The sequence below is a fragment of the Bubalus bubalis genome, chromosome 2 (assembly GCF_019923935.1).
Source record: "Bubalus bubalis isolate 160015118507 breed Murrah chromosome 2, NDDB_SH_1, whole genome shotgun sequence".
Taxonomy (NCBI): domain Eukaryota; kingdom Metazoa; phylum Chordata; class Mammalia; order Artiodactyla; family Bovidae; genus Bubalus; species Bubalus bubalis.
In genome coordinates, this window is record NC_059158.1 from 55,843,107 (window position 1) to 55,987,285 (window position 144,179).

The following is a 144,179-nucleotide window of genomic DNA, read 5'->3' on the forward strand; positions in this document are numbered from 1 at the left end:
GGCTTCCAAGAATCATAGTCACAGGTAAAAATACCAAAAAACAGGCTCTTTTCATGAGACATTACAAGAAAAGTCAGCCCACTAACATGAACAGAGAAAGGTCTACCTAGACCTGGACAACATTTAAAATCAGTGGACCAATGGTTAAAACTGTACATTTTATATTATGTATATTTTACCACATAATTTTAAAATATCAGGGAAAAGGAAAAAACAAAAACAATGGAGTACATGGAATGAAAAGTTAGGCTAAAAAGTTCTGAGGGAAAGGAAACATTGTTTATCCACCCAAGTTTTTCTTTGATTACAAAGGCCACAGATAATTTTGTACTAGCAAGAATTTCAGAATCCAACATCTATGAGACCTTGGGACTCCTCAATGATAAAATCCAGCCCAGCAAGCAGGTAAACCAAATAGAAACTCAGCCAGAAGAAGGAAAGCTATTAGAAGTAGGACCCCAAAGTATCAAATCCACTCAAATGTAGGTAGAAAAGGGCTAAACAACAATGGGAATGATTGTTATAGGATAGACTGAAACTCGTATTAACCTTGCAGATATCACCAACAAAAATCATGAGAAAATCATGTGAAAGTAGACATATGTTTATTTCTTCATCTTTTATAATAGAACATAATTAAAATTTTCTGGAATTGAAACAGGGAGTCAAAAACATAAAAAAGGCAACCTTTCAATGCTTTTCACATTCTTGTTCTTGGTCTTAGAGGGCTCTTTTACAAAATAATATCTTTTTTGCCAAGGCAACGTTTATTTGAAGATCTGAAGTTCCTTTCATTTAAATATCACCCCGTTTTCTTCTCTTAAAGTAAAATTTAATAAAATACTTTTATATTGAACATAGTTCAGGTTCAGGTCAGTTGCTCAGTCATGTCCGACTCTTTGCGACCCCATGAATTGCAGCATGCCAGGCCTCTTTGTCCATCACCAACTCCATAGTAGGTGTCACTAATTCCATTTTTATTGACAGGTCTTTTTTTTGTTTGTTTATCTGTACTTGCCCCTTTTATAGTTGATATGGGTACAGAGATGTCTAAGGTGAGGGCCACCTGAGGCTGATATGTCTGCTGCAGAGCAGCTGGATCTGAGGTCATTTTAAAACTTTCTCTTCCTGTATTTTTTACTATTCTTTATAATGAACAGCCTTCATTTCTACCACATCAAAACAACTTGAGATTTAAATGAATAAATTAGAGGAAATCAAAAGTTTGAAAATTAGGATTGTTTTCAAATTTTACTTGGAAAAACTTTAAAACCATCCTAGCAGATAAGGGAAGCATTTATTTCTGCTGTGTCTGGAGTAGGTGGGTGAGAAATGGCTAGGTGGCTCAGCTCCCCGTGCAGGGTCCAAGACTACCTACCAGACAGTTTTGGATGGCCTGGTTGGGGTGACCATAGACACTCTGCTCCGTGAGTCCCTTGTCCTTCAGGTGCCCCATCCCAGGCATGTTGTCAGGGCAGAGGCAGCAGTGCCAGGAGAGGAAAGCCAATCACACAAGTGCTTTTTCATGCTTTTACTTGCAACAAACCTGGTAACAGCCAAAGAAGTCAACCAGTTAAATTCGGAGTCAGATGGTAGATAAATAGACTCTGTTTAACATTGGGGAAAACTGCAAAGGTCATATGGTACAATTCATGTATACAGGGAGGAGTGAGGAGTTGGTTTCATTATAATATGGTTCAGGTAAGTTGTTTCTCGGAGAAGGCAATGGCACCCCACTCCAGTACTCTTGCCTGGCAAATCCCATGGACCAAGGAGCCTGGTAGGCTACAGTCCATTGGGTCACTAAGAGTCAGACATGACTGAGCGACTTCACTTTCACTTTTCACTTTCATGCATTGGAGAAGGAAATGGCAACCCACTCCAGTGTTCTTGCCTGGAGAATCCCAGGGACAGAGGAGCCTGGTGGACTGCCGTCTATGGGGTCGCACAGAGTTGGACACGACTGAAGCGACTTAGCAAGCTGTTTCTGCCTATTTTTGAACTGAAATTAACAAGCCAGTCAGTTTTATCCTAACATCTCTCTCCCAGTAAGATTGAAAGGGAATCCTAACGGCTCCCTAATCCATTTACTTAAGAATGAGAAAAAAAAAAAAAAAAAACAGACATTTTTGCTTCAGAATGTTCAGCTAGGAGCTACCAGGTTTTTTTTTAACTTCAGGAAAATAGATTAGAGATCCATTGCCAGAAGCTTGGGCAAGGAAGAGCAAGCAAAAGATTCCAGAAGAAGATCTTGGCTTCAAATAACAAAATCCAGGGCAAACCCTATTATGGGTAAGGAGATAAGGTCCTTTGATGGCTGGTTGTGAAGACAGCATGCATCTGAGAACTTGGGGAAGGCAAGGACAGGTTTCCAGCTGAGACTGCAATTTTCAGAGAACAACACAGAACTTTCTGTTCCTGAACAACTTGATGGGTGCTTTGGAACTGTGCATGAGCAAACTGATGGGGGGAGATACAAGAGTGAGTTTTACTAACCTGTGAGATATTAGACAATGGTTAACTTCTTCAGGATGCACATATTGGGGACAGATTCTCTGAAGAGGTCTGACATTTCCTAGAGTTACACTTAAACTAGGTCCTGCAAAATGGAGAGGATTTCACATATGGGAGAATATTTCAGCATATTCCCACCACGTACATCCACTCATAGCTTTAGATTGAGTTTTACTCCTGACTTTGCTGTTTATGTGTCACAGGATCTTGGACTAGTCACATAACCTTTCTAAACTTCAGTTTCATCATCTGTAAAATGAGCATAACACAATAACCAAGTCTCAGGGTTATTCCAAAATTCAAAGGAGATGCTGTTTCTAAACTGGCATATGGTTAGCCCTCAACTGATGGCAGATACCATGATTACTAATAAGTGGATGTCAGGGGTGAGATGAAAGACATGGCAAAGATGGGAAGGGCAATGCATGCTGATGCTTCCGCATTTGAGATGCATTATTTGGAACTGTACTTAATTTTTTCAGTGCCTTTATGGGCTGGTTCTCAGGGAAGTAAAGGGAATCTGTCCCTGCCTTCTTCAACCTCTCCTATATTCTGAAGCATTTAACGGACAATTAAACTGTGGCAACTCACTGATGAATGACTGCTCTCTGCTAATCTTGTCACATTGGGCCCTGACTGGAGGCACAATTAATACAACATGGTTGAACAGCTTACACATTACTTATGTGCCCCAGTAAAGGTGACAGGGCTGGGAGACCTGCAGCATCTTAATTCCCCACCCTCGGGGACTTTCCCAGTGAAAGTGAAATTCCAGTGTTGGCACAAATCAACTTTGTCACACCAGAGCTCAGAGCCACATCAAGGGGGACTTCCTCCTCTGTACCCCACACCTTCTGTCTACAGACCCAGGTCCTGTAGCAGCTGGGTAGAACAGTGAGCCCTCCAAGGTAACGTGTTAGCGCTCAAGGTCAGTGAATTGAAGAGTGTGGCTTAATAATGTGCATTTTGAGCTTCACCCAAAACCTCAAAAGGAATTTGCAAAAATAAGGGGCTCTGCGATTGGTGCTTCACCGAGACTCACTCAGTCAAGCCTCAGAGCAGCCTGGGGGCTTCAAACAGCACACCAATCAGGAACCTGCTCCCTTTCCCCAGCCTCTGGGCTCCTCTCTGTCAGCCAGGCAGGATGCAACTTCAGACCCTTTTCTATGCAAACACATACCTATTTGTATGAGCATTTATCATTTTCAATGTCATTTTAAAATTTTTAAATAATAGAACTATTTACACATAGTTTTCATTTTCTCAATATTTCTTTTCTTGTCGGTCCACATCATTCTAATTAATGACTGCACCATACTCCAGAATAGATGTTGGTTGACTGAAAGAAAAACACACAACATGGGAGTTGTGACTGAAGTTTTATTCAGATTCTCGGAGAAGGCAATGGCACCCCACTCCAGTACTCTTGCCTGGAAAATTCCATGGGCGGAGGAGCCTGGTAGGCTGCAGTCCCTGGGGTTGCTAAGAGTCGGACACGACTGAGCGACTTCACTTTCACTTTCCACTTTCATGCATTGGAGAAGGAAATGGAAACCCACTCCAGTGTTCTTGCCTGGAGAATCCCAGGGACGGGGGAGCCTGGTGGGCTGCCGTCTATGGGGTCGCACAGAGTCGGACACGACTGAAGTGGCTTAGCAGTTACGAGGACAGTGACCTAAGAGAGTGCCTCTAAGATATCTCTGAGAAACTGCTTCAGAGAGGTCCTGGGGAGGCTAGTTTACACATGATTTTTGTTGTGGAATACATACAGTCAGTAAACATCTTGGTAAAAGATTACTGATGGTCACAGAGAACAGACATCTCAAATTAATGTTTACAGTAATTTTCTGTGTATGGGAAGATGCAAGAAAAGAAGTTCATGAAAATTCTTCCTGAAATGTATCCAACTATCTAAGAACCTGTTTGTGCAGAGAGCATGTGTGTGCACAGAGCCAGTCCAGACAACACATTTTACTCTTTCTCAGGGTTCCTTTTCCACAAACCTTCTACAACTTACTTTTTTAACCTCAGGTTTTGTCCTATGCTTCCCTTTTTCTTTCTCTCTTAACCTCTCTTTAGGACAAAATTATTTTCCCTTAACAGATTGCATTTCTATTCCTTATACTCTAAAATTTTCCTTGCCTACAAAGACACTTTCCTTATTAATTTTAGTAGTTTTATTTACATAATCTGAATTCTCAACCCTTAAAAACACCAGACTCTAGTGAAAACCAAGGAGAAAGAAATCATAAACCTTCACACCAGCATTTCCTGATTGGCAGACTTACATACATACTCCATAAGCTCTTTGTTGTTATTCAGTCACTAAGTTGTGTCCGACTTCTTGGGATCCCATGGTCTGCAGCATGTCAGACTCCTCTGTCCTCCACTATCTCCTGTAGTTTGCTCAAATTCATGTCCATTGGTTTGGTGATGCTATCCAATCATCTCATCCTCTGCCACCCCTTCTCCTTTTGCCTTAAATCTTTCCAGGCATCAGTCTTTCCAATGAGTCAGATCTTTGCATTAAGTGGACAAAGTATTGCAGCTTCAGTATCAGTCCTTCCAGTAAATATTCAGGGATGATTTCCCTTAGGATTGACTGGTTTGATCTCCTTGCAGTCCAAGGGACTCTCAAGAGTCTTCACCAGTACCACAACTCAAAGCATCAATTCTTTGGTTCTCAGCCTTCTTTATGGTCCAACCCTCACATCAGTACAGGATTACTGGGAAAACCATAGCTTTGACTAAACAAACCATTGTTGGAAAAATGCTGTCTCTGCTTTTTTATTTATATTTTGATAGTTTTTTGTTTTCTTTTTACTGAAGCATTGTTGATGTACAATATTTCAGGTTTATAGCAAAGTAATTCAGTCATACACACACACACATATATATATATATATATTCTTTCTCAGATTATTTTCTATTATAGGTTATTACAGGATATTAAAGATAGTTTCTCGTGCTATACAATAGGTCACTGTTCTTTATTTAATTTATTTATTTTTAATTAGAGGATGATTGCTTCACAATATTGTGTTGGTTTCTGACATACATCAGCATGAATCAGGCATAGGTATACATATGTCCTCTCCCTCTTGAACCTCCCTTCCACCCAACCCACCCTTCTGTTGTCACAGAGCACCAGGTTTAAGCTCCCTGCATCACATAGAAAATTCTTGCTGCTAAGTCACTTCAGTTGTGTCTGACTCTGTGCAACCCCATAGACGGCAGCCCACCAGGCTCCCCTGTCCCTGGGATTCTCCAGGCAAGAACACTGGAGTGGGTTTCCATTTCCTTCTCCAATGCATGAAAGTGGAAAGTGAAAGTGAAGTTGCTCAGTCGTGTCCGACTCTTCGCGACCCCATGGACTGCAGCCCACCAGGTTCCTCCATCCATGGGATTTTCCAGGCAAGAGTACTGGAGTGGGGTGCCATTGCCTTCTCCGAGAAAATTCTTACTGGCTATCTATTTTACATGTAGGAATGTGTATATGTTTATTCTACTCTCTCAATTCGTCCTACTCTCTCCTTTCCCCCACTGTGTCCACAAGTCTGTTCTTTGTATCTCCATCTCCACTGCTGCCCGGCAAATAGGTTCATCAGTACCATCTTTCTAGATTCCATATATATGTATTAATATACGATACTTGTTTTTCCCTTTCTGACTCACTTCACTTTGTATAATAGATTTTATGTTCATCCACCTCATTAGCGCTGACATGAATGCATTCCTTTTTATGGTTGAATAATATTTCATTGTACATATGTATCACAATTTCTTTATCCATTTATCTGTCAATGGGCATCTAGGTTGCTTCCATATCCTAGCTATTGTAAATAGTGCTGCAATGAGCATTGGGGTACATATATCTTTTTCAATTATGGTTCCCTCAGGGTATATGGCTTCCCGGTGGCTCAGAAGTTAAAGCATCTGCCTGCAATGCAGGAGACCTGGGTTCAATTCCTGGGTCAGGAAGATCCCCTAGAGAAGGAAATGACAACCCAATCCAGTATCTTGCCTGGAGAATCCCATGGACAGAGGATCCTGGTGGGCTGCAGTCCATGGGGTTGCAAAGAGTTGGAGACGACTGAGTGACTTCACTTTCACTTTCACTTTCAGGATATATACACAGTAGTGGGAGTGTTGGGTTATGTGGTAGTTTTATTCCTAATTTTTAAAGGAATGTCCAAACTGTTCTCCATAGTAGCTATATCAATTTACATTCCCACCAACAAGGGAAGTGGGTTCCCTTTTCTCCATACATTCTCCAACTTTTATTGTCTGCAGATTTTTTGATGATGTCTCTGCTTTTGAATATGCTGTCTAGGTTTGTCATAGCTTTTCTTTCAAGAAGCAATCATTTTTTATTTTCATGGCTGCAGTCACCCTCCACAGTGATTTTTGGAGCCCAGGAAAGTAAAATCTCTCACTGCTTCCACCTTTTCCCTTTCTATTCACCATGAAGTGATGAGACAAGATGCCCTGAGCTTAGCCTTTTAATGCTGAGTTTCAAGCCAGTTTTTTCACTCTCCTCTTTCACCCTCATCAAGAGGCTCTTTAGATCTTCTTCACTTTCTGCCGTTAGAGTGGTATCATCTGTATACCTGAGATTTTTTTATATTTCTCCCAGCAATCTTGATTCCAGCTTGTGATTCATCCAGCCTGGTATTTTGTATGATGCACTCTGCATCTAAGTTAAATAATCAGGGTAACAATATACAGTCTTGCCATACTCCTTTACCAATTCTGAATTGGTCAGTTATTCCATGTCCAGTTCTAATAGATGTTTCTTGACCCACACATAGGTTTCTCAGGAGACAAGTAAGGTGACCTAGCACTCCCATTTCTTTAAGAATTTTCTATAATTTGTTGTGATCCACATAGTCAAAGGCTTTAGCATAGTCAGTGAAGCAGAAGTAAATGTTTTCTGTAACTTCCTTGATTTCTCCAAGATTCAATAAATGTTGGATATGATCTATGGTTCCTCTGCCTCTTCAAAACCCAGTTTGTACCTCTGAAAGTTCTTGGTTCACTAAAAATGTTTGTGTTTACTGGACACATGTCTTGTATCACTTTGAGGAAAAAAATTGTGTTATGATAAAATGTATGCCCATAACCTCAACAAGACACATTTTATCACAACATGATTTCTTCCCTCAAAGTGGTGCAAGACATGTGTCCAATAAACACAAACATCTTTAATTTTTCTCTAATAGGAAGACAAAAGTAGGTAAACTAAGATTTTTTTAAGCGAGTAATATTTCTTACTTGGAAATAATATGGATATTCAATCAATTTTCCATCATTTAACTTAGCAAATCTCCAAAGTTTTATATTATAGTACCAAAGAAATTTTAAGAAATGATTTTTAAGTAGATATGCCATAGAACATAATTTTTAAAGAGTTCACCTAAAAACTCTTGCCCCATTTGCATTTTACTTCACTTACAAAAGTATCAAATTATATCAAGTTATTTTTCTTCCTGATAAATTTTGTAACAGACAACAGGATCTTATTTGACTTTCAGTACACTTAGGTACAATGAAAGTTCTACATTTAATGTCATTAACTCTAAAGACAGTTTGGTTTATTTAATTAAACCAAAATACTTAAACTTATCTTTATTCACTAAAGATTTATCCCATGTAATATAATCTTAAAAGATATTTGAGCTAGTTTCTATTATACTCTTGAATTTATATAAGTGCTTAATTTTCTTTAATACAATTAGAGATATTTTACAAGTTAATTTTGATAATACCATCTGAAGGTAGAAATATATCATATCTATAATGTAGACACAAATAGACATGATCAGAGATCTCAAACCTTCATTCCGAGGATTAGTCATTCAAGTATTACAATACAAAACTCACTAGTCTACAATAGAAGCTGGAATAAATTGTCTACTCACTTGAGTTTTTAAAAAATCCTATTTTAACTTTCTTTCTTCCTCAGTCTCAGAAAATTGAAGGTGGTCTAGATAAGAGTTTCCTGAGAGTCCCTAGTAAGAAATTTATATCTCAAAGGCACAGGGCAATCATTGTAAGCTCTCCTAGAAAGACTTTAGTTTCCTTAGGGTCAGAAATTTGAAAAGGTGTTTTATCAAAACGGTGTTCTCTAACTGTTTATATAAAAATCAGTTTTAGAATGTCAGAAGAGCCCCATCTTGGCCATTTTCAGGGTGAGGTTTTCTTTAGATCTCAATAAAGTACTTGCAAGTATGAGCTTCATATGTATATAAACACAGCTGATGTCTCTTTATTCTGACTTGAAGGCTTTGTTTTCCATTTCAGGGTTGGTTGTTTGGTCAGGATAAAATTACTATTGAAAATTGTGTTATGCACCTGTGTGCTTTTTGTGGGCTTAACTCCCCTGGGTGTTATCCTAGAGCCAGTTCAGCTCTTTTACATGTCTCAGTTTCTCCCTCCTTCAGTCTAAAACCACCGTGGACACTCAGAGCACTGGATGGCCAACCTTTATATGTGCACATTCCAGAATAAGTGAGTTTTTAAATCAAGAGTGGGCTTCTGTGTGGAACCACTGGGAGGTATGAGAATTCAACTCTACAACTCTTGCAAACTTCCCAGTTCCCTGAGAAAGCCATACCTGGCCTGGAGGAGCTGTGTCTCCTATCTTTGGAGCTGAAAGCTCTCATATAGAATCTTTATTCTGACAAACTACTTGTGAAGGTAGTGAGTTCAAGGAGAGATGCCAAGCTAGCCCCACACCTAGTCACCCAGCCCAAACCCTCTCAGTGTCTTTCAACTTAGCAAAGTCATCCAAGTGTCTTTCAACTGAGGAACCCAAGTACCTCTTCTTGAACCTAAATTCAAGGAAAACATATTCCTCATAGAAAAGAGCTCATAGCAAACAAAAACCATTCAATAGAACTCAGGAGTGTCAATCAAGAGGAGAGACTTGAGACAAGGGAAGACTCACCTAGTCATCTGGATTCATTGAGAAGATGATTTGGAACAACTGGCCCTTGTTAATACCAAGGCTCCAGATCCTCTGGCAAAGGAAAGAAATATGCTCTTCAGTTCAGTCACTCAGTCATGTCTGACTCTTTGTGACCCCATGGACTACAGCATGCCAGGCCTCCCTGTCCATCACCAACTCCTGGAGTTTACTCAAACTCATGCCATTAAGCCGATGATGTCATCTAACCATCTCATCTTCTGTTGTCCCCTTCTCCTCCTGCCTTCAATCTTTCCCAGCATCAGAGTCTTTTCAAATGAGTCAGTTCTTCGCATCAGGTGGCCAAAGTATTGGAGTTTCAGCTTCAACATCAGTCCTTCCAATAAATATTCAGGACTGATTTCCTTTGGGATGGACTAGTTGGATCTCCTTGCAGTCCAAGGGACTCTCAAGAGTCTTCTCCAACACCACAGTTTAAAAGAATCAATTCTTCGGTGCTTAGCTTTGTTTATAGTCCAACTCTCACATCTATACTTGACTACTAGAAAAACCATAGCTTTGACTAGACGGACCTTTGTTGGCAAATTAATGTCTCTGCTTTTTAATATGCTGTCTAGTTTGGTCATAACTTTTCTTCCAAGGACCAATCGTAACTTAATTTCATGGCTGCAATCACCATCTGCAGTGATTTTGGAGATGAAAAAAATAAAGTCTGTCACTGTTTCTATTGTTTCCCCATCTATTTGCCATAAAGTGATGGGGCCAGATGTGATGATCTTAGTTTTCTGAATGCTGAGTTTTAAGCCAACTTTTCCACTCTCCTCTTTCACTTTCATTAAGAGACTCTTTAGTTCTTCTTCACTTTCTGCCATAAAGGTGGTGTCATCTGCATATCTGAGATTATTGATATTTCTCCCGGCAATCTTGATCCCAGCTTGTGCTTCCTCCAACCCAGCGTTTCTCATGATGTACTCTGCATATAAGTTAAATAAGCAGGGTGACAATATACAGCCTTGACGTATTCCTTTTCCTATTTGGAACCGGTCTGTTGTTCCATGTCCGGTTCTAACTGTTGCTTCCTGACCTGCATACAGATTTCTCAAGAGGCAGGTCAAGTGGTCTGGTATTCCCATCTCTTTCAGAATTTTCCACAGTTTGTTGTGATCCACACAGTCAAAGGCTTTGGCATAGTCAATAAAGCAGAAGTAGAGGTTTTTCTGGAACTCTCCTGCATTTTCAATGATCCAATGGAAGTTGGCAATTTGATCTTTGGTTCCTTTGCCTTTTCTAAATCCAGTTTGAACATCTGGAAGTTCATGGTTCATGTACTGTTGAAGCCTGGCTTGGAGAATTTAGAGCATTACTTTGCTAGCGTGTGACATGAGTGTTATTGTGCTATAGGTTAAGTATTCTTTGACATTGCCTTTCTTTGGGATTGGGATGAAAATTTACCTTTCCCAGTCCCTTTGTGATCACCAAAATTGCCAATTGAAAGAAAAATGCACAACCTGAGAACTGTGAGTTAAATTTTTTTCAGGATCTTCCTGAGAAAGATAGCCTAGAAGAGAGCCTCTCAGATAGCTCTGAGAAACTGCTCCAAAGTAGTAGGATGGAGGCTAGTTTAGATGTAATTTTTGTTATGGAGTACATGCAGTCACACTTACATCTTGGTAAAAGATTACTGCTAGTCACAAAGAACAGATATATTGATTTTCATGATTATAGTGCTTTCCTGTGTATGGGAAGATGCAAGAAGTATGATTCATCAAAATTCTTCCTGAAATGCATGCAACCCTTGAAGGACCTGTTTATCCAAAGCACAGGGCATCCTGTCAGTCTCCAATTTCTTCTGTCTGAAGCATAGAATGATTCATCCTATTTCCTTCATCTCTTTGTCTGAAGCACAAAGTACACTGTTGGTCAGAGGCTGCATGGGTTATAGTTCATGGGGGTTGCAGAGTCAGATAAAACTGAGCGACTGAGCACTCACACAGTGGGTTAATCTTTGTGGAGTTGGATAGTGAGCAAAATGTTCTTTGCTCTTCTTTTGTTTGCATGCTGTTATATTGCTTCACATTTTCTGTTTATAAAAAGTTCTAGAATAATCATCCTTTTGTCTATATCTTTATGTGCATGTAAAGGTTTTTTTTAAGACTTAAGTCCTAGAAGTGAGATTTCCTCATCAAAGTGTATATGCATTTTACATTTGAACACACTGGCAGCTTCGCTCCCAGGAAACTTCACAAACCTGCTCTTTCACCTGTTTCATACAAAAAGGTCTTAGTTCTACGCATTCTTGCCATCAGCAGGTATTATTAGTCTTTTCGGTTTTTACAAACCTGAGAAACAAAACAAAGTATAGTACTATGGCTTAAATATATATACCCCTTTAAGTTGAACATCTTTTCATATGTTGTTCTTAATATGTGAATTTCCTGTTAATAATCTTTGTCCATTTTTCTTTTCACTTATTTGGATTTTCATATTGATTTTTAGAAGCTCTTCATATATTTATGAATAGTAATCCCAAAACTTGAAAAATATTGCTTTCCAGAAGTTTTTAATTGGTCATTTAATTTACTCATGACTTTTCTGTCTTCTAGAAGTTATTCTTAGCTTTTGTTAAATTCTATGTATATGTTTTAGAAAAGGTATCTAGGTTATATGTGCTTCCCCAATTTTTTTATACATTTTCTTAAATTTTTTCTTAAAGATTATATCTTTTTCTAAAAAAAGGCTCTTAAATGCAGCTACTTTATTTTATGGCATGAGCTATGTTTGTCATTTTGTTTTACCAAATGCATAGTCAATTATTCCAGAAGTGTTAAAATGATTCCATGTTTCCCCCATTGATTTGAGATACTCCTTTAATCACAGATACAAGTAAGAGTACTACAAATCCTGAATCTATTATAAAAACTTACCATTCTGTTCAGTTAATCTGTTGAGCCTTGTGCATATAACATAAGGTTTCACCAGTGAACCTTATGGTCTTCTCACTGCTGCAGTGGTAAAGAAGCCATCTACCAATGCAGGAGACTCTGGGTCAGGAAGATCCCCTGGAGTAGGAAATGGCACTCACTCCAGTATTCTTGCCTGGAAAATTCCATGGACAAAAGTGCCTGGTGGGATACAGTCCACAGAGTCACAAAGAGTCAAACGTGACTGAGCGGCTGAGCACGTATGCGTGAACATTATAGTATTTATTAATCATCTATGTCAAATGTTCCCTGATTATTCTTACATATTTTCTGTTCCATTTGAATGTCCATGAAAACTCCAGCAGAAATTTTGTTCTGTTCTACAAGTTGGTGGGAAGAAAGATAACATCATTAAATATTGAGTTTTCCATCTACACACATCAGTTCAGTTCAGTTCAGTCAGTCATGTCCAACTCCTTGCAACCCCATGGACTGCAGCACTCCAGGCCTCCCTGTCCATCACCAACTCCCAGAGTTTACTCAAACTCATGTCCATTGAGTCAGCGATGCCATCCAACCATCTCATCTTCTATTGTCCCCTCTCCTCCCACCTTCAATCTTTCCCAGCATCAAGGTCTTTTCCAATGAATCAGTTCTTCACATCAAGTGACCAAAATATTGGAGTTTCAGCTTCAACATCAGTCCTTCCAATGAATATTCAGGACTGATTTCCTTTAGGATGGACTGATTGGATCTCCTTGCAGTCCAAAAGACTCTCAAGAATCTCCTCCAACACCACAGTTCAAAAGCATCAATTCTTCTGTGTTCAGCTTTCTTTATAGTCCAGCTCTCACATATAGACACAGAATGTCTGTTTATTACATCTCCCTTAATGACATAACTTTTTGTTTCATAATTTTGAAGTTTTCTTTCTATACATCTTGTATATGTCTTTTAAGGTTTATACCTAATGTTCTGTGTTTTGCGTTGCTAAATGCAGGGGAGTTTTTTTTATTTCAAATTTCATTTCTAATCCTAATTTTGTAATTTCAGTTTCATTTCTAATCAGTTACTGTTACATGTATAAGAAAGCACTTCATTCTTATATATTTATTTATATTTTGCTGATTTATCAAAATTTTTAAATTTCTTTCTTTGGATATCCAGTATGTAGATATATGCAAATGTTGTCTCCTCTTCCCAATACTATAATTCATTAAAAAATTTTATTTGTTCTCTAGCCACTTTCAGTATAATGATAATAGTGGCATTCTTGTCCCAGTCCTGTCCTTAATAATAATACAATAACATTATATGTAATACTTATTCTATGTTACTGATAAATGTTCTTTACTGAAATTTTTACTCCTGTTCAAGCCTATTGAATTATGTTTTTAAAATCAGAAATGATAACTCAATTGGAGCCAACATTTAGGCAAATATAGAGATGGTCAAATGATTTGTTTTTCTAATAGTGGTTAATATGGTGAACTATCTAGAAATTACCCCGATATAGAACTGTTCATTCATAATTAGGATGCTAATACTTGACTTTAATTTATCACTTATTATGTACCAGGGACCACTATAAATACCATACATGTATCATCTTATTTCCCAGTTATGACATATTATATTTTTAATGCAGTTCTGGGTCTAGTTTGTTAACACATTATTGAGGACTTTTGCCTCTATGCTCTTAAGCGGTTGGATATTTTGTTGAAGTTGATTTTTTGTTTTGGGGGGAGGGTTTGGTTTGTTTTTTGTTTTTAATCACTTCTTATCTGGGGAGATTTCCAGCCTCATAGAATGGTGAATCTTTTTAATCATGTTCTATGCTCTGTGCTCTGGGATTTTAAATTAATATACAGTATGTCTTTTTAGTTACAAACCAGAATTAAGATAGGCAGGAGCAACACCAAAAACATCAGATATGTGGATGATACCACTCTAATGGCAGAAAGCAAAGAGGAACTAAAGAGCCTCTTGATGAGGATAAAGGAGGAGAGTGAAAGAGTCAGCTTAAGACTAAATACTGAAAAAAATATATAAGATCATGGCATCTAGCCCCATTACTTCATGGTAAATGGAAGGAGAAAAGGTGGAAGTAGTGACAGATTTCCTCTTCTTGGGCTCCAAAATCACTGTGAACAGTGACTGCACCATGAAATCAGAAATAGTCTTTTAAAATTAAAAACTTTCTTGCCAGGAAAGTGATGACAAACCTAGACAGTGTATTGAAAAGCAGAGACATCACTCTGCCGACAAAGGTCCATATAGTCAAGGCTAAGGTTTTTCCAGTAGTCATGTATGAATATGAGAGTTGGACTATAAATAAAGTTAAGTACCAAAGAATTGATGCTTTTTAACTGTGGTATTGGAGAAGACTCTTGAGAGTCCCTTGGACAGCAAGGAGATCAAATCAGTCAATCTTAAGGAATATCAACCCTGAATATTCATTGGAAGGACTGATGCTGAAGCTGAAGCTCCAAGATTTTGGTCATCTGATGTGAAGAGACAACTCATTGGAGTTTTATAGTTTTATACTTTATAAAACTCTAAGAGTTTTATAGTTTCTGGTCTTATGTTTAGATCTTTAATCCATTTTGAGTTTATTTTTGTGCATGGTGTTAGAAAGTGTTCTAGTTTCATTCTTTTACAAGTGGTTGACCAGTTTTCCCAGCACCACTTGTTAAAGACATTGTCTTTTCTCCACTGTATATCCTTGCCTCCTTTGTCAAAGATAAGGTGTCCATAGGTGCGTGGGTTTATCTCTGGGCTTTCTATTTTGCTCCATTGATCTATATTTCTGTCTTTGTGCCAGTACCATACTGTCTTGATGACTGTGGCTTTGTAGTACAGCCTGAAGTCAGGCAGGTTGATTCCTCCAGTTCCATTCTTCTTTCTCAAGATTGCTTCAGCTATTCGAGGTTTTTTGTTTTTCCATACAAATTGTGAAATTATTTGTTCTAGCTCTGTGAAAAATACCATTCGTAGCTTGATAGGGATTGCATTGAATCTATAGATTGCTTTGGGTAGTATACTCATTTTCACTATATTGATTCTTCCAATCCATGAACATGGTATATTTCTCCATCTGTTAGTGTACTCTTTGATTGCTTTCACCAGTGTTTTATAGTTTTCTATATACAGGTATGTAGTCTCTTGATTGCTTCTGTAGTTGCTCTCTTAGCAATTGTGGCAGCCGCAGCCTGGCTGACTGTCCCTATACCGGCTCTACCCTAGAGACAGCAGGGAGAGATACTTAGGCTTAGGAATTTGAATTCTTTTTGTCTGTAACTATTAACATTGTTACACTATCTTTACTTTTGTTAGTATTTCCCCACTTTAATTTCTCTAATTTTTTTATTTACAACTTTTGTTTTGTCGTTCCACTTTAGGTATCTTTCTCATGAACTTCAATTTCTATTCACAAGAAATGCTCAAATGCAACCGTTTTGACAGTCTTATCTTTTGATAGGGAATTTACCTTATTCCTATTAATAATGGTAGTCCATATGTTTAGATTTATTCTTGCCATCTTATGCTTTTTTTAACAAATTTTTCTTATTTATTTTTTCTTTCTCACCGTTGTTGGGTAAATCTCATTTTCTCTATCAATTTTTTCTTTTTCTTCAGAATTTATTTGCCATTTTCCTGTGGTCACACTTAAATTTTTAACAGTATTCTAAAGAAAAACAACTTATTTTAAATTCTATATGTGAAACTATTTGACAGAGTTTTTTATACTCAAGTTTTAATAGTTTCTTTATTTACCATTTTTTTCTTAATTGTTAGATCTTTTCCTAAGACACTGAAACTATTGTTTTCTTTATTCTCCTCACAATGCTTATGATATCAAAAGTTGGGTTTTCACACCAAGAAATTCTACATTTCTCAGCAGACACCAATTAGATATCCCTCAAATTAACTCCATTCTGATACTGCCATGCTAGATCATATCAGTCAGGTCCGACTCTGCATGACCCTATGGGGTGTAGTCTGCCAGGCTCCCCAGTCCTTTTGATTCTCCAGGCAGGAATACTGGAGTGGGTTGCCGTTCCCTTTTCCAGGGGATCTTCCCTACCCAGGGATCGAACCCACATCTCTTAAGTCTCCTGCATTAGCAGACGGGTTCTTTATCACTAGTGCTACCCAGGAAGCCCAATTCTCATGCTTTCTTCAACCATTCACTGTAATGCTTTTCTCTCCTGCTTCTTGTGTCTATTATGTTTGAAATTAGCATATTTCTAATAGCTCTTCCACTGTCACTGTATAATTGTAAGGGCTTAGATTTAGGACATACCTGAATGGTCTAGTGGTTTTCACTACTTTCTTCAGTTTAAGGATGAATTTGGCAATAAGGAGTTCATGATCTGAACAGTGGAAGTGAGAAATAGATTCAAGGGATTAGATCTGATAGACAAAGTGACTGAAGAACTATGGAGGGAGGTTCGTGACACTGTACACGAAAAAGTAATGCAAAAAGGCAAATAGCTGTCTGAGGAGACCTTACAAATAGCTGTGAAAAGAAGAGAAGTGAAAGGCAAAGAAGAAAAGGAAAGATAAACCCATTTGAATGCAGAGGTCCAAAGAATAGCAAGGAGAGATAAGAAAGCCTTCCTCGGTGATCAGTGCAAAGAAATAGAGGAAAACAAAAGAATAGGAAAGACTAAAGATCTCTTCAAGAAAATTAGATATACCAAGGGAAATTTTCATGCAAAGATGGGCACAATAAAGGACAGAAATGGTATGGACCTAACAGAAGCAGAAGATATTAAGAAGAGGTAGTAAGAATACACAGAAAAACTATATAAAAAAGATCTTCATGACCAAGATAACCACAATGGTGTGATCACTCACTAGAGCCAGACATCCTGGAATGCAAAGTCAAGTGGGTCTTAGGAAGCATTACTACCAACAAAGCTAGTGGTGGTGATGGAATTCCAGTTGAGCTATTTCAAATCCTAAAAGATGGTGTGAAAGTGCTGCACTCAATATGCAAATTTGGAAGACTCAACAGTGGCCACAGGACCAGAAAAGGTCAGTTTTCATTCCAACCCCAAAGAATGGCAAGGCCAAAGAATGCTCTAACTACTGCACAATTGCACTTATCTTACACGCTAACAAAGTAATGTTGAAAATTCTCCAAGCCAGGCTTCAACAGTACATGAACCATGAACTTCCAGATGTTCAAGCTGGTTTTCGAAAAGGCAAAGGAACCAGAGATTGAATTGCCACATCCACTGGATCATCAAAAAAGCAAGAGAGTTCCAGAAAAATATCTACTTCTGCTTTATTGACTATGCCAAAGCCTTTGACTGTGTGGATCACAACAAACTGTGGAAAATTCTGAAAGAGATGGGAATACCAGACCACCTGACCTCCCTCTTGAGAAATCTGTATGCAAGTCAGGAAGTAATGGTTAGAACTGGAAATGGAACAACAGATTGGTTCAAAATTGGGAAAGGAGTATGTAAAGGCAATATATTGTCACCCTGTTTATTTAATCTATATGCAGAGTACATCATGAGAAATGCTGGGCTGGATGAAGCACAAGCTGGAGTCAAGATTGCTGGGAGAAATATCAATAACCTCAGATATGCAGATGACATCACCCTTATGGCAGAAAGCAAAAAAGAACTAAAGAGCCTCTTGATGGAAGTGAAAGAGGAGAGTGAAAAAGTTGGCTTAAAACCCAACATTCAGAAAACTAAGATCATGGCATCTGGTCCAATCACTTCATGGCAAATAGATGGGGAAGCAGTGGAGACAATGACAGACTTTACTTTTGGGGGCTCCAAAATCACTGCAGATGGTGACTGCAGCCATGAATTTAAAAGACACTTACTCCTTGGAAGGAAAGTTATGACTAACCTAGACAGCATATTAAAAAGCAGAGGCATTACTTTGCCAACAAAGGTCCATCTAGTCAAGGCTATGGTTTTTCCAGTGGTCATGTATGGATGTGAGAGTTGGACTATAAAGAAAGTTGAGTGCAGATAAACTGATGCTTTTGAACTGTGGTGTTGGAGAAAACTCTTGAGAGTCCCTTGGACTGCAAGGAGATCCAACCAATCCATCCTAAAGGAGATCAGTCCTGGGTGTTCATTGGAAGGACTATTGCTGAGGCTTAAACTCCAATAGTTTGACCACCTCATGCCAAGAGCTGACTCATTTGAAAAGACCCTGATGCTGGGAAAGATTGAAGGTAGCAGAAGGTGATGACAGAGGATGAGATAGTTGGATGGCATCACCGACTCAATGGACATTAGTTTGAGTAAACTCTGGGAGTTGGTGATGGACAGGTAGGCCTGGCATGCTGCGGTTCATGTGGTTGCAAAGAGTCGGACAAGACTGAGCAGCTGAACTAAACTAAACTGAACTGAGATATGTGAACAAGATTCATTCCTGCACCACAGAGTTTCTAGACAATCTCAGTGACACACATCTAGAGAAAAATGACCCCCTTTAGAATAATCTCTTCGATAAGCACCTCAGACCCGTTACCACAAGCCCTTTAAAACCAGACCCATTAGAGGTAACACAAGGCAGATCAAGGCAGCTTTCCTTATGGTTGATTGTGTCGGGAAATTTTCAATTTTCTAGTGGGTTATTAAGCTTTTTGCTTAAGCTGATAGCTAATCTCACCTACCTTGTCAATAAGGCTGCTTTCCTAGCTTCAAATCCTCTGACTTCTGGGGCCGGCCTCAGATATTTCATCTCAGAATCCCTCGATCCCTTCACCAAGCCATGCATAATCTCCCCAGGCTTTTATTAGTCAGCTCAATGTCATACTTGTCCATGAAGTCTGCTGGGACCAACACAGCACACACTCACTTGCCTGAATTCCTGCAATATTCACATAATAAAAACACCTACGATATGTTCACTTGCTATAAATCTCTGCCATTAAAGGCTGGGCTCCTTGAAAGAAAGGACCCTGTCAGCCAGCACTAAGCATGGCCCCTGGTGAAGAGTAAGCTTCAGAGAATGTAATCTGGGGCTCTCGGTGCCCTGATGCTGAGCACACATGAGAGCTGCACAGTCATGGGGAAGGTGGGGCTGATATCAAGGTTAGCTGCCAAAGTCAAGTCAATGCTGAAATCAAAACTGGGAGCTACAGTGCTCAGAAACAAGTGAGTCCAGCAGACAAAGAGCACAGCAGTCTGGGAAAATCCCTAAGTGTTCCCTCATCTCACCACCCCCTAAGTTCTCTAACATTCTTAGAGAACCCACAAAAAGTGCCTTGAAACCCCTTGCTGGCTTGTTCTGCCACTGCCAAAGCTCCTGTGCCTATTTGATTCACCCCTGTGTATTTAGTCATTACATGAGCAAACACTGTTGACATGACGCCCTATCATAGTTCATACTGGCTTAACAGATGCATACAACTGGCCTGTTCTCTTGGTTCCTGCAACTCCATCCCCAAAGCTGGTCATATTCTCAAGGAAACACTACCACAGCACACTGCACTTCCTCATACCAAGTGCTAGTGGTGTTGGAGAAGACTCTTGAGAGTCCCTTGGACTGCAAGGAGATCCAACCAGTCCATTCTGAAGGAGATCAGCCCTGGGTGTTCTTTGGAAGGAATGATGCTAAAGCTGAAACTCCAGTACTTTGGCCACCTCATGCGAAGAGTTGATTCATTGGAAAAGACCCTGATGCTAGGAGGGATTGGGGGCAGGAGGAGAAGGGGACGACAGAGGATGAGATAGCTGGATGGCATCACCAACTTGATGGACGTGAGTCTCAGTGAACTCCGGGAGTTGGTGATGGACAGGGAGGCCTGGTGTGCTGCGATTCATGGGGTCACAAAGAGTCAGACACGACAGAGCGACTGATCTGATCTGATCTGATCTGATTCACATTGCTCATTTCCCTTCAGTTTGTGAGCAATGCAAGACATTGAATGTGTCTTTTTCATCTTTGCACCTCAAGAGCCTGGCATGAAAGTGTTAAGCCTGATGCTTAGGAAAGTGTCTGGCACATATTGCTTTTTTCCTGAGGTTACTACTAATAGATAATTTTTTAAATCTTTTTTTATTTTATATTGGAATATAGCCAATTAACAGTGTTATGATAGTTTCAGGTGGACAAGAAAGGGACTCAGTTCAGTTCAGTCACTCAGTTGTGTCCAACTCATTGTGACCCCATGGACTGCAGCATGCCAGGCTTCCCTGTCTATCACCAGCTCCTGCAGTTTACTCAAACTCATGTCCATTGAGTCAGTGATGCCATCCAACCATTTCATCTCTGTCATCCCCTTCTCTTCCTGTCTTCAATCTTTCCTAGCATCAGAATCTTTTCCAGTGAGTCAATTCTTCACATCAGGTGGTCCAAGTATTGGACTTTCAGCTTCAACATCAGTCCTTCCAATGAATACCCAGGACTGGTTTCCTTTAGGATGGATTGGTTGGATCTCCTTGCAGTCCAAGGGACTCTCAAGAGTCTTCTCCAACACCACAGTTCAAAAACATCAATTCTTTGGCACTCAGCCTTCTATGTAGTCCAACTCTCACATCCATAAATGACTGCTGGAAAAACCATAGCTTTGACTAGACTTTTTGGCAAAATAATGCCTCTGCTTTTTAATATGCTGTCTAGGTTGGTCATAACTTTTCTTCCAAGGAACAAGCGTCTTTTAATTTCATGGCTGCAGTCACCATCTGCAGTGATTTTGGAGCCCCCAAAAATAAAGTCTGTCATTGTTTCCACTGCTTCCCCATCTATTTGCCATGAAGTGATGGGACCAGATGCCATGATCTTAGTTTTCTGAATGTTGGGTTTTAAGCCAACTTTTTCACTCTCCTCTTTCACTTCCATCAAGAGGCTCTTTAGTTCTTTTTTGCTTTCTGCCATAAGGGTGATGTCATCTGCATATCTGAGGTTATTGATATTTCTCCCAGCAATCTTGACTCCAGCTTGTGCTTCATCCAGCCCAGTGTTTCTCATGATGTACTCTGCATATAGATTAAATAAACAGGGTGACAATATACAGCCTTGATGTACTCCTTTTCCTATTTGGAACCAGTCTGTTGCTCCATGTCCAGTTTTAACTGTAGCTTCCTGACCTGCATACAGATATCTCGAGAGGCAAATCAGGTGGTCTGGTATTCCCATCTCTTTCAGAATTTTCTACAGTTTGTCCTGATCCACCCAGTCAATGGCTTTGGCATAGTCAATGAAGCAGAAATAGATGTTTTTCTGGAACTCTCTTGCTTTTACGATGGGACTCAGCCATATATATACATTTATCCATTCTCCCCCAAGCCTGTTTGATGGAAAAGTACAATCTTGTACAACAGTTATCCTTGAAATAAATTTTGAATCTCCTAGTTAATTTTCATGTCCAGAACTGTTTTCAATAATGCTTTACCTGGACCCACCCCCCCCCCCACCCCACCAATGTTCAGGGCTCACCAACTTGCTCCTTTCAGGCCTTCTTGCCCAAACTGGCTATGAATTCATGGGGAGAAAATCTGTCTAAAGACATCTAGGGGAACAGTCTCCGGGATAGAGCTAGCAAGGGAGTGACAGGAGGAGCCAGAGACCAGAGAACATGGGATTCTGGTGTGCAAGCAGGAGAGGACTGCGTGGAAGACAGGTGAGCATCAGCCAGTGTAGGAGGGACAATGGATTGGGAATAGGAGACTCACTGACATTCTTTGAAAAACAGTTTTGGTACAAACTGAAGCCAAGCCCTGCATGCAAAGGAATGAGCTGTGACTGGCTGGTGAAAAAGTAGAGCATGGGAATGAGATATTCAAGAGCTGAGATAAAGGTAAAGAGAGAATTATGGTACCACCCTTAAGAGGAAATAGGATATGTAATGGAATGAGATGGCAACTCTACCCTCAATACTACCGGTGTACATTGACCTGGAATGCTGTCCTATACTGATGTGATTGCTATATATCATATGGAAGAGATGGGCTTCCCAAAAGGAGACAAGATCCATTAGGAGGATCCAGGAATAACTTTATTAGAAGTAAAAACAGATTGCTTGGGGCCAATCAGCTGAATGGTGCCCAAAGAGATGTTTAGCTGACACAGTAATTTTTAAAATATGAATACCTTTTAGGTAAAAATAAGAACAGTTTGAGGGGGAAGAGGTCTCACTACTATCTATTTTATCAAATTGTCTGCACACTTTATATACATATGTTATTTGCTTGACCAACCTTGAAGGCTGAGATGGTTGGATGGCATCACCGCTTCAATGGACAAGAACTTGGGCAAACTCTGAGGTGATGAGGGATAGGGAGGTCTGGTGTGCTACAGTCCATGGGGTCACAAAGAGTCAGATACAACTTAGCAACTGAACAACAACAACAACTTTGAAGGCATCTGAGCTTCTGGCACTTACCTTACAGTGTCCAGGGAAGTGAAATGGAAGTATTGATTAGGTGCCTGAAGGTATCCAATACCTGGGAGCTTAGGCTAGGGGAGAAGACAAAACATATGGAAGACATATTCATTCTCAGAGAAGAGGAAATGTTTGGGCCTGAGAAGAAGTAGAAGAGTCTTCTCTCTGGTCCTGTTCTGGGGAGCAGATTTGGCAAAGTGACTGGTCTTTAAGCAGCATGCCTTCCAGCCATCCTTAGGGCATGGGAAGCTCTAAAGAAGGGGTTCCCAAGTTTGCCTGAAGGACAGAGATTACTTCCAGTATTACAACATTGTGTCCATATGAAAAAAGGGAGCATCACTGGGGTTTATATGGTGGGGGATTTTACATGCTTTTCAACTACAGCCTTTCTTTCTAGAAACTCAAACATGAGCAGCTGGCTACACAAGTACCACTGAAGGGGTTCAGTTGGAGGGCACACTCTACATCCTGACCGTGACCTTCTTTGCCCAACACCTCTGAATCTTTTCATATCCTAATTGGGAACACCCAGTAAAGAATGACTGGTTAAAAAAACATTTTAAGGCCCTCTCAGTTATTGATGTTTAGAAGGTTGATGCAATCAGGAGTGATTAGCACTACTAAAGCTTCAAGGAGCCTTTCCACTCTCAGACTCCAGTGAATAGCAGAGCTATGGTCAGCCACATCTCTGCCACTAAAAATATCTGGTCTGCCACCCAGCAAACTTGAGCCTAGAGTAGCATAAGTCAGGAGTTTCTGGGGAGTCTCAGGGTTAGAAGTTGTTCATTGTTGTTCAGTCTCTAAGCTGTGTCTAGCTATTTTTGACCCCATGGACTGCAGCACACCAGGCTTCCCTGTCCTTCACTATCACCCAGAGTTTGCTCAAACTCATGTCCTTTGAGTCAATAATGCCATCCAACCATCTCATCCTCTGTCATCCCCTTTGCTTCCTGCCCTCAATCTTTCCCAGCAACAGAGTCTTTTCCAATAAGTCAGCTCTTTGCATCAGGTGGCCAAAGTATTGGAACTTCAGCTTCAGCATCAGTCCTTCAAATGAATATTCAGGACTGATCTCTTTTAGGATTGACTGGTTTGACCTCCTTGAAGTTCAAGGGACTCTCAAGAGTCTTCTCCAGTGCCATAGTTTGAAAGTATCAGTTCTTCAGTGCTAAGCCTTTTTTGGGCTTCCCTGGTGGCTCAGCAGTAAAGAATCTACACACAGTGAGGGAGCCACAGTAGACAGGCATTCAATCCCTGGGTCAGGAAGATCCCCTGGAGAAGGGCATAGCAACATGTGCCCTGGAGAATCCCATGGACAGAGGAACCTGACAGGCTACAGTCCATAGGGTCGCAAAGAGTCAGACATGACTGGTGACTTAGAAGACTTAGAAGGCACAGCAAGCCTTCTTTATTGTCCAACGTGATGTAGCAGCAGCAGCAGCACATCAGTTCAGGACTACTGGAAAAACCATAGCTTTGACTAGACGGACATCCATCAGCAAGGTGATGGCTCTACTTTTTTATAAACTATCTAGGTTATTTCATGGCTGTGGTCACCATCCACAGTGATTTTGGAGCCAAAAAAATAAAAAATAAAGTCTGTCACTGTTTCCATTTTTTCTCCATCTATTTGCCATGAAGTGATGGGACCAGATGCCATGATTTTTGTTTTTTTTAATGCTGAATTTTTAGCCAGCTTTTTCACTCTCTTCTTTCACCTTCACCAAGAGGGTTAGAAGTAGTTGAACTTAAAGTCACAGAAGCAAAAAACCTGATGCAGAGAAGAAGAGTCCATCTTCTTGGGGTCCTGGGTTCTGCTGCAGTAATGCTCAGGCAGTGCTTTCAAAGGGACATTCCATTCATGTCACTTTTGCTCTACAAAGATGCCCAAGTCCTCCACCAATCTCTCTGGTGAGGAACTTTCGAGTTTTACAGTTTTGCAGACTAGAGAGTGCTGACATGGTATGGTCCAACAGATGGAACAAATGAGGGGCTGTGAAGCATCTGATACAACAAGCAAGGTACTGGAAAGGGCAATTCTGGTTCTGGTATGCACCCCAGACTTTTTCTAGAGGCAGAATGTCAACGTGCACATGGAATGCATGCACACCAAAACCACCCAAGAAATGAACCCAAACATTAGAGTGTTTAGAAATCATAATATACTGGGTAATAGATTCCAGGAAATTCACTCTGAGGTCGGTGGAGGAATGTGCAGCCTGTTATGGGTAGATGAGCTGGCACTCAGAAGGTGGTGTGTGATTCCCACACTTTACTACTCCACAGGACTAAGCATCTTTAAGTTCCAGGTTCATGGGTCATAAAATACAGAATGTGCCAATTGATGTTGAAGGGTCCAGAAGTTAGGGACATGGGAAGGAAACAAATGTCTGCTGAACAACTATTTGTGAGGCCCAGAGCCAGGCATTTTATCTTCATATCTATTACATTTTATTTAATTACTTTCCTCATTTAGCAGATGAGGAAACTGAGGCTCAGAATACTGAAGATTATCTTGTTTTCACCAGCTCTGAAGGGTCAGAGGCAGGAACAGCAGAAAGCTTGATGCTCTGTGCATCCTCATAGGAGTGCCCTTGCCTTGAGGGTGGCATGAGCAGAGAGGCAGACATCCAACTGTTCACATTCTTCAGAGCAAAAGGGACACTAAGGATTGTGTGGGCTTGGAAAGATTGCAGTTTCAAATCAAGTTCTGAGTTAATGGAAAACTTATTAGAGAAATCTTGACTTTCAATAATGAAATTAAAAGTTCATGCAAGTACCGCAAGTGATTGTCCTCAGAATGAATCATAATTTACATTTAATTACAAAAGCAGAGCTCAGGTTGGGAGCCAGTTAAGTTACCTGTTTTTCATCTGCTATATTTTAGGATTTTGCAGCTGCACAGGATTGGTTTTTGAAAAATGTACATCATCATGGTGCATTTCAACAGCATCCAGTTTTTGTTTTTAGTTAATGATTAAACACCTACAAGAAACCCTTGACTGCCTCCTTCCAGAACTCTACCACTTTTCTGCAGAGAAATCACAATGACAGTTATAACTGTTACATCCTGGGTACCTGGCACTGATAAATGAATACTTAGGAGTGGAGGTCTCAGCCAGGGCTGGCATTTTCAGAGAGGATCTATGGAAGGCTTGGGACTTGAGATTAACAGGGTGATTTATTTAAAATCTGAATCCAAGTATGATCCTGCCCCTGGTTAAAATATCTCCAATAATTCCATTCCTCCTAGGTTTGGGCATGACCTTCTCAGCATTGGGCTCAAAACTCTCTGTGTACTGAGCACTCTATCTGGACCCATATTTCATCTCTGTTCACTGTCAGGCATTATGTACCAGCAATACCAAACTATTCAAGTTTTTTGTCCATACAAATCTTTCCTCATTTTGTCCCTCTCTATGCCCCTCCCCTTTGCTCCTGACTCAAGCCTGGCCATCCTTCACCCCTCAGGAAAGGGTATCAGTACTTGACCGCTTGCATGTTGCTCCACTCACTGCTGCATCACACATGTCATCCATGCCTCCTCTCACCCAGAAACACCCTTAACAGGAGGATGTGGCTAAGACATGTCTCTTTAACACCCACTTTGGATCTAGGCTTTCAAAGAGTCCTATAAGTCTGCCCATACACTGAGACTTGGTCTCCCAGGGAAGCTCTGCATGGCCACGTGAAGTCTAGTATATGGGGGCCACTTCTGAAAGAAGCCCACATGCCTCAGCTCAGCACATTGCAGTCAGTAACCAGCCCTGCTCATGCAGAGCCTGCATCCAGGGCCTGTGGGCTCTGGTGCCTAGGACACTGCCTGGACGACTAGAAAGAAGTTGGCCATATAGACACCTTGGGTTGGATGCTGTTCCTACCAGTTACTGGCTGAGTCACCTGGGCCACACCTCTGGGTCAGTCTCAGTCTGCCTTTCTATAAAATGGAACGAGGAGAATTAACTACCTTATCTCAAAGACATAAGCTAAGCCCCAGGTCTCAGACTACACTTAGAAAAATGACAGCTCTTATTCTGTCAGGCCAAAGCACCCTGGGTGAACACTGCTGGCTGGCCAGAGTCTGTAACCACAGCTATGACCAGGGCCATCTCCGATTGACCCTGTCAGGCCTCAGTTCAGTTCAGTCACCCAGTCGTGTCCGTTTCTTTGTGACCCCATGGACTGCATGGACTGCAACACACCAGGCTTCCCTGTCCATCAGCAGCTCCCAGAGCTTGCTCAAATTTATGTCCATTGCCAGGCCTGGGTAGAAGCAATATAATTCCTCAAGCCCATTTCCCTGGTACCATCTTGAGGCAGAGAGGAATTGCAGGCCCATTTCCAGAGCTTGTTAACTCTCTGGCGCAGGACTTGTGAGGAGGATGCGGGTAGGGCACTTCTGGAGCTGCCACCAGACAGACGGTTTTGGATTTTAATTGAGGTTAAACTTGGCCATAGGCTTCTATGATTACAAAGAGTATAGGCTTTGCCACACAAGGGCATGTTTCTAAGTCACCCATGGCTGTGGGCTCAGGGAATTCCTGAGAACCCAGTTGCCAGGGAGGGGGTACTGCTAGCATTCCAGGCTCTATCTACATTTTGACTTAAAATCCAGGAGGAACAAGCAATCTCCACCATGGTTTTCCTCCTGTCTGTCCAAACCAGGCACTCTAAGGGTAACTTGCATCCTTTCTTTGCTAGTGCATTGCTCCAAGGTCTACAGTGCCCATAGAATGGCTTTGTGAACACACATGCGATCTGGGCCAGCAAGCCATGGCCCAGGACAGAGAGACTATCAAGACGGAGATGCAGAGAGATGGCAAGTGGGGAGACAGAGCCCGAAGCTGGATCCCTGGCTTGGTGCCTCCCTTTAAATCTAGGCTCCCAGATCCAACCTCTGATGGCATCTCAACCTGTGTGACCAGAAGCTGATGTGTTCAGCTGACCTCGCCAGTGGCCCAGACCCAGGCTCCTCCAGGACACCCAGTTCAGCACATGGCACACCTAGGAAAGGCAGCCCGAGCCAGCCCTGGAGCCCCAGGAGCTAAGCCTGAACAACTGGCACACAGAGTTGACCATGCTTTTCCTTAATTCCAGAAGTGTGAGCTGGTTCAGGGTGACATTGCATCCAAATAAAGATTTTTGTTTGGTCACCAGATGCTGTTTACACAAAAGCTCTGGGAAGTTTCTCCTATAATCAAAGGAAAAGCTAGACTGGAAGGAGCCTACTCTTTTCTGCCTGGCTTCCAGTCTAACAAGCCCAAGCCCTAAAAAGTCAGGGTCATTTGGTACACCCTAACCTGGGGAAAAGGAGTACAACAAGGCTGTATATTGTCACCCTATTTATTTAACTTATATGCAGAGTACATCATGTGAAATGCCAGACTAGATGAATCATAAGCTGAAATTTCAACATTGCAAGGAAAAATATCAACAACCTCAGAAATGTAGATAATATCACTCTAATGGCAAAAGTGAAGAGGAACGAAAGAGCCTCTTGATGAAGGTGAAAGAGAAGAGTGAAAAAGCTGGCTTAAAACTCAACATTCAACAAACTAAGATCATGGCATCTGGTCCTATCACTTCATTGCAAATGGAAGGGGAAAAAGTGGAAACAGTGACAGATTTTTTCTTGGACTCCAAAATCTCTGTGGATGGTGACTGCAGCCAGGAAATTAAAGATGCTTGCTCCCTGGAAGGAAAGCTATGACAAACCTAGACAGCATATTAAAAAGCAAAGACATCACTTTGCTGACAAAGTTCCATATAGTCAAGGCTATGGTTTTTCCAGTAGTCATGTATAGGTATAAGAGTTGGATCTTAAAGAAGGCTGAGTGCCCAAGAATTGATGCTTTTGAATTGTGGTACTAGAGAAGACTTGAAAATCCCTTGGAAAGCAAGGGAATCAAATCAGTCAATCCTAAAGGAAATAAACCCTGAATATGCCAAAGCCTTTGACTCTGTAGATCACAATAAACTGTGGAAAATTCTGAAAGAGATGGGAATACCAGACCACCTGACCTGCCTCTTGAGAAATCTGTATGCAGATCAGGAAGCAACAGTTAGAACTGGACATGGAACAACAGACTGGTTCCAAATAGGAAAAGGAGTACATCTAGGCTGCATATTGTCACCCTGCTTATTTAACTTATATGCAGAGTACATCATGAGAAAAGCTGGACTGGATGAAGCATAAGCTGGAATCAAGATTGCTGGAAGAAATATCAATAACCTCAGATATGCAGAGGACACCACCCTTATAGCAGAAAGTGAAGAAGAACTAAAGAGCTTCTTGATGAAACTGAAAGAGGAGAGTGAGAAAGTTGGCTTAAAGCTCAACATTCAGAAAATTAAGATCATGGCATCTGGTCCCATCACTTCATGGCAAATAGATGGGGAAACAGTGGCTGACTTTATTTTGGGGGGCTCCAAAATCACTGTGGATGGTGATTGCAGCCATGAAATTAATAGACACTTACTCCTTGGAATGAAAATTATGACCAACCTAGACAGCATATTAAAAAGCAGTGACATTACTTTGCCAACAAAGGTCCATCTAGTCAAGCCTACGGTTTTTCCAGTAGTCATGTATATGGACTACTTTGGACTATAAAGAAAGCTGAGCACCGAAGAATTGATGCTTTTGAACTGTGGTATTAGAGAAGACTCTTGAGAGTCCCTTGGACTGCAAGGAGACCCAATCAGTCCATCCTAAAGGATATCAGTCCTGGGTGTTCTTTGGAAGGACTGATGTTCAAGCTGAAACTCCAATACTTGGGCCACCTGACGCAAAGAACTCACTCACTGGAAAAGACTCTGATGCTAGGAAAGATTGAGGGCTGGAGGAGAAGGGGATGACAGAGGATGAGATGGTTGGATGGCATCAACAACTCAATGGACATGAGTTTGGGTGAACTCCTGGAGTTGGTGATGGACAGGGAAGCCTGGCGTGCTGCAGTCCATGGGGTCAGAAAGAGTTGGACACAACTGGGAGACTGAACTGAACTGAACTGAATTCATTGGAAGGACTGATGCTGAAGTTGAAGCTCCAGTACTTTGACTACCTGGTGTGAAGAGCTGACTCATTGGAAAACATCCTGATGCTGGGAAAGATTGAAGGCAGGAGAAGGCGGAGACAGAGGATGAGATGGTTGGATGGCATCACCAACTCGATGGACATGAGTTTGAGCAAACTCCGGGAGATAGTGAAGAACAGGGAAGCCTGGCATGCTGTAGTCTATGGGGTCACAAAGAGCAGGAGGGCATGACTTAGCAACTGAACAACAACCCCAGGGGGCAGCCAGCAGGAGGTGCGGGCCTCTGTGTGGAGGCCATGGAGCAGGAAGATGTGAAAACCGCCTTCCCAGGTGGAGCCACCATCCCAGCCTGGCTCCCCACCTGAAGGCCTCCCTACAATGAACGCACACCAGACTCCAATCCTATACTGTGGGAGCAGAGTGCACTCCCAATGATGGGGGGACCCTTCTAATCCTCCTTGTCCACTCTCCTTGTGGCTAATTCCAACGCTCCCCATCCTCTTCTCTCATCTCACGTACAGTGATCACAATTCAGCCATCTCCTAACCACACTTGAGTCTTCCCCCAGCTGCATGACACTAGAAATATCTCATAGACACTAACATCAATAGTTAGCAGAGCTTGGATCTGGGTCCAGAGGGTCCCAGACCAGACCCACTGTATTCTCACTTCTTTGCAGGTGTCCACTTTACCAGCAAGCCACGTGTCATGTGGGAGAATAAATGAGCAAGGGACGAAGAGGAGAGCACTAACTATCCTTGGGTATCCATCCTTCCCCTGATTTTTTCAGGAACAGACCCATCCAATAGCCATCAGTCACAAACCAGGGTCCTATCTGTATTTTCAGCGATGTGTGGCCACATGACCCATGTGACACCACGGAGTGTAAGCAGGGTGCACGTGCACAACTTCCAGAGCAGTCCCTTGAAAGGAAGTCGCTTGGCCTCTGTTCATCTTCCCCTTCTCTTTAGGGCAGGAATGAAAAGGGGGCAGAGCTTAGGCCCTGATGATGAAGATGGGCTGCAAGGGAACAGAAGCAACAGGAGAGCAAGGACCTGGGTGACTTCTCAGAGTGGCGACATCCACCCACCTGATCACCTACCAGTGTCTACTTTAACAGAAGAAAAACACAGCCTCTTTCTCACTTAAGCCACCAGTGTTTGGCTTCTGTTAAAGCTTCTGACAAGGGTCTTTGAATCTACTTGGAGAAATAGGATTTACAGATGAGGATTCATTCACTGTGCTGAGTTTCCTCCATTTTCCCCTCCCAAGCAGCTCTCCATCATCTTCCCCTGGGATCTGGTCTCTAGGATCTGGAGGGTGACCCAGACAGCTGCACCAACTGGCTTCCAGTTTGGCTCATGGATGGTGGGGCGGTGGGGCGGGGTAAAAGGAGTGCAGCAGAAGATCAGAAGGCAGAGGTCCTCCCTGCCTGCAGGCCAAAGTTTATTTCCCAAAGTTTACAGCTCTTAGGGAGGCCCTCTGCAGATTCAGCTGCCAGTGAGGAGCATGCTCCTTGCTCAACACTAAGGTATAACTGATTAGGCATTACCGTATGTGATACATCTCAGAGTATTTTGCATTTTATAATAAAATGGGTAGAAATTACTGCCTTAGCCACATGCAACTGTCTTAACTGAGAACCTTTATAGATGCTGACCCCTTAGCTGGATTCATACTTTTCTTTTAAATATTGGAAGCATAATATTATATGATATGGACAGACTTGTACACTCCCAAAATTCGTATGTTGAAGCTTTAACCCTCAGTGTGATTGTATGTGGAGACAGGGCCCTTAGGAGGTAATTAAGATTAGATGAGGTCGTAAACTGTAAGGGCCTAATAGAGTAAGATTCAGTTCAGTTCAGTCGCTCAGTCATGTCCGACTCTTTGTGATCCCATGAACTGCAGCACGCCAGGCCTCCCTGTCCATCACCAACTCCCGGAGTCCACCCAAACCCATGTCCATTATGTCGGTGATGCCATCCAACCATCTCATCCTCTGTCGTCCCCTTCTTCTCCTGCGTTCAATCTTTCCCAGCATCAGGGTCTTTTCAAATGAGTCAGCTCTCCACATCAGGTGGCCAAAGTATTGGAGTTTCAGCTTGAACATCAGTCCCTCCTATGAACACCCAGGACTGATCTCCTTTAGGATGGACTGGTTAGATCTCCTTGCAGTCCAAGGGACTCTCAAGAGTCTTCTCTAATACCACAGTTCAAAAGCGTCAATTCATCAGTGCTAGCTTTCTTTATAGTCCAGCTGTCACATCCATACATGACTCCTGGAAAAACCATAGCCTTGACTAGACGGACCTTTGTTGGCAAAGTAATGTCACTGCTTTTTAATAGGCTATCTAGGTTGGTCATAACTTTCCTTTCAAGAAGTAAGTGTCTATTAATTTCATGGCTGCAATCACCATCTGCAGTGATTTGGGAGCCCAGAAAAATAAAGTCAGCCACTGTTTCCACTGTTTCCCCATCTATTTGCCATGAAGTGATGGGACCGAATGCCATGATCTTCGTTTTCTGAATGTTGAGTTTTAAGCCAACTTTTTCATTCTCCTCTTTCACTTTCATCAAGAGGCTATTTAGTTCTTCTTCACTTTCTGCTATAAGGGTGGTGTCATCTGCATAGCGGAGGTTATTGATATTTCTCCTGGAAATCTTGATTCCAGCTTGTGCTTCATCCAGCCCAGTGTTTCTCATGATGTACTCTGCATGTAAGTTAAATAAGCAGGGTGACAATATACAGCCTAGATGTACTCCTTTTCCTATTTGGAACCAGTCTGTTGTTCCATGTCCAGTTCTAACTGTTGCTTCCTGACCATGTTACATACAGGATACCATGGAGACAGTCATGTTGTGTTCCACACCAGCACAATAAAATGAGTCATATGGATTTTTTGTTTTCTCAGTGTGTATAAAAGTTATGTTTACACTATGAAAGTGAAATTAAAAGATGCTTGCTCCTTGGAAGAAAAGTTATGACCAACCTAGACAGCCTGTTAAAAAGCAGAGACATTACTTTGCCAACAAATGTCTGTCTAGTCAAGGCTATGGTTTTCCCAGTAGTCAGGTATGGATGTGAGAGTTGGACCATAAAGAAAGCTGAGCACCAAAGAATTGATACTTTTGAACTGTAGTGTTGGAGAAGACTCTTGAAAGTCCCTTGGACTGCAAGGAGATCCAACCAGTCCATCCTAAAGGAAATCAGTTCTGAGTGTTCATCAGAAGAACTGATGTTGAAGCTGAAACTCCAATACTTTGGCCACCTGATGCAAAGAACTGACTCACTGGAAAAGACTCTGATGCTGGGAAAGACTGAAAGTGGGAGAAGGGAATGACAAAGGATGAGATGGTTGGATCGCATCACCAACTCAATGGACATGAGTTTGAGTAAACTCTGGGAGTTGGTGATGGACAGGGAGGCCTGGCTTGCTTCAGTCTATGGAGTCACAAAGAGTTGGACATGACTGAGCAACTGAACTGACTGACAAAAGTGAAAGTGTTTGTCATTCAATCGTGTCCAGCTGTTTGTGACCCCATGGACTGTAGCCCACCAGGCTCCTCTGTCCATAGGCAAGAATACCAGAGTGGGTTGTCATTCCCTTCTCCAAGGGATTTTCACAACCCATGGATTGAACCCCAGTCTCCTACATTGAAGGCAGATTCTTTACTGTCTGAGCCACCAGGGAAGCCCCTTGTTTACACTGTACTGCAGTCTATTATGTATGTAATAGCATTATGTGTTAAAACACAATGTACATATCTTAATTTTAAAAGACTATTTCAGGATTGGAGTGAAGATGGCAGAGTAAGACTACCCTGAGTTCACTTCTTCCCACAGGCACACCAAAATTACAACTACTTACAGAGCAACTAATGATGAGAAAGACCGGAGTGTAGCAGAAAATATCTTCTGCAACCAAAGGTGTAAAGAAGAAACCACAATGAGGTGGGTAAGAGGGGCAGAGATGCAGTATAGTCAAGACCTGTATCCCAAGGTGGTTGACTCACAAATGGGAGGATAATTAAAATTGCAGAGGTTCTCCCCAAGGAGCAATGGGTCTGAGACCCATATCAGACTTCCCAGCCTGGGATCCTGCACCTAGAAGATGAGCCCCCAGAACATTTGGCTTTGAAGGCTAGTAAAGTTTATTAGGAGACTCAAAGGGTTGGGGGAAAGGGTTTAAGGACTCCACTCTTAAAGGGTGCACACAAAATCTCACACAATCATGGACAGAAGCAGTGATTAGAAAGGAGCCTGGGTCAGACCTGCCTGCTGATCTTGGAAGGCCTCCTGGGAGCAGGAGGCAACTGCAGCTCAGGAGACACAGACAGTGGTGGCCGCCGTCTTGGGAGCCTGTTCTACCACGTGGACACTGGCGCTGGCAAGTGCCGTGTGGAATCCTCTGTCTAGCTTAGTTGCACCAGAGCTTATCCCTGCCCACCAGCCTGTTGACAGCAGTACAAAGTTATGCAGGCTGAGCAATGAGCTGGACAGGGACACAGCCTCACCCACCAGCAGGCCTGCTGCCTTAAAGCTCCCAGAGCACATAAACTCCTTAGGATACAGGCTTGTCCATCAAAGAGCTCAGGACTCTGCCCCCCACACAAGTGCACAGACATTAGCCCCAGGACCCCCAGGCCCTGCAGCCAGAGATCCTGGGAGCTGACTCCACCCACCATCAGAACACCACCACCTTGGACTCCTTGGTCTCCACAGCCAGCTGCCTGGGGATCCAGCTCCTCTCACCAACAGGCCAGCACCAGCTTTATAGGATACACTGGAACCTGCAACCAACCATGTCAGCAACCAATCCTCCTCACCAGCAGGCCAACACTAGATCCTGGAAACCTGGCCCTGTAACCAGCCAACCCACAGACCAGTTCTGTAAACCAGCAGGCCAGCACTAGATCTAGGACCACCTGGGATTCCACAGCCAGTTGTGACCTGGCCCCACCAACCAGAGCTGAAAGCCTCCACACAAGGCAAGGACTGGCAACCAAGTGGATAAGGAAAGCCATACCTGCCAGACCATCCACAGCAGTCAATCTGCCACAATGGAAGGACCCACACAGCCCACTGAGGGGGCACTCCTAGAAAATAGGATGTCTCCTACAAAAGGCTACTTCTCTGACATCAGGAAACATAACCAAACTACTATATCACAGAACTAAAAACAACAAATTAGGCAAAATGAAGTGATAGAGTAATGTGTTTCAAATGAAGGAACTAGATAAAACTCCAGAGGAAGAACTAAGTGAAGTGAAGAGGGAGACAACCCACCCAACAAAGAGTTCAAGGTAATGATTGTAAAAATCAAAGAACTTGGGAGAAGAATGGGTGAACTGAGTGAGAAGCTATAAGCTTTTTAAAAAGAGGAAACATAAAGAAGAAGCAGAGATGAAGAATACAGTAACAAAAAAATTTAAATGCACTTTGTTGTTGTTCAGTCACTAAGTTGTGTCCAACTCTTTGCGACCCCATGGACTGTAGCCCCCCAGTCTCCTCTGTCCATGGAATCCTCCAGGCAAGAATACTGGAGTGGGTAGCTAGTCCCTTCTCCAGGGGATCTTCCTGACCCAGGGACCAAATCCAGGTCTCCTGTATTACAGGTAGATTTTTTTTTTTAACCATCTGAGCCACTAGGGAAGTCCATAGATTAAATGATACAGAGAACCATAATCAAGACAGAGTAATGGAAATCACTGGAACTGAATGGGGAAAAAAAAAATGAGGACAGTTTAAGAGACTGCCAGGACATCATCAAGTTATAGGGGTCCCAGAAGCAGAGGAGAGACAGAAAGGGGCAGTAAACATAATTAAAGGTATAATAGCTGAAAACTTTCCTAACTTGGGGAAGGAAACAAACATCCATGTTCAAGAATCACACAGAGATCCAAACAGGATAAACTAAAAGAGAAAACACCAAGACATACTGTAATTAGAATTGCAAAATTTAAAGGTAAGGGGGGAATATTAAAAGCAGCAAAGGAAAAGCAACACATTACATATAAGGGAGTGCGCATGAGACTATCAGGTGACTTTTCAGCAGAAATCTATTGTCATCTTTTGGAAACCTTCCACTGCTCAGATTTACAATGGTGGTTTTATGATCCTACTGATAATCAGTGGCTGAGCCCTCATTTGTCTTGCTCTGAGCCTTGTTTAGATTGAGTCTCCTTCCTCTTAACCATGCTGTTTCCACTTCCCATTTTGTACACTTTGCTTTTTGAACAAAAGCATGGCAGTAAAATAGGACTTGAGACATTTTGCTTTCTCTCCTTCACCTTCTAATATTATTCCATATACCATCAACAGTTGGACTCTGTCTACAAAACTTTTTAAATCCTTTTTTAAAATATTCATAACATATTTTTAATTTATGAAATTCTTCTGATCTTTCACCTTCCTTAGAATCTTATTCCAGATTTGTGCCATGCTTTGGCATTTATTATACTAATTCCTCTTTAGCATGGATGAATCAAATCTCAGAATAGCCTCCTTCTGCAGCTCCTTCTACATCTCCTTTCTTGGCTTTTCTTCCTCATCCAGGCCCCTGAGCTAAGAGTGCCCCAGGGCTTAAACCTTGAACCTTATTCTTTCTTTGTCTACATCATCTCCCTGAAGTGTTTGCATCCACTGTGACTTTTAATATCAGATATATTCTGACAACTCTACGATTTATTGATCTGTTCATGATCTCACTCTTCACCAAAAAATCTATATCAAACTGCATACTTGCCCTCTCCGTCTGGATTCTAACAAACATCCCAATTCCTTCCCGCAATAGTACCTGGCCTCCCTGTCTTCCATTTCATTTTAGTAAATGATACCCACAATCAACTGGGCTTCCCTGATAGCTCAACTGGTAAAGAATCAGCCTGCAATGTGAGAGACCTGGGTTCAATCCCTGGTTTGGGAAGATCCCCTGGAGGAAGGCATGGCAACCCACTCCAGTATTCTTGCCTGGAGAATCCCCAAGGACAGAGGAGCCTGGAGGGTTACAGTCCATGGGATTGCAAAGAATCGGACACGACTGAGAGACTAAGCACAGCACAGCACCCATAATCAATCAGTAGCTCAAGACAAAATCCTGGAGTCAATCTTATGACCACTTCCCCTTGTGCTGCACACTGAATTCCCCTAATCCTGTTACCTTCACCTTCAAAAAGGTATCCAAAAAAAAAAAAAAATCCAACATTCTTTTCATCTTATATCTTACCTTGACAAATGTGATGTAACCCTACATGGCCTCCCTACTTCCATTTCTGCCATATTATCCGTTCTCTCCACAGGAAGAGTTTTTCCAGATTCTTTTTCAGATCCCAATTGGACCTTCCTAGTCGACACTCCATCTCAAGGAACTCTTCCAGTCATAGTGGGATGCTTTGCACTCTGCCTGAAATATTCTTTCCAATATAATTCATCTTCCCACTTCATTCAAATTTCAGCCCAAAAGTCAAGTCGTCAGCGACAGCTAAAATCACAACCTATCTATGCCCTTATTTCTTCATAGTGCTTATCATTACCTCATATATAATTATATATCATTTGGTTACCTGCTTATGTCTCTCTCCCACCATTAGAAAGTAAGCTACCTGGGGGCAGGGGCTCTGCCGTTTTCAGGTCTTCATGTTGCAGAGTCCAGAGAAGTACCTGCATGGAGTATATCTTTCTTAAACATTTATTGATTCAGCAGATGACTTCAACACACCTCCTAAATCTCTCCACTGCAGACTTTGCAGAAAGCTGGATATGCAATTGGACAGGAAAGGAAAAGACTTTGGTCAGGATACTGGCCCACCTGCTGAGTGGATCCTGAGCATCTTTGAGAGCTGAGTGTACTTGGGCCTTGAAAGTGATGGGGATGGAAAATAAAAACAGAACCACGAAATCAAACTCAGTGGGTGTTTGGGCATGAACATGTCTAGCTGATTTCAAGGGATATCCAAGGCAATACTGCCCACCTAGGAATGTTGCCTGGTTAGAAAAATCCTAGATCTACAAATCATTAATACAGTCAGGTGTATGCCCTATAAGGAGAATATGGCTCCCTGTTCAATGGTCCCCATATGAAGAAATATTTGGTTTAATCCTTACTTGTGCTTTTTATGGGCTTTCCAGGTGCCTCAGTGGTAAAGATTCTGCCTGTCAATGTAGGAGACACAGGAGATACTGTTTCAATCCTTGGGTTGGGAAGATCCCCTGGTGGGGGAAATGGCAACCCACTCCAGTATTCTTGCCTGGATAATCCCATGAACAGAAGAGCCTGGCAGGCTACAGTCCATGGGGTTGCAAAGAGTCAAATATGACTGAGCACACATGCACAGTGCTTCTTATGTGAGAACTGACTAGAAAACCACTACCTCAGAAACATGTTTAGAGACACCTGAGTGGCATCTTCCTTAGCAAACTTGCATATTCAATCTGAAAACTTATTAGCAACCTTATGGTGACAGATCAAAGTGTCACATGGCTCTCAGAGCTTGGGAAATACTTGATGATTGGGCCAGACCATTTCTATTATAGGAAATTTACCTTTGACAAGTCTTCAAAGCACAGTGTGACTTCTGCTCTATATAGGGCCAGACCCAGGGATGGAAACTCTGGTATTTAAAAAACACTGCTTGTGGTGTATGAGACCGATGGCAACTATGCAAATGATGGGTCGAAAAGAAAACCAAAATCAATCTGCCATCTCAGTTTTCCAAATGGTCAAGAATCCTACATGATACTATGGAAGAAACATAGAACTTTAGATTGGTGGTAACTTTGGAAGTAACAGCAAGTATGGGAGACCTCTCTAATCAACATCCTCAGGGAAGATCACTTACAACCTCTTAAAGTGTTAACTTCAAGATCGACTTCCAATGAAGAAAGTTTGCAAGCTTTCCATACATGAGCTATATATTAGTACCTGCCATACTTTCCCACATTGCTGAGAGATAAGAGCTGGGGAGTCAGATATCTTGGGGGTGGACTGTCATCAACAACCCACAAGTTCTGGATGAACCCTACTGTGCAGATCCCTTTTCCATCCCCACTTCTGTGCTGCCCAGCATGGTCCTCCCTACCCTCTCATACAGATGACTGCAGTGACCTCTGTTCTCCGATCCCTCTGCCTCTACTCCCTTACTACTAACCCACTGTTCAGCCTAGCACTCTTTGCTTTTTGTTCTTTAACTGAATTTTAATTTTAGTCAAGATTACGCATACAGAAGGTTTAAAAAGTACCACAATAAACCTCTTCACTCCCCTTATTTTCCTGATCTAGTAGGAAATGAAAGCAAATCCCTAAGGTGAAAGGCCCTAAAATCAGGTGAATGTGGTTATAACAGGATTGGCAATTGACTTTCTGACCTCCAAATCCCAGGCTGACTGGCTGCACAGAACAGGGTAGGATATTTCATTAACCTTTCAGCAATGCAACCCCTCCCACTTCACAGGACTGATTTTTTTTTTCTTTAGACACAGCTTATTGTATATATGAATAACTGAATCACTGTGCTATATAGCTGAGACTGAAAGTGAAAGTGAAGTCGCTCAGCCGTGTCCGACTCTTTGCGACCCTATGGACTGTAGCCTACCAGGCTCCTCTGTCCATGGGATTTTCCAGGCAATAGTACTGGAGTGGATTGCCATTTCCTTCTCCAGGGGATCTTCCCGACCCGGGGATCGAGCCCGGGTCTCCCGCATTATAGACAGACACTTTACCATCTGAGCCACCAGGTAAGTCCTAAGACTAACATATTATAAATCAACTATACTTCAATTTCCTCCCACCTTGGTGTCTCAGATGGTAAAGTGTCTGCCTGCACTGTGGGAAAGCCGGATTTGATACAGTGAAAGTGAGAAATAGATCAAGGGATAAGATCTGATAGACAGAGTGCTTGAAGAACTATGGACAGAGGTTCATGACATTGTACAGGAGGCAGTGACCAAGACCATCCCCAAGAAAAAGAAATGCAAAAAAGCAAAATGGTTATCTGAGGAGGCCTTACAAAGAGCTGTGAAAAGAAGAGAAGTGAAAGACAAAGGAAAAAAGGAAAGATATACCCATTTGAGCAGAGTTCCAAAGAATAGCATGGAGAGATAAGAAAGCCTTCCTCAGTGATCAGTACAACAAAATAGAGAAAAACAATAGAATGGGAAAGAATACAGATCTCTTCAAGAAAATTGGAGATACCAAAGGAACATTTCATGCAAAGATGGGCACAATAAAGAACAGAAAAGATATTGACCTAACAGAACCAGAAGATATTCAGAAGAGGTGGCAAGAATACACAGAAGAACTGTACAAAAAAGATCTTCACAACCCAGATAATCACCATGGTAGTATGATCACTCACCTAGAGCCAGACATCCTGGAATGTGAAGTCAAGTTGGCCTTAGGAAGCATCACTACCAACAAAGCTAGTGGAGGTGATGGAATTCTGGTTGAGCTATTTCAAATCCTAAAAGATGATGCTGTGAAAGTGCTACAGTCAATATGCCAGCAAATTTGGAAAACTCAGCAGTGGTCATAGGACTGGAAAAGGTCAATTTTCATTACAATCCCAAAGAAAGGCAATGCCAAAGAATGCTCAACCTACAGCACAATTGCACTCATCTCACACACTAGCAAAGTAATACTCAAAACTCTCCAAGCCAGGCTTCAACAGTACATGAACCATGAACTTCCAGATGTTCAAGCTGGATTTAGAAAAGGCAGAGGAAACAAAGATCAAATTGCCAATATCTGTTGGATCATAGAAAAACCAAGCGAGTTCCAGAAAAATATCTACTTCTGCTTTATTGACTATACCAAAGCCTTTGATTGTGTGGATCACAACAAACTGTGGAAAATTCTTCAAGAGATGGGAAATACCAGACCACCTGACCTGCCTCCTGAGAAATCTGTATGCAGGTCAGGGAACAACAGTTAGAACTGGACATGGAACAACAGACTGGTTCCAAATAGGAAAAGGAGTACGTCAAGGCTGCATATTGTCACCCTGCTTATTTAACTTACATGCAGAGTACATCATGAGAAATGCTGGGCTAGATGAAGCACAAGCTGGAATCAGATTGCTGGGAGAAATATTGATAACCTCACATACGCAGAGGACACCACCCTTATGGCAGAAACTGAATAAGAACTAAAGAGCCTCTTGATGAAAGTGAAAGAGGAGAGAGAAAAAGTTGGCTTAAAACTCAACATTCAGAAAACTTAAGATCATGGTATCTGGTCCCATCACTTCATGGCAAATAGATGAGGAAGCAGTGGAAACAGTGACAGACTTTATTTTTGGGGGCTCCAAAATCACTGCAGATGGTGATTGCAGCCATGAAATTAAAAGACACTTACTCCTTGGAAGGAAAGTTATGACCAACTTAGCATATTAAAAATCAGAGACATTACCCTGCCAACAAAGGTCCTTCTAGTCAAGGCTATGGTTTTTCCAGTAGTCATGTATGGATGTGAGAGTTGGACTACAACTCAGTGCTCAGAAGCTAAGCACTGAAGAACTGAAGCTTTGGAACCTGAGAGTCTCTTGGACTGCAAGGAGATCCAACTAGTCCATCCTAAAGGAAATCAGTCCTGAATATTCATCGGAAGGACTGATGCTGAAGCTTAAACTCCAATACTTTGGCCACCTGATGCAACGAATTGACTCATTGGAAAAGACCCTGATGCTGGGAAATATTGAAGGTGGAAGGAGACGGGGACTACAGAGGATGAGATGGTTGGATGGCATCACCAACTCAATGGACATGAGTTTGAATAAGCTCCGGGATTTGGTGATGGACAGGGAAGCCTGGCATGCTGCAGTCCATGGGGTTGCAAAGAGTCGGACATGACTAAGCAACTGAACTGAACTGATACTTCAATTAAAAAAAAAAAGAATCACCTGCACAGATCTCATTAACTAGGATTCAGGTCCCACCCCAGGTCTATTGAATCTGATTATCTAAGAAAGGGGCTCCAAGGCCCATGTTTTTAAAAGCTCACCAGGTGATCACTTAAGCCAGGGAGAGTTAGGAATCATGGTCCTACTTCTGCACTTGAAGAGGTACACAGTGTTAGGGTGCCCCGTCTTTAGTGGTGCTAAGTCTTAGTGAATTCAGGTGTTGTCACCCTGATCCCTCCATTATAAAAATGATGTTCATCATAAGATCAATGTCTATCATTAGATTTGACAAAGCAGTGGTTTTGAAAATCTATCATTCCTTTTGCATTGGAGTTCTATAAAGAATTATTCCTTTTTAATTATAAAATTACCCTAAATGCAGTTCATACAAATGCTGGCTTCTTTCCTCATCTGTTTTCAAAGTGATGGATTGAACGCCATCAACACCAAACACAAAAGGTCACCATGAGTGTTTTTCTAAGGGTGATTATGAGCTCATAGATTTTAATCTATGTGATATGATTCAATACTCTGCATTTTTTTTTTTTTTTTTTGGTATTCTAACTGTCCCAGTTTTGATTAGAAGACCTTCAAGTTGCCTCCTGTGTCATTTTGATGTGACCACACATGAACCACATATGCTCCATGGAGTTCTAGTTTCTTCAAGTGGAATGTGGTATTCAGAAGCCACAATCTGGGCATCAAGTTTGCTCACTGCTACTGAGTTGTTAACTCCTCTAGACCTACTCAGTGGACAAAGCAAGCAAACATTTTTCAGGAAGAGAAATCATGAGCCCAAACTCATATTTCTGATTTTAATTTAAGACTACAGAGTTTTGAGTCAACTACTTTGATTCCATATTTCTCTTACATCTTGATTCTTATCTACACTGGCATATTTATATATTTGTTTTTCATGTAATACACTTTTAATTGTTTTACAGTCTGTGTCCCCTATGTCTGTATGTTAAAGCCATAACCTCCAATGTGGCTGTATTTGGAGACAAAAGGGTGAAGTGTTAATCCAATCAGATTGCTATCCTTAAAGAGGGGGAAGAGACATCACAGAGAAGAGACCAGCCATGTGAAGTAGAGTGAGCTGGGAAGCCAGCTAGGAAGAGTTCCTCACCAGAAACCAACCCTAATGGCGTCCTGATATTGGGTTTCCAGCTTCAAGAATTGTAAGAAAATAAATTTCTGTTGTTTTAGCCACCCATCCCATGGTATTCTGTTATGATAGCCTGGGAAGTCTAATACAATTAGTTTCAAAAAAATCATACATTATTAAGAGTCTACTGAATTGCTGTTTAATATTTCTCTGTTGTTCGATTATCCTTAAAATATATGCCGTTAAGGATGTGGAGTCAACATACTGTGATTTAAAATAAATTGAAGAAATTAGTTTTTTTCTGTGCTTGTGTCACAAACTTGAGGAGACAGATTCAGTAGGTTTTTCAGTTTCTGCTGGGACGTGCTCCCATGTGAACTGGTTGTTGTCAACACCTGCTGTGCAGTTGTAATTCTAGGCTCTCTCTTAACTTTCTTCTGGGGATCCCTGTCTCCTGGATTAACATAATCTTTCTGGGTAAGGTTCTTTCTTCATTTTGCTAGTATATGTCTTTAAATAGCTTCCTGAGAGAGGATGCAAGGATATAATATTGTAATTTATCTTTTCTATCCTCATATTTGATTGAGGCTTAGCTAGGTGTAAACTTTCAGGTTAGAAACCATTTTCCTTAGAATTTTAAAATCATGTTCCATTGACTTCTGGTTTCTAGTATGATGTGGAGATGCCTGATGCATTCTATATCTTGATTCTCTGCATGAAAACTGATTTTCTTTCCTTTTTATAAGCTCTTATATCTTTGCCCCCAGAGTTTTGCTCTATTATGAGTTTCTGCTTTTAGTTTTCATGCAGGTCTTTTCAATTTGGACACTCATGCCACTCGACTCTAGAAAAATTTATTGCATTATTTCATTATTTCCTCCCCACTATTTTTTCTGTGCTTTCTGATAATTCTGTTCTTAACTTGTACTTCCCAGATTCATCCTCTAATTTGCTTATCTTTTTTAGAATAATGTCCAGGTTTCTTCTTTTCTCTGTACTTTCCTTTTAAAAAGTAGTCTCCTGTTCCCTCATGGTTTCAATTCTTACCTCTCTAGTAATATTGATATATGTTTTTCTATATATAAAGTCTGTTTCCTTCAAAGTGAGCTTGTTTTATTTTGTTTTTTTCTCTCTTTCACTTTGTTTATCTTGACTCTGCCTTTCACATTGTCTTTAAATATCTTGAGAGCCTTGATAAATAGTGAAGTAGAGGAAATGGGTGGGTACTCTCTGTGTCAGAGTCTTGTTGACTGTCTTCCCTACAAAGCATCTTACTTAAACACACCCTACAGGAAACCTTATTATCAGTATCTTTAGGTTTTTATTTCTCTTTGGCTGATCAAATTCTTCAGAGAATGCTGTTCTGCCTGGAGAGTGAAAGCCAGTCGTAGGAACCCAGGTACAAAGACATATAAACATCTCTCGGTTCCCTGTTGTCCAGATCACACCTCTACCCAGCCCAGAGACCCTCTCCAAAGACTAAACATCAGTGTTTTTAAAGGAACACAGGGACTTGGGGAGGAGATCTGATTCTCAAATGGATTTGCAATCATTTTTCCTGGTTTTATAAATCTCCAGAAGTGCCTTATGCTGCAAATTCTTTGGTCTCTTGGGGATTCTACTATGTAAGCCAGGTTGCTTTTTGGTTTTTACTTATGCCAATGAAAAATTCCATTTTCTCAGCTGAGCTACATCACTTACCACTCACCATCTGCTTTCCAGTTCCCCAAATTTTGTTACTTCTGTCCTTATGAGTTTATGCCTTTTTAAAATGTTTCTTACTGAAGTATAATATAAAAACAGAAAGTTGCATATATCCTAAGAGTAGATCTCAATGTGTTCAAAAACAGAATATAATCACATAACCATACCCGCATCACAAGACAGAACATGACCAGAATCCCAGAGGTCCCCTGGAGGCTCCCTTTCAGCTTTAGTCTCCCTCCTCTCAATGATATCCACTTTCCTGACTTTTAACAGCACAGATGAGTGTTTCCTATTCTTTAACTTTGTGTAAATGGAATTACACAGTATGTATTCTTTTCTGTCTGGTTTCTTTCACTCAGCATTTTGTTTGTGACATTAATCCATAATGTAAAATGTCTACGGTTCATTCTCACTGCTGTATTTATGGTTTACTTTTCCACCATATCACAATTTATTTATCCACTTTGATCAACACTTAGGTTCCAATTTGGGAGCTATTCTTGATGTAAATATTCTTACACATGTTTTTTTGGTAAACACGTGTGTGCGTGTCTGTTAGGTCTGTGCCTAGGAGTGGAACTGTTATGTCACAGAACATGCATATATCCAGTTTTCTCAGACATCATCATATTGTTTGCCAAGTTGTTTCTATTCATTTACATTCCTATAAGCTGAACATGAGATTCTGATGGTTCTGTTTCATTATCAACATCTTTTTTCACTGTAAACTTTATGGTGGATATTTGTGCATTTATAATTTTTAATAAATATTTATTTATTTGGCTGTGCTGGTCTTGGTTGTGGCATGTGAGATCTAGTTCTCTGGCCAGGAATTGAACCTAGGCCCCCTGCATTGGGAGCTCAGAGTCTTAAACATTGGACCACCAAGGAAGTCCCTATTTGTGTATTAAAAAATTCTTTTCCTGCTGTTTTCATGAGTATAGAAAAGGAAGTAGACTTTGGTATTGTCTATGTGTGCTGCCATATTTATTAGGAAACTACCCAAGGTTTTGGTTTTCCTAAAACACCAATTTGATCATGTCTCTCTTCTTCGCTAAAATCTTTCAGTAGTTCTCAGGATAAATTTCAAACTTCTTTCCTTAATCCTCAAGGCCCACCTTGAACTGTCCCTGGATAGCTCTAGCATATCTCTTCCATCTACATGGTTAAAACCTGGTAGAATATCTTATAATTTACCAATATGCAGTGCTCTCTTTTAAGCATCTATGCAATTACACTAACCATGGCTTATTCTTAAATTGATTTCTCCAGCCTTCTCTACCTAACTTACTCCTCTGCCACCATCAAGAACCAGTACTGAAGAACACTTTCCTTGAGTGCCCCCAAGACGCCCTCTTCTGTAGTCCTCTGTCACCCTTTGATTGCTTCCATCAAGGTTTTTAATGGAATGATCACTTGTCTCTCTTTTCCCAGTTCCTGGGGAACCCACTGAGAGGAAGAATCTTTTCTTGAACATCCCTTGGACAGCAAGGAGATCAAACCAGTCAATCCTAAAGGACATCAACCCTCAATATTCATTGGAAGGACTGATGCTGAAGCTGAAGCTCCAATACTTTGGCCACCTGATGCGAAGAACTGACTCACTGGAAAAGACCCTGATGCTGGGAAAGATTGAAGGCAGGAGGAGAAGGGGACGACAGAGGATGAGATGGTTGGATGGCATCATTGACTCAGTGGACATGAGTTTGTGCAAACTCCAGGAGTTGGTGATGGACAGGTAAGCCTGGTATGCTGCAGTCCATGGGGTTGAAAAGAGTTGGACACAACTGAGCAACTGAACAACAACAAAAACTCCATGAGGGCATGATTTATTTCTGTTTTCACGGTTCAACTCCCTTTTCCCAGATAATAGTGCCTGACAAATAGTAGGTGCTCAATGCATTTGCTAAATGGGTGAATAAATTGTTAAATAGGTGAGTTGCTAAATAATTGCTAAATAAATGAGTTCATTGTAGGAAAATTAGAAATTGGAAAATTTTTTTAAAGTAAAATGTAGCATTCACTTATACAAGCCACAACTGCACTCCTTGTGATTCACCCAAGAAAAACAAAAACATGTCCACTAAACGACTTTTATGTGAATGGTCATAGCACTCATAATAGGAAAAAACTGCAAGCACTCTAAATAGCCATCAATAGGAAAATGGTAAACAATGTGGTATACCCAACAAGGAAACACCACCCAGCATGAAAAAAGGAGGAAACTACTGAGTAAAGCACCCAGAGGCACTTTTGATTGCCTGCAAGGGACACAAGCTCTTAGAATGCTGAGATGAACTGTATCTTGCCTGTGGTTATGAATACGAGGTGTGCACATCTGTCAAAGTTCCTGAACTATACTTTTAAAATGGAAACAAGACCTGGAGCTGACTGTGGCTCAGATCACAAGCTCCTTATTGCAAAAATCAGACTTAGAGTAAAGAAAGTAGGGAAAGCTACTAGGCCATGCATAAAAGATCTAAATCAAATCCTTTGCAATTATACAGTGGAGGTGATGAATAGATTCAAGTATTAGATCTGGTAGACAGAGTGCCGGAAGACCTATGGAGTCAGATGTGCTACCCTTGTGCCACAAAATGACCTGAAGAACAATGGATGGAGGTTCGTAACATTGTACAGGAGATAGTGACCAAAACCATCTCCAAGAAAAAGAAATGCAACAAGGCAAAGTGGTTGTCTGAGAGGCATTACAAAGAGCTGAGAAAAGAAGAGAAGCAAAAGGCAAAGGAGAAAGGGAAACATATGCTCAATGGAATGCAGACTTCCAAAGAATAGCAAGGAGAGATAAGAAAGGCTTCTTAGTGAACATTGCAGAGATAGAGGAAAACAGTAGGATGGGAAAGACTAGAGATCTCTTCAAGAAAATTAGAGATACCAAGGGAATATTTTATGCAAAGATGGGCACAATAAATGGCAGAAATGATATGGACCTAACAGAAGCAGAAGGTATTAAGAAGAGGTGGCAAGAATACACAGAAGAACTATACAAAAAAGATCTTCATGACCCAGATAATCACCATAGTATGCTCACTCACCTAGAGCCAGACATCCTGGAATGTGAAGTCAAGTAGGCCTTAGAAAGTATCACTATGAACAAAGCTAGTGGAGGTGATAGAATTGCAGCTGAGCTATTTCAAATCCTAAAAGATGATGCTGTTAAAGTTCTGCACTCAATATTGAAATATTTGGAAAGTTCAACAGAGGCCACAGGACTGGAAAAGGTCAGTTTTCATTCCAACCCCAAAGAAATGCAATGCCAAAGAATGGTCAAACTACCATACAATTGCACTCATTTCACATGCTAGCAAGGTAATGCTCAAAATCCTTCAAGCTAGACTTCAGCAGTACATAAATCGAGAATTTCCAGATGTAAAAGCTGGATTAAGAAAACGCAGAGGAACCAGAGATCAAATTTCCAATATTCAGTGGACTATAGAGAAGGCAAAGGAGTTCCAGAAAAATGTCTATTTCTGCTTCACTGACTATGATTAATTAATTAAAAGATGCTTGCTCCTTGGAAGAAAAGCTATGACAAACCTAGACGGCATATTAGAAAGCAGAGATACAACTTTTCCAATAAAGGTGCGTATGGTCAAAGCTATGGTTTATCCAGCAGTCATGTACAGATGTGAGAGTTGGCCTTAAAGAAGGCCATAAGCATGTCAATGTATAACAAAACCACAAGAATACTATAAAGTAATTAGCCTCCAATTAAAATAAATAAATTTAAAAAAAAATAAAGAAGGCTGAGCACTGAAAAATTGATGCTTTAAAACTGGTGCTGTGGAAGACTCTTGAGAATCCCTTGGACAGCAAAGAAGTCAAACCAGTCAACCCTAAGGGAAATCAGTCCTCAATATTCATTGGAAGAACTGATGCTAAAACTGAAGCTCCAATACTTTGGCCACCTGATGAGAAGAGCTAACTCACTGGAAAAGACGCTGATGCTGGGAAAGATCGAAGGCAGGAGGAGAAGGGGCAACAGAGGATGAGATGGTTGGATGGCATCACTGACTCAGTGGACATAAGTTTTAGCAAACTCCGGGAGATAGTGAAGGACAGGGAGGCCTGGCATGCTGCAGTCCATGGGGTCCCCAAGAGTCAAAAACACAACTTAGTAACTGAACACTTTTTAGTAATGTAAAAGTTACTTCAAAAATTAATTTAAAATTATTTTGAAAGGAAAATTTGAGAATGAGAGTACTGCTCACCTTCACTGTCACCTCTAGCCTTGCCTAAGACTGCAGCCTTGACTAGCCCTTGTTGTCCTGAGAAGCCACTCCACACCTCATGCAGGCCTGTGCTACTGTCTTCCCCACAAGCAGTAGGAGTCGTATTTTCACTGTCAGATTCACCATCAGGTTCCTGTCTTATCAGACTCCCAAGGTCCAATCTATCAATGGATTAAAGTCCTAGTAGGGCACACCTAAGCCTCACAGCTAACTCTGCCAGCCTTCCCAGGGCTGACAATGACTATCCTTTGTAACTCTGCCCTGTAAGCTGCCCTGTGACCCTGGCAGATGATCTAAAGCCTGACTCCTTGGAGTGTAATCCCCAGACCAGCAGCATCTGCATTGGTCAGAGACGGAAAGTCCAGCCCTGGCTCAGAACTTCCAACTCAGAATCTGCCTTGTGACATGACCCTGGGTCACTTGGATGGACACTACGTTTTGAGAGACACTGAACTAATCTTTCTGAGCTTCAGATTTCTCTGTTAATAGTAACAACCACGCTTGCCTTTCCAGTTTCCAGGGGGACTGAGTGAATCACACTATAGGCCACCTGCTCAGTGGCTGTCACTTAGTAAGGTTATTCATGAACGTCCCTCTCCTGACTCCTGGCCCTGCTCCCCAGTCATTCCTGACAAACCTCAGGCATGGTCAGTAAAAAGGTTTGCTGGCAAATCTGAACAGCCATCCTGGACGGCTGGATGACTGACTTCACAGAGTTGGAGATGTCACTGGAACCTCCAGAGCATGCAACATGGCCCGGAGAGAAGGCTGAGCTTGCCGTCTGTCAGCATCTCAAGGCCCACTCCTAGCCCCCTCCCCGATCCTTGTGCTAATAATGGCAAATATAACGAATTCTGTGATGACATAGAGGGGTGGGATGCAGGGGTGGGAGGGACGTTTAAGAGGGAGGGTTCATATATTTATGGTTAAGACTGACGCACTGCCGCACAGCAGAAACCAACACAACATTGTGAAGCAATTAAAATAATAATGACAAATACATCCCCACATTCATTTCAATATGGCATTTCCAGCTGGGTCATCATCCCCAGTGTGTCACCTTGCTCGGAGGATAAAATGTAGATCTTTGTCTCCGAAATTACCATTAATTCATCTGTCTGCCAACACTAAAAGAGATGAGACACAAAGAGGCCTTCTATACGGAAAACATTTGCACTTCCTCCTCTCCCTGTCTTCCCAATTTTTCTTTCCCTTCTCCTGTCACCCTTTTTATCTTCCTCTGGAGAGATGATTTTCCCTCCAGGCAGTTGTCATTAGCTCCCAGGCAGTTGTGAAGATCAGCGGGCTACTGGTCTGTGAACTGGCTGATCCACAGAAGAAGCAGGGCTTCCTCCTAGCTCCCATAGGCCTCCCAAGCCTCCTCTCTGGACCTGGTTATCACTGAAGCCCACAGACAGACAGACAACAGTAGTAATTCCCCAAATGCCTGCCACTGCACCCCACCCCCACTACACACACAGACACCACTTCCTTTGTGCCAGCTAATCCATTAGACACTCTGTGCAGTCTCCTGTAATCCTCTAAACCACTCTAGGGCCAGGAGAAAAGATCCCACCGGACCCCCTTCCACAGGTGAGACCCCAGGGAAGAGACTTGGTCTTTCAGAGAAGGCAGAGTAAGGATGTTGCTCCTGAGAGCTGGGCCTTTGGCAGGGGTGCTTATGCCTCCAATATCTCCCTCCCCTCACAAGGACCTTGGGATCTGCCTGGGATGTCAAATCGATGTGTAGCATGACCCAGGCTCTCTGGATTTCCAAAGAGCCCTCCCCTGGCCTCCCTCAAGGAGAAAGCACTGCCTCTTGTGTAAGAGAGAGTCAGGGTTAACAAAAGACAGTGGCAGCTCTCCTCTGGAGCCAGATGGAGTCCCTAAGAGCGAGCTAAGAGTTAATACAAAACAACGGCAGCTCTCCTCAAGAAGATGGAGCCAGATGGAACCCCTAAAAGCAAGTTACTGCTTAAAAATCCAGTGTCAAATGACAGTGTAGCCAGCACTCTGAGCAGTAATTGGCATTAAGAGAGGCTTGGAACTGCAAACCAGTGATTTTCAGTTGATATAAAAAAAGGTAATTGACATTAAGTGCTGTTTGGAGCGGCAAACTAGTGATTTGCAAATGACATTCAGTAAGAAATCATTTACGTCTATTGACATTAAATAGCCGTGAGCTCACAGCGCTTGGGCAAAGGAGCAGGGGCTAGAAGGGGCTGGGAGACCATTAGGATCACAGAGGCTTCACCCTCATCACCCCTTCCTGAGTAGTTGCTCTGCTCCAGGAAGGGTCTATCGGGGACCAGACGATGCTCCCCACCTTACAACCCCTTCCCTCCTCACCCATCTCTTCTCAGATGAATTCTGTCACTTTCCCCAGGAGAAAATGTCTTCCCCACCAGGCGCCAGCCCCCACCCCACCGCTGCTCCCTCGGCTTGGAGGCTCCCGCGTGTCACGCGGAGCCGCCCGCCCCAGGAAGCCTCGGGCTGCAGGACCTCCCCCGCGCTCCACCACATCACCCCCTTCAGCTGCCTGGCGACCCTCCAAATGGAGACCCGAGGCCAGCGCACGCTGCAGTGTGATGAGCCAGCGTGTCTGCTGTTCTGATTAAGGGAGTTCATAAAAGAAAGGGAACAAACGCGCTGCAGATGATCTGAGAACGGAAGGACTTGTCCAGCAGCAGCCTACCCGCCTCCCTCCCACCCCCAACCCGACCCCGACCCCGACCCCTGAGGGCTGATGTTGGTGCTGACCTTCTGCACTGGCAGAGCAGGAGGCACCACAGCTGTGATTGCTGGCTGTGGCTGAAGCTGCAGGGAGGAAGCCCCCCTGCCGCCCCACCCCCAGCACTGCCTGGGGAAGGCTCCCTTGCTGGTGAGCTCTTCCTGATCTGTTCTGTAATAGATGAGAGTGAGCTTCATAGCTCCCAAAGCTCGATTCTCAGGACATCTGCCAGTGCTGGAGCATACATGGCTTTTGCAGTGCCTACAACTACACCCTGGATGCATATTAACAGTCACATTATAGATGGGGTCTTACATGGCTAGATGGAGTACACCTTAAGTGAAAGAAGCACAGAAGAAATGAAGCCTGGCTCCCTCTGTACCTGCAAACCAGCACACTTTATACTTCAGAACAGCCTCTGTTAAACTTGAGACCCCTGGACCGTCCTGTAAACTGAGTTCTCAGCCCCTTCCTGGGAACCTCTGGAGCCTTTCCCACCAGGCACCTGCCTGAGCAGGTTTTGGATGGAAGGGCGAAGAGGTAGACGGCTTTTTCTGGCTGCACCACTAAGAAGAGAGAGGGGAAAGCACTGAGCCGGATCTTGTCTCCAGAATCAGTGTGTAAATAAAACATGACCCCTTTTCAAGAAAAAGAAACATGTCACCAGGGAATGCGCTCCTTCTTCTTGGGAACTTGAGTTTCCCAAACAGTGCTCTTTTGGAATCTGTTGAAATTACAGGAAAGGAAAATCAAAATCCCCTTGGTCCAGGGCAAAAATGGAAAAGAAACCTAGGTAGAGTAAACTATAACCATAACCCTTATCTCCCTTTCTTTCTTCCTAGGGGCACATGTTACCTGGGCCCAGGGCACCTGGTGACCCACCACCGGCTCAGGTCCTCTTCCAGGCTAGAGACCTAGAAACCAGAAGGAGGCCCTAGCAGTGACCAACAAAGAGGTAAAGGGCAGGACCACAGGAGGGCCAGGGCGTGCCGAAGGTCCCGCATCAGGGGCATTGTAGAGGTCAGAGTTGGAAATGAAATAAGGGAGAAAGATGAAAAATTAAGAAAAAAGGTGAAAAAATAAAAAGGAAAACAGTCATCTTCCTCAAGAAAAAATATGAGTTAAGATCAGGAAGAGCAGACTATTAAAACCTCTTCTAAAAGTACCAAGTAATTCAACTGGAATAGTAATAAAGTGAGAGGCACAGTCTTGGAGTGAAAAGAAGCAGAATGATCACTGCTGGCAAACAATATGCTTTTATGCATGGAAGATCAAAGAGAATTGACGGGAAACCACAGACTCAGTAAAAGACTTGAATTAAGTGGCTGGTTAAATGATAAATATACACAATTGCTTATAAATTGAGTGTTCTTTTAAACAATAGTAAAATTAGAAATGGAGTAAAACATATGAAAAACAGAAGCCATGCACAACAGCAAACCAACCCATAGCATGTCTGCTGCTGCTGCTGCTAAGTCGCTTCCGTCGTGTCCAACTCTGTGCGACCCCATAGACGGCAACCCACCAGGCTCCCCCGTCCCTGGGATGCTCCAGGCAAGAACACTGGAGTGGGTTGCCATTTCCTTCTCCAGTGCATGAAAGTGAAAAGTGAAAGTGAAGTCGCTCAGTCGCGTCCGACTCTTAGCTGTCTAGAGATACTTTAAAAATAATGTGTCAGCCTGCCTGAATAATGCCACGCATGCATGCGTGCTAAGTCACTTCAGTGATCTCCAACTATTCACAACATTATGGACCATAACCCACCAGGCTCCTCTGTCCATGGGATTCTCCAAGCAAGAATACTGGAGTGGATTGCTGTGCCCTCCTCCAGGGAATCTTCCCAGCCCAGATATCAAACCTGAGTCTCTTACACGTCTCCTGTATTGGCAGGCAGGTTCTTTACCACTAGCACTACCTGGGAAGCCACTAAGAATGCCCTAACACCCTGCTAAGGACAGAAATGCTTTGAGTAGGTGTCCAAACCCACCTTGATCCAGGACTGTAAAACTGAATACTGTAAACATGTCAATTTTCCTTAAATTAGCAAGTTAAAGTCAAATTAAAACTTACATGGGTATTTTAAAAATTGATTTTCTTGAGCTAGACAAAGTAATTCACTTGGATAATTAAAATTAAAGAAAATATGAAGAATAAAGAAGGATTTGCCTAATTAAAATTTCTTATAAAATTAAAGTAATGATATAATTGTTATTATTTTAGGAGAAAAATTTTATTATTTTTGAGAAGAATAATATGTATTATCAGGTTGGAGAAGAACTTTATAAACATATCACTATAACAAAATAAAGAAAACAAAAATATAGGAGAATTTATTAAATAATGGCTTTATCACTTCATATGAGGAGCTAAAGATAGACCATTTAATACACAATGTTGCAAGTGAAGTGAAAGTGAAAGTCACTCAATTGTGTCCTACTCTTTGCAACCTCATGGACTACATAGTCCATGGAATTCTCCAAGCCAGAGCACTGAAGTGGGTAGCCTTTCCCTTCTCCAGAGGATCTTTCCAACCCAGGGATTGGACCCAGGTCTCCCGCATTGCAGGAGGATTCTTTACCAACCGAGCTATGTTAGGAGCACCAAAAACCATTTTTTAAAATGTAAAGTTGGAACTTTCCTCCAGTTACTTGTTACAACAATACTAATCACAGATTTACAATGAAAATAAAAATAGAGGGAGGCTTGGTGAGAGAAGAGAAAAAGACACTAGATACAGTGTTTCAGGTTTAAAAATAAAATAAAATTAAAAAAAAAAGACACTAGATATACTAAAACTATCTGAGCTTTAGTTTAAAATATTGGAGTTGGGAAGATCGTCTTTAAAATAACATCTTTAAAATAACATCTAGGTATCACCTTGCACAGGACCAAGTCCCAGAAGATACTTGATAGAGATTGGACTCAACTCCAGCCTAGTATCCCTTACATCCCTGGATGGGTCTCTGGAATGCCTCAATTTCAGATCAACAGCGTATCTAGAGATTTGGGCAGATTTGATAGGCCTCGAATGCCATTCTGAAGAGTCTTGTATCTAGTGTGAGAGCCCAGGCCAGGGAGCTGGGACTTTGAAAGGACATGGGCAGTCCAGATGCAGATTATTCTGATGGCCACAGTCAGGGGGGACTCTGTGTGTGTGTGTGTGTGTGTGTGTGTGTGTGTGTGATATAAATGGAGAAAGATTGACAGATTTCTCCAGGTTAGAGTTAGGGCAGAGAATGGCAGGTCCTGAAAATACTCAAATCTATAGATGTGATAGTCCTCTGTGGATAGTATCATATGATGCCCTAAAGCCCTCAACAAAAACTCCCTGTACTTTACGTAGCCGGAAAGCAGAGAACCACCATATGCAGGGGGCTCTTAAGTGTGGTCAAAGGGCATATCACTGGTAACCACATAGGTGGAGGAATGGGGAGTTTTCCTGACCATACTACATAACCTGGGTGTATAGAGCCCCAAGAAAGACTGAGGTTGAATTTCCTACCTTCCTGGCAGAGACTGAGTAGATCTGAATTTGATTAAAGCAAATAAAGAAATGTGACATCTCTTTGTGCATCCGAGACTGGGAGTAAGATCCTTAGCGGATATAGATGTATCACAATTTATTTGACCACTTTACCATTGATATCTTTAGCTGTCTCATTTTTCTCCATCAGAAATAATTATTTTACAATTTTATTCATAAAGCCTTTCATTTCTGATTAATTATTTAATCCAAATTCCTAGAGGTATAATTACTAGATCAAAGGCATAAAGTTCTGAGGTCATAAGTGTGGGTCTCTGAAGCTATAGAATTAATGTGCTTCTAAGAGGAGACAGGGGTTTCCCTTGTGGATCAGCTGGTAATGAATCTGCCTGCAGTGCTAGAGACCTGGGTTTGATCCTGAAGATTTCCTGGAGAAGAGAAAGGCTGCCCACTCCAGTATTCCCTGATAACTCAGTTGGTAAAGAATCTGCCTGCAATGCAGGAGACCCCGGTTTGATTCCTGGATTGGGAAGATCCGATAGAAAAGGGAAAGGCTACCCACTCCAGTATTCTGGCCTGGAGACTTCCATGGACTTATATAGTCCATGGTGTCACAAAGAGTCAGACATGACTGAGTGACTTTCACTTTCAGGAGGAGACAGAAGAGAGCTCAACCTTCCCCCATCTCCACCTCCAACAAGGTCTCATCAAAAGGCCATGTGTGAACATTGTAAGAGGTGACCATCTTTAAAACTTATTACAAAGATAATCAGACTCTGGTATTGGCCTAAGATTAGACATATAGATCAGTAGGAAAAAATTTAGAGTCCAGAAAAAAGCCCTTACATTTACTGTCAATTGAATTTTGTCAAGGATGCCAAGACATTTCAATGGGGAACCAATAATCTTTTCAACAAATGATGCTGCATCTGCTGGATATGCAAAAGAATGAAGTTGGACTTCCTCCTCATAGCATACACAAAATCTAACTCTAATGCATCATTTACTTAAGGATAAGAGCTAAAACTATAAAACTCTTAAAAGAAAACATAGGAGCAAATCTTCATGACCTTGAGTTAAGCAAAGCATTCTTAGATGACACCAAAAGCACAAGTAACAAAAGAAGGAAAGTAGATAAGTTGAACTTCATCAAAATTTTAAACTTTTTGTGATTTAAAAGATAATACCAAGAAAGTAAAAAGATAATTCCTCCACAGAATAAGAGGGATATTTTGCAAATAATTGATGTGATGATAAGTGACCCAATTAAAATATGGGATAAGGACCATACTTTATAATATATAAAAGGACAATTCTCCAAAAATGTTCAAATGACCAATAGCACACAAAAACATGTTCCAAAGCACAAACTATCAGGGAAATGCAAATCAAAACTAAAATTTGATACCATTTTATTCACACCAGGATGGCTATAGTGATAGTTTTCTTAAAAGAAAAAATAACTGTTGAAAAGGATGTGGAGAAATTGGAATTCTCATATATCATTGATGAGAAGGTATGGAAAACAGTGTGGCAGTTCCTAAAAATGCTGAACATAGAAATTCCATTCCTGGCTATATACCCAGATCCAAATAGGTCCACACAAAACTTGTATACCAATGTTCATAACAGCATTATCATAATTGCCAAAGTGTGGAAACAACCTAAATGCCTAGCAAATGATGAATGGATAAATAAAATATGATATATCCATACAGTGGAATGGTATTTGATAATTAAAAAGGAGTGAAATATTGATACATGCTACAACATTCAGTTCAGCTCAGTTCAGTTATGTCTGACTCTTTGAAGCCGGGCTTTCCTGTCCATCACCAACTCCCAGAGCTTGCTCAAACTCATGTCCATTGAGTCGGTGATGCCATCTAACCATCTCATCTTCAGTCATCCCCTTCTCCTCCCCCTTCAATCTTTCCCAGCATCAGGGTCTTTTCCAATGAGTCAATTCTTCACATCAGGTGGCCAAAGTATTGGAGCTTCACCTTCAGCATAAGTCCTTCCAATGAATATTCAAAACTGATTTCCTTTAGGATTGACTGGTTTGATGTTCCTGCAGTCCAAGGGACTCTCAAGAGTCTTCTTCAACACCACAGTTCAAAAGCATCAATTCTTTGGCGCTCAGTTTTCTTTATAGTTCAACTTTCACATCCATACATGACTACTGGAAAAACCATAGCTTTAACTAGATGGCCTTTGTTGGCAAAGTAATGTCTCTGCTTTTTAATATGCTGTCTAGTTTGGTTCCCTGGTAGCTCAGACGATAAAGCATCTGCCTACAATGCGAGAGACCCAGATTCGATCCCTGGGTCGGGAAGATCCCCTGGAGAAGAAAATGGCAACCCACTCCAGTACTCTTGCCTGGAAAATCCCATGGACTGAGGAGCCTGGTATGCTACAGTCCATGGGGTCCCAAAGAGTTGGACACGACTGAGCAACTTCACTTCATACTTCATACTTCTAGGTTGGTCATAACTTTTCTTCCAAGGAGAAACTATCTTTTAATTTCATGGCTGCAGTCACCATCTGCAGTGATTTTGAAACCCAAGAAAATAAATCTGTCACTGTTTCCATTGTTTCCCCATCTATTTGCTATGAAGTGATGGGACTGGATACCACAATCTTTGTTTTTTGAATGTTGGGTTTTAAGCCAGATTTTTCACTCTTCTCTTCCCCCTACATCAACAGACTCTTTAGTTCTTCTTCACTTTCTGTCATAAGGGTAATGTCATCTGCATATCTGAGATTATTGATTTTCTCCTGGCAATCTTGATTCCAGCTTATGCTTCATCCAGCCTGGCATTTTCCATGATGTACTCTGCATATGGAGAAGGAAATGGCAACCAACTCCAGTATTCTTGCTTGGAGAATTCCATGGACAGAGGAGCCAGGTGGGCTATACTCCATGGAGTCACAAAGAGTCAGCCACGACTTAGCAACTGAGCACACAAACTCTGCATTTAAGTTAAATAAGCAGGGTGACAGTATATAGCCTTGATACACTCCTTTGCCAATTTGGAACCATTCCATTGTTCCATGTCTGGTTCTAAGTGTTGCTTCTTGACCTGCATACAGATTTCTCAAGAGGCAGCTAAGGTTGTCTGGTATTCCCATCTCTGTAAGAATTTTCCACAGTTTTTTGTGATATCCACAAAGGTTTTAGTATATCAATGAAACAGAAGTAGATGTTTTTCTGGAATTCTCTTGCTTTTTCTATGATCCAATGGATGTCCGCAATTTGATACCTTGTTCTTCTGCTACAACACTGATGAATCTTTAAATGAAAGAAACCAGGAACAAGCAACCATGTATTATATAATTTTGTTTATATAAAACATCCTAAAGAGATTAATCTATAAAGACAAAATGTAGGTTATTGTTTGCCTGGGACTCAGGGCAGAAGGAAATGGGGAATAAATCCTAATGGGTATGAAATTTCTCTTTGAGCTGATAAAAATGTTTTAATATGGTTTTGATGATAGTTACCCAGCTGTGTGAATGTACCAAAACTATTGAATTGTACTTTTATGTGCACAAATTGTATGGTGTATGAATTATATATCAATAAGGCTGTTATTTTTTTAATGAGATAGGCATGCAATGGCCAGCTATTCAATTCTTCACCCATGCACAAATAGGACTTTTTTTTCCTACTGTGCAATAAATATTTTTTATTTACATTATGTCAGTGAACTAATTTGTCTTAATATGTTTGAAATTATTCAGATATAACATATATAAAGGCAACAATTAAGCTGTAAAAGCAAGGACTGTACAGTCTATATAATTTAAAACAAAATAAACAACAACAAAACTCACTGACTTCATTGTATTTCACCAGAATGAGTAACTTTTTCATTGTTGTTGTCTAAACCACTGTCATTTTACTATTTAAAAAAATAATAACTTGTTTTTTAAATTTTTTCTGTTATTTTTTAGTAGTGAACTAAAACATTTCTGCCATGTCTATTAATAGATTATTTAAATGTCTTTTTTCCAGTTTGAAATGCTGCCACTGTAGATGTTTTCTCATTTCTTTGTATTAATAGCTTCGCCCTTATCATATTTTTAATTTTGCTTCTTGTTTTTAAAATCTTAATAATATATCATAAAGGCTATTATTGTATGTAACTTCAAGTAAACTTAACTTTAACAGCTACGTGATAGCCTTTTAGTGTCTGTAAAGTAATTCACTGATTTCCTTGATGCTGAAAATTTAGATTATTTCTTTGCTTTCTCATACATTGACTCACATACATGCACACACAACGGCAACACCAATAAAACTTTTGGTGTGAAACCATGTCAAAATTTAGGTTATTTATGTGGAAAAATGTCTAGAAATAGAAATGCTGTTTGCTAAAATGTGAGCCATCTCTTGGTACTTGACAAAACTTTACAGTCTTTATGAAGGACTTATATTAATCTACATTCATTCCTCCATTTCTCCAGAACTTTGAGTGCTTTTGTGTTCAGTTCAGTTCAGTTCAGTTGCTCAGTCATGCCCAACTCTTTGCAACCCCATGGACAGCAGCACGCCAGGCCTCCCCGTCCATCACCATGTCCACCATGTCCAACCAAACCCATGTCCATTGAGTTGGTGGTGCCATCCAACCATCTCATCCTCTGTCATCCCCTTCTCCTCCTGCCTGCAATCTTTCCCAGCATCAGGGTCTTTTCAAATGAGTCAGCTCTTCGCATCAGGTGACGAAAGCATTGGAGTTTCAGCTTCAACATCAGTCCTTCCAATGAACACTCAGGACTGATCTCCTTTAGGATGGACTGGTTGGCTCTCCTTGCAGTCCAAGGGACTCTCAAGAGTCTTCTCCAGCACCACAGTTCAGAAGCATCAATTCTTTGGTGCTCAGCTTTCTTTACAGTCCAACTTTCACATCCATACATGACCACTGGAAAAACCATAGCTTTGACTAGATGGACCTTTGTTGGCAAAGTAATGTCTCTGCTTTTTAATATGCTGTCTAAGTTGGTCATAACTTTCCTTCCAAGGAGTAAGCGTCTTTTAATTTCATGGCTGCAGTCACCATCTGCAGTGATTTTGGAGCCCAGAAAAATAAAGTCAGCCACTGTTTCCACTGTTTCCCCATCTATTTGCCATGGAGTGATGGGACCAGATGCCATGATCTTCGTTTTCTGAATGTTGAGCTTTAAGCCAACTTTTTCACTCTACTCTTTCACTTTCATCAAGAGGCTCTTTAGTTCTTCTTCACTTTCTGCTAGGGTGGTGTTATCTGCATATCTGAGGTTACTGATATTTCTCCTGGCAATCTTGATTCTAGCTTGTGCTTCCTCCAGCCCAGAATTTCTCATGATGTACACTGCATATAATTGCTTTTGTGTTTTATCTGCTAAAAGGAAAAACCCATGCCTACTTTTAATGCTCAAGAAAACTAGCTACTCTGAAAACTTTTTCTGCTAAAGAGGCTGCACCACTCTGCTCAGCATGACCCCTGGATGGCTTGTGTTTTCACACCATGTCTTTGGTTGATGTAGGATCCGCTCACGTGCTGTTCACACTGCAGTGCCTTGACCCCAAATTTAACCGCATGGTATCTGGAAACCACCAGTCCAAGGATACAGTGTGCTGCCTTGTGGGCTGCTGTTTCTGGACACCCACAGCAGGTATTCTAAACAGGAGTATATATTCCCAATGGTACTTTGGGCTGGATGCAGAATATGTCCTGGTATTACCAGTTCCTGAACTGCATGTATTATACAAACTGAAAGTTAGAGACAAGGGATCTTCTTCCAGATTATTCTTAAATCTGTACTTGGCGTTTTCTGCCACATCCCCCACTGTGATCTTCACATGTCAAGGAACAGGAAGAGAAAGAAAAATTCAACCACACATTTCACTGCAGGACACCCTTGTAGGAGCCCTGGAGACTGGGTCAAAGCAATGTCAGTCAAAAGGAAACAGCCTGTTTCCCAGAAAGTGTCCTAGGGGAGAGCTGTTCACCCTATTTTCTGCAAATTAGAGTGATGTTGCCTACAAATGTGCTAGAGAGCATCTTCAAATGAAAGAGCAGCATGGCTGAGCACCATGCACAGCTTAATTGAAAGAGTATTTTGGGAAGAGAGCACCATATGCTTTATATTTGCATCTAGACTATAAATATCCCAGTAACAACTTGAGTCCATAAATACTACATTCAGAATGCTTGGCTGGAAACATCTTTCACTACTCACAGTCATCTGTTTACCAGTGTGAATGTTCATTGCCCTCCCCATTGTGCAGAATTATCCTCATGATCAGGGTCATGTTGGGAAACAAGTGGGTGCCCACAGATCCAGGAATGGCCGGGTGGCCTATCCTCTGCACCCTGTGCTCTGAACCTGGCTTTCAGGCCATTCAAGCCTGAAAGGGACAGATGGCACTTCTTTAGCTAAATCTTGGGAAGAAAGACATGGAATCTTTAACAAAACTTTAAAAAGACTGCAGTAAAAGAAGAGCCCTGTGCATTTGCAAAATTAACCTTTATCCAGTGTGTTCCATGTGACAAGAACAGTAATAAGAACTTTTTATTTCTCATTTTCACTACAAATTTCTGTTGCTGGTATTATCTGTGTTCCACCAATAGGAAAGCCAAGGCTTAGCAAAGTTAAGAAGCTCACCGTGTGATCAGTCAGGGTTCTAACCTGAAGTTTACTAACACCAAGCCTTGCTATAACTAGGGAAAAACAGACAACTCCAAAGCACTACCATCTCTATGAGCCAAAGGATTAGAAATGACCACTTTAGCTTTCTGAAAGCTGAGCAAGCACATTTACAGAGTGAGTTAACATGCACACTCTTATTTTCTACTTAGCATTCTCCAAAAAAATATTTAGAAAAAGTATTAGTGTCTCCATTTGCCAGACAAGAAAAGTGATGCTCAGAGAGGGAAAGTGAGGGGACAGGGGCAAATGAGTTGCATGAACTGAATTTGCTTTCCCAATATCATGCTGTCCTATCCTAAGACACAGTGGGATAGCAGTGGGATAGCTCTCCCCTATAGCTGAGCATCTTAGGACCGGGCCCACTGTCCTCAACATTCTCTCTTGCCCTGCCTGACTACTCTCTAACAATCTCAGCAGGGAGTTACTCTGATAGAGAGCCTCTCTCTTCTAATGTCCCAACCCAACCACTCCTCAGAGTCCAAAATGTCCCAGGATAGTTAAAATGGCAAATCTGGGAAGCTAACATCAGGAAGCTTGAAAGACGCTGATTGACATCAGCCAAAATCAAGGGAGAATGGATAGATATCCTTAGGAAATTTTAGGAAGCAAAAATGTCGGGATGGTTGATAATATGTACCTGTTGAGAATGAAAGCCCACCATGCGCCTGGCAATCCTGCAGTCTTACCAAGAGTACTTGGCTGCCTGGCAGGTCAGCCTGGATGATGAGAGATTTCTGAGGCACCTAAGCATGTCAAAGTGACCATGGAATGACCTATCATGCAACTACTGTTTGCTGCAACATCTGCTATTTGCTCAGAAAGTCACGGGCTTTTGGCCAGGGTTCCTCAGCTGCAACACAAACTCAGTATGTGTGTGGCATGGATCTGTGCCCATTACAGCCTCTGTGTGCTTGGGAACAAAGAACATAGCATAACTATGTTTACACAATGGCTGCTGCTATTACTGTAATATTCTTTCATCTCTGGTCCGAGTGTCTGGTTTTCCTGTTAGTGTTCATGTAACTAACCTGTTAGCTTGTAAGTGAGACAGAACCTCAGACCTTCACAAGGAGCAACCCTCCCAACTACACTCTATGTCTTTTGAAAGAGCCCAGAGGACATTCCTATCACCAAGGCTATTTGGAGAGGAGAGTATTAGAGTCCTTGGAAGGCTCTGTCTTGGTTCTTCTCTGCAGAACAGGAACAGGTAGGGGGGTGGGGGGTGGCAAGGAGTAGGTCCCTGATTTAAATGGAGTTGGTAAGATGCAAGTATGGCAGGGCCCACAGATATGTCAGAGGCAAGGAAGGCATGAGACTGTAACAAGCATCAGTTACAGATGCCTTAGGGGCATCAGGAAGGTCTGCCTCTAAGTTAATCAATGTTAGGGATCCAAGGATCCAACTAGATCCATTAGCCAATAAGGTTATATAAAACTTATTTATAAGTTTTAATGCCCTCCAGATTCATTTAAAAGGAGTCACAATTGAGCCCCAAATCAAAGTTATAGCTCTTAACTCAAATCTCAGACCTGAGCCCACTTCTCACCCACTCTCAGATGTGAGTTGGTAACCCATCCCTAGTCCTGAGTCTCCTCACCCACCTCTGCAGTCCTGAGTATGTCACCCAACTCCAGACCTGAGTCTGTCACCCATGCCTAGACCCAAGTCTGTTACCTACATGCCAAAATCAGTTTACTGCTCATCCATGTCCCAGAACTGAGTCTTCTAAATGGACATTTAGAAAACAGTGTGTTTGTCACCAGGAGGCAAGGTCAATATGAACTGTACGCCAGTCTCTTCTCTTATTCATCTTTATAGTGTCACTGTGCTGGTACATGTCCATTCATTCATTCTGTCTCTATGTGCAGAATGTTCTTGCAGTTCCTGGAAATACAGAGGCAAACAAATCATCCTTTGTCCTACAGGACTCATAATTCTAGTGGGAAATTAAAAATTAGAATTATCAGAATTATGGTAGGGATAATTACCCTTACCATAGGCCCTGTAACCTGCTAAAGACTGCAGATTCTAGGGCTGGGCCACATCAGGCCAAATTACAAGGAAGGAGCATAGACCCAACTGTCAGCAGAAAATTGGAATAAAATTTACTAATCATGGAAGTGCCCACCAAAGCAAGACCCAGTTTTCCTACAGGCAGTATTTCCCATTGAGGAGCTTGCAAAAGCCTCTTATGCTTATCCATTAGAGGGCAGACAGAATGAAAACCACAATCACAGAAAACTAACCAAAATGATCACATGGATCATAGCCTTCTATAATTCAGTGAAACTAGGAGCCACGCCATGTAAGTTCACAAAAAATGGACGGGTCATGGAAAAGAGTTTTCACAAAACAGGGTCCACTGGAGAAGAGAATGGCAAACCACTTCAGGATTTTTGCCTTGAGAACCCCATAAGCAGTATGAAAAAGCAAAAAGATACGACACTGAAAGATGAATCCTCCAGGTTATTAGGTATCAAATATGCTACTGGGGAAGAGGAGAGAAATAGCTCCAGAAGGAATGATAAGACTGAGCCAAAGTGGAAATGATGCCCAGTTGTGCATCTGTCTGGTGATGAAAGTAAAGTCTGACACTGTAAAAAACAATATTGCATAGGAACCTGGAATGTTAGGTCCATGAATCAAGGTAAATTAGAAGTGGTCAACAGGAGATGGCAAGAGTGAACATTGACCTTTTAGGAATCAGTGAACTAAAGTGGATGGGGATGGGCAATTTTAATTCAAATGACCATTACATCTATTACTGTGGGCAAGAATCCCATAGAAAAATGGAGTAGCCTTCATAATCAACAAAAGAGTCCAAAATATAATACTTGGGTGCAACCTCAAAAATGACAGAATGACCTCATTTCATTTCCAAGTCAAACCATTCAACATCACAGTAATCCAAGTCTATGCTCCAACCACTAATGCCAAAGAAGATGAAGCTGAATGGTTTTATGTATAAGACCTTCTAGAACACCAAAAGAAGATGTCCTTTTCATCATAGAGGACTGGACTGCAATGGCAGGAAGTTAAGAGATACCTGGAGTAACAGGCAAGTTTGGTCTTGGAGTACAAAATGAAGCAGGGCAAAGGCTAACAGAGCTTTGCCAAGAGAATGCAAAGATCATAGTGAACACCCTCTTTCAACAACACAAGAAATGATTCTACACATGGACATCACCAGATGACCAACACTGAAATCATATTGATAACATTCTTTGTAGCTAAAGATGAAGAAACTCTATACAGTCAGCAAAAACAAGACCGGGAGCTGACTGTGGCTCAGCTCATGACCTCCTTATTGCAAAATTCAGACTTAAATTGAAGAAAGTAGGGAAAAGCATTAGGCCATTTAGGTATGACCTAAATCCCTTATGATTATACAGTGGAAGTGACAAAGAGATTCAAGGGATTAGATCTGATAGAGTGCCTAAAGAACTAGGGACAGAGGTTTGTAACATTGTACAGGAGGCAGTGATCAAAAGCACCCCCAAGAAACAGAAATGCAACAAAGCAAAATGGTTGTCTGAAGAGGCCTTACAAATATCTGAGAAAAGAGTGAAAGGCAAAGGAGAAAAGGAAATATATACCTATCTGAATGCAGAGCTCCAAAGGACAGCAAGGAGAGATAAGAAAGCCTTCCTAAGTAAACAATGCAAAGAAACAGAGGAAAACACTAGAACATGAAAGACTAGAGATCTCTTCAAGAAAATTAGAGATACCAAGGGAACATTTCATGAAAAGATGGGCACAATAAAGGAGAGAAACAGTATGGACCTAACAGAAGCAGAAGATATTAAGAAGAGGTGGCAAGAATACACAGAAGAATTGTACAAAAAAGATCTTAATGACTTGGATAACCATTATGGTGTGATCACTCACCTAGAGCCAGACATCCTGGAGTGAAGTCAAGTGGGTCTTAGGAAGCCTGACTATAAACAAAGTTAGTGGAGGTGATAGAATTCTGGTTGAGCTATTTCAAATCCTAAAAGATGATGCTGTGAAAGTGCTGCACACAACTTGCCAGAAATTTTGGAAAACTCAGCAGTGGCCACAGGACTGGAAAAGGTCAGTTTTCATTCCAATCCCAAAGAAAGGCGATGCCAAAGAATGCTCATACTGCTCAAATGGGTTCATTTCACATGCTAGCTCAAAATCCTCCAAGCTCAGCTTCAACATTCTGTGAACCAAATGTACCAGCTGGATTTAGAAAAGGCAGAGGAACCAGAGATCAAATTGCCAACATCCATTTGATCATAGAAAAAGCAAAGGAATTCCAGAAAAACATCTGTTTCATTGACTTCACTAAAACCTTTGACTGTGTGGATCACAAACCATGGAATATTCTTAATGAGATGGGAATACCAGACCACTTGCCTTCTGAGAAATCTGTATGCAGGTCAAGAAGCAATAGCTAGAACCAGACATGAAACAATGGACTAGATCAAAATTAGAAAAGGAGTACGTCAAGGCTGTACATTGTCACCCTGTTTATTTAACTTCTGTGCAGAGGACATCAGGCAAAATGCCAGGCTAGATGAAGCACAAACTGGAATCCAGATTGCTCAGAGAAATATCAATAACCTCACATATGCAGATGATACCACCTTTATCGCAGGAAGTGAAGAGGAATGAAAGAGCATCTTGATGAAGGTGAAAAAGGAGAGTGAAAAATATGGCTTAAAACTCAACATTCAAAAAATAAAGATCATGGCATCCAGTTCCATCACTTCATGGCAAATAGATGGGGAAACAATGGAAACAGTGATAGACTTTTTATTTTTCTTGGGCTCCAAAATCACTGCAGTTTGTGAGTGCAGCCTCGAAATTTAAAGACACTTGTTCCTTGGAAGAAAAGCTATGACAAACCTAGAGAGCACATTAGAAACCAGAGACATTACTTTGCTGACAAAGGTCTGCCTAGTCAAAGCTATGGTTTTTCCAGTAGTCATTTGTGGGTGTCAGAGTTGGATCATAAAAAAGGCTGAGCACTGAAGAACTGATCCTTTCAAACTGTGGTGCTGGAGAAGACTCTTTAGAGTTCACTGGACAGCAAGGAGATCAAATCAGTTAATCCTAAAGAAAATCAACCCTGAATATTCATTGGAAGGTTTGATGCTGAAGCTGAAGCTGAAGCTGCAGTACTTTGGCCACCTGATGTGAAGAGTTGACTTATTGAAAAGAACCTGATGCTGGGAAAGATTGAGGGCAGGAGGAGAAGGGGATGACAGAGGATGAGATGGTTGGATAGCATCATCAAGTCAATGGTCATGTGTTTGAGCAAACTCCAGAACAGTAAAGGACAGGGAAGCCTGGTGTGCAGTCCATGGGTCACGAAGAGTCAGGAACTGAACAGCAACAGAAAATTAGAATAATTTGCCATGGGATTTGCCTTGGCATTTCAGAATTTTGGCAAAAGCTTCAAGTTGAGAGCAATGGGTGATAAGTATTCCTATATTCCAGTTATATGTTAGGTACTACTGATCCTGGTCCTTTTGACTCATCACTCATCTCTAACTTGAAAGAGTCCATGTTGGCAGACTTCTTTGAAGATTATAGAAAGAGAGGATTTTGTGGCCTGCTTCTACCTCAAGCCAGGTCAAATGAGAGCCCCTCTTTCAAAGAATTATTTCAGTGTTTGGGGCTTCCCATTACAAGAACACTGCACTCAGAATGAGGCCTGAGATCAAATCTTGTGCATCCCACACTATCTTAGGAGAGAGCCCCCAATAGTCCTTGGGAGAAGGTGTCAGTTCTCCCCTGGACTGTGGGAGAGTACACAGCTGGAATAAAGGCAGGAGGCAGGGACTGGGCACTTCTATTAGGGTCAAGTGGGAAAAGAATGCAGGAATTTTCTTGGCCTCATCCTTGGTGAGGTTGGTGAGGCTCTGAGTGGTCTGAGTTCCACCTATGTTAACCACCCCATGCCAAGAGGGTTGCAGCCTAAGGTGAGAAGATTCTGGCGCTCCCTCCTAAAGCAGATGGGGTTCTGCTTTAGGGCATGGGAAGTGCAGAGACTTGCCGGGGTCCAGCCCCAGCTGATCCAGGGTATTCGAAGGAGAGACGGCATAGGCGAGGGTCAGGAAACAACTGCTTAATTACACTTTAATTAAGGATACAAAGAGTAATAGAATGAGGATAGCTCAGTAGGAAAATTCAGTGGAGAAAAGAGGCTGAGTAGCTTGGTTTACGTGGGAGACCAATAAAACTTCAAGACAAGAAGTTTGCACCACTTACGTAGGCCGCAGGCGTCCTTCCGTTCTCCCGAAGGAGAGGAAACACTGAGGCCTCCCCGGTCGGATCTTAGAAGCCCAGTCATAATTAGCAAGCATGGTGGGTTCTGCGCTCCAGATGGAGACTCAGCCAGAATTTGGGAGAGACAGCGACATGAGGAGACCAAGTTTTGGTGAACAAGGCCCGCACTTTATTTTCCAAAGTAGTTTTTATACCTTAAGTTGTGCATAGAGGATAATGGGGGAAGGGGTGGAGTCATGCAAGGACAGCAGTTCCTGGTCCAAATCAAAGCCAGGCTTTCAAACTTATCATATGCAAAAGTTCAGGTGAATTACATCATCTTCTGGCCCAGAGGCCTGTTAACATTTTAAGAAACTTATTTTTCTCTAAAGGTGATTATTCCAAAGTCAGGCACCAGCCTCCCAAAAAGCATTGGACAAAGCTGCATTTTACATTTCTATACACCCATTATATCAATCAATACACTGCCAAGGACACAGTAGGTAAGGAGTATGGAGACTTAGCAGCAAACATTGGCCCAACAAGTGAAAAACCCTTCACCAATACAATTTCTAATCAATCTTTTAACTATTCAAAGGAATCTGTGTTTAGACAGTTTAGAACATCTCCTGCCTCTCACAGTTGGGAGGCTCTGGACAATCACATGTGGCCGGAAAAACCTATTCAGGCAGGCTAGAGGATTTCCAAAGGAGTTTGTAGGTTAAACACTGTCACACCCAGGAATTATTAACTGGAGCTGTAAGCTAATTCTTTTTTCAGAGAAAGGTAGTGGGGGACAGCCCCCCGTAAAGTCAGAGGTGTAGGTGAAAGCACAAAGCAGAAAGTAGGCAGACTCTGGTTTTGGGGGTAGATGTTCGAGAATTTCCAGGGGGACTCCTGAGGCTCGATCCCGCCTTTGCGTATGCCGAGCCTCCTTCCTCATGACCTTGGTCATGGGCGGAGTGCCTCACGCTGGCTCCCGGCAGTGATAGAATTCCAGTTGAGCTATTACACATCCTCACTCAATATGCAATATGCCGGCTCCCGGCAGAGACTCTGACAGTAGTTTTGAAAGAACCTATTTATTCGTGAGCCCCAGGAAGGACCTAAGATGCTTCCTGAGACCAAGGGCTTTGACAAGAAAGAACTCCACAGAGAGCCAACCAAGTCAAAAGCCTTTCATTTCTTTACTTCTGATCCCTCTGAGCTGCTGCCAACCCTAAAGGAGCTATAAAGAGGTGAGGGCAAGCAGAAAGTAAAGACAAAGAATTAGACAGATGGCACATTAACTGTGCACTGCTAAACCCCACCCCAGGTCAGCCTAGAAGAATGAGGTGTGAGGCTTTAAGTTTGTTGTGTGATCACAATTTCAACTTAAGCTCAACCAAATGGCTTCCTTCCTGAAAGTCATCAGAAATTTATAGAATGTGAAATGCCATGAGTGGTAAGGAAGGATGGAGTGATGTGTTTGAGGGCCAGTAGGAGAGAATGAAACTCTTTCTTAGTTGCCATCTAGCAAATATAGTCCATTGAGTAAACCAGTGTTGCAGAAAATATGTCATGTAATATGAAATGACTAAGATGGCATAATGCCAGATAGTATCTAGTGCTTTGAACCAATCAAAAACAGGATTAGGGAGAGTGGAGCATGGTGGGGAAGTGGAGGAGGGAGCACCAGGCAGAGACTCTCTGCAGACCTGAATGAGGGAGCCTGCCATCAGGAAGACCAAGAGAAGAGTTCTCCATGCTAAGCATCTTTTGAATCCACTCACTCTCCAGAACCACTCTCATTTAAGTCACCTTCATTGCCAACCTGGACAACAGTCAGGACTTCCCAATTGGCTTCCCTGTTTACCATCTTACAATCCATCCTCTACCCTGCTGTGATCCTTCAGAAACAGCTTGTGCATGCACACCTCTACTTAAACCCTTCAGAAGCCTCCATTCAACCTTAGAATAAAATCTCTAAATCACTGGTGAGGTGTCAGTGGTCCCTAAGTATTCTCACCTGGACTGACTTCCTCTTGACTTCCTTCTTACTTCTTCTCTGTGCCTGCTCTGGTCAAATATCTTTCAGCTTCTTGAAAAGTCCAAGCTCTCTTTTACTTTCAAGACTTTTCTCATCCTTCATTTATGTATAGGACAATTTTTCCACCATCTTCACAAAGCCAACTGTTTCTCATCCTCCAGAACTTGTCTGAAGACATCAATACATCAGAGAAGTCTTCCTGGGCCCCTGGACAAATGTATTTGTTCCTATGGCATCATGCAAAGCTTTCTCACTCTTTATTGCCATTGTGTCTCTAGGACCGGAGCCCCTGGCACCACTGGTTCCTCAGGCTAGGGGGCAGTGTCTACCTGGTCACCTGCTCATCTTCTGGTGGCCAACATACAGCAACACTTAAAGAATATTTGTTGAACAAATGACTGAGTAAAGAGATGGATGTAAACCATCAGAGACAGGGACACACCCAGGTGAAGGCTCCAGATAAGAAGGTTTACAGGCTGAGGAGAGAGTCTTTACTTGGTGGGCAGGAAAAGAGCCCCCACTTCCTTGTGGTTACCACAGTCAGTGGGGGGTCAGGGCCTCTACCACATGGCCTCTTTGAGTTCTGCTTCATCATGACATGGAGGGTGAATGTCAGTCCCCACCTCTCCTCAGAAAGGTCCAGGACAGAGCCTTAGTGACAGAGACAGGCACCCTTGGAGCTCTGCCTGGGCCAAGATGAGGGGTGACTGGCAGGAGGGCTGCTGAGGGGCCTGGATTTAAAGTAGAGGTACACAGATTGAGACTTTTCCTGGGCTGGGCCTCTTTGGCAATTTTTGAGCTTGTTTGAGCATTAATTTTTAGGATTAAAGAACCTAGGTATCTTAAGTCATGTAATCAATGTATAAGAAATTGAAGCCAGACTGTCAAGTATCAAAAGTAAGCTCTTAACCTGGTGTAAAGGTGAACAGAACTAGTCCTTGGTCTTATAGTGCTGACTTTCTGACTCCCAGCTGCAATTCCCAACTTCACCCTCAATTTTGCCAATGAAAATGCACCAAGTTCTACAAGACCCCAAGAAGTTCAGGAAGGATGAGTGACTTTTGGTTTTTGTTCCAACATGTAGAGTCTGGAGATCATCACTCTTGTCCTTAAAACAAATGAAAGCTAGGCAAAGTGAAAATTAACAACTTTTTAAAGAATCATCACAGAGCCAAGGTTGCAAGACTGTCACTCCAAAATATGTGGGGACAGGTACATCCAGGAAGAAAGAATGGAGATCATCTTATCCAAATGGGGCAAAAGCTACTGGAGTCATAAAGTGGTAGGAACACCAAAAGGGTAATTTTGATGAATTACTGGAGGCTGGGTGTGGACTAGCATGAAAGGGAGAAATTTCTAGGGGCCACAGTCTTAAAGATGACCCTATTTACTTTTGGCCTTTATATTTGGAGACCCTACTATATTCTCATGGTGAAGATCCTAAAAGACTCATCTCCTAACTTTGGCAGGGGGAAGCAAAGAGTAACTATAAAAAAATATGCCCAGGACCTTCTTCATAACAAAGGTCTACTATCCAGGAGACCACATTAGATAAGACGATATCTTTATCTCACATGGGAAAAGGAAATTCCTACCACTTAACCTTCTCTGGCCTCTTGCATCATCTAAGGAAGGGTGAGGAACATAGCCCACAGGACTAAGGGTTTCAAGAATATAAATTGTAAACACTGTCTCCAATGAAAAGACAAGGGTGAAGGTGGGGAGAAAGGGGTAAAATGTGTACCAAAGCAATAACTAATTACTTCAAAGAGACAGGTTCACACAAGAAAAATAGATGACTTGAATACCTATCTATCAAAATTTAAATCAACTATTTAAAACCTTCCAAAAAAAAGTAGCAAGTCCAGGTGTATTCACTGATGAATTCTGAAAATATTTAGGAAGAAATGATACTAATTCCACACACTATCTTCCAGATAGAGAAGCATAAAAAATACTTGATCATCTATGAGACTCAGTACAGTTCAGTCACTTAGCCATGTCCAACCCTTCGCGACCCATGGACTGTAGCACGCCAGGCTTCCCTGTCCATCACCAACTTGCGGAGCTTGCTCAAACTCATGTCCATCAAATCGGTAATGCCATCCAAACATTTCATCCTCTGTAGTCCCCTTCTCCTGCCTTCAGTCTTTCCCAGCATCAGGGTCTTTTCCAATGAAGCAGTCCTTCACATCAGGTGGCCAAATATTGGAGCTTCAGCTTCAGTATCAGTCCTTCCAATGAATATTCAGGACTGATTTCCTTTAAGATTGACTGGTTCAATCTCCTTGCAGTCCAACAGACTCTCAAGAGTCTTCTCCAGCACCACAGTTCAAAAGCATCAATACTTTGGTACTCAGCTTTCTTTATGGCCCAACTCTCACATTCATACATGACTACTGGAGAAATGATAGCTTTGACTAGATGGATCTTTGTTGGCAAAGTAATGTCTCTACTTTTTAATTTGCTATCTAGGTTTGTTATAGTTTTTCTTCCAAGGAGCAAGTGTCTTTTAATTTCATTGCCGCAGTCACCATCTGCAGTGATTTTGGATCCCAAGAAAATAAAGTCTTTCACTGTTTCTATTGTTTCCCCATCTATTTCCCATGGGGTAATGGGACTGAAAGCCAAGATCTTCATTTTTTTAATGTTGAGTTGTAAACCAGCTTTTTCACTCTGGCTTTTTAGTTCCTCTTCACTTTCTGCCATAAGGGTGGTATCATCTGCATATCTGAGGTTATTGATATTTCTCCCAGCAATCTGATTCCAGCTTGTGCTTCATCCAGCCCAGCATTTCTCACGATGTACTCTGCATATAAGTTAAATAAGTAGGGTGACAATATGCAGGCTTGACGTACTCCTTTTCCTATTTGGAACCAGTCTGTTATTTCATGTCCAGTTTTAACTGTTGCTTCCTGACCTGCATACAGATTTTCAGGAGGCAGGTCAGGTGGTCTGGTATTTCCCATCTCTTTCAGAATTTTCCACAGTTTGTTGTGATCCACACAAAGCTTTGGCATAGTCAATAAAGCAGAAGTAGATGTTTTTCTGGAACTCTCTTGCTTTCTTTATGATCCAATGGATATTGGCAATTTGATCTCTGGTTCCTCTGCCTTTTCTAAATCCAGCTTGAACATCTGGAAGTTCTCAGTTCACGTACTGTTGAAGCCTTGCTTGGAAAATTTTGAGCATTACCTTGCTAGCGTGTGACATGAGTGCAATAGTGCGGTAGTTTGAACATTCTTTGGCATTGCTTTTATTTGAGATTAGAATAAAAACCTGACCTTTTCCAGTACTGTGGCCACTGCTGAGTTTTCCTAATTTACTGGCATATTGACTGCAGCACTTTCACAGCATTATCTTTTAGGATTTGAAATAGCTGAACAAGAATTTCATGACCTCCACTAGTTTTATTGGTACAGATGCTTCCTAAGGCATCACATTCCAGGATGTCTAGCTCTAGGTGAGTGATCACACTATTGTGGTTACCTGGTTCATTAAGATCTTTTTGTATAGTTCGTCTGTGTATTCTTGCCACCTCTTCTTAATAGCTTCTGCTTCTGTTAGGTCCGTAACGTCTGTCTTTTATTGTGCCCATTTTTCCATGAAATGTTCTCTTGGTATCTCTAATTTTCTTGAAGAGATCTCTACTCTTTTCCATTCTGTTGTTTCCCTCTATTTCTTTGCATTAATCACTGAGGAAGGCTGTCTTATCTGTTCTTGCTATTCTTTGGAACTCTGCATTCAGATGAGTGTATCTTTCCTTTTCTCCTTTGCCTTCTGCTTCTCTTCTTTTCTCAGCCATTTGTAAGGCCTCCTCAGACAACCATTTTTCCTTTTTGTATTTCTCTTTCTTGGGGATGGTCTATCTCCTATACAATGTCACGAACCTCCACCCATAGCTCTCCAGGCACTCTATCAGTTCTAATCCTTTGAATCTATTTATCATTTCCATTATGTAATCATAAAAGATTTGATTTAGGTCATACCTGAATGGTCCAGTGGTTTTCCTTACTTTCTTCAATTTAAGTTTGAATTTGGCAATAAGGAGTTCATGATCTGAGCCACAGTCAGCTCCCAGTCTTGTTTTGGCTGACTGTGTAGAGCTTCCCCATCTTCGGCCTAAAGAATATAATCAGTATGGTTTTGGTATTGACCATCTGGTGATGTCCATGTTTAGAGTCATCTCTTGTGTTGTTGAAAGAGGGTATTTGCTATGACCAGTGTGTTCTCTTGGCAAAACTCTGTTAGCCTTTGCTCTGCCTCATTTTTTACTCCAAGACCAGACTTGCCTGTTACTCCTGGTGTCTCTTGACTTCCTACTTTTGCATTCCTGTCCCTTTATGATGAAAAGGACATCTTTCTTTGGTGTTAGTTCTAGAAGGTCCTTTAGATCATCATAGAACTGTTCAACTTGAACTTCTTTGGCATTAATCATTGGGGCATAGACTTGGATTACTGTGATTTTGAATGGTTTGCCTTGGAAACAAACAGAAATCATTCTGTCATTTTTGAGATTGCACCCTAGTACTGAATTTTGGACTGTTTTGTTGACCATGAGGGCTACTCCATTTCTTCTAAGGGATTTTTGCCCACACTAGTAGATATAATGGTCATCTGAATTAAACTTGTCCATTCCCATCCATTTTGTCACCCTGCTTATTTAACTTATATGCAGAGTACATCATGAGAAATGCTAGGCTGGATGAAGCACAAGCTGGAATCAAGATTGCTGGGAGAAATATCAATATCAGATATGCAGATGACACCAATCTTATGGCAGAAAGTGAAGAAGAACTAAAAAGCCTCTTGATGAAAGTGAAAGAGGAGATTTAAAAAGTTGGCTTAAAGCTCAACATTCAGAAAACTAAGATCATAACATCCAGTCCCATCACTTCACGGCAAATAGATGGAGAAACAGTGGAAACAGTGGCTGACTTTATTTTGAGGGGAGGGGGGGTGGGCTCCAAAATCACTGCAGATGGAAATTGCAGCCATGAAATTAAAAGAGGCTTACTCATTGGGAGAAAAGCCATGACCAACCTAGACAGCATATTAAAAAGCAGATATATTAGTTTGCCAACAAATGTCTGTCTAGTCAAGGCTATGGTTTTTCCAGTAGTCATGTATGGATGTGAGAGTTGGACTATAAAGAAAGCTGAGCACTGAAGAATTGATGCTTTTGAACTGTGGTGTTGGAGAAGACTCTTGAGAGTCCCTTGGACTGCAAGGAGATCCAACCAGTCCATCCTAAAGGAGATCAGTCCTGGGTGTTCATTGGAAGGATTGATGTTGAAGCTGAAACTCCAATACTTTGGCCACCTGATGTGAAGAACTGACTCATTGGAGAAGACCCTGATGCTGGGAAAGATTGAAAGCAGGAGGAGAAGGGGACAACAGAGGATGAGATGGTTGGATGACATCACCAACTCAATGGACATGAATTTGAGTAAACTCCGGGAGTTGGTGATGGACAGGGAGGCCTGGTGTGCTGTCGTCCATGGGGTGGCAGAGTCAAACAGGACTGAGTGACTGAGCTGAACTGAACTGAATCCCTTTTAATTCACTGATTCCTAAAATGTCAGTGTTCACTCTTTGCATCTCCTGTTTGACCACTTCCATGTTAGATTCATGGACTTAACATTTCAGGTTTCTATGGAATATTGTTCTTTACAGCATTGGGTTTTATCTCCATCACCAGTCACATCCACAACTGGGAGTTGTTTTCGCTTTGGCTCCATCTCTTCATTCTTTCTGGAGTTATTTCTCCACTCTTCTCCAGTAGCATTTTGGGCACCTACCAACCTGGGGGATTCATCTTTCAGTGTCATATCTTTTTGTTTTTTTCATACTATTTATGGGGTTCCAAAGGCAAGAATATTGAAATGGCTTGCCATTCCCTTCTCCAGTGGACCACGTTTTGTCAGAACTCCACCATGACCCATCCATCTTGGGTGGCCCTATTCGGCATGGCTCATTGTTTCATTGAGTTAGACAAGGCTGTAATCCATGTTATCATTTTGGTTAATTCTCTGTGATTGTGGTTTTCATTCTGTCTGCCCTCTGATGGATAAATATAAGAGGTTTATGGAAGGTTCCTGATGGGAGATACTGACTTGGGGGAATCTGGGTCTTGTTCTGATGGGCAGGGCCATGCTCATAAATCTTTAATCCAATTGTCTGTTAATGGGTGGGCTGTGAGGCTAGCACTATCTTAATATGAAAAGCAGAAAATGACAACAGGAAAAGAAAATTAAAATCCCATCTCTCATTTATTTACAAATAAACGTAAACATCCTCCACAAAATATTAGCAAATAAAATGCAATCATGAATAAAGTTTGAAAACCATAACCAAGTGAGATTTATTTTAGGTTTGCAAAGCTGGTTCAACGTTCAAAAGTTCGTTAATGTAATTTACCATATCCCTGTCTAAAGGAGAAAAGTAATACAATCATTTAATGACAGCAATAGACAAAAGTCGACATGTATGATTAAAAAAATTAAGAACCCTGTGGAGAAAACCAAGATGGCAGAGGATTAGATGGACATAGAGTACATCCCTCTCCAACGATGCATTAGAAATATATCTATAGATACATCAGTTCTCACAGAACACTGACTGAATACTTGTAGAGGTCCTTGACTCCAAATCCAGGGAAATTGGTTGGAACAGAAGAGAAGCATTTGAGGCTGTTGGAGAAGGGTGAAGCAGATGCTCTGTGACAGTCTGAATAGAGTGAGAAGCATACAGACAATCTGTACCATGACAGTACGTGCTCCAGACTGGGACACAAGTCCACTGGTGTGCACAGGGCTGGGAGCTGGAGCATGGAGACTGGAGAGTAATCCTGGGTTGAGGACTGCTGTTGACTTCAGGGAGATGGCCTGAAGGGAAGAAGGAAAGAAATCTGAAACACAGAATGCCTTTGGAGAGAAACCAGGTGGCAATGGAAGCAGGGTGCTACTGCTGAGTCATGCGCAGTGGGTGGAACCACCACTATAGACCCTTTTTCCCCTCATGCTGGCTCTGACAATTGTGTAATAGAGAAGGACCAGCCAGGGCTGCCCTTTGAGTGCCTGTTGTGCCAAGCAATAGAGAAGGACCAGTCAGGGAGACCCTTTAAGTGCCAGCTGCCAAAGCCTTAAAAAAATATTTAATAGAGCCATATCTTCTGCACCCATGGATGCTGGCTTCCCTGAATACCTGGCACGGCTGGGGTCTCTGTGATACAAGCAACCATGCCAACTCCATGCCCAGTCCTCACCAGGAATGTCCCAAGTCCTCCAGGGCAACCCCTGGAGCAGACTTCTGTGGGTAGTCCAAACTCAGGTTGGAATAAAACCACCTTGAGCTCCAGAGTCAGAGAAACTAAAGAACAGCAACTCAGAAAAATTTCCACAAGCTGCACAACCTGCAGATTAAATCTACACAATCAACTAGGTATAATCTATGTCTGTGGAATATATATATATATATATATATATATATATATATATATATATATATATAAAACAGTGTTTCCACAAAAGGAAATGCTCTAGCTCTGGCAGAGCTAGACATTGGAGGCAAGCACACATGGGAGCAGGGCCAGATTAGAGCCTGAGCTGTCTCTACAGCAGGTTCAGACCAGCCTTCCTCAGTATAGGAGGGCCTCCTAGGGATTTAGAGGTGGGTTCACAGCTGTGTGAAGGATGCTAACAGTTGAGATGCTAGGAAAATGTTTTTTATTATTTTTCTGTTCTGCTGTTGGATTTGCTGTTGCTTTTTTTCTTTCTTTTTTCTTTGTTATTGTAGTTGTTGCTTTTATTATTATTAAGCATTGGTATTTTTAAAATCATACTTTTAATTTCTTTTGTATATGTCTACTTCTATCTTGACTTTATGCTGTTCTGTTTCTTTTTGTTTATTTGTTTTGTTGTTTTAATTTATATATACAGATCTTTTTTCATGTTTCTGTTTAAACTTAGATTTTCTTTTTTTTTTTATTTACTATTTCTGTCTGTCTTGTTTCCCATGCTTTATTCCCCAGTTGGCACTCTGCTTGGTTTTGTTTTCTGTTTTGTGCTTTAGTTAGCTTTGTTTTTAATTGGTTAGGTTCATTTTTGGTTTCTTTTGTTCATCAGGTTATTCTCTTGTAATTTCTTTTTTTTTTCAGTCTGTATTGGTTTCTCCTGGGTGTGTGTGTGTTCTTTATTTTTTATTTTTATTTTTTTTAATTTGTTTCCACTTATCTGATATTTCTTTTATCATCTGTCTGGGTTTGATTTTTTGCTTTTGTTTTGGGAGGGTTTTATTGTTATGGCAGTAAAGTCTAAGGTTAACAGCTGACCTTTCAGTGGAAACTCTGCAGGCTGGAAGGGAATGGCAGGATATACTTAAAGTAATGAAAAGGAAAAACCTACAACCAAGATTACTCTACCCAGCAAGGACCTCATTCAGAATCAATGGAGGGGATAGAAAGAGACATCTGATACAAGTAAAAAATCAAAACAAAGTCAAAGTTGTAAATCTCATATTAGGCAAAACAGACTTTAAGGACTACTGCAAGAGACAAGGTAAGAGACTATATAATGATCAAGAGATCAATCCAAGAAGATATACCAATAGTAAATATTTATGCACCAGACATAGGTGCATCTCAATACATAAAGCTAATGCAAATAGACATAAAAGGGGAAACTAACAGTGACACAATAACAGCAGGGGACTTTAACACCCCTTTATACCAATGGATAGATCATCCAGACAGAAAATTAACAGGGAAATGAAAGTCTTAAATGACACATGGAACAGATGGACCTGCTGCTGCTAAGTCACTTCAGTTGTGTCCAACTCTGTGCGACCCCATATACAGCAGCCCACTAGGCTCCTCTGTCCCTGGGATTCTCCAAGCAAGAATAATGGAGTAGGTCACCATTTCCTTCTCCAATACATGAAAGTGAAAAGTGAAAGTGAAGTGGCTCAGTCGAGCCCGACTCTTAGCGACCCCATGGACTTCAGCCTACCAGGCTCCTCCATCCATGGGATTTTCCAGGCAAGAGTACTGGAGTGGGGTGCCATTGCCTCTCCATGTATCAACAGATGGACCTAGTTGATATTTAAAGTCCATTTCATCCAAAAGCAACAGAATACACCTTCTCCTCAAATACGTGTAGAACATTTTCAGGATAGATCACATCTTGGGTCAAAAATCAAGCCTTGGTAAGTTTAAGAAAATTTAAACTGCAACAATGCTGAGATTAGATAACATTTACAGTGGGAAAAAAACCTAAAAATCACAAACGTATGGAGGCTAAACAATACTGTTCTAAAAAACCAAATTATTACTGAAGAAATCAAAGAGGAAATTAAAAAATACCAAGAAACAAATGATAATAATAACACAGCAACCCAAAACCTATGGGATGGACTGAAAGTATTCTAAGATGGAATTTTATAGCAATACAATCCTAGCTCAAGAAATGAGAAAAACATCAAATATATAATCTAATCTTATACCTAAAGCAGCTAGAAAAAGAACAAAAACATCCAAGGTTAGTAAAAGGAAAGAAATCATTAAAGTTAAAACAGAAATAAATGAAAAAGAAATGAAGGAAATGATAGCAAAGATCAATAAAAGTAAAAGTTGATTCTTTGAGAAGATTAACAATATTGATAAACCATTAGCCATACTCATCATGGAAAAAAGAAAGAAGATGAAAACCAATAAAGTTAGAAATGAAAAAAGAAAAGTTACACCAGATAATGCAGAATAACAGGATCATAAGAGACTATTACAAGTAACTATATGCCAATTAAATGGTCAACCTGGAGAAATGAACTAATTCTTAGAAAAACACAATCTTCCAAATCCAAACCAAAAAGAAATAGAAAATATGAAGAAAAAAATCACAAGCACTAAAATAAAAACTGTGAATAAAAATTTTACAAAAAATAAAACCACATGGCCAGATGATTTCATTCAGTTCAGTCAATCAGTTGTGTCCTACTCTTTGCAACCCCATGAATCGCAGCACGCCAGGCCTCCCTGTCCATCACTACCTCCCAGAGTTCACTCATACTCACATCCATCGAGTCAGTGATTCCATCCAGCCATCTCATCCTCTGTCGTCCCCTTCTCCTCCTGCCTCCAATCCTTCCCAGCATCGGAGTCTTTTCCAATGAGTCAACTCTTCACATCTGATGGCCAAAGTATTGGAGTTTCAGCTTTAGCATCATTCCTTCCAAAGAAATCCCAGGGCTGATCTCCTTCAGAATGGGCTGGTTGGATCTCCTTTCAGTCCAAGGGACTCTCAAGAGTCTTCTCCAACACCACGGTTCAGAAGCATCAATTCTTCAGCGCTCAGCCTTCTTCACAGTCCAACTCTCACATCCATACATGAACACTGGAAAAGCCATAGCCTTGACTAGACAGACCTTTGTTGGCAAAGTAATGTCTCTGCTTTTCAATATGCTATCTAGGTTAGTCATAACTTTTCTTCCAAGGAGTAAGCATCTTTTAATTTCATGGCAGCAGTCACTATCTGCAGTGATTTTGGAGCCCAAAAAAATAAAGTCTGACACTGTTTCCACTGTTTCCCCATCTATTTCCCATGAAGTGATGGGACCAGATGCCATGATCTTCATTTTCTGAGTACTGAGCTTTAAGCCAACTTTTTCACTCTCCTCTTTCACTTTTATCAAGAGGCTTTTTCATTCCTCTTCACTTTCTGCCCTAAGGGTGGTGTCATCTGGTTTCTCCCAGATGGTTTCATAGGCAAATTCTATTAAATGTTTAGAGAAGAACTAATATCTCAAATTCTTTCAAGAAAATTCAGAGGAAGGAAGACTCCAAAACTCATTCTATGAGGCCACCATCTCCTTGATACCAAAACCAGACAAAGATACCACAAAAAAAAAAAAAGAAGAAGAAGAAAGAAAAGAAAATATAAGCCAATATCACTGATGAACTTAGAGGCAAAAATCCTGAATAAAATACTAGCACACAGAATCCAACAACACATTAAAAGGATTATATATCATGATAAGTGGAATTTATCCCAGGGATACAAAGATTCTTCAGTATACAAAGATTCTTCAATATACACAGATTGAAAAATATGCTACACCATAATAACAAACAAAAAGATAAAAGCCATATGATTATCTCAATAGATGCATAAAAACCTTTTGACAAAATTTACAATAAAAACTGTACAGAAACTGCACATAGAAGGAAACTATCTCGACATAATAACAAATCCATGAGAAACCCATGGCAAAAATTATTCTCAAAGGTGAAAAACTGAAAGCTTTCCTCTAAGATCAAGAACAAGACAAGGGTGTCCATTCTCACCATTATTATTTAATATAGTTCTGAAAGTCTTAGCCATGGCTATTAGAGAAGAAAAAGAAATAAAAGAAATCAAGGTTGGAAAAGAAGACATAAAATTCTCACTGTTTGCAGATCATATGATACTATATACACAGAAAAACCTACAGACGCCACCAGAAAATTACCAGAGCTAATCAATAAATTTAGTAAAGCCACAGAATACAAAATCAATACACAAAAATTCCTTTCATTCTTACACATTAACAATGAAAAAACAGAAAGAGAAATTAAAGAAATAATCTCATTCACCATTGCAACAAAAAGAATAAAATACCTAGGAGTAAACCTATCTAAGGAGACAAAAGACATATATGCAGAAAACTATAAGACACTGATAAAAGAAATCAAAGACAACACCAACAGATGGAGAGATATCATGTTCTTGCATTGGAAGAATCAGTACTGTGAAAATGACTATACTAGCCAAAGCAATCTACAGATTCAATACCATCCTTATCAAATTATCAATGACCTTTATCACAGAACTAGAGCAAAGATATTTACAATTCGTATAGACGCAAAAGGACCTCCAATAGCCAAAGCAATCTTCAAAAAGAAAAACAAAGCTTTGGGAATCAGACTTCCTGACTTTAGACTATACTACAAAGCTATAGTTTCAAGACAGTATGGTACTAGCACAAAAAAAAGACATAAGGATCAATGAGAAAAAGGTAGAAAGTCCAGAGATAGACCCATGCATCTATGGGCACCTTATCTTTGACAAAGGAGGCAAGAATATACAATGGAGAAAAAAACAGCCTCTTCAATGAATGGTGCTGGTAAACCTTGACAACCAGAAGTAAAAAAATGAAATTAGAACACTTCCTAAAGCCACACACAAAGCTAAATTCAAAATGGATGAAAGACCTAAACTATAGGCCAGATATTATAAAACTCTTAAGGAAAAACACAGGCAGAACACTCTTTGGTATAAATGACAGCAAGATCCTCTTTGACCCACCTCCTGGACCAATGGAAATAAAAACAAAAATAAATAATTGAGAGCTAATTAAACTTAAAAGCTTTTTACACAGCAAAAGAAACTATAAACAAGGTAAAAAGACAACTTTCAGATTGGGAGAATATAACTGCAAATGAAGCAACTGACAAAGGACTAACCTCTAAAATACACAAGCAGTTCATCTAACTATTAAAATATCACAAAAACAAACCAACCAATCAAAAAGAAAAAAATGGGCAGAAGATCAAAACAGACATTTCTCCAAAGATATACAGATGGCCAACAAACACATGAAAAGATACTCAACATTGCTGATTATTAGAGAAATGCAAATCACAACAACAATGAGGTATCACCTCACGCCAATCCAAATATCCATCATCAAAATATCTACAGGCAATAAATGCTGGAAAGGATGTGGAGAAAAGCGAATCCTCTAGGAGGACAAAGGTCTGTATAGTCAAAGCTATGGTTTTTCTAGTAGTCATGTACAGATGTGAGAGTTGGACCATAAAGAGGTCTGAGCACCAAAGAACTGATGCTTTAGATTTGTGGTGCTGGAGAAGACTCTTGAGAGTCCCTTGGACAGCAAAGACATCAAACCAGTCAATCCTAAAGGAAATCAACCTTGAATATTCATTGGAAGGACTGATGTTGAAACTGAAGATCCAATCCTTTGGCCACCTGATGTGGACAGCAGGCTCATTGAAAAAGACCCTGATGCTGGAAAAGATTGAGGGCAAGAGGAGAAAGGGATGACAGAGGATGAAATGGTTAGATAGCATCACTGACTCAATGGACATGAATTTGAGCAAACTCCTGGAGATGGTAAAGAACAGGGAAGACTGGTGTGCTGCAGTCCATGGGGTTGTAAAGAGTCAGACACAACTTAGCGATTGAACAGTAATAACAACTTGCAAAGTTGGTGGGAATGTAAACTGATACAGCCACTATTGATAACAGTATGGAGATTCTGTAAAAAACTAGGAGCAAATCTACCATATGACCCAGTAATTCCACTACTGCATATACCCTGAGAAAGTTCATTTCAGTTCAGTTCAGTCACTCAGTCATGTCACATTGACCACAATTCAGAAAGACATATGTACCCCATTCATTGCAGCACTACTTACAATACCAGGATATGGAAGCAACCTAAGTGTTCATCAGCAGGTAAATGAACAAGGAAGTCGTGGTACATATATACAATGGAATATTACTCAGCTATTAAAAAGGAATGGATTTTTGCCAGTTGAAGTGAGTTGGATAAACTTAGAGCCTATTATACAGACCGAAGTAAGTCAGAAAGAGAAAAACAAATATTGTATATTAACACATATATATGTAATCTAGAAAAAATTATCCTTATGAACCTATTCACATGGCAGGAATAGAAATACAGACATAAAGAACAGACTTGTGGTCACAGCAAGGGAATAAAAGCATGATACAAATTAAGAGAGTAGCATTTTGCCATGTGTAAAAAAGATAGCTAGCAGGACATGATTGAAGTGACTTAGCAGCAGCAGCAGCAGCAGAAAGTAGCTCTATAGCACAGGAAACTCAGCTTAGTATTCTGTGGTGACCTAGAGGTATGGGATGGGGGTAGGGGGAGGGAGGTTCAATAAAGAGGGGATAATATGTATATTCATAACTGATTCATGTCATTGTATAGCAGAAATTAACACAACATTGTAAAGCAATTATCCTCCAATTAGAAATTAATTTTAAGAATTAAAATTTTAAAAACCATAAGAAAGCTAGTAATAGAAGGAAACTCATTGACATGATAAATAACATCCACCAAAAAAGAACTATGGCCAACATCATATGTAACAGCACTCTTAGATTAAGAACAAATCTCACCAATCTTATTCAACATCACACAGAAAATCCTAGCTAGTGCAATAAGACTAAAGAAAAGAAGGAGGATGAAGAGGAGGAGAAGGAAATAGTAAGAAAGAAGAAAAGGGAAAAAGGGAAGGAGAAGAGGTATATTGATTAAAGGAAAAGATAAAAACATCTTTATTCACAAATGACATTACTATCAACATAGAAATTCCCAAAGAATCTACAAAAATATTACTGAAACTAGTAAGTCAGTATAGCAAAGTCACAAAATACAAAGTTAATATACAAAACCAATTGCTTTCCTTTGAATAATCAATGAATAATTGAAGTTTGAAAATTTTTTAAATGCCATTTAAAATAACACCTAAAAGCAAGATATTTAGATATAAATATGCAAAGATTCAGGCTTCCCTGGGAGCTCAGCTGGTAAAGAATCCACCTGCAATGAGAAGACTCCAGTTCAATTCCTAGGTTGGGAAGATCCCCTGGAGAAGGGATAAACTACCCACTCCAGTATTCTTGGGCTTCCCCGGTGGCTCAGACAGTTAAGAATCCACCTGCAAAGCAGGAGACCTGGGTTCGATCCCTGGTCCTGGATTGGGAAGATCCCCTGGAGGAAGGCATGGCAACCCACTCCAGTAGTCTTGCCTGGAGAATCCCCATGGACAGAGGAACCTGGCAGGCTACAATCCATAGGATCACAAAGAGTCAGACACAACTGCACGACTAAGCATAGCACATGCCCAGACTCTATATGGGGAAAACTATAAACACTGATGAAAGAAGTATAATATATATAAATAAATGGATATTTCATATTCATGGATTTTAAGACTCAATGCTGACATCAGGTCTTCCCAACTTCATATATTGATTCCATATAATCCCATTAGATATTTGTAGATATCCACAAACTAATTCTAAAACTTATATAGAAATCCAAAAGGCCTGGAATATACATCATAATATGAAGAAGATTAGATTGGAGAATTTTTACTACCTGGTTTCAAGATATACAATAAAGGTAAGGTAATCAAGACAATGTATTATTGGTGAAAGAAATACTTAGATCAATGGGATAGAATTAGGAGCCCAAAAAAGACCCATAAAAATGTAGTCAACTGATTATTTACAAAGGCACAAAGGTCATTGAGAGAAGACAATCTTTTCAAAAATACTACTCAAAAATTTAGATGTCCATATGCAAAAAAAAAAAAAAAAAGAACCTTGACAAAGACCTTACACTTCCACAAAGAGTAACTAAAAATGGATCATAGAAATAAATATAAATGAAAACTTATAAAACACAAGAGAGAAACAACATGACATTGGGTTTAGAGATAAGTTTTTGATATAACATCCTACGTGATCCACGAAAAAAAGAAAATGATAAGCTGGGCTTCATTAAAATTAAAAACTATACAAAAATTTTAAATTTCTGTTTTATTAATACACTTAAGAGAGGAAAATACAAGTCACAGACTGGGAGAAATTTTTGCAAAGCACATATAATGAAGGATTTATATTTACAATGTTCAATGAACTCTTAAAGTTTAACAATAGGAAAGCAAATACCCAATTAATAAATAGACAAAATACCTAAGCAGACATTTCATAAAGAAGGTGTACAGATGACAAATAAGTATGTAAAAAGGTGCTCAAAGTCATTTATCATAAGCAAAATCCACATCAAAACAACAATGAGGTATCATTACATACCTACTAGGATGGCCAAAGGCAAAACACTATTAATACCAATTGCTTGTGAAGATGTAGAGCAACAGGAACTCTCATTTCATTGCTGCTGAAAATGCAAAATGGCCCAGTTACTTTAGAAGACAGTTTGTCACTTTCTTACAAACTGTACATAATCTTTCATATGGTCCAGCAATCTCACTTCTAGATCTTTACCCAACTGATTTGAAAACTTATGTCCACACAAAAACCTACATGGGCTATTACAAGAGATTTTCATAATTGCAAAAAACTTGCAGAAACCAAAATATCCTTCAATAAAATGAGTGGGAAAAATGAGTGAGTACATTTGTATACTGCAAAATTATTGAGCACTAAAAGAGCATTAACTGTCAAGCCACATAAAGCCGTGAGTGAATCTTAAATGATTATCACAAAGTAAAAACAGGCAATCTGAAAATGGCACATTCTGTATGGTTCAATTTATATAACATCATGGAAAAGGTAAAACTGTATATACAAAATTATAAACAGATAAGTGTTTGCTAGGAGTTCAGCAGCGGTAGAGCAGAGGATCGAATGGGTAAAGCATAACAGATTTGGAGGGTGGTAAAGCTATTCTGCTTGATGTGATAGTAGATACATGATATTATGCATTCATAGAAATCCATGGAATTTTTCAATATGAACAGTAAACTTTAATGACTGCAAAATTTTTAATAATTGTTTAGGTCAGTGGACACAAATTAACGCATTATGTGATGAAAGAATCCAGTTGTAGTACAAACGTATGACACCACCTCATGAAAGTGGTTTCCTCCTCATTAAGGTAAAAAAGGTGTTGATCTAAGTAACTTTGGAAATGAGAATGGTCTGTGAGATTAAAGGCAGAAAGAACTGTACAAAACACTGTACTAGATGATGATGCTGTTTTCTTAAAAACTAAGTATCAGTAAATGGATAGTGTATGGTGGGAACCAGGTTTCTCACCTCTGGAGCTGGAAGGTATGGAGTAGCAAGGGGAGAGGGCTAGAATGATTTATATAATAATGTATTAAAGATAGAGACATTAATATTATCTCATATCTATTTTAACATACAGATATATATCAAAAATATATAGATGTGTATATATACAAAAGTGTGGTGTATATGAGAATGCTCTACACTATTTTTGTGACTTATCTGTAGATCTAAAACTGTTATTAAGGTAAATAATTTAGTGAGAGAAAAAAGGACTAAAATCCCACCCCCAGAGCATCCCCTCTCAGTTATTTTTCAGTATTAAACAAAGTTTCCTAGTATTAACAGCAGCAGGACAGAACTGCTAATGCATATCAGTTCAGGAATGTTCATCTAGGAAATGAGATTTCATGGAGCCAAGAACCTGGTGTCCAGACTCACTCCATCTCCCAACCCTGCTGTTGCCCACCATAAAAGGCTTACTTTTCCTTTGGCTTAAAGCTGAGTCTGCTATTACAGGGCTCCTAACACAAAAATCTCAAGCTGCTGGAGAAGACCACAGACGACAGGGTGAGGCAGAAAGGCTCTTGGCGTGAGTGACTGTGGTCCCCTAGAAGGGTTTGAAATCTCCGAGAAGCTGCCTCACTTCTTTGAGGGTTATTTGCTCATCTGAGAACCAATGAAAAAGAGACTTAAATTGCTGTGTAGTTGTGATGATGAAATGAAAGAACAAGCATAAAAGTAACCAGCACAACATAGATACTGAACACTGTCGTTATCATCCAGAAACTCATCAAAGCTCATGCTGAGGGGCCAGGATACACACTCAGTGTTGTTGTACGATGGAGGCTATCGTGTATGATCTTTGTGCTCCATGGCCAATGTCATAGTGAAGAAGGATCCTTCCTCTGTGCTGTCTTCTGTCCTTTGGGATCTAGTGGGTGGGGATTGGCTATGGGACCATGTAAGAGCGGAGAAATGACCTTGTAAAACAGGGGTTTAGGGCCAGTATCAGCCTATCTGAAGTTTCCACTTTGTAGTACTCAGAGTCCTCAAAAGAGAGAGAGAGATTTTAAGGAGTTGATGTATAGGATTGTGGAGGCTGGCAAGTCCAAAAACTGCTCGGGTAGGCAGGCAGGCTGGAGACCAGGTGAACAGTTGATGTTGTAGTTTAATTCTAAAGGCAGTGAGCCAAAAGAACTCTTTCTTACTCAAGGAAGGTCTCACTATTTGCCCTTAAGGCCTTCAACTGATTGGACGAGGTCCACCACATTCAAAGAGTCATTTGCTTTGCGCAAAGTCCACCAACCGAAATGTTAATATCATCTAAAAAACACCCTCACAGCAACATCTAGACACATTAGACCAAATGTTTGGCTGTCATGGCACACCCAAGCAGATATAAAGTTAACCATGACACAGTGGCCAGGTTAGCTCCCCCACTGACTATCCAGAAGGAAAAGGGATGAGCCAGCAGGCCGGCAGCTGTGTCCTCCTCTGGGGGGCTTAGTTTACTGACTCAGAATGCATAAAAATAAGTTTAAAATAAGAGCTATAAAATAAGTTTGAATTATTATTAAAGATGTCACCTTTGAGCTCCAAAGAAAGTCACTAGGGATGGAAGGGAGAGGGTCCCAGGCCCCTGGGAATCATGTCACAGCCTGTGTAGAGCTTGGGTCTATAGATGCCTGCCCAGGGCAAGCATCCTGCCTGCTGTAGTGGACAGATCTGAGCAGAGTAAGCATCTTTGGGATTTCTCCTCTCAGACTTCAAGGGTGCATCTGTCTTAATAATATGAAAATCTTCTAGGCAGGCAGTAAAAAAAACACCAGATGACTGGAAGGAGAAACATGCAGAAAAGTGAACTTAAAAAGGAGGCTTGGGAATCCCAGTAAAATGGGGACTGAAGCTGAAATCCACTCTCCATGCTTCTATACCCATCACTTGCTTCAAACACATAGAAATGATAAACAAAGGTTGGCACACTTGAACAAGTTTAAACTTGGCTCACGAATGGGTATGAAGTACAGCATCAATGCTGAACCTGCATCAAAGTGACCTGCGCACAGGAATGCAAGGCCATTTCTTAGAGTGGAGTTCTAACACCCTTGCAAGGTAGGAAGCATCACACCTGGCATAGAGCTGGGCCTGAGTTTCTAGGATACATCTGGCCACAAGGAGAGGGAAACAGGAGCTGCGGGGCCCCAGGACACATATACATTCATGAGGTAATTGATGCCTTACCCTATGACCTGTGGTGCTCCTCTCTGGGTTGGTGGAGGGTAGGATTTAGTCTATGAATCAGAGACCAAATTCTTATAATCTTCGACCTTCTAAAGAGAGTAAAAGAAGTTCTAGGCAGAAGGAGAGACATGGGGGTGGGATGGGGGTGTGGGGCAAAGGCCTTGAAGAGTTGGAGATATGCAAGGTAGGAATATGCAAACAGAATCTACTCTCTCAGGAGGCAGCCTGGGCAGAACATAGACCCCAAGGTGTGTGATGGGGATGTTACCAACACCCACAGTGGAGCCTGAATTTCTTCTGGAAATAAAAAAGGCTTTCTTATTGCTCATCATTTATTTTTAACATCCTCAGAGGCTAGAATGTTGCTGCCTGGAATATAGTAGGCATTCAGTATTTGTGAAATAGAAGGAAATAAGGAAGGAAGGAATGAACAAACAAATGAACAAATGAATGAAGTGAGAGAGAGGGGAAAAAAGGAAGAAAGGAAAGAGGGAGAGAGAGAGAAGGAAGGAGAGGTTGATTTGAGTTCCTGCTGGAAGCTTCCTGGACTCCATCAGCTATTCCCACTTCACTCACCTCCTAAAGCATGTGGCACATTTGACTGTGAGGGAACTTAGACAGTGGTTACAGGCTCCAGCCCTGGTGTGCTGGCTCCCCACACCCAGTTGAATGGACAAGTCACTCAATCTCCCTGCACCTTAGTTTCTTCACCAAGAATTTGAGAAAATGACAGTTGCCAGAAAGTAAAATAAGATAATATGTGGCTTTAAAAAGGGCTTAAAAGTTAATGATTATGAATCCCCTTCTGCCCTCCATGAAATCACGAGTATCTTATGATGAGTGCCCAAGTTCTACACAGATCTGAGAATCTCAGACCTGACCCAGAGGAGAACATAGATGTAGCAGATGTTTGATGAATGAATATCTGAAGGTGCAGCTGACTAGAGGAGGGTCTCTACAGCTGATTAACTGACTCTTGCTTGCACACATGAGGAAACCCAGAGACCACACACCCCCTCCCACAGGAGGTTCCAGAGATACAATTTTATGTAGAGACAGTCAATAAGTCAGCTGTATCCAAGAATTCCAGACAGAACCAAGGAAGCCAGGCTGTTAGATACAGCCTCTTCCCTCCCTGCAGAGAGGTTGCTGCCTTGCATGTGGGCCACTGAGGCCTGGCATGTGCCTGGGGATGCTTGGTGTGGATCTGGGGCACATCCAGCTTAGCAACCTTAAACAGAATCTCTCAGAGACTTAACTAGCTGTGGGGGGCTAGTGTGGTCAGAGAACACTCCCTCCATCATGGTCAGCACCACTTATTAATAAACACACTCAGGGACACAGTTCAGGAGGGAGCAATCCCTGGAGGACTTTTTTACCCTAAGACCAAACAAAAGACCTAAAACAATGCAAGGATGAGTTGGGAGTGATAGTAGGCTTACTCTGGAACTGAAACAGGAGGGAAGCAAAGAGGGCACAATCTTAAAAGAGTAACACAGCCATGAGGATACGACATAAACTAGTTAGAACCTACTAGGTCCAAGATGGCAGAAGTTTCAACTTCCAGTTGAGTTTCCAAACTGGAAATTTCTTAAACAGATGGGAATACCAGACCACTTGACCTGCCTCCTGAGAAATCTGTATGCAGATCAAGAGGCAACAGTTAGAACTGGACATGGAACAACAGACTGGCTCCAAATTGGAAAAGGAATACGTCAAGGCTATATATTGTCACCCTGATTATTTAACTTATATGTAGAGTACATCATGAGAAATGCTGGACTGGACGAAGCACAAGCTGGAATCAAGATTGCCTGAAGAAATATCAATAACCTCAGATATGCAGATGACACCACCCTTATGGCAGAAAGTGAAGAGGAACTAAAGAGCCTCTTGATGAAAGTGAAAGAGGAGAGTGAAAAATTTGGCTTAAAACTCAACATTCAGAAAATTAAGATTATGGCATCTGGTCCCATTTCTTCATGGCAAATAGATGGGGAAACAATAGAAACAGTAACAGACTATTTTGGGGGGGCTCCAAAATCATTGCACATGGTGAGTGCAGCCATGAAATTAAAAGACGCTTGCTCCTTGGAAGAAAAGCTATGTCCAACCTAGACAGCATATTAAAAAGCAGAGACATTACTTTGCTAACAAAGGTCCATCTAAACAGCTATGGTTTTTCTAGTAGTCATGCATGGATGTGAGAATTGGACTATAAAGAAAGCTGAGTGTCAAAGAATTGATGTTTTTGAACTGTGGTGTTGGAGAAGACTCTTGAGAGTCCTTTGGACTGCAAGGAGATCCAACCAGTCCATCCTAAAGGAAATCAGTCCTGAATATTCATTGGAAGGACTGATGTTGAAGCTGAAGCTCCAATAATTTGGCCACCTGATTGAAAGTACTAACTCATTGGACCTGATGCTGGGAAAGATTGAAGGAGGGAGGAGAAGGGGATAACAGAGGATGAGATAGTTGGATGGCATCACAGACTCTATGACATGACTTTGAGTAAGCTCCGGGAGTTGGTCATGGACAGGGAAGCCTGCCATGCTGCAGTCCATGGGGTTACAAAGAGCCGGACACAACTGAGTGACTGAACTGAATTGAACTGGTACGTTCATGGTAATACATCAGCTAAATGACACACCCACAGGCACCAAGACAGTTCTGAGGCCAATCATAAAAAGCCAAAACGTGGGGGGTGGCCTAGTTCCTGGAAATTTCCACCTCTTCCATGAAATAATTGGAATAACCTTCCCACTCATTAGCCTATGCATATGAACTTATCCAGTGCATAAAAGCTAGCAACATCATACTTCCGCACACTCTGAGGAGTTTGTTTCCCCCAAGGCCTCTGTCACCTTTTTAGATAGACCATATTCTGTCTATGGAATGTGTATCTTTCTAAATAAATCTACTTCTTAACCACAACTTTTTGCCTCTCACTGAATCTTTCTGTGCTGAGCCGTAAAGAATCCTCTGAGCTTCAGTAACTCCTAAGACCAGGTGTGTGATATCAATTAAAAGACTGGATTCAAGTTCCAAACTGGGTTGTGTAGTTTCCGCATGAGTGCTATATTGGGTTCATATGCATTTATTCTCCTCATTAAGCACTGTGAGAGCCATTAGCCAGTGAGACCAAGGGGTCTGTCGCTGTCTGTCACAGTCAGGATGTGCCCCTTGTGTGATCTGATTCCCATGGATCCCAGTTGTGCTCAGTCATGTCCGACTCTGCGCAACCCCATGAACTGTAGCCTGCCAAGCTCTTCTGTCCATGGAATTCTCCAGGCAAGAATGCTTGAGTGGGTAGCCATTCCCTTCTCCAGGGCATCTTTCAAACCCAGGAATCGAACCCAGGTCTCCTGCATTGCAGGCAGATTCTTTACCACCTGAGCCACCAGGGAAGCCCCAGGACAAGTTTAAGGAGTCCACAAAAGAGCCCAGCAGTGAAGATACTAGCTTTTCACAGTGTCCAGACAAAGAAACCACAGAGGGATGACAGATTCCCCTGATGTCTGATATCCCCAAAAAGCCCCCTGCCCTGTCCTGGCTCGACTCGACTCTAGTCACTGAATTCAAGAGACCCTGGGGCCACAGCAGCAGCTTCGGGACAATAAATATCAGGGCCACAAGACTCTGTCAATCCCACCCAGTCCCCTTGAAGGAGCAGAGATGCCTGGGGGCCTGATAGAGATGGTTGTGGTGGGGAAGGGATGGACAGGGAGGCTTCTGCTCATGCAGAACAGCATCGGGCAGCTATATTCAGTTCAAGGAAGCTGAGTACACATCTGTGGGCAGTGGTTACAACATTCTATTGCCATTTAATACTAATTCTAACCACTACCACTTGCTTTATTTTCTTTTCTTTTTCCTCCCTTGTGCTTAGACATTTTTTCTTTCTAGTCACTAAACTTATCTAATTATAGCAAACGGGAAACAAACCACATCCCACATTTGGAGATGCATTTTGTTCATAATTAATTAGAACTAATTGATTAGATACCTTTCCTAATGTGCGGTTTTATGGTCAGGTTGATATATAACCCCAATCCACCCTAGCACAACTCCCTGCATCCAGAGGAGATGCTGCTCACAGCGAACCATGAACAAGGGTGTCGGGCAGCCTTGCCACAGCAGCCAGGACTGCGCAGTGACCCTTGCCTCACCCGGTTTGACCCTTTCCTGCCTGCCCCACTCTGACAAAGGGACCCAAGGCTGCAGCTCCCACTTCTATTCCTTCATTCAGTGAACCCTATCTGCCTCTGGCATTGGCATTCTGAAGCAGACAACATGCCCTCCTCAGGGTCAGGGTCTGATTAAGGAGACGACAAAGTCAGCAAATAAACATAAAGGTGTGCTGAGTGCAGGGGGTACTCCAGCCAAATCCCTGAACCTCCAGGGCCATCCCCTCCAGCACTGCCCAGATTGTCCAACCTCTCCTGTGGCTGATTCTGTTGTCCTGTCTTCATAGACAGCACATAGCTGGACAGGCGTCTAACCATTCCCCTTAAGTTGCTTCTGCAGAAGAGAAAACAGCTGCCACCAGAGGTGGGCTTGGCCTCTGGAGATGAAGCCCAAGGAAGCCCTTGACCTGTTTGCAGCACAGGGAACAGTCTGTACAGCTTTGGCTTTCAAAATCCGAATAGGTTGGATTGGTTTGTTTTTCACCAAAGGAGACTGCTCTTTCACATCATATTTGTCCTTTTTTTTTTTTTTTTTTTTTTTTCAACTTCCTCTTAGAAATGAGGAAACAGAGGCAGACAGGATTTGGCCCTCACTAGTTGCCCCAGAACAAACTGCGTCACCTCCTGGATCTATGCTTGCTGACCCCAGTCCACTGCTACCGCCAGTCGTTGTGGGAGTGACTTTCCTTATGGTTTCCCTCTAGAGGGCTGGAGAGGGTTCTGGAGAAGTCAGCCCCAGCCCCCGCTCTTCCACATCCTTCTTGAAGTCACAAGGCCAGCAAAAGTTTCCTTTTTCTCTCTGTAAATGTCAGGCCAATCTTGTACTCAAATACTGTAGAAGTGATTGTAGACCCAAAATAAATGAGTATTTATATCAGTTTCAGTTGAGAAACTGGCTGAAACAATAGAGGATTCATAGTCTTTTGTAATGCAAAGGTCTATGGGAAGAGGACGTTTCCCCTCCTCTCTGTTTCTCAGCTCTCTCCCTCACCTCCCCCAGCCCCCTGTGCTGGCTGTGTGCCCAGGCTGGCTTTCTTCCTGGTCATAAGAGAGTCAGCAGCGCATTGGGCCTAGAAGAGCCTTCCCTCCACCACCAAACTCAAGTCCTGATGCTGACCCTGCCCGTTCAGGCCGGTGGGCAAGGGCGTGCCTTGTGAGGATGACTTGGGCCTGGGAAAGTAGACACGTGGCCAGGATGGGGAGGGGTGGGGTTACAGGAAGAAAGCCACCACATCCACTACACCACTACCTTGGCTGATTTTCTGTGATCTTATAAAGGCTTACTTATTTTCCTGATTATGCCAGCATGCATGCTAAGTCACTTTAGTCCTGCCTGACGCTGCAACCCTATGGAACGTAGGCCGCCAGGCTCCTCCTTGGAGAATACATGGGATTCTCCAAGCAAGAATATTGGAGTGGGTTGCCATGCCCTCCTCCAGCAGATCCTCCCAACCAAGGATCAAACCTGTGCTTCTTACATCTCCTGCATTGGCGGGCAGGTTCTTTACCACTAGTACCACCTGGGCCAACGAACCCCTCACATCAAGAGGTTACTGCCATAAATACTTGTGTATTTTCTCCCTTTCTTTTCAGGTAAAAATTTGATCCCCAGGATTCTTTCTCCCTTTTCCAAGAGTAGTCCCAATTTTTAGCAGGAGGTGTCCCTCCTCCCGGCTTCCCTAGTGATTCTGTGGTAAAGAATCTGCTTGCCAGTGCAGGAGACACAGGTTGGATCCCTGGGTTGGGAAGACTCCCTGGACTAGGAAATGGCAACCCACTCCAGGACTTTTGCCTGTAAAATTCCATGGACAGAGGAGCCTAGCAGGCTACCATTCACGGGTTCGCAAAAAGTCAGACATGACTGAGCCAATGAGTACCAACACACATCCCTCCCTCATTGGGTCCATGTGTGGCTGGGGCTCACCCAGGCACAGGCAAAAGCCACAGGCCCAGCTCAGGGGCAGGGGGCAGCCTTCTCAAGGGTGGTCATGTGACCCCTGCCCCATCCAATCAGAGAGAGCTTCTAAGGGGCCTTTCCTTGCTGAAGGAAGTCAGGAAGATTTTCACTGTTTGCTTCTCTGTGAACCCTGGGAACTACTTTCAACCGGAGTCCTACCTTGGATCAGAATCAAAACAGAAGTAACACTGAGGGATGTAAACATAGAAACAGATTCTAATCGCTTTGTGGGGGCCCTGTACAAAGCTGCTCCTGAGCACAGGGCACACCCAAAGGGCGCGAGCCCAGAGTCTCCTTGCCTCTGCTAATTGGGCTGTATTTTCCACCAGGTGCATAAATTCTAGCATATCTTTTCAACATGTAGATGTTGGGTCGTATATTATTAAGGTAAATCTGCCCTCATCCCTAATTATTTCCTTAGGCTATTTTCCCAGGCTTGAAACCATTAAGCCATATGCTTTATTTTCAAGGCTTTTGTATACATATTGTCAAACTGCCCTCCAGAAGTGTTGGACTATTTATTCACTCACACAGTGTGCGAGTGACTTTCTCACCACTTAATCAATAGATAACGATGATGTTTTGAAAGGCTTTTTACTTTGGTAAGTGAGCTAATCTTACATTCAAATATATGTATCATGTCTACTTTACAATCATAGCCCTGGGGCACACTGCAAGGCTCCTTCCTACCCAGGTGTCCAGTGGTGGTGTGGGCCTTGGGAGCCACACCCATCTGGCTCCTCCCTGTGCCTACTGCAGACCTTCCTAAAGTGCTCAGGGTAAATCAATGATCCTTTGATCTCCAGTTCTGCACCTGGAGTGCACTCAGTCACTCAACCGGTCTAGTAAGTGGGGTTTAGCTACTGCTGAGCGTCCTCAAATGGCACATTTCCACTTTAGGAAGGTCTGCAGTGACCACAGGCCAATCTCATGGGGGATCCAGAGTTCGCAGCAGCACTCAGCTTCTGGAGAGAGTGGGGTTCCTCATGGGGCTCAGGACCCACATGGGCAAGCCATGGCATACAGATGAAGGGGCAGCAGCCACACCGCAGAGGACCTGCTGCTCCACTGTGGGCCCTGCTGTGGAGCTGATGCCCAGCCTCCCTCATTCCAGCCCATGTGCCAGACCGGGTTCTCCAGTCCTCCTGGTGATTCTGTGAGTTCCCCAGATTTTTCAAATAAATCCCTTTCCTAATTAAACAACCAGCCTATTTCTTTTGCCTACGATCAAGAGCCCTGGCTGGTATGGTTACAGAATCTCTCAAAATGTAGGTTTCCAAATCTTAAAGTGGGCAAGCCACAACCCATCTGAGGACAAGCCTGATGGCAGGTCCTGCTGAATAGACAGAGCCTGGGGAGGGAAAGAAGGAGGAAAAAAGGAGGGACTGACAGACTGTGAGAGGGTAGTGAAAGTCCCCTCCTTCCAGCTTCTGCATCAGTTTCACTCACTCATGCAAGGCTTCAGGACTCCAACTGATCCAAGCCCCAGTTTTTTCCCTTGATAACAACTTCAAAATTTGAATTTAACTAGAGGTTTCTCAATTATTCAAAAGTAGAATGTTCCTATGAAATCTTTCATAAGCTGAAATGGCGAAAAGCGAAGAAGCAATTACCTTAGGACACATCTTGCTAACAAAATAAATCGAGATAAACACAGATGCTCACAGACACAGTCCTAGGCTGTGGGTGCTCGATGCTGAGATGCTGAGTGTAGTTCCAGGGAAGGAGTTCGGGGGAGTCACTCTTGCTGCTCCTTGGGGAGTACTGCCTGTATGAAGTTGCCTGCAAAGCCAGTACTGTTCTTCGCTTTTGCCTTTTATTTTTGTAAAAGGGAACATCCTCTTCAGACTTTGTTTTGGTTAACAAAAATAGGTACTGATGTGATGGATTTTTCACAAAAGTGAAGTGGCATAAATTGATCTTTTGAAAAGTGGGGATACCTGTATTTACTTTGTTAAAATATTTGTTCTATGTCTGGTCCCCACAAGGGTGACATGTCAGGGATGGTAATAATCAGGTTCACTCCTGATAATAACATCGGATAATAACATCCATTCACTCTTATTTTGCAGTATCTGGAGCCGTGCTCAGTGAAGGTATGTTAATGAATATTGTAATGCAGATTCCTGATTCCTTCAAAAAGAGTTTGTTGTCACTTTGAGTCTCTTTTGTCATCACCCACCTCTTGTTACTTGAAAAGTGAATTTTGTTCTGTTCCCCCCATATCTCACTACTTTGAATTTCATTGTATGAAATGACCTTTCTCTTGATCTCAAGTGGCCTCAGCCTGCTGAGGCTTGAAGCAGGGTTTCAGTTCCCAGTCAGAGACTGAGGTCAGGTTGTGGCAGTGAGAGTGCTGAATCCTAGCTGCTAGGCCAGCAGTCAGTGACATGGCCCTGGCCCTTCGGCTTTGCAGAAAAGATAAAGACAAAAGTAGTGAAACAAGTATTAATTAGGAGGCAAAATAGTACATTACGTGTGGATAAATACACAGGCAGACTAAGAGAGTCAATCACACTGTCATAGCAGTTTGAATCACTTTTATGGAGCCTTTGTTCCGTGTTTCGTTTGGCCTGTCCTTTTGATTTGCCTGGTTCTGAGTCCATATTTATTTTATCTCAAGGTCTTCCTCCTGTGTGCACATGCACCCCTCAGCCAAGATGGATTCCAGTGAAGAGGGCAGTGGGTAGATTTGACATCACTCCCATTTGACCTCCAAGGAACTTTCTAGTCAAGAAGGTCTCCTTGACATCAAGAATGAGAAATGCGTGGTCTCTTATCTTCTATTTGGGCAGGGCTCAGCCTCCTCTCTAGATTGTCCTGCTGTTGCTATGTCGGAGCTTCTGTTCACAGGGAATGAACTCCAGGGCTCACCCTCAGAGGGGTGGCATCTATCTCCTGCTCACTCACTTTGAGCAATCTAGTTCTTCCATTGTCCCTCCCATTCCTTTAATTACTGTGGTTAAAATAATAGATCAGGCCCCAATGCTTTAGTTACATAACTGATGTTCTCTCTGTTCACAGCCTGCAGGAGACTGACCGCCTCTGCATCACATATGAAACATGCCAGAGCTCCAGGGCACATTTGCATAACCTTGGGAATGCATCTGTTTCTTCATAACGAACCACTCCAAAGACAATAATGCCCTTTCATTTGGCCACAGGGACATTTGTCTCTGTTACCCCCTAGTGTAAGCCATCAGTTGGTGGGGACTCAGAGGCTGGGCTGGAACCCCTGAAGTCCTGCTGTGTCCCTTATGTGGTCCCTTATGTGGTCAGAGCAGCCCACATGGGTCTGGAGCTGGAGCCTGGAAAGTGGCCGCCCGCATGGCTCCTTAGCTTCCTCACAGTGTGGCAACTGGGTCCTTGGTGAGCTGCCCAAGCTGAAGACTGTCCTATATCACCTCATAGGACCAAGCCAAGGAAATCCAATAGCATCACTGTGGCCATAGGCCCTCCAGGTCCAAGAGGAAGGGGATCTATGTCAGTGTAGGAAGCACCTGTGGGGGGAGGGGAAACACATCAAGGATCTATAGGATACACCTACTACCTGCCACACAGGTTGTCACCCGAGGATGGGAAGGGCTAGGAGACAGCAGTAGGTGCACAGGTAGAACTGGACAGACATGATTCTGGTCATAATAGATTGCATTTGGCCACCTGACCTTAGATGTACTTTTCAGGTGCATTACATAAAAGTCTTAAGATCTCTGTTGGTGTCTAGAGACACCAATTCTCTGCATGGAGAATTATACCAAAACTTAATGACTTGAAACAACATACAGTTATTATCTCATGGCTCCCATGGGTGAATAATCTGGGCACAGCCCAGCTGAGTACCTCAGGGTCTGTCACAGGCTACACTCAGGGGCTTCAGTCCCATCCCAAGGTTGGACGGGGAGGACTGCTTCTAAAACCACTCACCTCACTTGGTTCTCACTGGCTATAGAGCTGATGGCCTCACTGTCTTGCTGGCTGCTGGACAGAGGCCACCCTCAGCTTCTTCCACACAGACCTTGCCAGGAGAGCAACTTGCTTCATAAAGTGTAAAAGCCTAGAGGCATAGAGAGAATAGCATCCTGGTCAGAGATATGCCCTCTTTTCTCCATATGCTAAGGGTTAGAATGGAGTCTGGGTCCAGTCCACTCACTAGGGAGAGTGGGGCCTTATCAGACACTGACCACCACAGGGTCCCAGGAAGCCTTTCCCATCCCTGACCAGGTATCCTCACTGCATATTTCAATTGATGATGAAATAGATGTGAATAAATTATAGGAACACTTTAAACACTCTTTGGATTGAATTATGATGGTGGGCCAAGAGTCTGGATGAATGAATTATGTTAAATTTTACACAGTTTAGTTTGTGGAGCTCTTTAAAAACCTGATACACTGTCATTACCCTCATTTCAGTTGAATTTTAATCCTAATCTCTTCCAATTCAATATTTTAAAATTTACCAACCATATTAAGACATGCACAGAATAGAAATGTGAGTACCAAACATGTTCATGACTGCAAGTCTTATTTTAAGACTTTAGAAATCTCTATTTACATATTGCATTAGATGTATTTCTTAGACATCACATCTTTCTATGAGATTATTTCTATTCCTTAGATATGCATCACCCCTTTCCTCCTTTGCTTGGTGATTCTGCAGACCTCTTTTGTGTAACGTTTGTTCTCCAAAGGCTAAAAGCAGCATTCTAAGCATAGTTTCTTGTCCAGAGCTTTCTTGAATTGGGCCTGACCTGCCCCTTGGTTCCGTTTCATAGGGGAGGGCTCAGGGGTGTGAACAAGGGGTTCCTCACACCACGGTAGTGTCAGGGCCTAGGGAACAGGAAGTGCTCTCAGGCTAGAGGACCAGCCCACTCTGGCTAGCAGCTCCCTGGAAGTATCCCAGCTGAAGCACCAGTTTCTCCCTGCTGCCCTGGCTTCCCTGCATCCTCCCTGTGGCCCTGTGTATTCTTACTCCCAGTGCAAGCCCAGGTTCTCCTTATCTCTAAAGAATGGGCCTTCTGATCTCACCCTTCTCTCCTCCCCCTCCTCCACTGTTTTCCTGACTCACACTTACTCATAGTTGGACATCCTTAGGCCTATGTTTATATCATGCTTTCAAATTTTGAAAACACTTCCAATTTAAAAAAACAACAACTGATAATTGTGAGCTCCTTTGTCCCCAGATTTCTATAGCCTCAGCACTGTGTTGGAGAGAAATTCCAGTTGTCTTACTCAGTCCTTATTTTCTTTTCTTTTCTTTTTTTTTTTTTCAACTTTTGATGTTTAAAATAATCACAGATATTTAGGAAGTTGCAAAACCAGAATGGAGAAGATTTTCAAGAGGGCAGAGGAGTAAGATGTGGATATCATCTTTATCCCCACAAATACATCAAAAATACATCTGCATGTGGAACAACTCCTACAGAACACCTACTTAATTCTGGCAAAAGACCTCAGACTTCCAAAAAGGCAAGCTAATCTCCACATAATGGGAGATTAGAAATTAGATTAGGGAAAAAGAAATAAGTAAAAGAAAAAAGGGAAAGGAATTGAGACGGGAGCTGTGAAGGAGTAAAAGTTTCTGCACACGTGGAAACCCCTTCACAGGCAAGGGCGGGGAGGAGCTTTGAAATTTCAAAAAGGTGTGGAGCAACACGTGCACAGAGGCAAAGTAGAGAGAATTCAGCACAGAGATCAGTGCCATCCAGCACTTTCCAGCCTGAGACATTTGTCTGCATGCCCACAGCAGATCCAGAGACCTTTGTAGAAATACTGGAGGTCACCCTTGAGAAGGCAAATTGCCTGAAGCTCATTGAGTAGCAAGAACACTGACAGCTCAGGCCACAGGAAAATATTCTTACAACCACTCGCCCTCTCTATATTTTTTGGTCTTTTTTTCTTTTTAATTTTGTTCTATGATTATTATTTTCTATTAATAATTTCATTTTTTGTATTTTTACTTCTTTTTCAATGCTTTTATTTTTAAATATATTTCTTTTATTTTTTCCTATTTCCACAGTACTTTTTCATTATCTTACATTTTTCCCATGTTTTTGGTTTTGTGTTGTTGTTAGTCTAGTTTTTAGTGTTTGTTTTCATTTTTGGAGGACTTCCCTGGTGGCTCAGACAGTAAAGCATCTGTCTACAATGCGAGAGACCTGGGTTCAATCCCTGGGTTGGGAAGATCCCCTGGAGAAGGAAATGGCAATCCACTCCAGTACTATTGCCTTAAAAATCCCATGGACAGAGAAGCCTGGTAGGCTACATTCCATGGGGTCGCAAAGAGTCGGACACGACTGAGCGAATTCACTTCACTTCACTTCACTTCACTTCACTTCATTTATGGGCTTTTGTATTAGTTTTATTGCTCTCTTCTTTTTGGTTTCTCTTTTATTTTTCATTTTTTCTCTTTTCTCTTCATTTTGTGAGTGTGAGTGTATGGGTTTCTTTGTCTGTTCTTGTCTCTTTAGTGTTGCTTTTACTATTTGCCTTGGGGTTTTATCTGTCCTTTTTTTGTTAGTATGCTAATATTTAATATATGCTTTATATTACTTTATTTTTCTCTTCTGTGCTCTGTGGCTTGTGGAGTCTGGTGTTCCAGCGAGGTGTCAGGCCTGAATATCTGAGGTAGAAGACCCAAATCCAGGACATTGGACCACTAGAGAACATGTGATTCTGTGGAATACTAATTGGCAAGAACTCTCCCAAAGGCATCCATCTAAACACTAAGACCCATGCAAAGGCCAGCAAGCTTGTGTTGAACACCTCAAGCCAGCAACTAACAAAGTTAGTAAGTTAGTCACTCAGTCATGTCCAACTCTATGTGAAACATGAACTATAGCCCACTAGGCTCCTCTGTCCATGGAATTGTGCAGGCAAGAATACTCGAGTGGGTAGCCATTCCATTCTTCAGAGCATCTTCCCAACCCAGGGATTGAATCTGGGTCTCCTGCATTGCAGGCAGATTCTTTACCATCTGAACTACCAGAGAAGACCAACAACTAACAAAACAACTTAGCAGACAGGCTGCCCTGCTCAAAGATATACCAAGCTCACAGATAACCAACACAGTACTAGACATGGCAGTGCCCTTCAGAGAGACAAGATCCAACTTCACCTATTAGAACACAGGCACCAGTCCCCCCGCCCCAGCAAAAAACCTTCAGAAGACACTGGTCCAACCTCAGCCATTGGAGACAGACTTCAAAAGTAAGAGGAACTATAATCTTTCAGCCTACAAAAGGGAGACCCCCAAACATAGTAAATTAAACAAAATGAAAAGACAGAGAAACATGCAGATGAAGGAGCATGGTAAAAACCCACAAGACCAAATAAATGAAGAGAAAATGGGCAGTCTACCTGAAAAAGAATTCAGAGTAATGATAGTAAAGATGATCCAAAATCTTGGAAATAAAGTGGAGCACAGATAAACAGACTGGAGGCATGGAACAAGAAAATACAAGCCATGTTTAACAAGAACCTAGAAGAAATAAAAAACAGACAATCATCAATAAGCAACACAATAGCTGAAATAAACAAAACAACTGACAAAGAATGAATCTCCAAAACATACAAGCAGCTCATGAAGCTCAATACCAGAAAAACAAACTACCCAAACAAAAACTGGGCCAAAGGACTGAACAGACATTTCTCCAAAGAAGAGATACAGATGGCTAGCAAACACATGAAAAGATGCTCAACATCACTCATTATCAGAGAAATGCAAATCAAAACCACAATGAGGCATCATCTCACACCAGTCAGAATGGCTGCCCTCAAAAAGTCTACAAACGATAAATGCTGGAGAGGATGTGGAGAAAAGGGAACCCTCTTACACTGTTGGTTGGAATGCAAGCTGGTACAGCCAGTATGGAGAACAGTGTGGAGATTCCTTAAAAAACTGGAAATAAAGCTGCCATATGACCAAGCAATCTGCTGCTGGGCACGCACACCAAGGAAACAAGAATTGAAAGAGATACATGTACTCCAGTGTTCATTGCAGCACTGTTTACAATAGCCAGGACATGGAAGCCACCTAGAAGTCCATCAGCAGATGAATAGATAAGGAAGTTATGGTACATATACACAATGGAATGTTACTCAGCTGTAATAAGGAATGCATTTGAGTCAGTTCTAATGAGGTGGATGAAACTGGAGCCTATTATACAGAGTGAAGTAAGTCAGAAAGAGAAACACCAATTCTGTATATTAACATATATTTATGGAATTTAGAAAGACTGTAACAAGCCTATGTTCAAGGCAGCAAAAGAGAAACAGATGCAAAGAACAGACTTTTGGACTCTCTGGGAGAAAGTGAGGGTGGGACAATTTGAGAGAGTAGCATTGAAACATGTATGTTACCATATGTAAAATAGATGACCAGTGCAAGTTCGATGAATGAAACAGGGAATTCAAAGCGGTGCTCTGGGACAACCCAGAGAGATGGATGAGGAGGGAGGTGGGTAGGGGGGTCAGGGTAGGGGGACACATGTGTACCTATGGCTGATTTATGCTGATATATAGCAAAAACCATCACAATGTTGTGAAGTAATTATCCTCCAACTAAAATTAATTAATTAAAAAATGCACTAGAGGGAACCAATAGCAGAAAAACTGAGGCAGAAGAATGGGAAAGTGGGCTGGAAGACAGAAGGGTGGAAATAACTGAAGTAGAGAAAAATAAAGAAAAAGAATGAAAAGAAATGAGGACAAACTCAGAGACCTCTGGGACAACATTAAGTGCAACAACATTTGAATTATAGGGGTCCCAGAAGAAAAAGAGTAAAAAAAAAAAAAAAAAAAAAAAGAGTATGAGAAAATATTTGAGGACATTATAGTTGAAAACTTCCCTAACATGAAAAAAGAAAAAGCCACTCAAGTCCAGGAAGCCCAGAGAGTCCCATATAGGATAACCCAAAGAGAAACATGCTAAGATATATATTAATCAAACTAACAAAAAATAAACACAAGTGAAAAATATTAAAAGCAGCAAGGGAAAAGCAACAAATATCATAAAAGGGAATCCCCGTAAGGCAAACAGCTGATCTTTCAACAGAAACTCTTCAAGCCAAAAGGGAATGGCAGGATATATTTAAAAAGATGAAAGGAAAAACTTACAGCCAAGATTACTCTACCCAGCAAGAATCTCATTCATCTTCAACAGAGAAATCAAAAGTTTTGCATATAAGCAAAAGTTAAGCAAATTCAGCAGCAACAAAGCAATTTTACAACAAATGCTAAAGGAACTTCTCTAGACAGGAAACACAGGAGAAAGAAAAGACCTTAAAAAAAAAAAAAAAAAAACACAAAACATTAAAGTAAATGGTAATAGGATCATAAATATCAATAATTACCTTAAAGGTAAATGGATTAAATGCACCAACTAAAAGACAAAGACTAGCTGAATGGATACAAAAACAAGACCAATATATGTGCTATCTGCAAGAGATCCACCTCAGAACTAGGGACACATATAAACTGAAAGTGAGGGAATGGAAAAGATATTCCATGCAAATGGAAATCAAAAGAAACTAGGAGTCATAATTCTCATAACTGATAAAGTAGACTTTAAAATAAAGGCCATTACAAGAGACAAAGAGAGACACTACATAATGATTGAGGGATCAATCCAAGAAGAAGGCATAACAAAGATAAATATATGCACCCAACATAGGAGCACCTCAATACATAAGCAAATGCTAGCAAGTATGAAAGAGGAAATCAACAGTAACACAATAATAGTGGGGGACATTAACACCCTGCTCACACAAATGGAAGATCATCCAGAAAGAAAATTAATAAGAAAACACAATCATCCAATGACAGGTGGATCAGATGGACCCAAGTGGTACCTACAGGACATTCCATCCAATAACAATAAACAACAGTTTTTTCTCAAAGGCACATGGAACATTCTCTGGGATAGATCACATCTTCGGTCACAAATCAAGTCTTGGTAAATTTAAGAAAGCCAGAATTGTATCAAGCATTTTTTTTTCCTACCACAACACTACAATATTAGGTATTAATTACAGGAAAAAACTGTAAAATCACAAACATATGCAGACTAAACAATGCACTTCTAAATGACAAAGAAGTCACTGAAGAAATCAGAGGAAATTTTTTAAAATACCTAGAAATGAATGATAATAATAACATTACAATGCTAAACTTATGGGATGTAGTAAAAGCAGTTCTAATGGGGAAGTTTCTGGCAATAAAAGCCTACCTGAAGATATGAGAAAAACACCAAATAAACAACCTAAACTTACACCTAAAGCAACTAGAAAAAGAACAACAACAACAAAAAAAAAATCCAAACTGAGCAGAAGAAATCATAAAGATCAAAGCCAAAATAAAATGAAAGAGAAATGAAAGAAAAATAGCAAATATCAATAAAAACTAAAAGCTGCTTCTTTGAAAAGGTTAAAAAAAAAAAAAAACACTTACAAAACATTAGCCAGACTAACAAAGAAAAAGAGAGAGAGGATCTGAATCAAAAAAATTAGAAATGAAAAAGAAGTTGCAGCAGACAACACAGAAAAACAAAGGACTGTAAAAGACTAATTTAAATAACTATAAGCCAATAAAATGGACAGCCTGGAAAAAAATAAAAAAATTTTTAGAGAAGCACAATCTTCCAAGACTGAACCAGGAAGAAGCAGAAAATATGAATGGATCAATAACAAGCACTGAAATTGAAACTGTATTTAAAATCTTACAAAACAAAAAAGCACAGAGCCAGATGGCTTCACAGGTGAATTCTATCAAACATTTAGAGGAAAACTGACAAGGGGACGACAGAGGATGAGATGGCTGGATGGCATCACCAACTCGATGGACGTGAGTCTGAGTGAACTCTGGAAGTTGGTGATGGACAAGGAGACCTGGCGTGCTGCAATTCATGGGGTCGCAGAGTCGGACACGACTGAGCAACTGAACTGAACTGAACTTAATTGAAGACCTATCTTGCTCAATTCTTCCAAAAAAAAAAAAACAAATGCAAAACAGGGAAAACTTCCAAACTCATTCTAGGAGACCAGCAAAACCTTAATACAAAAAACCAGAAGTTCAGTTCAGTTCAGTCATTCAATTGTGTTCAACTCTTTGCGACCCCATGGACTGCACCATGCCAGTCTTCCCTGTCCATCACCAACTCCCAGAGCTTACTCAAACTCATGTCCATTGAGTAGGTGATGTCATCCAACCAACTCAACCTCTGTCACCCCCTTCTCCTCCTGCCTTCAATCTTTCCAGCATCAGGATTTTTTCCAATGAGTCAGTTCTTCCAATCATGTGGCCAAAGTTTTGGAGTTTCAGCTTTAGCATCCGTCCTTCTAATGAAGATTTAGGACTTATTTCCCTTAGGATCTGCAAGATGGGATCTCCTTGCAGTCCAAGAGACTCTCAAGGGTCTTCTCCAACACCACAGTCCAAAAGCATCAGTTCTTCGGTGCTCAGCCTACTTTATAGTCTAACTCTCACATCCATACATAACTACTGGAAAAACCGTAGCTTTGACTAGACAAACCTTTCTTGGCAAAGTAACATCGATACTTTTAAACATCTCTATGCTATCTACACTGGTCATAGCTTTTCCTTCAAGGAGCAAGTGGCTTCTAATTTCATGGCTGCAGTCACCACCTACAGTGATTTTAGAGGCAAAAAATAAATAAAATAAAATCTATCACTGTTTCCATTTTTTCCCCATCTATTTGCCATGAAGTGATGGGACTGGATGCCATGATCTTAGTTTTCTGAATGTTGAGTTTTAAGCCAACTTTTCACTCTCCTCTTTCAATTTCATCAAGAGGCTCTTTAGTTCCTCTTCACTTTCTGCCATAAGGGTGGTGTCATCTGCATATCCGAGGTTATTGATATTTCTCTTAGAAATCTTGACTCCAGCTTGTGCTTCATCCAGCCCAACATTTCTCATGATGAACTCTGCGTATAAGTTAAATAATCAGGGTGACATTATACAGACTTCACATACTCCTTTCCCAACTTGGAGTCAGTCTGCTGTGCCATGTCGAGTTCTAACTGTTGCTTCTTGACCTGCATACAGATTTCTCAGGAGGCAGGTAAGGTGGCCTGGTATTCCCATTTCTTTAAGAATTTTCCACAGTTTGTTGTGATCCACAAGTCAAAGGCTTTGGCATAGTCAATAAAGCAAAAGTAGATGTTTCTCTGAAACTCGATTGCTTTTTCAATGGTCCAACAGATGCTCGCAATTTGATCTCTGGTTCCTCTGCTTTTTCTAAATCCAGCTTGAAGATCTGGAAGTACAAAGTTCACACACTGTTGAAGCCTGGCTTGGAGAATTTTGAGCATTAATTTCCTAGTGTGTGAGATGAGTGCAATTGTGCAGTAGGTTGAGCATTCTTTGGCATTGCCTTTCTTTGGGATTGTGATGAAAATTGACCTTTTCCAGTCCTGTGGCCACTGTTGAGTTTTCCAAATTTGCTGGCATATTGAGCACAGTACTTTCAAAGCATCATCTTTTAGGATTTAAAAAGCTCAACTGGAATTCCATCACCTCCACTAGTTTTGTTCATAGTGATGCTTCCTAATGCCCATTTGACTTCACATTCCAGGATGTGTGGCTCTAGGTGAGTGATCACACCATGGTGGTTATCTGGGTCATTGAGATTTTTTTTCTGTGTAGTTCTGTGTACTCTTGCCACCTCTTCTTAATATCTTCTGCTTCTGTTAGATCCATATCATTTCTGTCCATTATTGTGCCCATTTTTGCATGAAATGTTCCCTTGGTATCTCTAATTTTCTTGAAGAGATCTCTATTCTTTCCCATTTTATTGTTTTCCTCTATTTCTTTGCATTGATCGCTGAAGAAGGCTTTCTTATCTCTCCTTGCTAGTCCTTGGAACTCTGCATTCAAATTGGTATATATTTCCTTTTCTCCTTTGCCTTTAGCTTCTCTTCTTTTCTCAGCTACTTGTAAGGCCTCCTCAGACAACCATTTTGGCTTTTTGCATTTCTTTTCCTTGGGGATGGTCTTGATCACTGCATCCTGTACAATGTCATGAACCTCCATCCATAGTTCTTCAGGCACTCTGTCTATCAGATCTAATCCCTTGAATCTATTTCTCATATAATCATAAGGGATTTGATTTAGGCCATACCTGAATGATCTAGTGGTTTCCCCTATTTTCTTCCATTTAAATCTGAATTTGGCAATAAGGAATTCATGATATGAGCCATAGTCAGCTCCTGGCCTTGTTTTTGCTTACTTTATAGAGCTTCTCCATCTTTGGCTGCAAAAAAAATATAATCAATCTGATTTCAGTATTGACCATCTGGTGATGTCCATGTGTAGAGTCTTCTCTTGTGTTGTTGGAAGAGGGTGTTTGCTATGACCAGTGCATTCTCTTGGCAAAACTCTGTTAGCCTTTGCCTGCTTCATTCTGTACTCCAAGGTCAAATTTGCCTCTTACTCCTGGTATCTGTTGACTTCCTACTTTTGCATTCCAGTCCCCTATAATGAAAAAGACATCTTTTATGGGGTGTTAGTTCTAGAAAGTCTTGTAGGTCTTCTTAGAACCATTCAACTTCCTCTTCTTCAGCATTACTGTTTGGGGCATAGACTTGGATTACTGTGATATTGAATGGTTTGCCTTGGAAACAGAGATTATTCTGTTGTTTTTGAGATTGCATCCATGTACTGCATTTTGGACTCTTTTGTTGACTATGATGGCTACTCCATTTCTTCTAAGGGATTCTTGCCCACAGTAGATATAATGGTCACCTGAGTTAAATTTACCCATTTCAGTCCGTTTTAGTTTGCTGATTCCTAAAATGTTGATGCTCACTCTTGCCATCTACTGTTTGACCACTTTCGATTTGCCTTGATTTATGAACCTAGCATTCCAGGTTCCTATGCAATATTCCTCTTTACAGCATCGGACTTTACTTCCATCACCAGTCACATCCACAACTGGATGTTGTTTGTGCTTTGGCTCTGTCTCTTCATTCTTTCTGGAGTTATTTTTCCACTGATCTTGAGTAGCATATTGGGCACCTACTGACTTGGGGAGTTCACCTTTCAGTGTCCTATCTTTTCTTATTTTCATACTGTTCATGGGGTTCTCAAGGCAAGAATACTGAAGTGGTTTGGCATTCCCTTCTCCAGTGGACTACATTTTGTCAGAATTCTCTACCATGGGTCTGTCTTGGGTAGCCTTACACAGCATGGCTCATAGTTTCCTTGAGTTAGACAAGGCTGTGGTCCATGTGATCAGATTGGTTAGTTTTCTGTGATTGTGGTTTTCAGTCTGTCTGACCTCTGATGGAGAAGGATAAGAGGCTTTTTGAAGCTTCCTGATGGGAGAGACTGATTGAAGGGGAAACTGGGTCTTGTTCTGATGGGCAGGGCCATGCTCAGTAAATCTTTAATCCAAAATTCTGTTGATGGGCAGGGGTGTGTTCCCTCCCTGTTATTTGATCTGAGGCCAAACTACTGTGGAGGTAATGAAGATAATGGTGACCTCTTTCAAAAGGTCCCATGTACACACTGCTACACTCAGTGCCCTCAACCCTGCAGCAGACCACTGCTGACCTACATCTCTGCAGGAGACTCCTGGACACTCACAGGCAAGTCTGGGTCAGTCTCTTTCGGGGTCACTGCTCCTTTCTCCTGGGTCCTGGTGTGCACAAGGTTTTGTTTGTGCCCTCCAAGAGTCTGTTTCCCCAGTCCTGTGTAAGTTCTGGTGACTCTACTGTGGGGTTAACAGCGACTTTCTCCAAGAGGATTTATGCCATACCCAGGTCTCCTGCACCCAGAGCCCCTGCCCCGGCCGCAGTCCACTGCTGACCTGTACCTCCACAGGAGACACTCAAACACAGTTCTGTCTCAGTCTCTGTGGGGTCTCTGGGTCCTGGTGTGCACAAGGTATCTTTGAGCCCTCCTAGCATCTCTGGAGGGTATGGGGTTTGATTCTAAACATGATTTCGCCCCTTCTACTGTCTTGCTGGGACTTCTCCTTTGCCCTTGGATGTCAGGTTCCTCCTCAAAATCACTCCAGTGCCACATAGCCGCTGCTCCAGCACCACACAGCCACCTCTCCAGTGCCACCGGCCACCTCTCCAGCACCACACAGCCACCGCTCCAGTGCCACCAGCCACCTCTCCAGCACTGCACAGCCACCTCTCCAGTGCCACCGGCCACCTCTCCAGCACCACACAGCCACCGCTCCAGCATCTACCATCTTGTTGGGGCTTCTCTGCCCTTTGGATGTGGGGTATCTCCTCACAGTCGCTCCAGCACCATGCAGCCACCACTCCATCACTGTGGGACTTCTTAGTCCCCATAATTGCATTAATCATTCTCCCATAATAAATCTCTATCTATCTATCTATCTCTCCTATTGATTCTATTTGACTGTAGAACCTCAACTAATACAAGGAAAAACCCAAATAAACTCATGCCAAGATACATTATAATCAACTCCTGAAAACTAAAGATGAAGAAAAGAATATGTAAAACAGTAAGAAAGAAAGAACTCTTCATTTAAAGTAGGGGAAAAACAGAAAGATGGTAGATTTCTCATCAGAAACTATGTAGATCATAAGGAATTGGTACATCTTTTACATGCAAAAAGAACTGCCAACCCCACATCTTGTTACCAGTAAAAATCACCAATAGAAATGAAGGGGAAGTCAAGACATTCTCAGATGAGGAAAAGCAAAGAGATTCTGCCACAAGCAAACCTACCCTAAAAGAATGACCAAAGAGAGTTATCTAAACAGAAATAAAAATATATAATACAAAATCTGGAACGTTGGGAAAAAAGAAAGAACAACTAAAAGAGAAAAAATGTAAGTAAATAAAGTAGACTTTTCAGATTCTAAATTTGAAGATTGAAGCAAAATTAAAACATTCCCTGATATCATTCTTAAAGTATGTAGAGAAAATATTTAATATAATTATAAATGGGAGAAGATAAAAGGATTAAGTGAGGGTAAAGTTTTTATATTTCATCCAAACTGGTAAAATATTGACACCATTAGACTGTGACAAGTTATTTATGTATAATTTAATTCAACATGTAGTTATATATAAAGTATTTAATAATTAAATATAATTTAGTAATTAAGTGAGCAACCATAAAATATCTATCCAAATATAGACACTCAAAGTACTTCACTGATATATCAAGACGGAATTTTAAAGAAAGCACAAACAACTCACAAGAAAGTAGGATAAAGGAAATAAAGAAGGAAATAAACAGAAAATGAAAATTAAAATAACACACTTTAGTGCTAACATTTAACAACTATATTAAATGTAATTGGTATAAATATACCAATTAGGTGACAGAGATTGACAAAGTGGACTTAAAAATGATCTAAATATGCCATTTACAAGAAATTCATTTCAAATACAATGATACAGGAAGGTAGAAAGCAAAGACTGGAAAAAGATATACCATGTAAACTTTCATCAAATGAAAATATACATAAGATTAATAAGCTATAAGAATATATAGTACAACACAGAATATAGTCAACATTTTATAATCAGTATATTGTATACCTGAAACTTATATAATATAGTACATCAACTATAGCTCAACAAAAAAGTATGAATGACTATATTTATATCAGATAAAGTAACTGCGAGCAAAAGAAATTACTAGAGACAAAGACAGACATCACATATTGATATACAGATCAATCCATCAAAAAGATATAGCAAACCTAAATGTGTAATGTATCAAACAACAAAGCTAAGAAATATGTGAAGCAAAAATTATAGATTTGAGGAAAGAAATACAAATCCTTGACTATGGTTGGAGACTGCAGTACTCTTCTTTCAAAAATTGATAGTATATGAAGACAGAAAAGTAAATACATAGAATATTTCAGCAACACCATCAGTCAATAGCATCTAACTGGCAGTTATAAGATATTTCATTCACTAACAGAAGAATGCACATTCTCCTCAAGCATTCATGGAACATTTACAGACTATTCCATATCTAGGGCCAAATAAACTTTAATGAATTTAAAGTATTATCATCATACAGTGTACATTATCTGGCCACAGGGGAGCCAAACTAGAAATGAGTAACAGAAAAGTTACAGGAAAATAAACACTTGGAAACTAAGCAAGACAATTTAAAATAGATCACTGATCAAAGGCAAATAAAAAATACATCAAACTGCATGAAGTAGAAATACAACACATCAAAATTCATGGGACAAAGTGAAAAGAGAGCTGAGAGGAAAAACTTAGAACATTAAACATTTGAATTAGAAGAAAGGAAATAGTTTAGTACCCTAAGTTTTCACCTTATAAAGCATAGGAAAAATGAGCTATATAAATCAAAGAAAGTATAAAGAAGGAAACAATAGAGATAAGAGCAACAATCAATGTAAGTGAAAACAGAAAAAAAAAGTGGGGGGAGGGAATTAAAGCAACAAAAAGCTGGCTTTATGAAAAGTTCAATAAAATTTACAAAGTCTAACAAGACTCTATCATTCTGCTTATTTAACTTACATGCAGAGTACATCATGCAAAATGCCAGGCTGGATGAAGCACAAGCTAGAATCAAGATTTACAGGAGAAATATCAATAACCTCAGATATGCAGATGACACCACACTTATGGCAGAAAGCAAAAAAGAACTAAAGAGCTGCTTGATGAAAGTGAAAGAGGAGAGTGAAAAACTTAGCTTAAAACTCAACATTCAAAAAACTAAGATCACAGCATCTAGTTCCATCACTTCATGGCAAATAGATGGGAAACAATGGAAACAGTGACAGACTTTGTTTTCTTGGACTCCAAAATCACTGTAGATGGTGACTGCAGCCATGAAATTAAAATATGCTTTCTCCTTGGAAGAAAATATATGACCAACCTAGACAGCATATTAAAAAGCAGAGACATTTCTTTGCCAATGAAGGTCTGTCTAGTCAAAGCTATGGTTTTTCCAACAGTCATATATGGATGTGAGAGTTGGACTCACACAGCTGAGCGCCAAAGAATTGATGTTTTTGAACTGTGGTGTTGGAGAAGACCCTCGAGAACCCGTTGAACTGCAAGGAGATCCAACCCGTCCATCATAAAGGAAATCAGTCCTGAATAATCACTGGAAGGACTGATGTTGAAGCTGAAACTCCAATATTTTGACCACCTGATGTGAAGAACTGACTCATTTGAAAAGACCTGGATGCTGGGAAAGATTGAAGCCAGGAGGAGAAGGGGATGACAGAGGATGAGATGGTTGGATGGCATCACTGACTCAATGGACATGAGTTTGAGTAAACTCTGGGAGTTGGTGATCGACAGGGAGGCCTGGAATGCTGCAGTCCACGGGGTTGCAAACAGTTGGACACGACTGAGTGACTGAACTGAACTGAACTGACTGAAAACACTTTAAAAAAAAAAAAAAGAAAGTAGGGAGAGTCAGTCAATTTGATTTTAAGATTTTTATGCTATGGTAATCAAGACAACATGTTATCGGTCCAAGGATGAACACAGATCAATAAAACAGAATAAAGAACCCATAAACAGCTCCACACAAGTATAGCAAGTTGATTTTGACAAAGGCACACAAAATGTTCAATGAAAGAAGATAATTTTTTCAATAAATAGTGCTAGAGAAATTATCATAGCAAAAAAAAAAAGGAACTTAGTGACAAAATTAGTTCTTAATGGATCCTAGAAATAAATGTAAAATGTGAAACTATCACACTCATAGTAAAAGATCTTTGGGACTTTGACTTTAGTGAGAAGTTTTCAAACATGAAGAATCAATAACTCAGGCTCTATCAAAATTAAAAGCTTTTTCTCTGTGACTAATCATGTTAAGGAGGATGAAATGACAAGCTATAGAATGGGGGGCGGGGGGGGGGGGGGGGGGAGGCTTGCAAGCCACAGAGCTGACAAATGATTTGTGTCCAGAATACCTAAAGAATTTCCAAAACTTGACATTAAAAAAGCACACAATCCAATTAGAAAATGGGCAAAAAAAAAAAAAAAAAAAACATGTAGAGACAATTGACTGAAGAGCATATATAGAGGGCAAATAAGCACAAGAAAAAATGTTTAGCATCACTGCACACTAAGGAAATGCAACTTAAGACCACATCATGATGAGATCTAATTCCTCTTCTGTGTCCTGCTACTGAAACAGATGAAATAATTTTTTAAATAATAATAATAACAATACCAAATGCTGGTAAAGATGTGAGGATTCTGCATCTCTTATAACTGCTGTGAGCATGTAAAAAGATTCAGCTACTCTGGAAAAGAATTTGGCAGTTTTTTTAAGATAACTGTGGCTAACTTACACAGTAATCATTTGGGGGCATTTGTCCCAGACGAAAAATCACACACTCCCAGTGAAACAAAGACACTCCTGTTGGGTATGGCAGAAACGACCTCCCAGAATCCAGGGCAAATGCCAGGCATCTCTTTAAGCCAAAGAAGGAGAAACTCTATGCAGTCAGCAAAAACAAAATCTAGAGCTGACTGTGGCTCAGATCATCAGCTCCCTATTGCAAAATTCAGGCTTAAATTGAAGAAGCTAAGGAAAATCACTAGGCCATTTGACCTAAATCAAATCCCTTATGATTATACAGGAGAGGTGATGAATCAGTTCAAGGAATAGGTCTGGTAGAGAGTGTGTCTGAAGAATTACAGACAGAGGCTCATAACATATAGGAGGCAATGACCAAAACCATTCCAAAGGCGGGGGGGAGGGGAGGCAGAATGAAAGAAGGCAAAGTGGTTGTCTGAGGAGGGTTACAAAAGATGAGGGAAGGAGAGAAGTGAAAGGCAAAGGAGAAAGGGAAAGATATACCCAACTGAATGCAGAGTTCCAGAGAATAGCAAGGAGAGATAAGATGGCCTTCTTCAACAAACACTGCAAAGAAATAGAGGAAATAATAGAATAGGAAAGATTAGCGATCTCTTCAAGAAAATTAGAGATACCAAGGGAACATTTCATGCAAAGATGGGCTCAATAAAGGACAGAAATGGTATGGACCTAAGAGAAGCAGAAGATATTAAGAAGAGGAGGCAAGAATACACAGAAAAACTATACAAAACAGATCTTAATGACCCAAATAATCACTGTGGTGTGATCACTCACCTAGAGTCAGACATCTTGGAGTGCAAAGTCAGGTGGGCCTTAGGGAGCTAGTGAGGTGATGGAATTCCAGCTGAGCTATTTTAAATCCTAAAAGATGATGCCATTAAAGTGCTACAATAAGTTCAGTTCAGTCACTCAGTCATGTCCAATTCTTTGTGGCCCCATGGACTGCAGCACACCAAGTTTGGAAGCGTGACATTTGAGCTGAGCTCTAAAGACGGGGGAGGGTTTAGATGAGTGGACTTAAAGAGCAAGGCAGTTCTAGACAGGCTGTGGGATTGAGCAAGAGCTGCACCTGGAGTAGATCGGCATTGGTCTGCTAGGGAGGCAGAGCAATGTATCTGCTGACCCAGCACTGCCACTTTGTGCTGTGCAGTCTTAAGCAAGTCACCTAATCTCTCTGATTCCCAGAGAGAGCCTTTCTCCTGAATAGGAACAATTTTAATAAAAATATATTTCTCAATGTATTTTTGGAAGAACTCCATGAGATTCTGAATGTAGAAGCATTTAGTGCAGTGTCTAAAAAGTTTCCCAAAAGGTCTAGATGCCTAAGTAGGCCTTTGAAGAATGAATAGTTTTTGAGATGGACAAAGGATAGGAAGATATCTCAGAACATGGGGAAAAGAAAAAATATAGAGGCATGAAGCAGCCCTGGATGGCTGCTTACTAACCGAAACAGTGAGTTACACCACCAGGAAAAAGCTCACCAAGATGTATTTCCATCAAGCTAAGACCAAGAAGTGTGTAGGCCAGAAAGGTTTTGGTGAAGACAATGGTGGTGGTGATGATGACAACAGAAGAAGAAAGGGAGGAGGAGAGCTCAAGAAGCAGAAAGAGAAGGAGAAGCAATGGAAAGAGAATTAAAGGAAAAGGAAATAATAGTTTCTCTGCCAGGTCTGCTCCCACCCCAAAACCTTCACACATGCCATTTCCCCTGCCAGCTGGGCTGTTTCTGCAGGTAGCCATGTGAATTCTTCATGAAGTTCCCCAGGCTTCTATGAAATGTCTTCTGACCAGTCTTTTGCCCAATGGATCCAAAATAGCATCATCCCTATATTTGTAGCTTTCTTCTCTGTCATTTTTTTCCCTAAAGTCCCTAGCCACATCTGACATATTCCAACAACACAAGAGAAGACTCTACACATGGACATCACCAGATGGTCAACACCAAAATCAGATTGATCATATTCTTTGCAGCCAAAGATGGAAAAACTCTATACAGTCAACAAAAACAAGACCAGGAGCTGACTGTGGCTCAGATCATGAACTCCTTATTGGCAAATTCAGACTTAAATTGAAGAAAGTAGGGAAAACCACTAGACCATTCAGGTATGACCTAAATCAAATCCCTTATGATTATACAGTGGAAGTGAGAAATAGATTTAAGGGACTTGATCTGATAGATAGAGTGCCTGATGAACTATGGAATGAGGTTCGTGTCATTGTACAGGAGACAGGGATCAAGACCATCCCCATGGAAAAGAAATGCAAAAAAGCAAAATGGCTGTCTGGGGAGGCCTTACAAATAGCTGTGAAAAGAAGAGAAGTGAAAAGCAAAGGAGAAAAGGAAAGATATAAGCATCTGAATGCAGAGTTCCAAAGAATAGCAAGAAGAGATAAGAAAGCCTTCCTCAGCGATCAATGCAAAGAAATAGAGGAAAACAACAGAATGGGAAAGACTAGAGATCTCTTCAAGAAAATTAGAGATACAAACGGGACATTTCATGCAAAGATGGGCTCGATAAAGGTCAGAAATAGTATGGACCTAACAGAAGCAGAAGATAGTAAGAAGAGGTGGCAAGAATACACAGAAGAACTGTACAAAAAAGATCTTCACGACCCAAATAATCACGATGATATGATCACTCATCTAGAGCCAGACATCCTGGAATGTGAAATCAAGTGGGCCTTAGAAAGCATCACTACGAACAAAGCTAGTGGAGGTAATGGAATTTCAATTGAGCTCTTTCAAATCCTGAAAGATGATGCTGTGAAAGTGCTGCACTCGATATGCCAGCAAATTTGGAAAACTCAGCAGTGGCCACAGGACTGGAAAAGGTCAGTTTTCATTCCAATCCCAAAGAAAGGCAATGCCAAAGAATGCTCAAACTACCGCACAATTGCACTCATCTCACACGCTAGTAAAGTAATGCTCAAAATTCTCCAAGCCAGGCTTCAGCAATATGTGAACCGTGAACTTCCTGATGTTCAAGCTGGTTTTAGAAAAGGCAGAGGAACCAGAGATCAAATTGCCAACATCCGCTGGATCATGGAAAAAGCAAGAGAGTTCCAGAAAAACATCTATTTCTGCTTTATTCACTATGCCAAAGCTTTTGACTGTGTGGATCACAGTAAACTTTGGAAAATTCTGAAAGAGTTGGGAATACCAGAACACCTGACCTGCCTCTTGAGAAATCTGTATGCAGGTCAGGAAGCAACAGTTAGAACTGGACATGGAACAACAGACTGGTTCCAAATAGGAAAAGGAGTCCGTCAAGGCTGTATATTATCACCCTGCTTATTTAACTTATATGCAGAGTACATCATGAGAAATGCTGGACTGGAAGAAACACAAGCTGGAATCAAGATTGCCGGGAGAAATATCAATAACCTCAGATATACAGATGACACCACCCTTATGGCAGAAAGTGAAGAGGAACTCAAAAGCCTCTTGATGAAAGTGAAAGTGGAGAGTGAAAAAGTTGGCTTAAAGCTCAACATTCAGAAAACGAAGATCATGGCATCCGGTCCCATCACTTCATGGCAGATAGATGGGGAAACAGTGGAAACAGTGTCAGACTTTACTTTATGGGCTCAAAAATCACTGCAGATGGTGACTGCAGCCATGAAACTAAAAGACGCTTACTCCTTGGAAGGAAAGTTATGACCAACCTAGATAGCATATTCAAAAGCAAAGACATTACTTTGCCAACAAAGGTCCATCTAGGAAAGGCTATGGTTTTTCCTGTGGTCATGTCTGAATGTGAGAGTTGGACCGTGAAGAAGGCTGAGTGCCGAAAAATTGATGCTTTTGAACTGTGGTGTTGGGAAAGACTCTTGAGAGTCCCTTGGACAGCAAGGACATCCAACCAGTCCATTCTGAAGGAGATCAGCCCTGGGATTTCTTTGGAGAGAATGATGCTGAAGCTGAAACTCCAGTACTTTGGCCACCTCATGCAAAGAGTTGACTCATTGGAAAAGACTCTGATGCTGGGAGGGATTGGGGGCAGGAGGAGAAGGGGATGACAGAGGATGAGATGGCTGGATGGCATCACTGACTCGATGGACGTGAGTCTCAGTGAACTCCGGGAGTTGGTGATGGACAGGGAGGCCTGGCGTGCTGCGATTCATGGGGTCGTGAAGAGTCGGACACGACTGAGCGACTGAACTGAACTGATTCATTTATTTAGTTGTATCAATCTCACTCCCCCAGAATATGAGCTCCATGAAGTCAGCATGTGTACTATTTTATTCACAAGGGTCTTTATAAGCAAGGGTCTTAGTCTGCCATGAAGAGCTTTCTTAATAATTTGCTCCACAAATGGAAGAAGATAGAGAAAGAAGAGACAGGATGGAGGACTTAATAGAAGTTTGAGGGGGAGAAAGAGGAAGAGGAGGAGGAAGAACCACTGCATCACTTTCATCCAGCAGCCAGGTTGTGAAAATGTGGTGAAGTGAAGTGAAGTGAAAGTCGCTCAGTCATGTTTTGCAACTCCATGGTCTATACTGTCCATGGAATTCTCTAGGCCAAAATACTGGAGTGGGTAGCCTTTCCCTTCCCCAGGGGCTCTTCCCAACCCAGGGATCAAACCCAGGTCTCCGGCACTCATACATGAGTGATGGCAAAAAAGCAAACAAACAAAAAACCACACATAGGATAATGCAGGGTGCTAAACCTCTGAGAATGGCTCTCAATTTCAGCTGAACACCAGATTCACTAGGAGTGTCTGTGTAAACCAGTGCAGGGCCCCACCCCAATCAGCTGTGTTTACGCTCTCAGGGGTGGGAAATGAATCTATTCTGCCAAGCTTCCCAGGGATCTTGTTGGGCAACCAAATTCAAAACATGGACCCAGGAAGGGAGGGGACATGCAGAGAGAGAAAAGGGCAGGAGGACAAGCTGCCCTTGCAGGGCTGCCCCAGGGAATGGGAGACACATTCCTGCCTCTCTGCCCTTGAGCCTCTCTTCCCTTCTTCACAGGATAGAGACCTCTGCTGTCCATACACTTTTCCATTAGGGAGGAAAGGAGCTTGTCCAGGGACTGGTGAAATTATGTCCCTTTGCCCCCCTATCAGCACCACAGGACCATCATCTGGGTCATGGTTAATGTGTCATCTTGACTGGGCTATTGTTGTTCAGTCACTCAGTCATGTCTGATTCTTTGTGACCCCATGGACTGCAGTACACCAGGCTTCCCTGTCCTTCACTGTCTTGCAGAGCTTGCTCAAACTCATGTCCATTGAGTTGGTGATGCCATCCAACTATTTAATCCTCCATCGTCCCCTTCTGCTCCTGCCGTCACTCCTTCCCAGCATCAGGGTCTTTTCCAGAGTCAGCACTTGCCCTCAGGTGGCCAAAGTATTGGAGCTTCAGCTTCAGAATCAGCATCAGTTCTTTCAATGAATATTCAGGATTGATTTCCTTTAGGATTGACTGGTTTGATCTCTGTACAGTCCAAGGGAGTCTCAAGAATCTTCTCCAGCACCACAGTTTGAAAGCATCAATTCTTCAGTGCTCAGTCTTCTTTATGGACCAATTCTCACATCCGTACGTGACTACTGGAAAAACCATAATAACTTTGATTATATGGACCTTGTAGGCAAAGTAACGTCTCTGCTTTTTAATATGCTAAGTTTTTCATAGCTTTTCTTACAAAGAGCAAGCATCTTTTAATTTCATGGCTGCAGTCACCATCTGCAGTGATTTTGAAGCCAAAAGAATAAAGTCTGTCACTGTTTCCATTGTTTTCCTCTATTTTCCATGAAGTGATGGGACCAGAGGCCATGATCCTCATTTTGTGAATGTTGAGTTTTAAGCCAGCTTTTTCACTCTCTTCTTTGACCTTCATCAAGGGGCTCTTTTGTTCTTCACTTTCTGCCATAAAGATGGTGTCATCTGCACATTTGAGGTTATTGATATTTCTCCCAGCAATCTTGATTCCAGATTGTTCCATGTGTGATTCAAACTGTTTCTTCTTGACCTGCATAGAGGTTTCCCAGGAAGCAGGTAATGTGGTCTGTTGTTCCCATCTCTTTAAAAATTTTTTACAGTTTGTTGTGATCCACACAAAAGCTTTAGTGTAGTCAATGAAACAGAAGCAGATGTCTATCTGGAGTTCTCTTGCTTTTTTCATGATTAACAAATGTTGGCAATTTGTTGATCTCTGGTTCCTCTGCCTTTTCTAAATCCAGGTTGTATATCTGAAAGTTCTCATTTCACATGCTGTTGAAGCCTAGCTTGAAGGGTTTTGAACATGACCTTGCTAGCATGTGAAATGAGTGCAATTTTGTGGTAGTTTGAACACTCTTTGACACTACCCTTCTTTGGGATTGGAATGAAAACTGACCTTTTCCAGTCCTGTGGCCACTGCTGAGTTTTCCAAATTTGCTGGCATATTGCATGCAGCACTTTCACAGAAACATTTTCTAGGATTTGAAATAGATCAGCTGAAATTCCATCACCTACACTGCTTTGTTCGTAACGATGCTTCCTAAGGCTCACTTGTTTTTGCACTCTAGGATGTCTGGCTATAAGTGAGTGATCACATCATCATGATTATCTGGGTCATTAAGATCTTTTTTTTTTTTTTTTAATCATTCTTCTGTGTGTTCTTGCCTCCTCTTCTTAATATCTTCTGCTTCTGTTAGGTCCATACCATTTCTGTCCTTTATCAAGCCCATCTTTGCATAAAATGTTCCCTTAATATTTCTAATTTTCTTGAAGAGATCTCTAGTCTTTCCCATTCTGTTGTTTTCCTCTATTTCTTTGCATTGATCACTGAAGAAGGCTTTCTTATCTCTCCTTGCTATTCTTTGGAACTCTGCATTCAGATGCTTATATCTTTCCTTTTCTCCTTTGCTTTTCGCTTCTTTTCTTTTCACAGCTATTTGTAAGGCCTCCCCAGACAGCCATTTTGCTTTTTTGCATTTCTTTTCCATGGGGATGGTCTTGATCCCTGTCTCCTGTACAATGACACGAACCTCATTCCATAGTTCATCAGGCACTCTATCTATCAGATCAAGTCCCTTAAATCTATTTCTCACTTCCACTGTATAATCATAAGGGATTTGATTTAGGTCATACCTGAATGGTCTAGTGGTTTTCCCTACTTTCTTCAATTTAAGTCTGAATTTGCCAATAAGGAGTTCATGATCTGAGCCACAGTCAGATGTTGTTTTTGCTGATCTTGTTTTTGCTGAGTGTATAGAGCTTCTCCATCTTTGGCTGCAAAGAATATGATCAATCTGATTTTGGTGTTGACCATCTGGTGATGTCCATGTGTAGACTCTTCTCTTGTGTTGTTGGAAGAGGGTGTTTGCTATGACCAGTGCATTCTCTTGGCAAAACTCTATTAGCCTTTGCCCTGCTTCATTCTGTATTCCAAGGGCAAATTTGCCTGTTATTCCAGGTGTTTCTTGACTTCATACTTTTGCATTCCAGTCCCTTATAATGAAAAGGACATCTTTTGGGGGTGTTAGTTCTAAACGGTCTTGTAGGTCTTCATAGAACCATTCAACTTCAGCTTCTTCAGCATTCCTAGTTGGGGCATAGGCTTGGATTACTGTGATATTGAAATGTTTGCCTTGGAAACGAACAGAGATCATTCTGTAGTTTTTGAGATTGCATCCAAGTACTGCATTTCGGACTCTTTTGTTGACCATGATGGCTACTCCATTTCTTCTGAGGGATTCCTGTCTGCAGTAGTAGATATAATGGTCATCTGAGTTAAATTCACCCATTCCAGTCCATTTTAGTTTGCTGATTCCTAGACTGTGGACATTCACTCTTGCCATCTCGTTTGACCACTTCCAATTTGCCTTGATTCATGGACCTGACATTCCAGGTTCCTATGCAATATTTCTCTTTACAGCATCAGACCTTGCTTCTATCACCAGTCATATCCACAACTGGGTATTGTTTTTGCTTTGGCTCCATCCCTTCATTCTTTCTGGAGTTATTTCTCCACTGATCTCCAGTAGCATATTGGGTCCCTACTGACCTGGGGATTTCCTCTTTCAGTATCCTAGCATTTTGCCTTTTCATACTGTTCATGGGGCTCTCAAGGCAAGAATACTGAAGTGGTTTGCCATTTCCTTCTCCAGTGGACCACATTCTGTCAGACCTCTCCACCATGACCTGCCCATCTAGGAAGGCCCCACAGGGCATGGCTTAGTTTTGTTGAGTTAGACAAGGCTGTGGTCCATGTGATCAGATTGGCTAGTTTTCTGTGATTATGATTTCAGTGTGTCTGCCTCTGATGCCCTCTAGCAACACCTACTGTCTTACTTGGGTTTCTCTTACCTTGGACTTGGGGTATCTCTTCACGGCTACTCCAGCAAAGCGCAGCCACTGCTCCTTACCGTGGACAAGGGGCATTTCCTCGTGGCCACCCCTCCTGACCTTGAACATGGACTAGCTCCGCTTGTCCCTCCTGCGCCTGCACATCCACTGCTCCTTGGATGTGGGGCTCCTCCTCTCGGCCGCCACCCCTGACCTTGGGCATGGGGTAGCTCCTCTAGGCCGCTCCTGTGCCATCGTAGCCTGGCACTCTCAGTCGCCACCCCTGACGTTGGGTGAGGGGTAGCTCCTCTTGGCCACGCTTCTGCACGGTCCGTGGCAGCCAGTGTGCTTCTGCCAACCAAATAGAAGGTGTTTGCATTCTTCATACCAGAGGATTGCCTCTTGAGACAAGAGTAAAGGAGTGCAGGCCCTACATACACCCTGATCCTTATCAGTAAGGATCTTGAACTTGCTGTTGAACTATTACTATAAAACTCCTCACCAAATCTTTCCACATTGGGACACACAGCTTTTGAGGGACAAGAGCTCACTGTGTGCCTGGCAAAACAATAAAGTTATCCTTTTCTACTCTACACAAAACTGTCTCTGATATTCAATTCAGCACTGGTGCCCAGAGGCTCTTTTCAGCATCACAGGTGCACCTGCTGGTATTCAGAGAAGAAGCACCCTCTCTCAGTCTGTTGGTACCTTCCCAGCTGCCCTCCCCTGAGAAAAGGAGAAGCAGGGGCTGTTTTTCTTGGCCTTGTCTGCCTCATTATAGTAGAAAATGAGGAATGAGCATGGCTCGGCCTGGGTGGGGCACAGAGGCTCAGGAAATGGCTGAAGAAAAAGAACAGTGTGGGCCCCAGTAGTTCAGGAGGGCTTTCCAAGGGAGGTGACCCATTCACTATGATTAGAAAGGGCAGGGATTGTGACTCCCTGCCTGCAATGCATCCTTGAATTGAGCCTAACTCATGCCTAATACGAGCTACTCCTTGATCTCCCTCCCACGGGTGAGTGAAGAAAGAGGAGGAGCCTCCTCTGTTAGTGAGCAGAGCTCTTCCTTGCTGCCCACCTTCGGGGTACACCCTTGTCTATGATGGGGTGGGGCCCTGCCCACATTAGCTCTTACCTTGCTATTTCCATGGCACTGCCCTTGCGAAGTGTAGACAGATTCCAGCTGGTGGAGGTTCTCCTTGTCAGAGATCAATGGCCCACCTGCCAACAGCCATGATCCACTTTCTGCCTGACATAAGTTTGTCAGGATGGTTTGATGTGTTTTTTAAAAAGTAAATGAAAAGTTTTCTTCTTTTCTTTTTTTTTAAACAAAAAAGCTTTACCTTGGCCCCTTCATGTACATGAGTGGCCTGAATTCCTGTGCAAAGAGAGAAGATGAGAAGTCTCAGGAATTTCCTGCTCATCCGAACCGTGTGGCAGTGCTGCAGGCTGCCTGCTTCAGGTGGGCTGAACCTAGAGATGGATTTTGAGGGCAGAGTCTGAAGCCCCTCTCTTAAAGCCCACCTAGAGCTCTACCTGCGAAATGGAGTATTTTCTGACATATTACTAAACAAGGATGTTGCAGCCATCAGGGATGCCAGCCCTCCAAATGTGAATTTCTGAGCCCAGGCAGAACAATGCCTGGTATCCAACAAGTTGCTTCCACTCCCTACAGTGAGTGAGGAATTAAGGATGTGAATAATCAAATCACAGCATGCTGGCCCCAGACAGCTGAGATACATATGAAAGGAATGATTTCAGAAACCCCAGACTCTTACATCTTCCCATATATAGAAAAATGTTAAATTCCTTAGCTTGAAATATCTGGTTTTTATTAGTTAACAATTTTTGATGTTCAGACTACCCACCCCTTGCTGCAAGTTTCTATATAACTCCTCCCTCTCCTTGAATCAATTTTCTCAGAGTCACTTGAGATGCTGTCTCCTGGGAGCTTGAAGTCCTAAAAATTCCCACCAAATAAAACATAGCTCTCAAGTCCTAGGTCGTGACTACTTTTTTAAGCCAACAGTTTTGGCAACCACCACGAAGGGACTCGGAGCAGATTCCTCTCCTCTGCCTGAACTCTGTGAGGATACAGGGTCTTGGTACCAGCAAAGGCCCCATGCTTGTTCTCAGTTTATATCCTCCAGGTCAAATGCTTCGTTCTAAAACAAAAACATTTTAGTTAGAGATAGTAATGTACTCAGCTGAAAATAATATTCCAACCTGTAGGGATGGTGCTTTCTCAACAGCCAGTAAGAGGTAGGCAAAAGTCCTAAGGTAGTCACCCTTCCTCAATTAAACATCAATAGCAACAACAATATAACCTTCTCTCTCTTTTGAAACATGTGAAGCCTAGAGGAGCAGCAGCTACCTTGTGATCATGAGGCAATGTTTGCGGTCACAAACCACATGCAGAGGACAAAGAGCAAAAGGAGAGAGCGAGCCTGCTTCCCAGGGCAAGGCTGAGCCAAGACCGGTCATGGACTCCCTGTTGTTGGACCTTTTGCTGCTTGAGACAAGCAAACTCTTCCCTAGTCCTGCCACTCTCATCATTTCCCTGAAACTTGCAATCTGATATGGATCACTGACATGCTTCTCTGCCACACTGGTGAGCCTTAAGGCTCTTTTTCTCCCCGGTGCTCTTTCCTTCTAGCAGCTTCACAGACCTTTCTCATTCTTCCTGTCACTCTTCTCCCTCATTTGCCCTTTAAATCATTGTTCCATCAAAAGTGTCTTGTTCTTTCCTGCCTCAGGGCCTTTGAATAAGCTGTTCCCTCTGTCTGAACTTCTACCCTTTCTTGTCAAGGTTAAGCTCTGATTTGTTTTTAGGATTTGAGAGAAGCTTCAAGAGGCCCCCAATTAGGTCAACACCCATCATATAATCCCATGATGAATGCAACTTTCCTTGGCAACATCGCCATGCTCACAGTTCAATGCTGCTTCCCAAGGGATCAGAAGTCCTTGGACAAAGGGACCAGGCTTTTGTGTCCCATGCTATGTCCCAGCATCAAGCACAGGTCCCAGCACATAGCAGATGCTCAATAAACTACTGTTGAGACTTCCCTGATAGTCCAAGTGTTAAGAATCTGCCTTCCAATGCAAGGGACATGGGTTCAATCCCTGGTAGGGGAACCAAAATCCCACATGCCTTGGAGCAACTAAGCTCTCACACTGCAACCAGAGAGACCGCATCTCGCAACTACTGAGCCCACACACTCTAAAGCCCATGCTCCACAGGAGAAGCCTGTGTACCACAGCTAGAGAAACCCTCACCTGCCACATTTATAAGAAGCCTGCACACCACAACAAACAGCCTCCAGACTGCAACAAAGACTCAGAAGAGCCAAAAAGAATTTTTTAATGGCATTAGAAAAAATTAATTAAAAAATAAATTACTGTTGAATGAATCAACAACCATGCCATCACACACTGTGATGAAAACATGTCACACTGTGAGAGCCCCTATCATGCTCACCTGCAGGGGAGGCTCAGCCTGGAGGGAAGGTGGGCTCTGAGAGGCAACAGGGTTGAAGGCAGAAAAAGACTGTTAGGTCAAGAGAAAGACACAGAACACCCAAAGGCCATGCAAGGAGGGTGGTTTGGTTGACAACAGCAAATGAGTGGAAGGTGGTATGGATCAGGCAGTAAGACCAGGCTACACAGGCCTTGGGGACCTGACCAGCCAGCTAGTGGTTCTGGAGATAGTGGAGAGCAGCTTCTAGTGTGTTATGCTGATTCAGTGACCTCAGCATGTCTGTGTTTTCAAAGCTTCCCTCTGCCCTCAGGGTGGGAATGTTAAAGAATTGTGAGGGGACATACAGACCCCCAGGCGGTCCCCTACAGTAACCCAAGTGTAAGCATGGGAAACACCTCCGCTCTGTTCCAAGAGTTTTGCATATATCAGGTCATCTCACCACCAACAATCTTGGGGTGGAGGAAATGGAGGCATGGGCAGTTTAGAACCCATTCAGGTCATATGGCTGGACAGTGGGCGAGCCTGGATTGAACTGTGCCTCAGGATGGCTGCGACACAGGGTCCCGGTCTCTATGGCAGGGGCAAGGGCACGATAGAGAATATTACAGAGGAAGTGAATTAGATGGGACTGTGAGAGAGGAGCATCTTAAAAGCAAATCTGAACCAAATAAGGAACAATTGTAAGATTTACTAAAACTGGATATCACCGTTACACGTTTTCCATGCCTGAAACTGTGTGTGTATGTGTGTGTGTGAAGGTGTGTACGGACACACAGCATTGTTGCTCCCTGGAGGTTGTCAGGAGATCTTGGAAACAATTGTTTCTGTGTCTTGCTGGGACCGGAGACCAGGTGAGAGCAGGTTGAGGAATGTGTGGGACTGAAAGTATGGAGACAGCAAGTCTAGACTATTCTTTGGAGAAATTTAACTCTAAAGGGGAGGAGAGAGAAAGGTCAGTAGCTAGTGATATGCAGAGTGGAGATTTTCTTTTAATTTTAAGGAATTAGACACTGCAGACAGACTTGAGTCTCCTGTGAACCTCTCCTCAACCGCCTCCTCATCCTCAAAGGTGTCGCTGTCTGGGACTTGCTGTTTGTCACTGTCGTGCATACAGGTGTAGGGGAAGTAACGTTCATGGCAAGTTCAAGAATCCCAAAAATGAAGTCTGATGACAGAATATCAATGGATGAAATGAGGAAAACAGAATCCTTCAGTTGCTACTTTACTTTTTTCTTGTCATTCTAGGAAAATGGTCTCAGGAGTAAAGGAGTAGAAAGCCAGACAGAAACAGGAGGCAGATGTGGGGCAGCTGTGACTAGTCTCTTCTTTAATGGGTAGCTCGTGAAGATGGCCTGGGGAGGTCCCTCAAGTGTGCCTCTAGGCTCTATCCTTTACCTTGTCTTCACAGCCACTGAGTCTTTGATGACTTGTGTGAAGTCATGTGAAAACTGCTTTCAGGTAGTGTGCAGAGTAGGACGTGGGACATGAGCTGAGGCTTGAGTCTGAGTAGGTAAGCACAAAGGGAAGAGGAGTTATAAGACTAGAACGTGGGCCTTGGAGGAAAGATGAACTTCAGAGCACTACAAGTCAGCTGGACTGGTCCAGGGCTCCATGAAGACAACCGGGGGAAGTCTTCGTGGCAAGTCCCCTTTGACAAAGCCCCTGAATCCCTGTGGAAGTGGACAATCCAAGGAGAAAACCAGAAAAGGACAATCTAGGAGTTGTTGGGGAGATAATAGGAATGAGAGGGGGGTGAATTGTCAGGAGTGTGAACTAAAGAGCTGTCCAGGTGTGAGCATGGCACGCCAGCCAAGAGCTGGGGTCAGGGCAGGCTTCCACAGACACAGACGTTTTGAAGACGGTGGTGCAGGGGTGATTGGAAAAACCCAAGCTAGATCCTCTAGATCTGATATTTGTTAACACCCACAGATGTACAGAAGCTACAGGGAGGAAAGCATATGATAGAAGACAACTCAAGTTGCAACATGGTGTGCTGGAGAAATAGACTAGATCCAGTTAGCACAGCGGTTCATAAGGATAAGCATCAGGGGTCCTTGGGGCTAAAATCTATCATCTGAGTAGAAGATGGGGAAGATACTGCTTAGCATGTTTGACAAGTTGGGCTTTTATTTATACAGTCAGCAAATATACTGATTCTGCAAAGGCTTTTCCAAACCTGGGCTACACTCTCCAAGGTTAGTATGTGGCACAGTTAGGTCTTTGTAGACTCGGCACAGATAAGCCCACACCTGGGGAATGAGTCTCAATTCATGGAGTCCCACTTGTAGAAGAATTTGAGCAGACACCTGGTGGCAAGGACAACTTGTCAAGTTAAAAAAACGTTAAAATACTAGGGAGATTTCACCTGAGACAAGAAGACTCAGAAAGGATTTAAGACCTGTGTGTGTGTGTGTGTGTGTGTGTGCTCAGTTGTATCACTCTTTTCGACCCCATGCACTGTAGCCCACCAGGTTTCTCTGTCCATGGAATTTTCCAGGCAAGAATACTGGAGTGGGTTGTCATTTCCTACTTCAAGGGATCTTCCCGACCCAGAGATTGAAACTACGTCTCTTGTGTCTTCTGCATTGGCAAGCTAATTTTTTACCACCACTCCACTTGGGAAGCCTAATCTTCACATAAATAAAGGCAATAAGGATTCAGACTAACCAGTCCTAATCCAAGAACTAGCATTAGGACCAAAGGGCGGGAGTCAGAGGACAGACCCTTCAGGTCTAAGAAAGAAACCCCTAGGACCACTCAAAGCTGCTTGAAAGGGAAAAACTGTCTCAGTGTACATTGTATTCCCTGGCAAAGGACAATCTTGCAGCAGATGAGGCAGAGGGAAAAAGATGGAGCTAAACCAGAGGAATGACCAATTAACCTCAAACTCCAAAAGCAGATTTCGTTTCTGAAAAATTCTCTCCAAATATTTAAAGATGATATTCATTCCCTGATGACAATGGACAAATGAGGCTACATTGTTTATATTGATGAATTAACACAAGTGTCATTTAAAAGAATTTTCATTTATCCATTTAAATATGTGTCAAAAAACAGAAGAGAAATAAAATATGCTGTTTCATATCAGGTGCTGTGGCTATATGTATTTTTTATCTTTATCTTTATTTTTTTTATTTATTTTAATTGGAGGCTAATTACTTTACAATATTGTATTGGTTTTGCCATACGTCAACATGAATCCACCACGGGTATACACGTGTTCCCAATCCTGAACCCCTCTCCCACGTCCCTCCCCATACCATCCCTCTGGGTCATCCCAGTGCACCAGCCCCAAGCATCCTATATCCTGCATCAAACCTGGACTGGCGATTCGTTTCTTATATGATATTATACATGTTTCAATGCCATTCTCCCAAATCATCCCACACTCTCCCTCTCCCACAGAGTCCAAAAGACTGTTCTATACATCTGTGTCTCTTTTGCTGTCTCGCATACAGGGTTATCATTACCATCTTTCTAAATTCCATATATATGCATTAGGATACTGTATTGATGTTTTTCTTTCTGGCTTACTTCACTCTGTATAATAGGCTCCAGTTTCATCCACCTCATTAGAACTGATTCAAATGTATTCTTTTTAATGGCTGAGTAATACTCCATTGTGTATATGTACCACTGCTTTCTTATCCTTTCATCTGCTCATGGACATCTAGGTTACTTCCATGTCCTGGCTATTATAAACTGTGCTGCAATGAACATTGGGGTACACATGTCTCTTTCAGTTCTGGTTTCCTCGGTGTGTATGCCCAGCAGTGGGATTGCTGGGTCATAAGGCAGTTCTATTTCCAGTTTTTTAAGGAATCTCCACACTGTTCTCCATAGTGGCTGTACTAGTTTGCATTCCAACCAACAGTGTAAGAGGGTTCCCTTTTCTCCACACCCTCTCCAGCATTTATTGCTTGTAGACTTTTGGATCGCAGCCATTCTGACTGGTGTGAAATTGTACCTCATTGTGGTTTTGATTTGCATTTCTCTGATAATGAGTGATGTTGAGCATCTTTTCATGTGTTTGTTGGCCATCTGTATGTCTTCTTTGGAGAAATGTCTGTTTAGTTCTTTGGCCCATTTTTTGATTGGGTGGTTTATCTTTCTGGAATCAAGCTGCAGGAGTTGCTTGTATATTTTTGAGATTAGTCCTTTGTCAGTTGCTTCATTTGCTATTATTTTCTCCCATTCTGAAGGCTGTCTTTTCACCTTGTTTATAGTTTCTTTTGTTGTGCAGAAGCTTTTAATTTTAATTAGATCCCATTTGTTTATTTTTGCTTTTATTTCCAATATTCTGGGAGGTGGGTCATAGAGGATCCTGCTGTGATTTATGTAAGAGGGTGTTTTGCCTATGTTCTCCCCTAAGAGTTTTATAGTTTCTGGTCTTACATTTAGATCTTTAATCCATTTTGAGTTTATTTTTGTGTATGGTATTAGAAAGTGTTCTAGTTTCATTCTTTCATTCTTTCATAGATGCAAAAATACTTAACAAAATTCTAGCAATCAGAATCCAACAACACATTAAAAAGATCATACACCATGACCAAGTGGGCTTTATCCCAAGCATGCAAGGAGTCTTCAATATCTGCAAATCAATGTAATATACCACATTAACAAATTGAAAAATAAAAGCCATATGATTATCTCAATAGATGCAGGGAAAGCCTTTTACAAAATGCAACATCCATTTGTGATAAAAACTCTCCAGAAAGCAGGAATAGAAGGAACATACCTCAACATAATAAAAGCTATATGTGACAAACCTACAGCAAACATTATCCTCAATGGTGAAAAATTGAAAGCATTTCCCCTAAAGTCAGGAACAAAACAAGGGTGCCCACTTTCACCACTACTATTCAACATAGTTTTGGAAGTTTTGGCCACAGCAATCAGAGAAGAAAAAGAAATAAAAGGAATCCAAATTGGAAAAGAAGAAGTAAAACTCTCACTGTTTGCAGATGACATGATCCTCTACATAGAAAACCCTAAAGACTCCACCAGAAAATTACTAGACCTAATCAATGAATATAGTAACGTCACAGGATACAAAATCAACACACAGAAATCCCTTGCATTCCTATACACTAATAATGAGAAAATATTTTTATCTTTAATCCTAAACATGTGTCCCCCATCCCTGTTTCATGATCTGTTTCACATATGGTAATATACATGTTTCAATGCTATTCTCTCAAATCATCCCACCCTCACCTTCTCCCACAGAGTCCAAAAGTCTGTTCTTTATATCTTTGTCTCTTTTTCTGTCTCTCATATAGACACATGTACGCCCGTGGCTGATTGGCAATGTATGGCAAAAACCACCACAATATTGTAAAATAACTAGTCTTCAATTAAAATAAATAAATTAACCTTAAAAATTAATCCTAAACAACCCTATGAAATAAATATTTCTATTTGCCTTTAATAGATCAGAGAACTGTGGCTCATAGAGGTTATACACTTTGAAATGAGATTGGATAGACCATAATTGAGAAATCAAAAACTTAAAATGAACTTCATGGGAATTCAAGCTTCTGATTAGGATATGAAGAAACTGGAAAAAGCATTGCTCTCACTTTACAACCAAAAAATTCTGGATAATTTGCAAAAATCACGATTTTTCTTGAATAAGTAAGAGGTCTGAGATTGGAACAAAACAATTAACCCAAAATCTAAGGGAAAGCAAGCACCTCCAGTGAGAGATAGGGCACAAGCACTTATTTGCATCAGACAATGGACACAATATAAAATGCTAAGATCTCATCTAAAAATTTTAACAAATATCTAAAGGTTTGTGTGTGTACTTAATCGTGTCTGACTCACTGTGGCCCCATGACTGTAGCCCGTCAGGCTCCTCTGCCTATGGAATTTTCCAGGCAAGTAAATATCAAAGTGAGGTGCCATTTCCTTCTCCAGGGGATCTTCCTGACCCAGGGATTGAACCTGTATCTCTTGTAAAGACTGTGCATTCCCAATACAAGGGGGCCCAGGTTCAATCCCTGGTCAGGGAACTAGATCCCACATGCCAGGACTAAGAGTTCACACACTGCCACTAAAAGATTCCACGTGCCACAGCTAAGACCTGGTGCAGCCAAATCAATAGATACACGTTGTTTAAAACCTTGATGGAAACTAGAGGGTAGGGAAAACACTACATACAGAGGAACAAATAAAAGAATTATAGAAAACGTTTCACCAGAAACTATATGAGCCAGAAGGCAATAGAGTGACATATTTAAAGGGCTGAAAGAAAAAAAAAAAAAAGTCAATTATAAATCCAATAAAATATCTTTTTAAAACAAAGGAGAAATAAAAACATATTCATCAAACAAAACAAAAAATATATTGCCAGTACAACTACTCTAGAAGAAAATTCCTCAGAAAAAATGTGATACAACAACCTAGATCTACACAAAGAAATCAAAGTGCTGGGAATATCATTAATAAAATGTTACATACATTGTACTGCTCTAAAAACTAGCTTATATATGACCCAAAGTCAGTACAATTTCTCTGTAAAGGCTCGAATAGTAAATGTGTTGTACTTTATGAATCACACATGGTCCCTGTCATGCATTCTTTATTTTTTGCTCTTGTTTTTGTTTATTAGGTTTTGTTATTTTTTTCTAGAGCACTTTAATACGTACAAACCATTGTTAACTTGCAGACCATACAAACAGAGCTTTCAGGGAAGATGAAATAAACAAATGCCTCTCTATTCTCCAAATAATTCTTAGCTAAGTACACTAAAACCCCTGGATGCTATTGTATGAAACAAATAGCAGAAGACTCTGAAAGGTGAGGAGAAGAAAAAAGATGAGCTGAGTGTGTCCTGTCAGGTAGATTTGGATTCAGTAGAATATGTCCACCAGGAAATTGCTAAAGCCAATTCTTAAAAGAGTTTAGGTCCCTCCAAAAAACACTGGGAGAGGCTACTACAGCCCCAGACACCAAAATGGGTATGAATGCTTTTTTGACAAAATAGTGGCCCTATAGTGCCAGTCCTAATTCTCAGCAAAAGGAGATCAGGAACAGGAAAGAAACAATGCCTCAATTTTGTAAAATGTAGTTTTTGACATGTGCATTGGTTTTATTTTTTATTGAAGTATAGTTGATGTAAAGTAATGCTCAAAATTCTCCAAGCCAGGCTTCAGCAATATGTGAACCATGAACTTCCTGATGTTCAAGCTGGTTTTAGAAAAGGCAGAGGAACTAGAGATCAAATTGCCAACATCCGCTGGGTCATCGAAAAAGCAAGAGAGTTCCAGAAAAACATCTATTTCTGCTTTATTCACTATGCCAAAGCCTTTGACTGTGTGGATCACAATAAACTGTGGAAAATTCTGAAAGAGATGGCAATACCAGAACACCTGATCTGCCTCTTGAGAAATCTATACGCAGGTCAGGAAGCAACAGTTAGAACTGGACATGGAACAACAGACTGGTTACAAATAGGAAAAGGAGTCCGTCAAGGCTGTATATTGTCACCCTGTTTATTTAACTTACATGCAGAGTACATCATGAGAAATGCTGGACTGGAAGAAAAACAAGCTGGAGTCAAGATTGCTGGGAGAAATATCAATAACCTCAGACATGCAGATGACACCACCCTTATGGCAGAAAGTGAAGAGGAACTCAAAAGCCTCTTGATGAAAGTGAAAGAGGAGAGTGAAAAAGTTGGCTTAAAGCTCAACATTCAGAAGATGAAGATCATGGCATCCGGTCCCATCACCTCATGGGAAATAGATGGGAAAACAGTGGAAACAGTGTCAGACTTTATTTTTCTGGGCTCCAAAATCACTGCAGATGGTGACTGCAGCCATGAAATTAAAAGACGCTTACTCCTTGGAAGGAAATTTATGACCAACCTAGATAGCATATTGAAAAGCAGAGACATTACTTTGCCAACAAAGGTTGGTCTAGTCAAGGCTATGGTTTTTCCTGTGGTCATATCTGGATGTGAGAGTTAGACTGTGAAGAAGGCTGAGCACTGAAAAATTGATGCTTTTGAACTGTGATGTTGGAGAAGACTCTTGAGAGTCCCTTGGACTGCAAGGAGATCCAACCAGTCCATTCTGAAGGAGATCAGCCCTGGGATTTCTTTGGAAGGACTGAGGCTAAAGCTGAAACTCCAGTACTTTGGCCACCTCATGCAAAGAGTTGACTCATTGGAAAAGACTCCGATGCTGGGAGGGATTGGGGGCAAGAGGAGAAGGGGACAACAGAGGATGAGATGGCTGGATGGCATCACTGACTCAATGGACATGAGTCTGAGTGAACTCCGGGAGTTGGTGATGGACAGGGAGGCCTGGCATGCTGCGATTCATGGGGTCACGAAGAGTTGGACACGACTGAGCGACTGATCTGCTCTGATCTGATAGTTGATGTACAATGTTCTATAGATATTCAATGCAGTGATTCGCCATCTTTAAAGGTTATGATCTATTTTTATATATAAAGTATTGGCCATATTCCTTATGTTGTACAATATATCCTTGCAGCTTATTTCACACTTGATAGTTTGCACCTCTCAGCCCTCTACCTCTACATTGCCCCTTCTCCCTTCTCTGTCTCCTCTTGTAACCACTAGTTTGTTCTCTATATCTGTGAGTCTGTTTCTTTTTGCTTTATTTACTAGTTGTTATATTTTTTTGGATTTCACATATAGGTGATATCATAGCATATTTGTCTTTCTCTGACTTGTTTCACTAAACAGACTTGTGCATTCATTGTAAATTCCAGGATGGCTTTTGCACTCTGTTGAGTTGCTCTGGAAATCAGAAAAGCAAATCCTCCCCTGAAAGGGAATATGCAGTCTGTCGTGCCTGGAATGATGGTGCAGGAGCTCACTCCTCAGTGCCCATTCAGCCCATGGAGCCTCAGAAATACAGGCTAGGGTGGCTTCAAGGGTCTTGGGGTCCAGGGTCACTCACTCAGCTGACCAGTGGGGAAGTATGAGCACACTGTTGCTCAGAGTGTGCATCTGAGCATCTCCTCATAAACTCTCTTCTTTTCTCCTTGCTGGGTGTCACACTGGACTACTCCAGCCCCAAGAGATGCCTTAAGTTGGGGATATACCAGGCCCTGTAGGGGACTCCCAGGTAGCTCTGCTGGTAAAGAATCTACCTGCAATGCAGGAGACCCCAGTTCAATTCCTGGGTAGGGAAGTTCTCCTGGAGAAGGGATAGGCTACCCACTCCAGTATTCTTGGGCTTCCCTTTTGGCTCAAACTATTAAAGAATCCACCCTCAATGAGGGGGATTGGGTTCGATCCCTGGGTTGGGAAGATTCCCTGGAGAAGGGAATGGCAAGCCACTCCAGCATTCTTGCCTGGAGAAGCTCCATGGCCAGAGGAGCCTGGCAGGCTGCAGTCCATGGGGTCACAAAGAGTCGGACATGACTGAGCAACTAAGCACAGCACAGCATAGGCCCTGGAGGAGGCAGAGAGGAAGAAGTAAGCTGGCGCCCCATTCTCACAAAGCCAGCCTCTGAGATGGAGACAGGGGCTCCAAACATGACAGAGAAAACCACGTACAGTTATCTTCCTGCAGTAGAATCGGTGCTGGAGCTGACCCTGGACCACAGGGGCTCCAGGAAACCAGGCCGGTGGAGCCCACAGTGACAGCTGCACGGGAGTGGTGGGTTTACTCGGGGACGGTCAATCAGTGTTTTGTGGGCAGACTGAATTCCAGCACCATCACTCAATAGCTGGTGATGCTAACCACAAATTTCTTCCTATTGCCTCAGTGTCCTCATCTGTAAATCAGGTATCGCTGTGGGAAACTCAACATGGCATTAACCACATCAGAACCATACAATGAGTACAAAGGCACACAGAGTGAGTCAGAAAGCCCAGCCCCTCACCAGGCCTGACATACCCCTATCAGCCTCATTCCTTAAGGGCCTATGGGAGTCACAGGCATTTAATTCCAAGAATTGGGATCCCCTGAGAAGAGGGCTCCTACATTTGATGAATCAGCCCACGGTTCCCTGAGGACACTGCTCAAATCAAACCTTAGATGGGATGTCTGGCCTCCACAGAGACCAAGGAGGGTCAGAGAGGACTCCTGTGGGTCAAGCAGTCAGGCTCAGATTGGCCCAGCTCCAAGACTGGCAGAAGAGCCAAGGCCTGCAAGCTTGGTGGCTTTGAGAGGAGAGGCAGGAGAAGAGGGGTCCACCCACTCCTTCCAACTCTCCTGCAAACAGTTACTGAGAGCAGGATGCAGTGCCACTGAAAATCCCATTTTCCATGCAGCCCATGGCTTTGGGGGGTGGGGGGATTTACCTTGATTTCCACTGTTATTCTGCTACTTGCTGTGCGAGTGACTACTTTTCTCCATCTCTGCAAGGCTCAGCTTCTTCTTCTGTAAAATGAGGTCGTCATCCTCACCTCTTCTGAGGTACTGACTGGGTTAAATGATGTGAGTTCAGAGTAAAGGAATCCAGTGCAGGTCTGGGACAGAGCAGAGCTGGGTGTTTCTTGTTGTTAAATGAGCAGAGGGAGAAAGAGCACACACTCTATCACCACCACTCCTGACCTCCTTGTCCTCCCCTTCCATCCAGCTGGCCCCCAGAGCCCCAGCCTAGACCCTCTTCCATGTGACCTCCAGATCTGACCATGGCACTCCTCTGCTCAAAATCTCTCAGTGGCTCCTAAGTACCATGAGATAGGACCTGGGCACCTAACACTGAATAATCAGCTCTTCTGGGAGTGGGGCCTGCCATACTCACCAGCTCATCCCACCCAACCCTGGCTGACCCCCTGCAACCCAGATCATGAGCACTGTTTGCGCCCCCCCCCCCAAAGACCCTCCTTGCCAGTCCACCTGGAGACAGACACATCCCAGACTCAGCTCACGGGTGTCTTATCTTCTGAGCCTACCTGGGGTCTGCTAGATCCTTCCCACTTAGTGCCCCCACTGCAGCCAAGGAAATACCTGCCTCCATCACAACATTAAGAGCATCTTGTCGGAAGTGCACCTTTTCAAGTCTGTGTCACACTCAGGTCATAAATAATTTGGTATCAAGCTTTATATCTTCTTTATGTAATCTCAGCCAACAGAGCTCTGTGCTTTTGTGTTGCAGGAGTGTTCAGGGATGTTTGTGGAAGGGAGGAATGAATGGAGAAAGAGAGGGAAGGAGGAAGGAAGGAGAAAGTTAGCTAGTTAGTCTGATTGCTGAAATGTAACCAAAGAAGGCCATTTGACCCACGGGAGTAGAATCAAACTTGACTTTGTGCGCCTGAGCTTGAGCAAATGAATCACAGCCTGAGAAGCAAGTTCTTGCTTGGCCTTGATGCCAAGAAATGAAAGGGCTCCGATCCATCTTGCATCTCTCTTTTGTTATCCAAATTATAACATGAAAAGCAGAAGCAGCATAAGGAGGCCCTGTGCATTCTTGGAGGGGGAGGGCAGAGTAGGAAACAAAGACCCCAACATTCCAAGAAGGAGGCTTCCTCACTTTCTAGGCAGCCCTGGCTTCCTTTCAAAGCAAGAAAGGAGCACAAATCTACTGCCATGGCAACCACTCCTAAGCCATCCTGGGGGGTGACAGCTTACTGTAAGTGCTCCAGAAACCAGGCTCCCCCAATGTCCAGGCTACACAAAAGCAGGGGCCCTTTAAGAGGAGTGACAGACCAGACCTTTCAATCCCCTGTCCATACGTAATGATGAATGGAAGCCCCTCTGTCCTCACCCACCACCTGCTCCACTGTGGAATATAATTTCCCTGCCCTGAACTCCAATTTGAAAGCAGCCTGGAACTATAAACCCAAAGAGCTGCTAATAAAGGCTTACACATAAATAGACAAAAGCAGACATCACCTCTTAGCTAGCTCACACTGACCACTGAACTGTGACTGGCAGGAGGAGGCAGCAGATGCAGGCTTCTCTGGGTCCTCCCCAGGAGCCGATGTTCACCCAGCAGGTACTGGGGCCCATGGGGGCCAGGTCTGGATTGGACATGGGGCCAATGACCTTGGTCAAAATTTCCTTGGCATTGTAGCAAGTGAAAGTGTGAAAGTGTTAGTTACTCAGTCGTGTCTGGCTCTTTTCGACCCCAAGGACTGTAGTCCATCAGGCTCCTCTGTTCAGGGAATTCTCCGGGCAAGAATACTGGAGTGGGTAGTCTTTCCCTTCTCCAGGGGATCCTTCCGATGCTGGGATCGAACCCAGGTCTCCTGCATTGCAGGCAGATAGGAACCCTATGTATATTCTCATTTACTCATTGCCATGGCCCTACTGAGAAGGTATCATAAATGAGTTGTGTACATTGCACAACTGCTGTCACAGAAATAGCTATGGGTCCACCAGAATCCATTCTTCCCTTCCTTTTTAATAACAGAACTGTAGCCTGCCACATAGCTACAGCCGGGTAGCAACATAACACACCAGGGGTCTCCTATACTCAGGCAGGGCCCAAAGAGAGTAGAAGAGGTGAGGCCACTTGTGAGCCAAAACCCTTGTAACAAAGGGCTTGCCTCCTACACAGTCTCATTCCTCGTCCTACAAACCTTAGCCTAGGAGGACTCAGGACCCAGCCTGGATCATACAGATGAGGAACCTGGGCAGGCATGTGACAGGTGGATGGACTCTGTCTCAGTTGAGCCTGTGCCTCTGGGGTCTAGTTGCAGCAGTCCAGCAGCAGGCATTACAGGAGCAGCAAGGTCCAAACCACATGGAATTTCATCTAGCTTCAAAGCACACAGTTTATGCTGGTTATATCACCCAGTGTCCAGTCCGATGAACAGAAAGAGAATTTAGTGTGAAGCACCAGTTACAAAAGTATAGGAAGCCTGGAGAATGAGGAAGGAGAAGTTGAGGTCCCTCAGAGGCTATTGGGAAGTTGCCAGAACTGGAGAAATGAGACAAGACAGTGCAGCTTGGAGATGAAATGCCTCCCAGGAGCACATGCTGCCTCCGCTGCCACTGTCAGAGCCCTGTTCCCCACCACTTAGCACCAAAGGAGAGGTCCTCACTCCCTAGGATAGCGCAGGAGCCAGAGCCCGTGAGCTAGCCTGCCGCAGCTGAAACCGGTCCACCTTCCAAAATCCAGGAGCCTATTACAGCTGCCAGAGGCAGCAGTAGACCGAAGAAGAAAAATGATGGTTTCTCTCTGCCTCTGCCTTCCTGTCTCTTGCCAGGGCCTCCCATAGACTGGACTGAATGGATGGCAGCTAGCAAGTCATTCTGGGCAATGTAGTTTCCAGGCTTCCAGCCCCACTGTGACACAGAGGAGAGTGTAGAAGGATGTGGCTGGGGCTGGGAGCCAAGGACAAAGATCCAGCACGTGGGTCTCAGAAAGGTCTAGTACAAGGTGGGCAAAAGTCCCAGGTTCCAGATCTCAGGCCCCTTCTGATTGATGGACAGTGGCTTTCCATGATGCTGCAATGATGATGGCTTTCACTGACGGTGAGAAGGTCTCTGTCCAGGCCTGGGCTCAGTAGGAAACAGGCTGTTAAGCTGTTAACAGCACCTGGAGAGTGGTAAAGTGTGCATTTTCTATTTGTCCCCTCCACTGCAGCTTGAAAGCTTCCAGTGCATGGACCCACATAATCTGATAAAGGCCCACATGGCATCAAATCATCAAAACACATCGGTGTTTCATCAATATAGTCACAGGAACCACTCTCTGCTGAACAGCTCCTGAATGCCAGACATCAAGCTGCATGTTCCTCACTTAATCCTCCTGATGGTCCCATTCAAGAGGCATTTGTATAAGAAAGCTGTGGTACATATACACAATGGAGTATTATTCAGCCATTAAAAAGAATACATTTGAATCAGTTCTAATGAGGTGGATGAAACTGGAGCCTATTACACAGAGTGAAGTAAGCCAGAAAGAAAAACACCAATACAGTATACTAACGCGTATATATGGAATTTAGAAAGATGGTAACAATAACCCTGTGTACGAGACAGCAAAAGAGACACTGATGTATAGAACAGTCTTATGGACTCTGTGGGAGAGGGAGAGGGTGGGAAGATTTGGGAGAATGGCATTGAAACATGTAAAATATCATGTATGAAAGGAGTTGCCAGTCCAGGTTCGATGCATGATACTGGATACTTGGGGCTGGTGCACTGGGACGACCCAGAGGGATGGAATGGGGAGGGAGGAGGGAGGGGGGTTCAGGATGGGGAACACATGTATACCTGTGGCGGATTCATTTTGATATTTGGCAAAACTAATACAGTTATGTAAAGTTTAAAAATAAAATAAAATTAAAAAAAATAATAATAAAATAAAAAAAAAAGAGGCATTTGTGCCCCCATTTTACAATTAAGGACATTGAAATATATGAGGTAGTATAAATTTATTCAAGAAGAAGAAATAAAGAATTGGGTTCCAAATACAACTTACAGCTTTTTCCTTAGGAATCCGCCTCCCACCAATTCCCATGGCAACCTTCCCAGTTCAGGCTCCATCCACATTCAGGGAGACCGGGGGCCTGCACCCCTGGTGTTTTCTCTGCTTCTAACCACGTGATTCCCTAAGTCAGGCTCATCTCCTGTCACCCCCATACTTAATACAAATGCAGTCACGAATCACTTCATGCCTTTCTAGACACTTCCTGCTTTGCTCCAGAGATTCTGACTCAGCAAATCTTTGAGAGAATCTATATGATTATACAGTGGAAGTGAGAAATAGATTTAAGGGCCTAGATCTGATAGATAGAGTGCCTGATGAACTATGGAATGAGGTTCATGACATTGTACAGGAGACAGGGATTAAGACCATTCCCATAGAAAAGAAATGCAAAAAAGCAAAATGGCTGTCTGGGAAGGCCTTACAAATAGCTGTGAAAAGAAGAGAAGCGAAAAGCAAAGGAGAAAAGGAAAGATATAAACATCTGAATGCAGAGTTCCAAAGAATAGCAAGAAGAGATAAGAAAGCCTTCTTTAGCGATTAATGCAAAGAAATAGAGGAAAACAACAGAATGGGAAAGAGTAGGGATCTCTTCAAGAAAATCAGAGATGAGCTGATAAAGGACAGAAATGGTATGGACCTAACAGAAGCAGAAGATATTAAGAAGAGATGGCAAAAATACACAGAAGAACTGTACAAAAAAGATCTTCACGACCTGGATAATCACAATGGTGTGCACTGACCTAGAGCCAGACATCCTGGAATGTGAAGTCAAGTGGGCCTTAGAAAGCATCACTACGAACAAAGCTAGTAGAGGTGATGGAATTCCAGTTGAGCTATTCCAAATCCTGAAAGATGATGCTGTGAAAGTGCTGCACTCAATATGCCAGCAAATTTGGAAAACTCAGCAGTGACCACAGGACTGGAACAGGTCAGTTTTCACTCCAGTCCCAAAGAAAGGCAATGCCAAAGAATGCTCAAACTACCACACTCATCTCACACGCTAGTAAAGTAATGCTCAAAATTCTCCAAGCCAGGCTTCAGCAGTACATGAACAGTGAACTTCCTGATGTTCAAGCTGGTTTTAGAAAAGGCAGAGGAACCAGAGATCAAATTGCCAACATCCTCTGGATCATGTAAAAAGCAAGAGAGTTCCAGAAAAACATCTATTTCTGCTTTATTGACTACACCAAAGCCTTTGACTGTGTTGATCACAATAAACTGTGGAAAATTCTGAGAGACATGGGAATACCAGACCACCTGATCTGCCTCTTGAGAAATTTGTATACAGGTCAGGAAGCAACAGTTAGAACTGGACATGGAACAACATACTGGTTCCAAATAGGAAAAGGAGTTCGTCGAGGCTGTATATTGTCACCCTGCTTATTTAACTTATATGCAGAGTACATCATGAGAAACCCTGGGCTGGAAGAAACACAAGCTGGAATCAAGATTGCCAGGAGAAATATCAATAACTTCAGATATGCAGATGACACCACCCTTATGGCAGAAAGTGAAGAGGAACTCAAAAGCCTCTTGATGAAAGTGAAAGAGGAGAGTGAAAAAGTTGGCTTAAAGCTCAACATTCAGAAAACGAAGATCATGGCATCTGGTCCCACCACTTCATGGGAAATAGATGGGGAAACAGTGGAAACAGTGTCAGACTTTATTTTTCTGGGCTCCAAAATCACTGCAGATGGTGACTGCAGCCATGAAATTAAAAGACGCTTACTTCTTGGAAGGAAAGTTATGACCAACCTAGATAGCATATTCAAAAGCAGAGACATTACTTTGCCAACAAAGGTCTGTCTAGTCAAGGCTATGGTTTTTCCTGTGGTCATGTATGGATGTGAGAGTTGGACTGTGAAGAAGGCTGAGCGCCAAAGAATTGATGCTTTTGAACTGTGGTGTTGGAGAAGACTCTTGAGAGTCCCTTGGACTGCAAGGAGATCCAACCAGTCCATTCTGAAGGAGATCAGCCCTGGGATTTCTTTGGAAGGAATGATGCTAAAGCTGAAACTCCAGTACTTTGGCCACCACATGGGAAGAGTTGACTCATTGGAAAAGACTGATGCTGGGAGGGATTGGGGGCAGGAGGAGAAGGGGACGACAGAGGATGAGATGGCTGGATGGCATCACTGACTCGATGGACGTGAGTCTGAGTGTACTCCAGGAGTTGGTGAGGGACAGGGAGGCCTGGCGTGCTGCGATTCATGGGGTTGCAAAGAGTCGGACACGACTGAGCAACTGATCTGATCTGATCTCTGATAAATCTGTCATTTTGAAAGTTCCCAAAGAGCTCTGGAGACCCCAGGGCTGGGGGCCACATGGCATCTGAAGCCTTCTGATCCTGCTTCCTGCCCCCACAGCCTCACGGCTCAGCCTTTCCAGCCTAGAAGTTGGGGCCCAAGTAAACCTCAACAGGCTTCCTCCCCTCCCCTCCCAGGACCCATGTCTTCTCTCCCGGGGGCCCCCTCCTCACTTCTCCCCCCTCCCGTGGCCCCTCTGCCTTGTTCTGCAAGACTCAGAGCCCACCAGGCCTGTGAGGGAGCGACCCTGCTCTACGCTCTCAAAACCTTGGGCTGCCCTCTCCTGCAGCAGTACCCTGACTAGTCCCCCCCAACCCCGCCCCCGTCAGCACATGGCAAGCCCTTCAGGCCGACCGTGGCCTGCTGGTCTCAATGTCCCCACACCATGCACAGGGTCAGCACCAAGAGAAGCTTACAAATAGAGGCAAGACTGAGCTCACCTAGAAAATGCAGACCATGTGCTCTAATGCACAGGACGGCAGTGAGAATAAAGGGCCATGGCTTATGTGAAGCATCACGCACTCCGCGGGCCTCTGTGAATGGAAGATATTTCAAGAGTTATGTCTCTGCCTCTAAAAATGACCTAAGTCCCTCCCCAGTCCTCCCAGCTTCCCCTTTCTGAGAACTTTATCCAGCACTTGGCATTTTGCCAAAGTGATCCATGACTCACAGGGGTCTGTGTATGAGATAAGACAGCCCCCAAGGCCTTATAAACAGGGATGAGGGATACAGAAGAGTAATTGCAGCTCAAGTGAGCAGAGGCCCCATTTCTCCTGACTCCGTGACCCATGCGATTACATTCATCACAGAGTTTCCAAACCGTTTCCTTGGTAAACCCCATAAAACACAGAGGGAGAGTGAAAGAGAGACTTGCTCTCTCCACCCACAGATTGTCTTGGGCAGCAGGCATTGGTGTGAAAAGTCACTGCACATAGACACCTGCATCTCCCATGCAGACGGATGCGGGACAGGTGTGGACCAGCTTCCGGTTACTGCTGGGCACCTGGATCCTGGTGGTAGTAGACTTTGTGTGATGATATCACTGGTGATATTTATTCACCAGGACAGTGAAAGAGAGAATGTTGACCCTAGACACAGCTGGAGTATTCTGGCCAGGCCTTGTCGTTCAGTGGGGAGAACTGGTCTCGGGTCCAGAAGGCCAGGCCTCCCTCAGGCTCTGACTTGGACCTGGGATCTCAGGGAATCTCTTCTCTGAGCATAGCCTTCTTCTTCAGTCTGCAGAGGGAGTCTGCCCATCGCTG